The 144,179-nt window shown below is 32.0% G+C and overlaps 5 protein-coding genes across 13 annotated transcripts; 2 read left to right on the forward strand and 3 right to left on the reverse strand.

Annotated features, from left to right (window-relative positions):
- Window positions 1-28,475: 28,475 nt before the first annotated feature.
- LOC143075218 (EF-hand calcium-binding domain-containing protein 5-like) lies at window positions 28,476-50,980 on the reverse strand. 2 transcript variants are annotated; one of them, XM_076250568.1, is made up of 21 exons: window positions 50,827-50,980; window positions 46,223-46,838; window positions 45,166-45,322; window positions 44,590-44,730; window positions 43,453-43,608; window positions 42,262-42,361; window positions 41,682-41,819; window positions 40,359-41,060; window positions 39,834-39,944; window positions 38,540-38,739; window positions 37,937-38,093; window positions 35,483-35,634; window positions 34,701-34,829; window positions 34,110-34,282; window positions 33,514-33,607; window positions 32,965-33,099; window positions 32,331-32,587; window positions 31,347-31,597; window positions 30,700-30,926; window positions 30,314-30,416; window positions 28,476-29,561 (listed from the first exon to the last, which is right to left on the reverse strand). In XM_076250568.1, the coding sequence occupies exons 2-21, from the start codon at window positions 46,825-46,827 to the stop codon at window positions 29,425-29,427; spliced, it is 4,125 nt and encodes a 1,374-aa protein (XP_076106683.1). In that variant the 5' UTR covers window positions 46,828-46,838; window positions 50,827-50,980; the 3' UTR covers window positions 28,476-29,424. The 2 variants fall into 2 exon arrangements, with proteins under 2 accessions (XP_076106683.1, XP_076106684.1); XM_076250569.1 differs by lacking the exon at window positions 40,359-41,060.
- Window positions 50,962-102,834, forward strand: LOC143075217 (uncharacterized). Of its 4 annotated transcripts, XM_076250563.1 has the most exons (19): window positions 50,962-51,145; window positions 56,508-56,563; window positions 69,755-69,829; window positions 80,938-81,038; window positions 82,696-82,760; window positions 83,615-83,799; window positions 86,780-86,845; window positions 87,296-87,430; window positions 87,977-88,036; window positions 88,744-88,831; window positions 89,254-89,429; window positions 90,056-90,202; window positions 90,699-90,759; window positions 91,259-91,398; window positions 91,786-91,946; window positions 92,624-93,479; window positions 94,036-94,475; window positions 94,783-94,809; window positions 98,212-102,834. In XM_076250563.1, the coding sequence occupies exons 1-19, from the start codon at window positions 51,095-51,097 to the stop codon at window positions 99,561-99,563; spliced, it is 4,242 nt and encodes a 1,413-aa protein (XP_076106678.1). In that variant the 5' UTR covers window positions 50,962-51,094; the 3' UTR covers window positions 99,564-102,834. The 4 variants fall into 4 exon arrangements, with proteins under 4 accessions (XP_076106678.1, XP_076106681.1, XP_076106680.1 ...); XM_076250566.1 differs by lacking the exon at window positions 69,755-69,829; XM_076250565.1 differs by lacking the exon at window positions 94,783-94,809 and having other exon boundaries at window positions 50,963-51,145.
- Window positions 102,835-105,915: 3,081 nt separating this feature from the next.
- On the reverse strand, window positions 105,916-113,792 carry LOC143075219 (carbohydrate deacetylase-like). Its single transcript, XM_076250570.1, has 5 exons — window positions 113,583-113,792; window positions 112,817-112,947; window positions 109,940-110,039; window positions 108,162-108,327; window positions 105,916-107,427 (listed from the first exon to the last, which is right to left on the reverse strand). The coding sequence occupies exons 1-5, from the start codon at window positions 113,749-113,751 to the stop codon at window positions 107,112-107,114; spliced, it is 882 nt and encodes a 293-aa protein (XP_076106685.1). The 5' UTR covers window positions 113,752-113,792; the 3' UTR covers window positions 105,916-107,111.
- Window positions 113,793-117,537: 3,745 nt separating this feature from the next.
- On the reverse strand, window positions 117,538-125,990 carry LOC143075220 (tubulin delta chain-like). Of its 5 annotated transcripts, XM_076250573.1 has the most exons (7): window positions 125,885-125,974; window positions 123,023-123,098; window positions 122,468-122,735; window positions 121,950-122,072; window positions 120,946-121,501; window positions 119,372-119,536; window positions 117,538-118,012 (listed from the first exon to the last, which is right to left on the reverse strand). In XM_076250573.1, the coding sequence occupies exons 3-7, from the start codon at window positions 122,570-122,572 to the stop codon at window positions 117,609-117,611; spliced, it is 1,353 nt and encodes a 450-aa protein (XP_076106688.1). In that variant the 5' UTR covers window positions 122,573-122,735; window positions 123,023-123,098; window positions 125,885-125,974; the 3' UTR covers window positions 117,538-117,608. The 5 variants fall into 5 exon arrangements, with proteins under 5 accessions (XP_076106688.1, XP_076106686.1, XP_076106689.1 ...); XM_076250571.1 differs by lacking the exon at window positions 123,023-123,098 and having other exon boundaries at window positions 125,885-125,990; XM_076250574.1 differs by lacking the exons at window positions 123,023-123,098; window positions 125,885-125,974 and adding an exon at window positions 125,761-125,787.
- On the forward strand, window positions 125,983-131,160 carry LOC143075222 (uncharacterized). Its single transcript, XM_076250576.1, has 4 exons — window positions 125,983-126,125; window positions 126,671-126,798; window positions 128,824-128,959; window positions 130,808-131,160. Exons 1-4 carry the CDS (start codon window positions 126,054-126,056, stop codon window positions 131,120-131,122), a joined length of 651 nt encoding a protein of 216 aa, XP_076106691.1. The 5' UTR covers window positions 125,983-126,053; the 3' UTR covers window positions 131,123-131,160.
- Window positions 131,161-144,179: the final 13,019 nt, after the last annotated feature.

Raw genomic sequence — 144,179 nt, forward strand, 5'->3', positions numbered from 1 at the left:
GTAATATCTCTAAACAAAAATTATCGCTGTTCAACCTGATCGTGTATGGTCTTACCAGTTACAAAACAGGATATTCATTATACATGTTATACTATAAGCGATAAAAATGGAAATCGGAGTGTATTGTGTACTTAATAAGAATGAATTAGTTACAATCATTTCAAAATATTTTGTGTTACCCATGTTAATCTATTAAAAGGAACAATGCATTTAAATGAACATGAGTTATTTGCGTATTTGTATTGCATGTTCACAAAATTAGTTGTATATGCATTTGGTGTTTGTTTCTATGACAGGAAACATAACTAAAACAACTAGGGCGTTCCGTTTTGCACAACACTTTAAACTTATCAATTTATGTACGATTTCACAAAAAAAAGGTTCCTCAAATTTTAACCTATATAGCAAGGTTTTGTTACTATCCAGATTTTTTCCCTATACTTAAAGAAACATTAAAGTAACAGATTTTACTTCATCTATAATGATTATTTTGACAACTATTGTCTTTTCCCAGATGCTCGATGCCAAAGTATTTTAGAAAAATGAAACCTAATACAAACGGTGAATTGCTGATAAGATAGAGTAAAGAGAAGCCAATGAATCTGAACTATGCAAGAGAAAAATAAATAATTAAGAGAACATTGGATTATTATGCAAAATATTCTATTTGTGTCTTCCTGATAATAATTACATTATTAATACAATTTGGGCATCTAATAAAGATTTCAATAAACTAATAATATTGATATTAATAGTACCAAGTTTACTGCACCAGATGTCCATTCCGACATTTTTTTTTATTTTTTTTTATTTCATTCAAGATATTAACCTATCGCTTACATTCAAATGTTTTGGCTTGTGCTTTGGATGCACAAAACATAATTGTTCAGAAACCTGTAGATATTTATTTTCATTTCATGTCATTTTAGTGATGTTCAAAATATTTGTAAATCCAAAAGATATACAGTAGATTTAATTGTAATTGTGGTCATTAATTTTCGTTGGAAATGTCAAATGTTCGTGGACATTTCATTTCGTGATCTTAAAAATTAAAAATATATTGTATAGTAGCTGTAAACAATGAGTTTTAACAAACTATTAAATTTGTTCTTTTACTTTATCCTCGAAATCCATACACACATTACCTCAAGGTAAAGAATTAACAGTAAGTAATTCCTCCTTAAAATTAAATCAACCAATAAGTCACACACGTACTATTCGTCATTAGTTGTGAACAATAAAAAGTAATTTAACTAAAATACCGAACTCCAAAGAAAATTCCAAATGGAAAATTCCCTTATTAAAAGACAAAATTAAAATCTAAGACACATTAAACGAATAGAAACAACTTTCATATTATGTTTAAGCAACATACACAAAATCTATTCGTATCACAATGCATGTTGCTATCTACCTTAATGTTTAATTTATCAGGTATTGGTCTATTTAAACAAATAGGTTTCCCGAAACTATTTTTGTTTTAGGTTTTTTTTTTATATATTAAGCGAAAATGTCTTATATATATATATATATATATATACAAGCCAAATAAATTGATCACGAGATGTAACATGGATCTTAATTATTAATTTAATACCAAACAGAAAACAATAGACTTGCGGGGAAGATGGTATACCGCAAACATGAGTTGCAAAACTTTGTACACCATATCCGGATTTTGACAAGTATAATGTCTCTTTAGTGATCTCATGGATCGGAACAGTTTAAACTGCAATTTTTATGCATGTGTAAAGCGCAAACAACATTTTCGAAAAGACAAATATTGGATTTAATATATCATAGTCTACATCCTTCTTTAGGGCTGTCGTGTACACGCATTTTATAGAAATAGCAACCATTAACTAGAAATTAGCTTTTGGAAAATATTAATAGAGGCTTATTGCTACAACCTCTCGTGTAAGTTATCACTTAAAAGTTAATGTTTTTCAGTAAGATTTTCCACTTTAGGTCATGTACATGTAGTTTTATGTCCTCCCCCTTTCATTCTCTTTTGATTAGTATCCGAGTTTAAAAAAAACTACTGATGTAAACAACGAGTGGAATAACTTCCTTTAAATAAATATGGAATGTGCGCAATAAATAAGTGAAAAACATTGTACTTATTCTATTGTATACATAAAGCTACTATTCCTTCTGTTAATTCTTAGTGAATGTTGAAGAAATAGAAATGAAAACTCACCATAGAAGCCAGTTTTATAATCTCAGCACACCAAACCCGCGTTTTTTATGCATAAAGGACTCATGAAAACACGGTTGGTAGGCCAAACTAGATACCAAGTTCAAGATATATGCATGTATTGATAAACAATATGAAAATAAACATATTCCAAAAAATGGAGATTAAAATTTGTTTGAATAGAAATGGTCTTTATTATCCAACAGGTATTTTGAAACTCTATAATTAGATTAAATATATTGAAGCGCGTCTGGCGCACCGAATTGAATACCATGTATTTTTTTATGACTTTTTGTAAATTCTCAGAGCAGATAAGAAATTATATGTATGGCATGCAAGATTTACACCATTGTTTTACTTAAGAAAGCTGTTCATGTATTCGTTTGTCTACATGACAAAAAAGGGCAACAGTAGTATACCGCTGTTCGAAAGTAATAAATCGATTGTGAGAAAACAAATCCCGGTTACAAACTAAAAGCGAGTAATGACTTGGAACAGGCATTTTCTTATCTAGAAAATGTTGGACTAAACCAGGGTTTGTAGCTAGCCAAATATTGTATGACTGTCGCATAAAATTCCATTATATTGAGTTGACAAAGATGTGTGAACAAAACAAAAAGACATAATAAGTATAAAAGTTAAAAATATGGGTACAGCAGTCAACATTGTGTTATTAACGTAATCCCTATAAAAACAAACAAATATATTAACAAACATTTACCAAGACACAATAAAATAATGACGGAATGTATAAGTACAGAGCCACGTCATTTAAAAAAAAAATAAAAACACAAACAGGTATATAGCAAAGCATTTTTAGAAAAAATGAAAGAAAAGAATACAAAAATTATTCGATTATTCGATTGGTTGAAATGTCTATTAGTTGCATGTGATCGAACTTAAATTAGTTTCACTTATGTTAGTATTACTTAAACAGTTTCATTGTAGAAGCATTGTGTTAATTCCTAATTCATTTCTCAAATGAACTAAATCTTTACATAAACATATTTTTTTGGGTTAATTTCTGTTTATAAATTATGCCGTTAGTTTTCTCGTTTGAATTGTTTTATATTTGCCTTTTCGGGCCCTTTTATAGCTGACTATTCGGTATGGGCTTTAATTGGTCATTGTTGAAGGCCATACTTTGACCTATAGTTTATAATTTCTGTGTCATTTGGTCTCCTGTGGACAGTTGTTTCATTGTCAATCATACCACATCTTCTTTTTTTATAGTTGGAAACCCGTTTAACGCAATAATGCAAAATTTAAACATCATAAGAATATTTTCTCAAGCTTACCAAAACATTTTATTTTGGCTTTTGCAAGAAAATATAAACCGTGGTTCAAATGTACAATTGGTTTGCAATGTCCTCCTGAAATTTTCTTCATTTTATTTTGGCTTTTGCAAGAAAATATGTACCGTGGTACAAAAGTACTTTTGGTTTGCAATGTCCTTCTGAAATTTTCTTCATTTCATTTTGGCTTTTGCAAGAAAATATATACCGTGGTACAAAAGGACTATTGGTTTGCAACGTCCTTCTGAAATTTTCTTCATTTTATTTTGGCTTTTGCAAGAAAATATGTACCGTGGTACAAAAGTACTTTTGGTTTGCAACGTCCTTCTGAAATTTTCTTCATTTTATTTTGGTTTTTGCAAGAAAATATATACCGTGGTACAAAAGTACTTTTGGTTTGCAACGTCCTTCTGAAATTTTCTACATTTTATTTTGGCTTTTGCAAGAAAATATATACCGTGGTACAAAAGTACTTTTGGTTTGAAACGTCCTTCTGAAATTTTCTTCATTTTATTTTGGCTTTTGCAAGAAAATATACCGTGGTACAAAAGGACTATTGGTTTGCAACGTCCTTCTGAAATTTTCTTCATTTTATTTTGGCTTTTGCAAGAAAATATATACCGTGGTACAAAAGTACTTTTGGTTTGCAACGTCCTTCTGAAATTTTCTACATTTTATTTTGGCTTCTATGTATCATTGAGCATTTTGACCTAAGTAAACGGTAATGATTAATTATGCTCAAATATCCATGTTACTAGGTATTTTTCTTGTATTTAGAAGGTCCGAAAATGAACATTGTTGACGACATTCACAAACGTGTACGACTTAAAAGCCTTTAGTTTTAACATAATAGAAAACAACATACCTAAATATGTATATCTTTCGGTTGTGTGGGCTATAGACATGCAGAGCCGAAATACAAAAACGATGCAGAAACAAGGCAAATCCCTAAATTTCTTTCTTTTAAAGCACAAGTTTCTTGACAAATGTCAAGTTTTAAAAACCTACCGAAAATTCATTTATGAACACTACATGATGTACTTACCTTCCCATTCGACTCCCAGATTAGCGGTAGAAACTGTCAGTAAATATATATAGTGTTGTGCCACACGCATCTTTCGCGCATGTCTCGTAAACGAATTTTAAAAATAGCAATAGAAATTTCTAGTTCTAGTACTATTTTTGTCTCGGGGTTTTAAACATTAACATTAATAGCAATATGTTTTTTACACTTCATTTGAACATTTGTTGAATACTTATACACACATAAAAGCAATTTATTACCTATACTATAGGATTAAACACGTTTTTTCTAGAGGTTATTGATGTGTAAACCGGAGCGATTAACTCACAAACTGAATAAAAGTCCGAAGGACATTTATGTTGAGTTTGTGAGTAAGAGCCCCGGTTTACACATCAATAACCTCTAGAAAAAATTTGTTTAATCCTTATAATTCTTCAGCCAAACATTTTTTTGTTGATGGCTACTATATATATTTACCATCAAAAGCACAATGGCAAGTCGTAACTAAGGAGTACGCCACCATCTTGACTTTCTAAAAACCATAAATGTCCGATAAATACAACGGAAACTAAAATGAAACAGCACCTACCTCAAAAACTTCATTTTAATTAAATTTTATCCGAATTTGAAGCGTACACGTAACGAAATAATCTTTACCTTGAAAATTTCCATTCGTATGACGTCGTGTTTTGCCATGACGTAAATTCGCCAAATCATTCATGAAATTTCGCGGAATTTTATTAAATTTAATTTTTGTACATTTTCGAAGCTTTAGTGCAATTAATTTATTTCTGTTTTTGTTATATCTGCACTAGAATAGTCACAACTGTTATGCAATTGTTTTATAATCTCATTGCTGAAAATACCGGGATCACTGCAAGCTTGTGTATCGCGCATGAATAGATTACAAAAGTAGTTTCGGAAACATGGTTTATCGAAGTGTAACTTAGAGAAAAATTCTAATTGACCAATCCAATCCAAGTATTTATAGATATGCAAATCATATAAGAATTATAAAAGGATCAACGAATATATATATGGAATAGCTTTCAAATGTGAAATTATATTACATGTGAAATAAACATTGTTTTCATAACATGACAGGTAGTCTCAAAGGTCGATGGTTGGTCACATTTTAAATTTAGAATTAAATTGACAGCCATGTTTTTATACGGATCAATCTCAATGTAAATCATATTATACCTTGAAACAAATCTTCTTAATTTAATAAATAAATATACGTTGAATGTGCTATAAAGTATCAAAATCTTTTGTACTTCTGGAAATTTCTTTTTACGTTATAATAGGTTATTTCTATGCACATATCAAATTTAATGATATGAAATTATACTGGTCGCTTGCTTCGTATTTCCTGTTTCAATTGCTTGATATGTATGCAAAAACATGAAACCTCATTTTATTCAGCACAATGCTGACTCTATGATGCGCTTAATTTGTCCTTATCACCTTATACTGATAGCTTATTATATTAATGTGAAATCTTAGTTGTGACATGTTCACAAAATTTGATACTGAAAAATAAATATTTTGACTCTGTATAAATGTTTATATCGTTAAATCGAAAATGACCATAGCAATTTTTAGGAGAGGTTTTCGAGAAGTCGACATAGGATATGAAAAGAAAATTATATTTATAGTTTTGTACTTTGTACAGTAGAATAGTATGCCATTTATAAAAACTAATCAATATAAATTCAAACAAAACAAATCAAATAAAAATTTTACATTGATACGTAAAATCTTTTGCGTCGATACTTTTCGTAATGTAAAATCCCATGACGTATATCGGTGATATGAATCAGATTCTTTTTATAAATTTAACGGCCAATGTCTGAAATGCATGTTAGAATGTTGCCTTTTTAGGAACATGATATTGTTTGCCAGACAACAGTACAACCATCCAAACTAATATTATCATAGTTTAGAGACCATACAGTATCTGACATTAAATTGTGTTAGAAAAACGTAATGTCTTTACTCGATACATGCATGCACATTACGCGCGCAGAGGTTTACCGATGATCAAATCTCACAAATCAATTAAGAAGTGGCATTTCAAGCGATAAAAAACATACTGAAGTAAATAGCATCAACTCCAATTTGAGCAAAACAGATAGTTTAATGGTGCAGAGTGTCCTGCTTTGCAAGGCAAAATCAGACTACGGCAAAATATCACAATTTAATAGAATGGCAGTATTATCATAGATCGGACGACTTTTCTAGTATCTGAAGATTAAAGAACATGTTGCTAGTGAGTTAAAATAGATATTGGTATCCTTCTACAAATATGTGTAAGTGGTCGTTAAACTTACGAAGTGCTGATTTCACACACGAGGACAAGATAAGGATATTAAGAGAACCCTCTTGTTTTGAAAATTTCCTCAATCTCGATCGAATTCACTGCAATTAGGAGATGCAGGTTCTCACTGAAATGTGAATTATGGGATATTGATAAAAGGAAATTATCAATACCTGTATATCTGACATGAAATAACCGAACTTTGCAAAAAACATTATTTTTTGTCTCTGAGAATCTTATGTTTAATACTCTGTCAGAAATAAGAACAAAATACAAGTCGACCAATAGTGTGTATAATATTAACGACTTTCAGTTGATCTATTAATCTAACAAATTCATCAAACATGTTGTCGATCAAAACGTCCGACGCTGTCTTTTGTGTTGTAATTAATTTGAGTTTTCACTAAGTAAAAAGTTTCATGACCAAAAATAAAGCAAATTGTATTTACATTCGAATTTATGTCGTAAACGATTTGTTCAGTGGAAGGATGTTTTCAATATATCATTTGAATAAGTTTTTAAAGTTAAGTTTCGAAGGTTTTGGAAAAGATCTTTAGAAATTTAAAGCATCAAGTTTAGGTACTGAGTGTAAAGACGAGAGACTGTCATTGTCCTTTTAATGTCGATATTAAAAGCAAAGAATGACGAATTTGAGATTTTCTATAATCTCCTCTTTCGTGAATGTTGTAGATGTATTTATAATGATATTGAAGATACTAGTTTTACTGCAACAGATGCACATTCCGACAATAAATGTTTCTTGACAGTAGAAATTGCAAAATGTTTAGTTTTTTTTTATCTATGAATTTGAGTCAATCTGGTATTGTACGCACCTCTTATTTTTAAATGAAAACAGGAGATTCTGTCGCATATTTTCGTTTTGAATTGAATTGTACATTTCAAGAGAAAACATCTGTGTGTAGCAATAGCAGTATTGAAATCAACATACCTATGATGATTGAAGGTCTAGATTTTTTTGTTTAATTAAAAATAGTGTCGATCTACATTTCACTTAATAGAAAAATAAAATTGTATGATAAGACCACTGTTTTTGCCCCTAAATTCGAAAATAAAAATCATTATAAATCTGCCAATTTTTCATAAGAGATTGGACTATCAATCATTAGTATGTATTTGTATTTTAGAATTGTAATTTACATGTCTATATCAAAGCTGTCCGTTACATGTATGTTGGCGCATGTTTTTATTGCAATTCAGTGTTTCTGTTGTTCCGTTGTTTTCCTCTTATAGTTGATGTGTTTACCTCGATTTATGACCAGGATTTGTTCATGCTTTATCGATTTATGACTATTGAACAGCGCTATACTACTGTTGCCTTTACGTGACCAAAACATAAAGGTTATCTTAGTTATATGCATGATGATATTATAGCTTCATCAATTAAGTGTCCATTAGAGTTACATACTTTTGTCCAGAGCTATGGATCTTTGAACTTAAAAAATCACTCAAATAATCAGTTTTCCTAACTGGCGGATTGAGATAGAACTTCGGAGACACAAGGTTATGATTTTCATTGGTTGCAGTCGAAACTCGCTGCATCCAATCGAAAATCGCCTATAAAATGATCACATGTAAATGTAGAAAGTGTATGTAAATATTTGCCACGTGCTTATTGTGCAACAAGTCTTTACATCCCTAAACATACGACTATATTAAGTGACAATTTGAATGTTTTTAATAAAAACATATAGAAGCTCCTGTGCATGTTTCTTGCACAAGTGCACGAATGTCAACTATATTTCGTTTCCTGCTTTTTCAAGTGTGTAAAATCTAGACGCTACCGTGTTTTACCTCAAATTGAAGAGTTCAAGTTCTACCATTGGTCAAGAATAATATATTCGGAATGGGCGATACTTTAATCTACCGATAGATGGCGCGACATTGTTATCACAAATGTTGGCTTAATCTGCCAAGGGTGGAGAGCAGGAAAGTGGATCGTACCCTTGGCTAGCGAAGATGCAGTTGTCCATACTTTTTTTTGTCATCTTTGAAGTATATGATTGGTATATACGTTTTTGTAGTTTTATCATGACAAATAACAAATCAAGTTTGAATTTAAGTCCTATCTAATTATTTTGTGCAGATATATGGTCCTTCGAATGGGAAAATTCACTCAACGCCATGCTTACGATATTGACTGATATTTTTTACATTGTATTAGAATGACTTTTTAACCAATATGGGACTATGTATTCCCAGGCAATACGAACAGACTACTTGTGTCATGTTGAAATGGAATGTATTTATGAAACTTTTTATTCAAATGAACATCAACATTTGAAGGGTAAATCAAAATACTTTTTGTGTTCTTATTTTGTCTCTGATCAGTGTAACCCCTTGGAATTTCCTTTTCTTCGAAAAAAAACTTACAACACCATGGCAATAAAAGGATCAAAGACAAACAACAATATAGCAACACAAATCCTACCAAAAGTCGTGGATGATCTCATGTACTCTGAAGGACAGCCGACCTTTTCCCCCACATGTGGCACCAGATATGTTGCTCATGTAGATACAAACCCGATGGTAAGTCTTATTCGGAAGATCAAATTCGGGAAAAGTAGGGCAAAATTGTAGCTACGACTTTTGGTACATCTCCGTCGTCATTTTATAAAAAGTTCAAGATATAATTCTTGGTTCTCGAAATTGGAATCTTGGAAGTTACCTGGTCTTGAAAAGACGGAAAAAAATCACGAGACGTTCTTTGGCGTACTCCTGGTTCGTCAACTTTTCAGACACTGGTGACATTTAACAAAGTCAGAGTAGCAGCGGTAAGCTCTTCAATACCAAATGAGTTGGGAAATGTATTTCTCTTTTTGTGCTATTTTCACATTTTCTGACCGGTGTGAGAAAAATATTTCTCTCACTAGAAAAAAATATGTTCTCGGCGAAATTTGATTATGACGTCAAAATGTTTTGTTTTCTTCTGATTTTTCCTATTGTGACGTCATGAAAAAATGCGACCTTGCCTGATGACCTCGCATATAAAGAACACAAGTTTCTAAAAATCCTTATAAGGTAGCAATACACAGTTAGGAGTTTAGTTTCGCATTTTGGCCCCTGTGGATTTTTCAAATAGAAAAGTTATTGTGTAATAAAATTCATTTTTAGACAGCTGAGTGCTAATTTAGCCTTCAAAGATGGTTTATAAGAGCATCAAGATTATTTTTTACATGTTTTATGGGCTGTTTTCTGTTTGACAATCCGTATTTTCATAGCTAGACCGGCCATCGGTCCAGAAATTAAAGTAATGTTTACAAACACTTTTTTTCTACACGAAGTTTTTGACGCAATTTTACAAAAAAATGAGACGAAAGACATATGATTTTCATTGGATTTGCTGAATGATATATGTACACAGTTTCAGAAAAGGTATTACTTCATGCGATTGAAATTCTACTTTTAGCCAAATTTTTGGGAAATATGTGACATCTTTTCCCCCCTTTTTGCAATATTTTATAACAAATAAATGCAGATTGTTGCCATGGATACACCAAAAAGAAATGATATTTTACCATTTTATATACTGAATATAAAATCTATGGAAGATTCTGATTACATACATATGCCCATGTATGACACAAACAGTAAGCTTGATATTGCAAGAAACAATGAAAAGGGGATGGTAAAATTTATAAGGGCAAATTTTAATATTTTTTCCTAACTGTTTATTGCTACCTTATGGCATACTTACCAAGCTCAGAATTGTATAATTTAAGACTTTTCATGCCACAAATCTATTAATATTTAGATTCTAAATCAACTTCTGAGGAAATTAAGTGTTTAAGAATGACAATACATGTTAATTTTATTGTTTACAGTCCTTAGCAACCAAAATTATACATTTTGACACAAGGCTTATATTTGTACTCTATCGGCTTAACTCTTGCTTCTGATGAATTGGGCTGCATGTAGTAGCCTAAGTATTGAACGCGTTGGTTTTTTTCTTGCGAATATATCAAATTATTGTTTTAATCAAGATTTCATGTTACACTTTGGCATATTTTAAGTGTATAGTTAAATCAGAAGTAAGAAATTGATACCCTATCACCAAGTTTTTGAATCAAGTCTTTGGTATGCAATAAGCATAAAGATTAACATTTGTATGCTTGAAATTGCTAAATTTTGAACTATTTTGCATCATCAGAGATCTTATTAAGATTTTCAACATTAAAAAACTGACAAAAGAGGTATAGTTTTTAAGATTTTGCTAAAAATTGAGGTAGAGACAAGATTTTACAGTTTTTGTCCCGTTTCAGTGTCAACTGCTAACCTTCATAAAATATTCATTACTCAACCAATTTTCAAAAATAAAAGGCCATTTAGCTCGATTTAACTAGCAGAACACAGAAAATAAGTTAAAAGGGATAATTTGAAAAAAATATTTACTATTAAGGTAGCAATACACAGTTAGGAGTTTAGTTTCGCATTTTGGCCCCTGTGGATTTTTCAAATAGAAAAGTTATTGTGTAATAAAATTCATTTTTAGACAGCTGAGTGCTAATTTAGCCTTCAAAGATGGTTTATAAGAGCATCAAGATTATTTTTTACATGTTTTATGGGCTGTTTTCTGTTTGACAATCCGTATTTTCATAGCTAGACCGGCCATCGGTCCAGAAATTAAAGTAATGTTTACAAACACTTTTTTTCTACACGAAGTTTTTGACGCAATTTTACAAAAAAATGAGACGAAAGACATATGATTTTCATTGGATTTGCTGAATGATATATGTACACAGTTTCAGAAAAGGTATTACTTCATGCGATTGAAATTCTACTTTTAGCCAAATTTTTGGGAAATATGTGACATCTTTTCCCCCCTTTTTGCAATATTTTATAACAAATAAATGCAGATTGTTGCCATGGATACACCAAAAAGAAATGATATTTTACCATTTTATATACTGAATATAAAATCTATGGAAGATTCTGATTACATACATATGCCCATGTATGACACAAACAGTAAGCTTGATATTGCAAGAAACAATGAAAAGGGGATGGTAAAATTTATAAGGGCAAATTTTAATATTTTTTCCTAACTGTTTATTGCTACCTTATGGCATACTTACCAAGCTCAGAATTGTATAATTTAAGACTTTTCATGCCACAAATCTATTAATATTTAGATTCTAAATCAACTTCTGAGGAAATTAAGTGTTTAAGAATGACAATACATGTTAATTTTATTGTTTACAGTCCTTAGCAACCAAAATTATACATTTTGACACAAGGCTTATATTTGTACTCTATCGGCTTAACTCTTGCTTCTGATGAATTGGGCTGCATGTAGTAGCCTAAGTATTGAACGCGTTGGTTTTTTTCTTGCGAATATATCAAATTATTGTTTTAATCAAGATTTCATGTTACACTTTGGCATATTTTAAGTGTATAGTTAAATCAGAAGTAAGAAATTGATACCCTATCACCAAGTTTTTGAATCAAGTCTTTGGTATGCAATAAGCATAAAGATTAACATTTGTATGCTTGAAATTGCTAAATTTTGAACTATTTTGCATCATCAGAGATCTTATTAAGATTTTCAACATTAAAAAACTGACAAAAGAGGTATAGTTTTTAAGATTTTGCTAAAAATTGAGGTAGAGACAAGATTTTACAGTTTTTGTCCCGTTTCAGTGTCAACTGCTAACCTTCATAAAATATTCATTACTCAACCAATTTTCAAAAATAAAAGGCCATTTAGCTCGATTTAACTAGCAGAACACAGAAAATAAGTTAAAAGGGATAATTTGAAAAAAATATTTACTATTAAGGTAGCAATACACAGTTAGGAGTTTAGTTTCGCATTTTGGCCCCTGTGGATTTTTCAAATAGAAAAGTTATTGTGTAATAAAATTCATTTTTAGACAGCTGAGTGCTAATTTAGCCTTCAAAGATGGTTTATAAGAGCATCAAGATTATTTTTTACATGTTTTATGGGCTGTTTTCTGTTTGACAATCCGTATTTTCATAGCTAGACCGGCCATCGGTCCAGAAATTAAAGTAATGTTTACAAACACTTTTTTTCTACACGAAGTTTTTGACGCAATTTTACAAAAAAATGAGACGAAAGACATATGATTTTCATTGGATTTGCTGAATGATATATGTACACAGTTTCAGAAAAGGTATTACTTCATGCGATTGAAATTCTACTTTTAGCCAAATTTTTGGGAAATATGTGACATCTTTTCCCCCCTTTTTGCAATATTTTATAACAAATAAATGCAGATTGTTGCCATGGATACACCAAAAAGAAATGATATTTTACCATTTTATATACTGAATATAAAATCTATGGAAGATTCTGATTACATACATATGCCCATGTATGACACAAACAGTAAGCTTGATATTGCAAGAAACAATGAAAAGGGGATGGTAAAATTTATAAGGGCAAATTTTAATATTTTTTCCTAACTGTTTATCGCTACCTAAAGGAATGATAAAAATCTTCAGAGAAACAGATTCCGACACTACAATTCGTGTATTACGATATTTACCCACTCTCGACAGTTAAATTTGAATTATTTAAAAAAAACTCGATAAGCCTCGCGCTTTAAATAATAAAATTTTACTGTCTCGAGTGGAGAAATATCATAATACATGTGTTGCAGTGTGGGAATCTATATATCTCATAGCGGGTGAAGTTGGTATATAGCTACTTAGTTGGGGAAATTGATAAATTTCAAAATTAAAATTGTCTCGTTTGTCATAGATGACTGCTCATGTCAAACTCGAAAGAACATTATTAACACATTTGAATGTGACCTTAAATCCGACTTCTTTGATCTCCTTGTTTTTGCAAGTGTCTGCAGCCTACATATGAATAGTAGCAGAGGTAGGCAAGTAGAGGCGCGCAGTTCTTTCCCATAGTAATGCCGACAATTTGTTGAAAAAGTCTACCTCCAAATTCAACAAATATGTTGTCAATAAGAAACTCCAGCATATTGATCAATTGTTTCTCTGTGAAGCATGTTTTACTTTTTGTTCACTATTAACAAAATATGCCGTATGGTATACCGAAGTCATAAAATTATTGCATATGTTTCCATTTTTATGTTAAAAATTTGTAAGGGTTCCGCGGAACCCAGTGTCTCGCCTACTTTTGCTGTTAATCGCAGGCTCAACAAAAATGTGGAAAAAATAATATTCCTCTTGATACTATCTTTTGATTGAAAGGTGATTCTTTTGAAGTTCGGTGAAAATCCAGGATAGTTTATGAATCTTATAAATGTTTAAAAACTTTAACTGCAGACTGTATATAATGTTAACTGGAAGAAACACTAAATCCATTTATAAGTTAAATACGGATTTTTTTTTTAAATTACAAAACCTATTTCTGGATACTATCTAATGATCATAAACAAGCTTCTGTCCAAGTTTGTTAGAAATCACATATGATTTAAGAAAGTTATTAAAATTTATAAAAAATTAACCACAGAGTGAATGTTATGTTTCTTGCAGAGTGGATATTTGTGGCCGCCACCGCCGCCGCTGACGTCGACTGAGTTGAAAAACCCAGAGTTTTGATAGAACAAATTTCAGATCAAGATTTAAAAAAATAATCCAATCCAAAAGTTCTTTAGACTTTTGTTGGAAATCACATATTGCAAATATCACTACGAAAGTTAACGGTTTCAGAGTATTTCTGAAAAACCTCTTTAAACCCTGAATTAAACGTTGTATCTTATCGTATACAATAGCACAATCATATAAATGTGTAAAAAATATATTTAAAATTCCGCAAGTCAAACGGCCCAATGAATTTTAATAAATCATTGTTCCTAACAAGACATGTTAACCAAACGAATCGATAAGGTTGTCACATTTAAACGTGAGAAGAAGGAAAACACAGTCAGGTAGAAGTTTATGTTTACATATACTATATCATATCTACCTTATCTATGGTAAACATAACGAGGGAAACGTTTGCAGTTCAAAAAATATCAATTACAATCAATGAACCATTATTTGTATAAATACAGTACCAGTACCGGTTGTAATGATTTAAAAATCCTAGAGATTCGTCGGCTTTGTATTTGATGTCTCAAAAGACTGACCATAAATTTAATAGGCCGGTGATTCTATCGGGTAGTAATCCACAACTAGCAGTGGCATCGACCCAGCGGTTGTAAATAAAGTCATCCTTGATACCAGGATAAAAAAAATACGACACAAGGATTTCGAAAAACCACAACTTAAAACTTAAACAACATGATCAATAAACGAATATCATACATAAAAAAAAGACATGGATTATACATAATAACGTCAGGGATTATACATAATAACGTCAGGGATTATACATAATAACCGCCTCGGTTGTTGTAAATAGACAAAAAATACGAAATAATAAATCAATTCAAATTAGGAACAAACAAAATTGTTACATGATAGACAAACGCAAATTATTTTGCGTTTATACTTACCTCAGTAACTTCCAATGAAATATATTTACGTCTCTGATATATCCTATACAGGTAAAAATATATTTATAGCAATGGTAATCCCAAAGACTATATTTGTCTATAGATTTTTCATTTAATGTCTGAAATAAATGTAAGATTGCAGACTAATATATGGTATTTATGATATTTGCAAGAACAAACATTTCAACCAACATAAGTTGACATTACATATATTTACTTTCATGAGCACGTTACTTCACCCTTTGTTCAAGTGTTTTTTCGTGTAATGTTTCGTCTTTTTTCTTCTTCTTTAGTGTTAAATTATTGTTGTTGACCTTTCTAATTTTTTGCCCACTTTTTACCTTCTTAATTTGAGGAAAAACAAATTTTTGTATTAAATAGTACTTATATTATATTCATTTTTTAGATTTATATATGTTACAGTGAATTTGTATAATCAGTGATATTGTAGATTCCCAGATATTTTCAGTGATTCTGTAAAATCAATGGCCAGTTTAGGGATTATATATAATCACTAGAATTTTCGGATTATGTATAATCACTAGAAAAAACGTCAGGGATTATACATAATAACTGAAATGAAGAAATAGTTTTATTTATAAAGAAAATGAATAAAAGTCAAATAATTTATTCTATAAAGTCATATTAAAACAGCATTACACTGTATAAACATAAATTGTAAAATGATAACCCTATTTTTTTTTAAATGTTAGACACAATATACCAAAATGATATGCTTCACATCTGCTTTTACCACAATGTTCCATAATCTTCTTCACCATTTAATTTACATATACCACAAATAGCATGATCTGTGGATTTACAAATAGAACTAGTCCGAGATTACTCTGACGTCCAGCGGCTGTTTTGTCAGAGAATCCTGTGCCCTGGGATGTCAGAGCTCGTCCCGTACCAAAAAGTGGAATACTAACTGTGAAAACTGTCTAAATATGAGAAAATAAAGGGTGGCAGGAAGATAAAACTTACATAAAAGAAGAGAAAATTGATAAATGAACAAATTGAAACCCGATTTATATAATTCCAAGGCCGTTAGTCGGCACCAGAAGCGACGAAGCAGCGCATCTATTTTGGACGGGCAAATATCCACTTTTTGGTATGGGACGAGCTCTGACGTACGTACGACGGCCACAGCTTGTCTGGCAAAACAACCGTTGGACGTCATCTGGAGTAATCTCGGACTAAAATAGAACATGAATATCCATTTGACGCTGGCTTTAAATTTAATAGACAAACACTACATGTAAAGTTATCGCTGTAAAGAGAATCTTGATATTATAAATTTTTAAGTCTTCAACTTGATCTCGAAACCCTGTGTTGGTTATATCTTTAAGATCATCCTCTGTGTTAAAAAGCAAAATTATTTCAAATTATTTCATCTGGCAGGGAATATGAAAGTAAAAAAAATGATAATTTGTCTTTATTTATTATTTTTTTTTTATCAAATGAAGGATCCTTAAATTATTCATAATCCCTTAAATCTTATTATGGAATTTGTAGAATAATTATTAAAATGTTCAGTGATTATGTAAAATCACTGGTCATTTTCAGGGATTATATATGATTACTAATAATTTTTGTGTTTCTAAATATTCCCTGTAAAATCAAGGATTCTACATAATCCCTGATTATACAAATTCACTGTAACATATATACATAATTTAATTTTAGATGTAACGCGTTTTCGAATTGGCTGATGTTGTTTTGTTTATCAGCTCGTAGACATAATTTTGTCATGTTACCTTGACGTCATCAACGTTATTCATGGTTTACTCCGGTTTAAAATGGAATTTAGTACTAAATTATAAGAAATGACTATAATATTTTTCTGTCGAAATAAAATAAAAAATTTGGTGCACACTTTAAAATAACACGGTACGCGGGTTATTCAGTGTGCACCACATTTTTGATGTTATTTCTTTATAGACAGAAAAAAATATTACATTCATTCCTTAATTGTTATACTTTCTTAACTGCATGAACTAAGAGAGGTTTATTTAAATGAGACAACCATTTAACACATTCAAACCAAAAAGACTTCCTAGTATATTTTTGGGGATAATTGTTTGCTGTACCAAAATGCTATTAACATTAATTTTTTTAGCTATATTTACCTTTAAAATATGTCCATAAACATTAAATGTCATGGTAAAGTTTCAATATATTGAGGAAGTAATTTGTGCATTTTAATCCCTTTTACAAAAAGGAATATTTTTACTCATTGCTAAATCGTATCAAAGCGCTGGCTACTGGCCAGATAGTCTCCAAGTGATAGTGAAATATGTACGAAACAGATTTCCATCAACAAACTTATTTTTATATGTAACCTTCATGAAGTATCTTCAAAATCATTAGAGTTTAAAGCAAAATCTATGAAAAGTTTTAGAACTAAAAAGTTCTTAAAAGAAAAAATCTCGTAAGGTAATTTCTGCCTGAGGGTGTTGCATTTAAAAAGAATACATTATTTTGTATTTATATTGTGGCATAGCTCAAATTTATTCGTTAAGGTAGTATAAGTGTCTTTTGCCATCTTGGATTGAAAAAATGCAGAGAACCTAATGTCCAGATTGTCAATCAAGTTAACAAAACAAAAAAGGAATGCAGATAACGAATGTGAATTTGCTTTTAAAAGAACAAATTCATAAGATTATAACTTATAAATATTATTTTTTACAAGTGTGAATTATTTTTACTTTTTCCGACGTAGTCGGTATAGTTTCGGTTTGTGCCCTTTGAACTTAAGGACACTTAACTATAGCAACACAATACGCATGCTCGAAAATCCTTTCTGTGATTGGACAAAATGCTGTCATGGTGGGTGATTTGGTTGTGTTTGAAAAAAACGTCTCGTTGATTATATAGTGATGGAAAGCAAATGAAAAACTATAAATATTTGAACTAGATCTTACAAAGATTTATATTTGTATTAAAATAATTGTTTCTCCAATAGCTCTTTGCATCCGTGATAGCTGTTTATTCGGGACAATTATATAATTTTTAATGTAAACTTTGTTGTACGAACGTAGATGACTTTCAGAACGCACCTACGCATGTGAAATTTCCGCGGGGTTTTGGTGAATCTAAACAGAAAGATACGAGGACCGAGAATACTGAACACAAACAGAGAAAACGTTATTTAAATGGTATCTTTGTGCTTCTGAAGGTTATCGAAATGATAGTTTTAAACATATACTAAAATTTAAATACGTTGGATATCTTTATTAAAGACAGTTCTTGTTAATGTTTTCGAATTGGCATTTTAAGGGGAAGTAACTCGGAAATAGTGCATTTTCTGAATGAATCTACATGGAAATTTGCTATTTGTTTTTAAGGTAGACAAAAACGTACGGTGACCCTATCTTTCCTTTTGACATTCTCAAAGCATTTTTTAAAAGCTATCTTCTCTTATTTTATTTCACAATTCTATCATTTAGTTTAGGTTATATCCACATAATGATGTTTTTCCTGTATAATCCATACGAAACGTGTCATTTTGTCACAACCTGTTGCTTGAGAAAATGCACAGTGACCTATCATTTTTAATATATTTTTGAACATCTATCAATCAAAACTATGTTTTGGCAAAAGTATAAACAAATTCTATCATTTTTAATTTAGACACCCATACCACCTTGAGTGTAAGTTTACCTGTTTTTGTTAATATTGATTGAGTTAATCCATGTCAATTGATATCTTATAGTGTGTCTTATAGTATGTTGTGATGTTACACTATTATTTCAGGTAAGGGTGAGGATCGACGCCTTTTAAAACATTTGTTTGCACTTGTCCTCAGTCGTTACCTGTTGTTCAATTGTGGTTTGTTTATATGATTAGTTTCTTGTGGACTGAAAGTCAACCACCAGCTGAATTGTCCGCGATTTGTAACTACACATTCCTTCAACATGCCGTTTCTGAATAACATTCTCAGAATAGTTCCACTTGTGACCTATGGATAAATAAAAGCTCATCGAGACAAGATTGTCCCTTTAAATGTGGAAAACATGAGGTCAAATATTAAGGCCGAATAAAGACTGATATTTGGGAAACATTTAGGTATTGTATTATTTTTTCAAAGGGAAAAAACACAATTACCAAAAAGTGAAATCACAAAAATACTGAACTCAGAGGAAAATCCAATCGGAAAGTCCATAATCACATGGCAAAATCAAATGACAAAACACATCAAAAACGAATAGACAAGAACTGTCATATTACTGACTTGGTACAGGCATTTTCAAATGTAGAAAATGGTGGATTAAACCTGGTTTTAAAGCGCTAAACCTCTCACTTTGATGACAGTTACAATATATACAAAGGGGAAAACACAATTACCAAAATTGATTTGCAGGAGAGCATTGACGGAGAGAGTTTGATCTCTGTATTCATAATTCTTTATGCCATTTTCTGTCATTTTTGTCCCATCCTCTATTCTGTGAACCCAATTCACACCTTCATATATAAATAAAGGCAACAGTAGGATACCGCTGTTTAAACTCATAAATCCATGGACAAAAAACAAAATCGGGGTAACAAACTAAAACTGAGGGAAACGCACCAAACATAAGAGGTGAACAACGACACAACACTACAATGTAACACACACAGAAACGGACCAAGCATCAGACAAAATCCCACGAGAATAACAAATATAACATCAAAACCAAATACAAGAATATGGGATAGACAAGTACCGTGACACGTCTTATCGCAATGTGAATTTACACTAAAAGATAAGAGAAAACAAACGACGCAACGTTAAAATGTAACACAAACAGAAACGAACTATAATATAACAATGGCCATATTCCTGACTTGGTACAGGACATTTTTAAAGGAAAAACACTCTTTTTGGAAATAAAAAGTTCAAAGCCATATCAGTTTGAAATAGATTAAAATGTTGGTTTTTTTGTTTTGTTTATCCAAGAAAACATCATGTGGATCAAACATGTAAATGCCTTAAACATACTTGGATATATAATTTTTCTTTTGTAAATGAAATCAACTATCAAAGTTGAATTTCCTTCATTTAACAGGCCATTTGTAGGTACATATAAACTGAAGTTCATATAATGCAACCTGATTTGGTGTAGAACTTACAAATATTCACCATGGATTACATTTGGCATTTCAGCTCATCCACCTCATGCAGAGTGTTATAAGTTTTGTACTTGATATGAGATTTCTACAATTTACATATAACTTTCTATTCGGCTATTCTTTACTCTTTTTTTTTTAATCTATTTGAAGTCATGAGTATATCTAGAACAATCACCAGTGTCTGTTTTCTACAATTTTGGCATCACATTTCCACTAAAAATCCACTGATTTATGTATAGTGGCAAAAATAAAAGAGCGGGATGTTTTACTTTATTTTTTCTTTATTTTTATTTCCTCACAGCACATTGGAACAGCTTTCTTTTCATATTTCATATGAATTATTACACACGACATCATGATATGGGAAAGGTTTACAGTTATAAACATTGTTAATAGTAAGGCGAAGTAAACACGGTTGGGCAGTATTTCGTATGCGTTTGACTTCGTTAAGCTGCATCTGAATATCGAAAAAAGCTAAACTTGTAGCATTTATTTACCAGGAGTCGGTTTCACAAAAAAACTTACGACTAAGATTGATGGTAAGTCATGAACAATTTAGTATACTTCCGATCAATCTTAGTCGTAATTTTTTTGTGAAACGAACTCCAGAGATATAATTAATTAAAGAGGATAAAAGAAACTATTAAATCATTTTATTGCACTGAATGCTGTTTAACAATTTACCTAGTTTACAGCATTAGGCTAAGAATATATAATAGAATATTATATTAGTGTTTGTATTTTATAATTAAACATGATACATTATATAAATAAACATCAATACAAATAGATTCATTCTTTTTTGTGTGTGTCTGTTTACAAATGACCCCCCCCCTCCCCCAAAAAAGAACCAAATATGTTGAATGTACTTTTTAGAGCCACAATTATTTTCTTTTACATTTAAGATTATCCGAAATTACTTCCTTTGAAATTATATGTTATTCCTTTGAACAATTTTGTTATCATTCGTTTTCATGATATATAAAGCCTAGGAGGTCGCATGCCTTCTATTTGTTGCCCTAAAATATTTTGGTTTAGATAGAATTCTTTTCGACGTTACGCTTATGTCGTTCGTGTGACTAAAAAATAAGTGCATGATTAATCGTAGCTATCTTACTTTAGACATTTTTTTTGAAATTCTATCGAGACAAATGAAAAATAAATCTATAAATCCCCATTCAAATTTTTTGAATTGTTAAAACGTCAAGGCAAATAATTGCAATATAATAGGTTTTCGTGAAACTTCCGCAATTTAAAACAAATTTGATATTTGTTAATACTTTACACAATTAAAAATAACATGCCTTAACTAAATGACCCTGGCTTAGAGTATGTTTGCTTGCCAACAAAAAAATCGACGAAATATTAAGTATGTAATCCGAGCAAAAAAGAAAATTCCCCAAAAAACACACGCAAAATATTTTGCGTAGATATATATAGATATAGTAATAAAATCCAATAAAAACATATTTTTAAGTACAGGTAAGATATATTTATAGCAAATTTGGTTCCTAACACTGTTTCTGTCTATACCTTTTTTCATATCAAATAAAGGCAACAGTAGTATACCGCTGTTCAAACTCATAAATCCATGGACAAAAAACAAAATCGGGGTAACAAACTAAAACTGACGGAAACGCATAAATATAAGAGGAGAACAACGATACAACACTACAATGTAACTAACACACACAGAAACTGTCAAAGTTTGAACCATGAACTATATAAGTCATCTAACATTAAATGAATTAGGTATTGACAATTCAAAGCTTTTAATGATATATTTTAAACAGTTAATGTCTAAAATAAATGCAAGTTTTAAGATTTATTGAGAGTATTTGAGTTTTGACAATCATTCCATTGAACATAAGCTGACGATAAAGACATAATTATGTGGGTCTTCAACAAGTGAGAAGCCGAAATGATGTGACAATCTCAAAAACAACACGACTTGCACAACAATTTAAACAAAAATTGCCAAAGCATTTGTAATCTTGATGCCTCACTTCAATTGCTTCTTTTTATACAGAATAAATCGGCGTTCCTTAGGTTAGGTAATTAGAAACGAGGAGTCTTCACTAAAATGTGTTAATAATTATTCCATGTTTCAGGGACAAATATGAATGTAGCAATAGCGGAATCTACACTGCAGGTTTCCAGTGCATCGTTGATTTGAAGTAATATTCGATTGCTTTACTATCTGTAGGACATACTTCTTTAAAACGAATATAAGTACTGTTGTGGTCTATTATCTTCATGGGCTGTGCTCATTGTTGAAGACCGTACAGTGACCTACAGTTGTTTATTTCTGTGTCGTTTGGTCTCATATGCAATCCTACCACATGTGATATTTTTTTAATATTCAGCATTGCAACAAAATGGTGACATTCCAATAAGTACCAATTATGTATCCTTGCTAACTTAATTGATTTTATTTCTCAACATGTACATATTTTTCATAAGTAAAAAATATAATGTATTCGTTTTGAACGTTCAATCACCAAATGATGTATTTAATTGAGAGGTCATGTTTTTTTTTATATCCGTGAACCTGAAACGAAGGATATTAAACGGATGACAGGCTTGGTCTATGCATGGTGACACTTACTAGAAATTATTATAAATTAAGGAATGTATCTCCCTCATGCAAAGCTACGATTCCTTCCGCTGATTTGGCTATACTTTTTGGACCTTTTGGATTATAGCTCTTCATCTTTTATATAAAAGAGGGACGAAAGATACCAAAGGGACAGTCAAACTCATAAATCTAAAACAAACTGACAACGCCATGGCTAAAAATGAAAAAGACAAACAGAAAAACAATAGTACACATGACACAACATAGAAAACTAAAGAATAAACAACACGAACCCCACCAAAAACTAGGGGTGATCTCAGGTGCTCCGGAAGGGTAAGCAGATCCTGCTCCACATGTGGCACCCGTCGTGTTGCTTATGTGATTACAAATCCGGTAAATAGTCTAATTCGGTAGGTCACATTCATGAAAGGGAAGGGGATTGTAGTTACGACGTAAGGAACATGTCCGATATCATTTGTGAAACGGTTATTATATAAGCTTTGGATTTCAAATATTTTGGCCACGAGCATCACTGAAGAGACATGTATTGTCGAAATGCGCATCTGGTGCATGAAAATTGGTATCGTAAATTTTATTACTAGTACCCTGTTTTCTTTTTGTGGAATAGTATTAATAAACTATACTTTTCATGAGTGTGAAAAAAAAGTAAAATCACAAAAATACTGAACTCCGAGTAAAATTCCAAATGGAACGTTCCCAATCAAAAGCAAATCAAACGCTGAAACGCATCAAATGAATGGATAACAAATGTCATGTTCCTGACTTGGTACATGCATTTTATTATGTAGAAAATGGTGGTTCGAACCTGGTTTTATAACTAGGTAAACCTCTCACTTTTATGACAGCTGCTTCAAATTTCATTATATTGACAACGATGCGTGAACAAATCAAACGGATATGATAGATAAATATGTCAAAAATATAGCAGTCATCATTGTTTTATAATCCTAATCACTAAAAAAAAACGATAGATTTAACACCTCATCTGTAAAACGAACTGCCACTTAACAGATTTGTTGGTCTAACTGATTATACCAACCCCTAGAGACATTTGGTAAATTCTTAAACCCTATATGTAAATATCCATATATCCACGTGTTTCACTTGATGATTTAAATGATATTAGCTACAATGGTGCCGATCTCACCGACTTTAAAGTTCATGGAACCAAACCGTTTGCTGGATTTAATTTAATTTAATACTTTATTTAAAAAGAATTGCCAACAGCCAGATGTTACGTGCGGGTCTCTTCAATATAGATATATACAGATTCACAATGAAAAAATATTTTTTTGGGTTTACAAACATGTTTAAACAAGACAATATATACAGGAAAACCCATACATATTCAATCACTCGCTCATTCTTACTCACATACACACATCTTTGCCGGATTTGATGTTATTTTTACTGTTTCCAATTTAATAATTGTCATAAAATAATCTTATGAGATTAGAAGTGAATTTTATATCCCACATTTTATCTTAAGCAAATGCAGTAGTTTGGTATTATATCATGTCCCTCGCCTACTACAAATAACTGTTTTGACAAAAATATGTATATTATATATCAAATTGAACAACAAGCACATGAGAATAGGCTTAGTTATATCTGCCTGGAATCTATCTAAAGATCTCATGGATACATTAATCAGGAATGCAAGAACCATACATTTGGAAAGCCAAAATTATGAATGATTTAGATCATGACTGTTATAAAGTTTGAACCATGAACTATATAAGTCATCTAACATTAAATGAATTAGGTATTGACAATTCACGTAAAGCCTCAACATATACCCTACGACACTTAAGATAAAATCCTAGATAACCTTGGGCCTGTTCTATGTTCATTTGTAATTTCAATCTTGCATCACTGTATTGGCATCTTCGCTACCCAAGCGTTACGATCCATTCTCCTCCTCTCTGGCATCTTCGCTAGCCATGGGTTAACGAAGATGTTGTATTGGCTACCTAAACCAAATAAGTGTCCTTACAAACAACGGTACATTTATGGGTCTTCCAAGTGATCCACGAAACCTCTTTCTAAATTATTAACATCAATGTCATTAGCAACCAAAGCCGGAATTTACAGTTATTGTAAAACTGTCTATTCTATAGTGGTGTGAATCAGATGTAGATACTAAACTTTTCAAAAGATTGTAGAGTACATACAATCCAACAATCATTCACCTTGCAATAGTATTAAAACATTTGACTTTTCAAGACTTTACACAAGTATTCCACATTCCAAACTAAAAGACAAATTGAAAGAGTTGCTATAGTTTATTTTTTCATAAAAAAAGAATGGCCAACGTAGATACAAATATTTTTCTCAGGAGGAGGGATAAATCCTACTTTGTGAAAAATCATTGATTCAAACAAAGTAGTCTCTGAAACTGACATTATTCAGATGCTTGATTTCTTGATTGACAACATATTTTTAGAGGACGTGTTTTTCAACTAACAATCGGCATATTCCCATGGGAACTAACTGCGCCTCTTCTTTCCGAAGTTTTTTCATTTATTCTTATGAGGCTGACTTCATACAGAAACTTCTTAGGTAGAAGAAAACAGGAAGTTAACAGTATGCTTTCACGTTTCTTTCCCCTATATAGAGGATGTTCCCTCACTTAATAATTCAAAATTTGTGACTGTTGAACACGTCTATTAAATCGAACCTGAGACAAAGGATACACCAGATACAGTTAAGTCTGCCTCATATATTGACTCACATCATGAAATTGACAATGAAGGTCAGTTGTTAACAAAACTTAACGACAAAAGATATCATTTTAGCATTCCAATTGTGAATTTTCCATTTCCACGTAGCAATATTCCAGTAGTGTCTGCATACGGAGTATGTATCTGCCAATTGAAACGATATTCCCGAGCTTGTATATATGACGTATCATGATTTCCTTGATTGATGGTTGTTTCTAAAAAGGACGTTATTAAACGAAGTGTTCCAAATGGTGAAGTTGAAATAATCCTTTCGTAAATTTTACGGACGCCATCCAGAACTGGTTGACCGTTATCGAATATTCGTTTCACAAATAATAACCGATATATTCCGTCCCGTTTTTACAAATGTGACCTACCGCATTACACTTGGTTCCGGGTTTGTGCTAAACATGAGCAACACGACGTGTGCCACATGTGGAGCAGGATCAGCTGGGTCGATGCCTCTGCTGGTGGACTGTTAGTCCCCGAGCGTATCACCAGCCCAGTAGCCAGTACTTCGGTACTGGCATGAAAATACGGATTTTTTGTGTTATGAAAATTTTCTGTTACAAAATGTTCGAAATTATTATAAATTAAGGAATGTATCTCCCTCATGCAAAGCTCTGATTCCTTTCACGGATTTGTCTATACTTTTTGGACCTTTTGGATTATAGCTCTTCATCTTTTATATAAGCTTTGGATTTCAAATATTTTGGCCACGAGAATCACTGAAGAGACATGTATTGTCGAAATGGTCATCTGGTGAAGGAAAATTGGTACCGTTAATGTTATTACTACCACTGGGTGGATGTCTCTGTTGGTGGACTGTTAGTCCCCGAGGGTAACACCAGCCCAGTAGCCAGTACTTCGGTACTAGCATTAAAATACGGATTTTTTTTGTGTTATTAAAATTTGCTGTTACAAAATGTTAGAAATTATTATAAATCAAGGAATGTATCTACCTCATGCAAAGCTCTGATTCCTTTCACGGATTTGGCTATATTTTTTGGACCTTTTGGATTATAGCTCTTCATCTTTTATATAAGCTTTGGATTTCAAATATTTTGGCCACGAGCATCACTGAAGAGACACGTATTGTCGAAATGGTCATCTGGTGGAGGAAAATTGGTACCGTTAATGTTATTATTCTGCTGGAGAACATTAATTATATAACCCCAAGTTTTTCGTGGGCCGTGTTCGTGTTGCCAAATTTTTAGTTTTCTATGTTGTGTTTCATGTCTGATTAGTTATCAAAGGTAATGATTATGTCTAAGTGTCTTTTACTTTTTTTAGCTATGGCGTTACCAGTTTATTTTCGATTTATTAGTTTGAATGTCCCACTTTCGCCACACTTTTAAAAAAGCTTTTTAGTACAATTGCATAACTGAAAATGTACACTTAAAAATGTTTCCTTTAAATTATATTTAGTTTCAAAGTACAGGCTAAAAAAAAGGGGAAAAAACAATTTAAAAACAAAGAATACAGATATCTATTATACATTTTCTGGAGAAATCTTTACCATTAATGTTTCAAATTAAAAAAAAAAGTTTCAGAAAATAAAAACGATAGAACTACCAAAATGCTCGTAATGTGAATATTGTATGAGGATGTTTTAGAAAAAAATACTTTAATGATCTGGCAATTTTAAGACAAATGAATCATTTCAGTCATGTCAGTAGTGGTGTACATGCTGCTGTGTTGATTGTCATCAATTGAATTGCTAGTTCATCTGCAAGCAGTTGAACTGACCCAGTTGCAGTAAAAACACCAACTTTAACATGTTGTTTCTGGAAAATATTCTCTGAATCATACCTCTAATGTTTGCTTTATTTAAATATGACCTCATCAAGAAAAGATAGCCCTTTTCAGTGTGGGGGAATATATGGCCCAATATCAAGGTGTCTGCAAAGACCTACAACTGGGATATTTTATCATCTTTTGAAAGGGGAAACATGCTTATCTAAACTGCTAAGTGTAGGGGTGGAGGGATGGTCTGTATCTCAGTATTCTTTATTTTTAAACCAATGTTTGTACATTTCTTAAATCATTCTCTTTTCTGTTATCTCAATCCACATTCCCTTCATAACATTCTCTTGAGATAAAAACATCTATCTATTTCTAGATAGATAATTTTTTTAATTAATAATTCAAAGTCATACCAGTTGAACAAAATTTTTTTTTTTTTTATCCAAGAAGACATCTTTTAAATCATTTGAGAGCCTTTAACATACTTGAATAAATAATTTCTCTTCATTAAGGGAAATCAATCAACTACCAATGTTGAAATTCCTTCATTTAATAGGCCACAGTAGGTATATATAAACTGAATGTCATTTGATTCTACCTGGTTTAGCCAAGAAACTTTTCAGCATGTCTTTGGAAAGTTGATATTTGGCATGTTAGCTCAACAACCTTGTGTAGAGTGTAATACGTTTTGTCCTTAATGTCAAATGTCTTAAATCTGCATATTACTTTCTCAGGAAAGGTAATTCTTTACTTTTGAACATATATTATGAAGGCATGAATATATGCAGAAAAATGATCAGTGTCTGTTTTCATGAATTATTGTCATTATCCTTCAATTAAAAATTAACTTTATCACTCCTGATACATGTTGAATTCTTATTTATCAAATCATCATGATGATGGTCTTGTATACCATAGTAATAAACCAATTGTTAACAAGTTATAAGGTACAATTGGCAAGGCAAATAAATTCAACCTGTAGAATATAAAACAGAACAGCATGTTTTTTTTTTTTATATTTAATAAAATCTGATACTTCAACATTCAACAATAAACATATATAATGAATTATATTTGGCATACTATTTAAGGCATTCAATTCTTCTTCCAACATTGTTAAGGAATATGGCAGCTGTATTATTCTCTCATAATGGTTGGAATGCTGGAGTAAATTTTGGCCATATGATGTGCATAACTATAGAAATTAAAACTTTTTTCATGTTATAACAAGTGAAAACTATCCAGACATTTTAAATTGCTAAATAGAACATTAAGTATACCAAATTTTCTTGGATAAAATCTGATAAATGAATAATTTTTGCCAACAGTAAAAAATCAATTACAGGTGAAATGCTGTTTGTGTAACATACAAAAGTAAAAAATAAAAGTAAAAAAAAACAATGTACAACTGAAATCACATATAAAATATCACAGATAATGTCATAGAATAAACACAAGGAGTCATATGACAAATAAATTACTACAGTCTTAGTCTATCACTCTATCAACAAACCCTGTCCATTATAATTATGGCAGTATGTATTCAAATTTGTTTATAACATATATTCCAATGAATATCACTTTAACGTAAAAAAAAAATATATAACAAAATATAAAATAACTCTTAACTTTCATATCGATGTAGAAAATCTACATTGTGTTTCCAGCAGATGAAATAATATGTATTTAATATCATGACCAAAGATCTGATACCTTAATACAAACATAAAATATGAACGATTATTTGTTTAAAAAAAATAAAGAACACCCTTTCTTGTTTTTCTTATGCAATAACATAAAATTTGATAAAGTCATGTGAATGAAGGTACTCTGTGTTTTGCATAACTTTAAACATATTGTATGGATATTCAAATAATCTCCCTTGTATGATTTCTTTCCAGGGAGATAATTCATTCTCAAGTTACTTGTTTATTAAATCCAACTAATGATTTTTATTTAAGAACACTACTGTTATCATTTTCCCTCATTTTGAGTGTATGTTCTATGAGTGAGATACACACAAACACCCAGTTATACATGTGTTGTGCAGGTACTGATCCAAACTTTGACACCTCTCCATGGGGAACATCTGAAATGGAAAAAAAACACATTAGAAAATGATGTTAATGAATTTTTACAAATGCTCAAATTACCAGGCTGTGTGCAGCATACTGCATAATAAGCTTTAATTAATATAATCAAGAATGTGTCCATAGTACATGGATGCCCCACTCACACTATCATTTTCCATGTTCAGTGGACCATGAAATGGGGATAAAAACTTTAATTTGGCATTTAAATTGAAAAGAGAATATCATAGGGCACATGTTTACTAAGTTTCAAGTGGATTGGACTTCAACTTCATCAAAAACTACCTTGACCAAAAACTTTAACTAAAAACTTTAACCTAACTTTGCACTATCATTTTCTATGTTTAGTGGACCATGAAATTGGGGTCAAAACTTTAATTTGGCATAAAAGTAGAAAAATCATATCATGGGGAACACCTGTTCTAAGTTTCAAGTTGATTGGCCTTCAACTTCATCAAAAACTAACTTGACAAAATACCTAAAGCAGGACAGATAGACAATGGACAGAAAGGACGAAAGGACCAGAAAACTTATTGCCCCTCTACTATCTTAGGTGGGGCATAAAAAGGCTCTGCAACATAGACTGAACCATGTAAAGGACATGCTGTTTATTGTTTGTGCATCTGGTCAAGTTTGTGTCACATGTTCATGTGTCTTGCCTTGTCTCACTGTTTAGAATTGTTGCTATCCACAATCGTCAAAACATATTTCTCATCTGTTTATTGTCAACAGAAAAATAAAGATTGATTACCTTTGAGATGAACTTCTATCTTCTCTGGAGGTATAAGTTGATGATCTTCAGCAGCTGTAGGATCATATTGTGCTATCTTTTGTAACAGGTCATTGTTCATGTACTGTAAAGGTAAAACAGTTTAAGATATAAGACTAGAATCAAAAGGCATTCATACAATAAAAGAACATTGACTATTCACTATAATATGATGGTTTTTTTCTAGAATGTTGGTCTAAAATATGTTTTTTACTGTCGGAATAAAGTAAAAACTTGAAATTAATTCATGTACCCCAACTTTCAAAGCAGCTGCTCCCTTTATTATTTGGATTATATCATGTGAGGATTCCACCTAAACATCTAATGCACAGTTTGTTGTGTACATGATAAATTAAAATCTGACTTACTGTTCTGAGATTTGTCCAGTCATCCAGTTCACCATTCTGTACTTTTTCAAGGAAGAATATTGCACTAACAGCCTTCACTATTTTGACTACAATCTTTGGTGGGTCATTATAACTTCTCAGTTCAGCGAAGGCTTTAGCATCAATCTTAGAAACGTTTTCACGAAGTTCCATCAACATAAGTCTGTCAAACATTATATCCATTCGGTTCTCATCATCTCTTTCTGCTTCTGCAATACAGAAGAAATAAACCTTTGTAAAATTTTATCTTTTATGTTTCCTGTGGCCAAGCTATTTGAAAAGACTTTCTCCAATTGCTGAACAGTGAATGATATAAACCCATCATATAGAAAGCTTAAGCTGTAGATTATATGGGATCATAAAATATTTCTTCCTTAAAATGCATCCTAACAACATTTTAGCAATATTTGTAATGAAACATATGTGCTAAAATCATTTTGAATCGGTTCCTTACTATGGTGACTTTACATTGTATATGAAGGGTGTCTGATCAATGGATTCTGCTTTATGTTCAATTATACATATTTTCCATTCAAAATATTTTTTTATGTCATTTCACAAACTCTTGTAACAAAAAAATAAATCAACCGTTTTACAGCACTGAACTGGGCTCTAATAATGTGACCTACCTAGCACTATATTTTTATCATCACCAGCAAACTCTCTTGTAATCTCCTTATGAGCTTGCTGAAGAAGACGTAACATTCTTTGAACTTCTTTGTTTTCGTGTGTTGGTAATATCTTTGTCTCTCCTATACTGATGTCTACTACGGCTATAGCTTTACCATTATCATCACGGAGAGGGAAAGCCAAGTGTCTTTCTCCATAAGCATCAGCTGATATACTCTCTGATGTGTCTACTGTCTTGAACAAGTAATCCCTACAATAAAAAATATGGTATTATAATTAATTTGAAGAGCATGCTTATCATATTGGAGTTAAAATCCAGTCTTTTTGTTTTGAATTAAAAATGTCAAATAAACAGGAAAATCAGTATCTGCTATTTTTTCCATTAAATAAAAATTTCAACCATGTAAAAACTTTGGGTTTTACTGACACCTTCCAGTGTACATATTACCAAAAGTGATTGTTGAATTCATAAATGTCAATTTAACTACTAGAATTTGCTTTATTCAAATTTGGGAAATTATTGGTTGTACATGGAATGAAACTAGTGCATTACCTTTATTAGGTAATACTGTATTACAGTAAAATATTCTGTGGAATACATTTTGGGTAATTTCTGTCAACAGTAATAGATAACATTTTATTTAAAACTAGCAGCAGCTAGACACCGAGGTAATACAATTTTCAAATAATTATTATGTAATTTAAATGGTTGATAAGTGGTGTTTATTTGATACATTGTTTGTTAAATATTTCATCTTAATTATTCATTATATAAAACAAGAAAATATTATGTATATCTACACAAAAACAGAATCCATTGATTTGTCAGTATTCCTAATGCACTTTTATATACAATATTTAGTCACCATAGTAAGAAATAGTCCCAAACTTATTGTGTTTGTTATATCTATAATAATTTGTTTCTTAACAAAACCAAAAGAAGAGCACTTCTTTTAACGACAGAAATTTAAACCAAAACGCACCTAAAGAGATTATCCTTCCTTTCCAGTCTGGGTGGATTAATTAAGTTCTGAACATTGCCTTTAGCATCAGTGTTCATCATCTTTCTGAGAACATAGTCCTGCTTCTCTTTACCATCTGGTTCAACCATGTATGTGGATATCTCATGAACATGTGGATTTCTACGGTGGATCCACGATACAGCACTTTCTGTGATACGTAAGAGTTTCTTTCTCATGTCAATGTGGTGGTATGCTATACTAAAGGCCTTAGCAACACCCTACAACAACAAATTGTAAACTCAATTATAAATTGGTGCTTCATTGCACTTTCAGAATTGTAAGCTTAATCATGAAGGCCAATTTTTTATAATCTACTAGATAATCACATCATTGTATTAGTTTCACAGATTTCTACATTCTAAAATATCATTCATATATGCTTGTCTACCTGTGCAGAGGAAAAAATTTAATATCAGGCAGAATTATTTTTTTACATGTTGTCCGAAAAAACAACATATATATAAATGTCCTTTAGTAATGTCGTCTTTTGCATTATTGAAGTTTGAAATTATAATTTTGTCATAGCATTGAAGCTTTTAATTTAGTCCAATATATATTTGTCATGAAAAACACTGCAATGACTTATTTACATTACCTGGAAGTACTGTATTTCATGAGTGATAAAGATAGTCTTAGAATGTCTGTCGTTTAGTGTGTCTACTCCAATCAATCCAAACACTCTCTTTCTCTTGTCCTTTAGTGGTACTACAATGAAGGATCCCTCACGGTCCTATAAAATATAAAATATAGTTTAGTTGTTTCAATATAAAGACAAATACAAGATTCAGCAAACAACAACAAAAATATTATTAGAAAGGTAAAAAAATATATATAATTACTCAAAATGTACATTTTAATTTTTACTTAATTCCTTTCATGTCTTTAACACTTTCTGTACATTAAAACATGCAGTAGCTGAGCTGCATAATTATTGAATGACTGAATTATTGTTGCTTGCTAAACATAAACTTAATATCAATCATTTTCAGAGTAATAAACAATATTAAAAATACAAATAATGGTTGATTGCTTAACATACATGATGAACCATCTTCTAAGTAATACACAAATATTGAACAAGGAAATCACCATTTCCTAGATACTCTTTTGTTCTCTATAATGTAAAAAAAGAAGATGTATTTACCTCTGGTAGTCTGTATGGATTCCAGAACTGTACATTACCATGATTTGCCACTCTGGGTACATGTATTGGTTGACCTCGTTCAACAGATGCAAAACTGTAAATAAATTATCTCCCTTTTAAAAATTTGTAAGAATGAAAGAAATCTTTTTCATTTATCAAATATATATATAATAAAGTTTTAATACAAATAAACCTGATTGCTTACAATTATCTCCAGAATGATAAACGCAAAAGAAGAATTAAACTTGAACTTCTGTTAGAAACAAAAAATCATAACAATAGGTGATAGTCGAAAATTACAACAAAAGTATTCGTTTTAAAAAAGTATTTGTAAAGTTTGGTTAAATTCAATTAAAGTGGGTTTAGTTGAATTTGAGTTCATAAAACAATATCAAGAAAAAGACTACAGAAAGTTATGTTAGACTGTTTTCAGATACCAAGGTAAACTTGATTTTTTTTTATTGCACAAAAGTAAGCCTAACAGTGAAAAATGTAAAAATATCTTGAAATGATTTAAAAAATATAGAAATAGAAGATCTTTGTGTTACTTATATAATAAGTAAAACAATCTAGCCATGTTAAATATTTTATTTTACCTAATTCCTTTCATGTCTTTGTAGAGTATTTTACCGAGCAGGAAGTCAGCATCGTCAATGGTGGCAGCCACATATCGAAGACAAACTTCACCTCGTTCCTGATCAAAACGATTACGTTCTAACATAGCAATATTAGAACTTATCTTCTTACCATTTCCATGGGCTTCAGAGTCCTGAAAATTAGAAATAGTTTTATAATACAATAAGAAAATTACATATACATTAAGGAGAGATACGGAATTTGAATCAATATTATAAGTTGGTAACAAGAGTGTGTGTCCATCAGACATTATGTCCTGCTAGCACTATCCCATTTCCATATTCTGTATACCATGAGACTTGGGTGAAAGTAACCATGATAAAAATTAATGTAATAATGATGTCATAGAATGATTTTTTTTGTGTTTGTGGAAAATTCATATCTCGTTGATTATTCAAAATATTTGAAATATTTCATAGTTTAACTTTGCAAACATTATCATTTCAAAATTAATATGCTCTTATAGTACAGGGAGTACTTGATTGAACACGTCTTTGTCAACAATGGAAATAGAAAATAATGTTACAGTGATTTCATTATTTCATGCATACCTTATATAAAGCCTGGAAGACACTCTTGTAAACTGGTTCCATACTGGCTCCACTTGTCTCTGCAGCACTGACAACCTGTTGTAACCATTTCTTTCTTGCCTCTCCTCTTATTCTTTCAGCATAGGTTCTCTGTAAGATTAAAAGGTAAAAGATAAAATATAATTAATTTTTATACTTGAAGGTTTAATTTGGTTTTCATGCTCATATTGTATCATTATCTATTTGTCCTCTCAATTTGCCTGAGCACCAAGGGTCACAATATGTTTCTTAACGTCAAAAGTATTATCAACTCCATTTCCCACAATTTTGCTATGAAAATCCAGAAATAATTGTCTTTGTTTAAAATTATTATTGCAATTTTTGAAAAATTGGAAAAATGTGAGATTAATTATTGCAATTTCAGGAAAATGATGAATACCGGTATGTGAGAAAACAAACAAATCATTATATGAAAATGATGCAAAACTGAAAGTTCTTATATTCCTCCTAGTCTCAATTTTTTTTCAAACAAAATAATAGTTTGATAAAGTTTTATAACTCTTATTTCAACTTGTACCTCCACACTATTGGTTAAGAAATCTATATAGTAATCAAATGGATCAGTACCAGAGATTTCATCTCCCATATAAACCCTTTCTAAAATCTTATATAAGGGCACATAACTCTTACCTCCACACTATTGGTTAGGAAATCTATATAATAATCAAATGGATCAGCACCAGAGATTTCACCTCCCATATAAACCCTTTCTAAAATCTTATATAAGGGCACATAACTCTTACCTCCACACTATTGGTTAAGAAATCTATATAGTAATCAAATGAATCAGCACCAGAGATTTCATCTGTAACAGCCTGGACAAATGTTCTAAATTCTCTCTTACTGAGTCTGTTGTCTTGTGCATATTTAGTAGTCTTCTTCAACCTAGTTTTAGCTGTAAAGTCAAAAGAGAGCTTGTTGTGAATAATATTGACAATACATGGACTACAAAATAGCAGCAATAATTATCAAAGGTACCAGGATTATATTTTTAATACGCCAGACGTGCGTTTCGTCTACATATGACTCATTAGCTGTAAAGTCAAAAGAGAGCTTGTTGTGAATAATATTGACAATACATGGACTACAAAATAGCAGCAATAGTTATCAAAGGTACCAGGATTATATTTTTAATACGCCAGACGTGCGTTTCGTCTACATATGACTCATCAGTAACGTGCAGATCAAAATAGTTATAAAGCAAAACATGTACAAAGTTGAAGAGCATTGAGGACCCAAAAATTCCAAAAAGTTGTGCCAAATTCAGCTAAGGTAATCTATTCCTGGAATAAGAAAATCCTTAGGTTTTTGAAAAATTCAAAGTTTTGTAACAGGAAATTTATAAAAATGACCATATAATTGATATTCATGTCAACACCAAAGTGCTGACTACTGGGCTGGTGATACCATCGGGGACGAAACGTCCACCAGCAGTGGCATCGACCCAGTGGTGTAAATAGTTATCAAAGGTACCAGGATTATAATTTTAATACGCCAGACACGCGTTTCGTCTACATAAGACTCATCAGTGATGCTCAGATCAAAATAGTTATAAAGCCAAACAAGTACAAAGCTGAAGAGTATTGAGCAAGTCAGAGAAACAGTTTATTTTCTAAAACAAAGGATAGACTATAAAAAATACTGGAGACTACTTCAATTTTTATAGGTATACAATGTATTTCTACCTTGAAGAATAGATTTCCCATATTGTTTATTCTGTCGTGAATGAGTCTCATTATATTTTTGTCTTCTGTAAGAACAGGTGATTTCTAAATATTATTGGTAATTTGACTTGAAGTTTCAGTTAAACTTCTATAACATAATATTTACATCTAGATATATATATTGAGGGCAAATTGTACCTACTTCTTAATACTCATTTTGATTAAATTTACATTTTAACAATATATAACACAATTTACTACCTTAGTTGACTCAGCCACCACTTTTAAAAAAAAATATTGAAAAAAAATACCTTTTGTACTCTTTTTTGTATAAAAATGTGTTGGATGCTATTAAACATACATCTACCTTATATATATATATATTTTTTAAATTCTTGTACAAACAGGAGGAAAGAAGAAAAAAACATAACATTTAAATACAGAGATAGCATTACAAGTAACATATAAAAGAAAAAAGAAGATATCATGTCATGCTTATGCATAATATAAAATATAGTTCAATACAAAGATTTGTTTTGTAAAGAAATTATTTTCCTTCAGACTGACAAGTTCTATTCAGTAGCTAACACATATATTGTACTTCATGATAATATTTAATGAATTATATTTATGTTTATTTTTATCATAGCAGACAATCACCAAAGCAAATAACCTAAACGCTTTTTTCTCCAAACTAATTCTAACTTGTTCAAGTCCTAAATAATCATTAAGAACTGTGTAAATATAAAAAAGAAGATGTGGTATGATTGCCAATGAGACAACTGTCCACAAGAGACCAAAAATGATACAGACATTAACAACTATAGGTTAAGTAAAACAATTGTCGGTAAACAATCAATTCTGAAACAAATAATCCATGCCAACTACGAAGGAGTTGTTATAGAGGAATGTTTGATGACAAATTTAAGTTCATTGAAAAATTCAAAGTATCAACAATCATGAAATCTGTGTCTTACAGATCCTAAAAAAAGTGCTCACATTTTTATAACCCTCTGTGTCATGCTGCAGTCCACATATGAAGTTATTATGTTTAGTGGTTATTGCAGCTATATAATTACATTCCTTTAGTCCTTGGAGTAAAGAATAAACTAATATCTATTGATCCCAAGCTTTATGTGAATTCTAACTATAAACCCATTCCTTTCTACATGTAGTTTCTAAATAACAACATTTTTACACAACTCTTACATGAATTTGATTGATTAAGTTCTTTAGTTTCTGGCACTACGGCTAAAATAAACAGAACTTATACATATTATTCATTTATTGACAAAAGGAAAGAAATTCATACCTGAGACATGTTTTTGATTATTTGATACATATGTGTGTTGTGTGTGCATGTATTTTTTCTTGTTTTATTCTGAGACATATCCTAAAACATCAATTCATTCTTGGTGTAAGAAACTCAAGAATTGAATGTGCATTTTCTTTTATCTTTATATCACAATTACAAATACTCATGAAAACTTGCCTCATGGGAGCTTAACATCCCATTTTTAATAAAATACTAACCCTTATTAATGGCCTCATTCTCTTGTCCATCTTTATATCTAACCATAATGCCCTCTACATCCTCTAGATCCAAGAAGCCTGACCCATCATTATCCCATTTCTCAAACAGCTGATCCATCATATGTTTTCTTTGTGATGACAATGCCTCTTTACGAGCCTAAAAATAAAATGTCCAGACATATTGTCAGCAAATAGGAAGAAATATACTCATATTTTACATAAAGTTACTACTTGCAGTAATGATTCCTTACATGGATAGGTTTCATGTACACAGTCAACATATTCAGGTTACTCCAAGTTTTCTTTGAATGTTTTGAAAGATTGATCAGGCAAAAGACAAAATCAATGCCAAAAACTAATAAATTCAAATAAAAACTTGCCCAGTGCAATCATTTGTTTTATTCAATCAAAATGTAAAAAGAGTTTTCTAAAAAACTAAAAAACTTTGTCTTGCAAATAAAGAATAGGATTGGGAAATTTACTGAGTGGATTTAGATAATAAGAAAACTTTAATCAATAATACAGAATAACAACAAAATCTGACATTATCCTACAAGAAAATTATGTTCTGTTATTTTACAACAGTTTGAATTATTATGGCACCTTAATAAGTCGGTCCATCTTTTCTTCTTCTGTCTCTTCATATCCTTCTTTGATAAACTTAGCCAACATAACGAAGGCCTCTTGTTTTGGTTTTTCATCTTTATTGAGGAATGTTTCTGTCAGCTGTACAAACTGTGATACATTCAAGACATTCTCATCAAAGGCTGAGGTTCCTGATTGTTGACTGCGTGCTGTCATTACTGGAAAATTAAAACACAAAATTAAACATAAATAATGTATCAAGTAACCATATAAAAACACCTGTGTTAACTGAGGTGAATATTTATATTTTAGTTTCAAATACTATCTTAACTTCTATTCCAAGATGGTTAAGTATGTCCATCAAAACCATAAGTCATTTAGTAGTCTAAACAAGTGTTATTTATAAATACACTGAAGAAATTCCGCCCTTAATAATTCCTGAAAACCCCCAAAAAATATTGTTGCATTGATAACTGGACTTTTTCCTATTTCTGGTCTTTTTCATTCTTCCCTCTATAGGCAGTTTTACGCTTAAAAAGAGAAAGTGGGATAAGGTCTTCTATAAGCTGGTAAGTTCTGATCATGTTTCAAAGCTGTGACACCAGAGCAGTGAGATATAGCCAATAGGAAGGACAATAGTGTATTATACCTATCGGTTGTCTCTGTTTGCTATAGGGAATAATGTAGACTAATAGTGTCCGTCCCTGGATAAAACTTGTCAATTATGCACGCTTTTATTATGTCATTTACCAGATCGAGGGGATCGATTGTATCCCTGCACTATTAACATGCATCAAGTGTCTTAGTGATCTTCATTGTGCAGGATAAACTAGAAAAAATGTTTGTTCTGTATGTACTTAATGACAATTCCCTAATGACAGCAGTGCTGATTGTCAATTAGGAGAATTCAATTTGCCAAATAATTTGGGCAATGTAGCATCACAGTTTTTCAACCACTCGTTCAACATTGGAACGGAAGTGACTAAAACTAAGCCCCTCAACACACAAATGATATTCACTAAAACCAAAGTTTTCACGGAATGCATTGAACTCGAAAGTTGTCTATTGGACTTTAATTCAATACTGTAGAGTATAATAGCTATCAGTTCTACCCCTATTAAATGTGGTTCTACTGTATAGAGTATAGTAGCTACCAGTTCTACCCCTATTAAATGTGGTTCTACTGTATAGAGTATAATAGCTACCAGTTCTACCCCTATCAAAGGTGGTTCTACTGTAGAGTATATCATCTACCAGTTATCTCCCATGGCTATAGTTTATTTATGACTATAATATATAAAATAATACCTACCAGTTCTCTCCCTATCAAAAGTGGTTCCTTCAGCAAACTTAACACTTCCTAATTGATTTGTTGTCTCTGAGTGGATGGATTCCTTAGACTGTTCTCTACTCACACTGATATCTATACAAATAATAATCAACACATCAAGTTAATAATATGTATTGAACTTTATATATAGGTGGAACTTTAAAATTGAAAAGTTATGCAGCAATATTGCAACTTGATAAAATAGCACTCCACTTATATATACAATATATTATACATTGATAACTTATAATTAGGATATTTTCAACTTAAAATACGACAAAACTTCATGCAAAAATTAATCAAATCAAAACAAAAACAAACAGTAAAATGAACTCATGCAAAGTGTTTTCAGGAGAATTAATCCTGCAGTTCAAGTCTTTTACTTTGACAATTGTTTCTTCAATTTGAACAGGTTTATTACTTTGATCAAAATGTGCATTTTCTGTAAGCATAAATCCAAACAATCATTTGAAAAGAGTAATTTCTATGGGGCTTTCTACTCATTACCTTCAGATGAAGGTTTAACCTCCTCAGTTTGTTCTACATTAGACACCTCTTTAACATCAGTACCGTTGTCTGCTTCCTCCTTCTTTTCCTCTGGAACTTTTTCACTTGTTTCCTCCACTTTTTTGTCCTCAGACTTAACCTCTTCTGTTGTCTGCTCTGTTTTTGCATTTTGTCCTTCAGTTTCAGACTTTTCAGGCTCTTTCTCTTTGGTCTCTTCAGTTTTAGGTTCTTCTTTAACAACTTCCTGTTCCTGTGTTGGTTTGACTTCAGATTTCTCAGTCTCAGTCTTAGGATCAGCAGGTGCTTGTTCTTCTGTTTTAACCTCTTCCGTAGGTTTTGATGCTTCAACTTTAACTTCTTCAGTAGGTTTAGATGCTTCAACTTTAACCTCTTCTGTAGGTTTTGATTCTTCAACTTTAACCTCTAGAGTAGGCTTTGATGGTTCAGTATCAGTAGGTTGAGCCTCCTCTGTGGGTTTTGTTTCCTCTGTAGAGGCATCAGATGGTTTAGTTTCTTCTTGTTTTACTTCTTCTTTCGTTGGCTTAGTTTCATCCCTCTGACTTTCTTCAGGTTTAAGTGTTTCTTCAGTCTTCTCTTTTTCTTGAGGTGGAGGTGTTGATGGTTTTTCTTCCTCCTGTTTGGGAGGAGTTTGTTCTTCTTGCTGTTGAGGAGGTGGAGTTTGTGGTTTTTGTTCAGTTTTAACTGATGAAGATAATAAATAACAAAAACAAAATAAACAACATGCAAAAATAAGTGAGGAATAAAAATAAAGAAAATATAAACTTCATGCCAACAAAATTACAAAAAGAAATAAACTGATAATTAAATCAAAATCTTTAAATGAGTTTTTAGCGTATAGAATGTGTGGAATCTTCATATCACAGTGCTTATAAACATACATTTAAATGTGTGTGAATTCTGAGGTACAGGGAAATAATCAAAATCATCATAATGTCTAGGCATATGTTTTCCTTGGAGCTGGTCAAAGTAAAATTCTAAACTGTAAAAGGCACTTTATTTTTAGATTCCTTTCTTGGTAAATTGCACAACAGTTGTTGGATTTTAATTTATTTATGGTAGTTTCTATTATGCCTCAGTCATTGTTTTGGAGTTCTTAAGACTTGTTTTGTACTTTTTGGCAGCTTAAATAAAGGTTCACTGAGAAACAAAGTGTTCACTGAATCTTTACTTTTAAAAAGACAATTACTGTAGAAGATTGTGTAGTGAAAATATCATGAAGAAAATTTCTGTTATAATGATTTTTACCAAGAGAATTATTAATGTTAAATATAAGTTATATACTCCCAATTCAATATGACATACCTTCTGGTGACTCTGATACTGTTGTTGTCTCTTTTGAGGGTGCAGGCATCTCAGATTTCTGTTCAGTCTCCTCTACAGGTTTAATGTCCTCATCATCATTGTAAGTGTCCTCAACTTCATCTACTTCAACCACAGGCCCTGTAAAATAATGAAATAAACTTTTATATGTTTGCAATTAGCTGAGTACTGTAGGCCTCTAACGTGTTTTTCCCTATTAAATGCACATTTCAACTTTTAAATTTTATTTTATTGCCCAACATAACATTTACAGAAAATTTGCAAAAAAGATAATAATGTTGTTATCCTTAAATGTTTTGAAATAGAATGGAACAACCGGATTTGCCATTGTTTCTAATTGTGCTCTTTTTCAAAAACTAAGTTTTATTTAAATCATATACAGAAATAGATAAATGATGACTGTAATAATCAAGACACTAAATTATTTTCAAGAATTGCAATTAAAATTGAGAAAGGAAATGGGGAATGTGTCAAAGCGACAACAACCCGACCATAGAGCAGACAACAGCGAAAATTGTTGATTTATATAATGTTGGTTTTAAATAAGTAAACATGTTCTTACATCTCCTAGGATTTCTCATGTGCATCTTTATATTATCTTTGACTGTATCCCAGAAATTCTCAAACAAACTCAAAATCCTGTGTCTGTCCAACAATCCAATCTGTAAAATATTATATTAATATATGTGAAACTTAAAAAAGAAAGTGAAAGTAAGTTGATGTACATCCAATGTATGAGAAATATTATCTCTTGACAAAACAGTCTTCTATAGCTGACTTATATGTGGTATGGGCTTTGCTCATTGTTGAAGGACGTACAGTGATCTATAGTTGTTAATTTCTGTGTCATTTGGTCTCTTGTGGGTAGTTGTCTCATTGGCAATCATACCACATCATATTTTTTAACAAGTCCTATAACAAACATATATGGTAAAAATTAAATGTTAACACCTCTATTAGCTCCTGCCTAAGTTATAAAGGACAGAAACTCTTAAAAATACTAGAAGAACTGAAAGCAAAGCTGACAAATTGATACTCACAACCTCTAAATAAAACAAATTCAAATTCTATGATTTACAAATAGGGAAACCTCCAAATTAAAACAGAAAAAAAAAAAAAAAAGAAGGTGCACAATGGCATTGTATCATTAATACTGTATAGCGGGTTATTTTTGCAGAGGTAAAATTTCGTGATTTTCATTTAATAAGGTATACAAAATATTTTGGCAGTTAATTTTTTGGGGAATTTAAAACATTTATCAATACCTTTGCACGTGCACTTTTAAATTGGCGGAATTTTAATTTGGCAATTTTGTTCTATCTGCGAAAATAGGCGAAAATTTACACCCGGAGATAATACCCGCTTTACAGTAATATGAGAAATTAAAAACAGTCTATATCTTCTTCTGTAAGAGGGGTTTAGTTTTCTTAACTGAATTGTTTCATTTAATAAAAACCATTTTATGCCCAATTTATGGGCATTATCTTTTCTCGTCTGTTCATTTGTCTGTCTGTCGTGCTTTAGGTTAAAGTTTTTGGTCAAAGTAGTTTTTGATGAAAGTGAAATCCAATCAACTTGAAACATACTATACATGTTCCCTTTGATATGATCTTTCTAATTTTAATGTCAAATTAGAGTTTATTACCCCATTTTCATCGTCCCCTGAACATAGAAAATGATAGTGCGGATGGGGTGTCCGTGTATTAGGGACTCATTCTTGTTATGATAGAGGTTGTTACAAAATTAGACTTACACCACTGTGATCACATGAAATGAATAGATTTGACAGAGCTATTCTCCTGTTTTCTTCTTGGGTAGCTGCTCTATAGGATATAGCACACTTTGCTAAATGTTTCATAAATTCATCAAATAAGTCCCTGGTTAAATCTTCAACATAACCACTAAGATACTGAAAATAGAAAATTCAAAATAATTAAATTCATTTAAGATGCAAATGTGTGTGTGAAAATGTACCTGAACACAAAAAACAACATCATGTCACCGTACAGCAAAGTTTCTCATATTTCTAATTTTTAGATTATATTGAAAAAACATTATCAATACATTAAACTGAAATAATACTTGTTTATACTATTTCTGGCTAAATTACCATACAAAAGTACACATCTAAATGCTTTGACTGCTATACTGATTATGATTGAATTTTATATTGAAAGTAGTTAATGTCAAGGTTTTACTACAAGTATCACATAAACTATCACTTTCAAAGATCCATGATGAACCCATGCTTCCAGATTGACATGCACACCTAACAATCATTGAATCATTGAATACACCAATTTAGTGTAGTATTTGAGAAATAGATATAATCATGAAAAATAAATCTAGTTCACAGATTCTAAAAATATAGTCAAGGCCAAGCGAACCTTGTCTGACATACATGTATATATACTTGCAATACTTCTACATTCAAAATAAGTGTCTTATTACTAACAATGACTGAAAAAGTTGTAAGATAAAAAACTACAATTTTTTTCATGCAATCACTTTACCATATGAAAATGAGGTCAAGGACAATGAACACATGCAAAAAAACATGAGGCATAGATATGTATACAAGATATTAGGTTTACATGTTTTCTTTCTTTTGAAATATATATTATAACTGTATGCAATAGTTTAAAAAGTCCCCCAGGGTTGGATTAGCATTCCTATGTATAGCATTTTGAGACTGAGAACTAACACAACAAATGATTATCTTTGATTCAAGATTAAATAAAACATTTTCAGGAGATCAGAACTCAAAAATTCCATTTTGATCTGCTTGTAAACTATGCATGCTACATGTACTGATTTTAAAGAATATATAGTTAAATATATTTCTTTGGCACAAATGCACTTTTTATCAATAACAAAATAAGTTCAATACTTTGGCAAAATCTTTAACAGTAAGACATTTCCCACTTTCGTCAGTTGCCTCCAGACTACGACTTAGTTTAGCAGCATCTCTCAACTCTTCAGGGAAGGTTGCTTCTGCTATTTCAGAAAACGATCTTAAAGCATTCTGTACCTGTTAAAAATAAATAAAAGTGCTATGTTATCTGTTATCTAAAGCATTGTGTATCAGTTTTAAAAAGAAAAACAGCGTATTTTCTACAGCATATGTATTACAAAAAGGATGCGTTATAACAGAAGAATAAAAGTAGATATGTCAATTGTGTTACCATATATGACAAGTAATGTACTACATGTAATAAAATAGGTTAAAACATTTAAAACATATCACATAAAAATGTGTGTATGCTGTGTGAGCCTCTTAAAAAAAAAAAAACTTGGTGTGTTTGTACATGTATTTCTAAGGCAGGTATATTTATATATTATCAACTTTTTATTACATTGTATACTGAAAAGGCATTTAATATTTTCCACTGGACATTTATAGATGTAATTAATAATTCAACCTTCTATTGCTTTCTGTTTTAATAAATTTTATAATGTAAAATACCAATGAAAGCTCGACTTTTCCTTCAGGATGAGAATTCCATTCTCTAAACTGATCCATGAAGCAATTTTCTCTTCTTTCTCTCTCCTTCTGTTTGATTTGTTCTAATTTCTCCCTCTCTTCTCTTCTTCTCTTTGCCTCTGTTTTAATTCTGGCTAATCTATAGGTTGTACAAGATAAAGAAAGAAATTAAACAAAACTCTATGCACTAATGTGAATGATAATCTATGTCCTTTATATGAAATAGAAGTATTAACCTAGAGGTTCTTTGCTAAACATAAAAAAAGACAGGGAGAAAAATTTATACAGGCTAACCCTGCCACATTATTTATGTATGTGCCTGTCCCAAGTCAGGAGCCTGTAATTCAGTGGTTGTCGTTTGTTTATGTGTTACATATTTGTTTTTCTTTCATTTTTTTTCATAAATAAGGCCGTTAGTTTTTCTTCTTGTTTGAATTGTTTTACATTGTCTTATTGGGGCCTATATTAGCTGACTATGCGGTATGGGCTTTGCTCATTGTTGATGGCCGTACGGTGACCTGTAGTTGTTAATGTATGTGTCATTTTGGTCTATTGTGGATAGTTGTCTCATTGGCAATCATACCACATCTTCTTTTTTATATTACATCTACAGTGATCACTAAATTAACCTGACATCTATAAATCTAAGTCGTTTCAATTCTTGTTCATTTCATATCTCCCTATCAATATTGTATATGATGTTATTTACATTTATTTTATTTTGTTCTTGTATTTATCATTTGAAATGGAGAATATGTTTTAAGTTGACAAAACTTGTGTCTGTCGTTATTTTTTTACAATAAAATATGTTTAAAATAAACTAGTGAACATCAGCCAGCTGTCAATACTGTGTGTTCCAAATCCTATATGACAGTGCTATTAATTGACTAGAATTGCTGAGTTATCCTGATTCCAACCAGATACTGACAGACTTCCTCCAGACCTCAACCAATAAAAACTGGCATCCATGATATAAAGCCAAAAATGCTAAAAGTGACTTTAAATACCAACAATCAATCAATATTTATGTACAATATACCTATTGTCTTCAATGTTGAACAGTTGTTTTCTAAGTCCATCAGCCACTTCTCTTAGTCCTCTAACATAGGGAGATGCCTCTGAAAAGTTACTGTACTTTGGATTGTTTCTTAGTAAATACTGTGCCAGAAAATTAATTGGATTAAAATCAGGATCTTCTTCATTTTCTTCTGTTAATCCTTTCTTGTCTGCTTCAGTCAAAAGTTTTTCTACACCTAAAATCAATGTTGGGAGAACTTTGTCAACAAGGTATGATCTGACCTCTAATGTAGCTTCATTGTCATTTAACCACTGTTTAGCTAAGATTTCTGTTGGAATTTTCCTTGCCATTTTTCTAGCATCATCTCTTGAACTTCTGGTGTTGTTTTTCTTTTCATTTCTCATTCCTACTAATTTCTCCATCATGTTTTGCTCATGAAGCCTCTTCCATCTCCTGACAGCACTCCTTACAACTGGTTTCATATAATCAGAGCCAGTTTGTGTCTGTTTTCCACTTCCTGGAGTTATAGACAGTCTACCTGGACTCTGTGGTGTTGTCATGGTTACTCTTTTGGTTGGACTTCCTTCACGACCAGAGCCTGGCTTGGAAGTAAGAACATCAGCCATGATTGCTCAGCCTAAAAGAAACAGTGATATATATACATGTATAAATTAAAAAAAACCCAATAAATTTACACTTTGTTTAAAAATTGCATTTAAAGTTCCCTTTCTAATACTTGTGGTTCATCCTTATGGTAAGATTTAACAATTTTCTTCAGTTTGTTGATTAAAGGCTGTTAAATGGAGCACGCCTGCCAACTAACTCGATTTGGACCATTGCACAATCCTGATCACGAAAAAGAACCCTAAGCTAGGATTTTAAGCCGACTTGGATTTGTTGTCTCTCTGTAGACTGTATAAAAGAATCATAAAAAAGTTGATCATGTTGGATAAGTTACAACACCGCCAAAAAAGAAAATAAACGGTTGAATTCAGAGGCTGGTTGACAAAACTCAATACAGATATCACATGACTTTTGCAATATCTGCAATAAAGAACACAAAGATACTATGCTTGCTTTAATGTTTGTATAGTTTTCTGTCTATCATTTTGTTATTTATAGGTGGGTCTCACTAATTAGCGACAAGAAGTGTCAAGAAGCAACCAGAAGAATAATTTAGTGACAAGAAGCGTCAATAAGACTATGAAGGGACAAGAAATTAAAAAAAAATCTTATTAAACATGTTTAAACTATTTACATGTATAGGTTATTTTTTTTTATTTAGTAACAATTGTTGGATTTATTCTAATATAATTCTTATTCTTACAACAGTCAATTTTCCTTTGTGGTGCCAGATATCATCCCTTATGACATCAAATTTTTACAAGTTAGAACTGTGATGATCAAAAATGGTAGACAAATAGCGACAAAAGTGTAAGTGTCGATCTGACTATCCTGAAATGGTGGTAAGTCGTTCATCTAAGGACATTTTTTTCTGTAGAAATAGCTTTGTTTTTATTAATAACCATGTATTATCAAGCAAGTTTACTCATTATACTTGTTTCTCAGTCACTCAATCACAGTACAGTGTTGTTCCATACTAAAGCTGCTGACCCCATTTGTTTACATTCAAATTCCAATGGCGTCAAAACCATGTGATGCATTAAATCTTTCTACCCAATCAAATTGCTCTAGTGTCAATTAGGTGATTTTTTTAGACTAAGGCAATTATATTATTTGTTTATGTGATATTGCTTTGAAATAGTTTGCAATGAATTGGGAGTTTATTCAATAGGAAGCCACATATTAAGCCATGAAATTCAACATCATTGGAATTTTAAATGTATATTTACCTAGAGTCATGATGGTCAGAATATTGATATTTTTATATTGAATCAATTTTTTTATGAAAAATATATGTATATATATATGTGTATTGTTTTTGTCGAGCCTTTGACTAGTCAAAAAAGCGAGACATAGTCATCCTACAATCCATCAGCGTCGTTGGTGGTGGAGTCCACAAATATTCACTCTGTGGTTAAAGTTTTTGAAATTTTTTAGACACTGGGTTCTGCAGAACCCTTACAATTTTTTTATTATCATACTTTATATTTCTGAACAAAAATTAAGGCATGAACATTGTTTTTTTCCAAAGTTTCCCTTTCATTTTGGATGGGTCTTTTTTCACAGGAAAATGTCCTCAGATGTAAGGTGCTTGTCATTTTGAAATTCTTAAAATACGATTTGCTTGACCTATTTTGTCTACCACAAGATTGATAACAAACGATGAATGGAATGTACACAAAGCCGGAAGAGTGATTTTCTGAAGTTCTGAAATGTTTTTAGGCATTTGGAAGTCAGGTTTGAAAGGGCCATTAGTAAATTGGCATTTTTGAGCAATAATTGAGAATAACAATGAAAACATATCTTTAGAAATGTTTTTTTATATAGAAGAGTAGAACAAACTAATTCTGCACTAATTTTGTACGCTGGTGGTAGCGTAGTGATGTCAATGCTTAGTTTTTCTGTGTGATTAGTACAATAACAAATTCCAACTAAACAACAAGATGACTGTCACCGATTATATGGGGACGAAGTCCCCAATTACAGTAGAAAAATCAATAATAATAAAAAAAAATCGGGGAAAATTTCCAGAATTTTTCATTCTACTAATGAACTCAAAATCGTTAACTTTTTTTTTCAGATCTAGTTCCTGTTCCGGTTTTCCCCGCATTTGCGCAAACATCTGTCTTGTTTGCATGAGACTTTGAAAAGAAAATTATATGTATCAGTCTAGTAAAATATAAGATTGGAACTCAATACAATTTCATTTTTAATAATTGTTTGATTTGAAAAAAAACGTTACCTGATGGAAGCGTTTCTTTTGTTTACATTGAATATGACGTCATAACTTAAACAACGTCACAGTTAAATCCCTAACCACAGAACCGAAATCAGGAACGTTACGGTATTTCCGTTTTCTTTATTAACATGTTTGAGGTAAAAAAAAAATACATACAGACTTCGTCCCCATTCACAGGTTATGCCTGCCTCATATTAGACTACGGAAGGATATATATATGCCATTTGACCAGGTGCCAAATTGACTTTTTTCTATAGGTGGCTTATCCATCTTTTTAAATTAAGGGTGAGCGCAAGGTTAAAGTCTAGAACGGGCATATATGCCCAGAATTCAGTATCTTCATGATAGCAGGTGCTGTAAACTACAACAAAAACATTGTAACCAAATATATTTTCCTCTAGGTTCCATATTGGTACACTGCGTGCAATACAAACTCTTGCCACAAGAACAGCAAAACCTGCGGTATACTTACTTCTCGGAGTTCTCCCGGTAGAAGCAGAAATTCACAAGAGAAAATTGACATTCTTACATTCTCTTACAACCTGCTCCAACAATAAAATAAAAGAAATCATCAACAGACAAATAGCAGTGAACTTTGACAACAACAACAGCTTCTTCTTCCAAACTGCATTATTATTAGCAAAAAATAATCTACCAGATATCTTTGACAAAAACATCTCAATTCCATCAAAACTATCCTGGAAGAAACTAGTAAAAACAGAAATCACATCCCTCTGGACCCTCAAACTCAAAGAGGAAGCTCAACAAATGTCCTCTTTAAAATTTCTAAACCTCAACTTTGGCAATGCAGACTCAACTCATCCAGTATGGGACTCAGTAGAGCAGAATCTGTTAGAAATTCGAAAAGCCTCAACTAAAGTAAGGATGCTCACAGGGACTTACATGGTGCAAGCCGACAAGCACAAGTTCAGCCAATATACAATTGACCCCATCTGCCTGCTATGCCACAGGGAAATAGAGGATATACTGCATATTCTTACACAGTGTCCAGTTCTATGCAATGAGAGAAAAGAATACTTCACTCCCATTAAACAACTTGTGACTGAAAACTCTCCCCCTGGAACTTGGGAGCTGCTATTTAACAATAAACTAGCAGTTACACAACTGGTATTGGATTGTACAAAATATACGAAACAACTTGGATTCAAAGAAGAGTTAATTCTTAAACTGGAATCGCTTTCAAGACACTTCTGTTTCAAGCTTCATTACAAGAGGATATCTCTACTGAAAAAGCTAGACGAATGACAGTTATCATTAAGATACAGATACTGAAATATAGACAATGGAAAATTCAAATAAAAGACTAAATATTATAAACTAATGTTATAGTATATATAGTTATTTCACTATATTTTATAACAAATATTCAGTGTTGTTATAAAACTATAAGAACCTATTTACTGGTAAAATGATTGACTAATTGTTTGATTTAAATGACTTCTGTAGATCGGTTTATCATTTTTATGTAAATAATTTTATATTTTATATGATATGATTTTGTTTTTTATGCAATTCACTGTCTATGTATAGTGCACCACCTCTGGATTTTACCTTATTGTAATATATTTTATCCTTGTTTCTTCCCCCTTTTTAAATATTTTGATATTTTAATATTACCCGTTAAGGGGTGTTCCTTATAATAGGAAGCTTATACGAAGAAAAGAAAGAAGGAGAATGTGCAGAAATGTGTTTATGCATTCTTAAAAAAGGTTTTGTATATAACATAAGAGAAATATCATACCAAGACTAAATCTTCTTTGAAAAATCAAAATAAGAACATTAAAAAAAATGTTTCCAAACCACCATCAACGTTGCTAAGAGGAAGTGTGTGTCTGAATCATACAGACGTTTTATTTTCCATATTTGAAACTTCCGGCAAAATACGCATGTGACGGAAATCGAACCCAAAGAAGGAAGAGAATGAGAATGTTTTTGTTGTTTTGTTATTGTCTTTCATTTGAAATGTAGCTATTTCTTATTTTGTATTTGAATATTCAGTCGGATAAGATATGGCCTTGGTAACCGTCCAAAGATCTCCAAGTCCAAGCAATACAGAATCAGTAAGTTTTAGTTGTTGTCAGCCGATTTTAGCGTAACTGTCATAATTTCATGCATACTTCAAAATTAGCACTTTAATGTCAACAGATTGAGACAATTTATTTGTTTACCTGTGCCACTTTTCTGATTAATGCTACACATCTGATTTGCCAAGACAATAATTTTTCTTTGTTAGGATAATGACCAGTTCTCAGAATTTACCTTTTCCAATACACCTTATCGCTATTTGTCCCCCATTACTGGATATCTGATCATATCTCACAGGTTCCTGTAAAAACTTGATGTTATAAAACAAAATATCTGATGCCATAATGGAAAAGTGATTGTTGTATGCGTCAAAAGTTCAAGCGGACGGGTCAGCCGGGATTAGCGATAAGGTGTATACACCTTATCGCTATTTGTCTGCCATAACTGGACATCACACAGGTTCCCGTAAAATTTCGAAGTCATAATACAAAATGTTAGACGCCACAATTGAAAAGTGATTGTTGTATGACGTCAATAGTTCAAGCGACACTGATCCTCGGGTCAGCTGGTAAATTATACACCTTATCGCTATAAATATAATTTGTTTTTCTTGACATGATAATCTGGGCCGGTTGAACTTTTGACGTCATACAACAATCATTTTTATGCAGTTAAGCTGCATTATGCGAGCACCCTAGATTTATGGTCTACCCAATAAATGCTGAAATACTTGCCATTGTTATTATCTAGCTGGCTACTATGTTATATGTAACTAATTGAACACTTTTTTAATACTTTTAATTCTGGATTACAAAAAATATGACCAGAAAAACCTTAAATGATCGTCGAATCACCCAAAAGTTTTCAAGTTGCACATAGGAAGTAGTGCTCATTAGGAATCCTTATGTAGTTTATTATCGCCTGTGCTTTTGGCTAAGATGTCAAAGAACAATTGTATGAAATATTTAATCGCCGAAAATCTTTAAAGACAAGTAGTTTAGATTTCCGAAATGGCAAAAGTCGTAGGAATATTGTTTGTCGGCAATACGTAGTACTACGTTAGTAGTCTATTAACCCTTTCAACGCTATACACGGCATATGCCGCGATGACGTACGCCGTTCGCCACTGCTATTCGCGGCATATGCCGCGATGAAAAAGGATTTTTCATAAGGACTCTTAAACCATTCGGTTTTCATTCGGGTTCTCTCTAATTTTTCCTCGTTTGAATCTAGGATATGCAAGGTCTCATTTGCGCTTGAAATCCCGACAATTTTTATAGTAAAATCATGCAGTAGAAGGAAAAGAGAAGGAAAATAAAAACAAATATTTTGACAAATGCAAATGGCGGAAATCGGAAACGAAGCTGTAAATATGGAAAAATTTCAGCATTTCCTTGGCGAAACTTACAACAAGGATTAGTTAAAAGGTTTCTTGTTATCTCAATGTGTTTATTACATAAAATTCGTGTGGGAAATATGATTTGATCGATCATTACGAGACGTAGAAAAAGGGGGGAAAACGGAGGTTGACTGAAATTTTTTAGGACGGAGCTATTTATTTGTGCCACGATTACATAAAACGTTATGTATGGTACAATACGCTACGGAATCGGGCAACTGGTGTCTTCTTTACAATATGGCAGATAAAACAACAAAATAAATGAAGACTAAAAGTAGTTTTTATTCAAAATTCAACACAAATGTAATAAATTACACCTTTTACCTGTTAATTACCTGAAAAGGCAGGTAACCTGATAAAAATTTCAGTAAAATAATTGCCTAACATTACAGTTCATGCTCTCCTGAGCATTTTTCATGCAATAACTTTCTCTGTATCTCATATAATAAAAAAGATACAGCAGTCTGAAAAGGAAAATACTGTTCTAATGAATGTACTAAAAAAAATGCAGCAGCAGCAGCCATTTTTCTATTTTTTTGTGTAGCGTTGAAAGGGTTAAATAATAAGTTCAACTGTTCATGCTGTTGGGCGGCAATTTCAAATTTGAAGACGAAATTTTCGTATCTTTCAATTTGGAGGCAGGGGTTCAAATTAGCGGTGGTCCGATGTCCGCGACCTTCCACTTTCGATTTGGTTACAAGCCTCGCCGACGGTCCTTCCACTCTGAGACAACTATAACACAGTTATAGTAGTCTCAGTTCCACTAAGAAAATAAAAAAAAACTTTGCAAACCTTTTCGCCAAAGTCTCCAAATAAATGATCTCAAAACTTATTTTAATCATTATTATTCATGACAGCGATGTCCATTTTGATCAACCACTAGCTTAATTCAGAAAATCGCAGACAAAAAAATCTGTTAATTCGAGTAAAATCGTAACTGACTGACAAAAACAACATTGTAAACACAATGACAATGGCTGCCGTGAAGAAGACAATTACAATATCGGATCCGATTCCGGCAGCGGATAAGGGTAATTCCGGGTTTTAACTACAAAAAAAAAATCCAATACATCTATGCATGGTAAATGAATATAAACACTAGAATTGAAAACCAAAAGATATATGTGAAAGAAAGAAAAAGCAGAAAATATTTTAAACAGAAACTCAAAATTACTTTTTGACAAATTTTAATGTCAAAATCCTATACAATTTGACAGCTGGGAACAGTATATTTAACAATATATATGTTCCTGGTCACAGTATAAATTTTCTTTATCAGTGATAAATGTTGATAATGCATGTAAGATGCTTTTAAAGTGTAAACATATTACTGCAAATTTGAAGGGGTATTTTTTTCTCAATTTTGAAGGGTCAGTTATATCAGAAATATAAGGGGAGTCCCTGGAGTTGCCCCATCCCCTCCCGTTTGAGAACTTGGAAATGTTCGAGTTCCTTGCCCCCAAAACCATACATACTCATGTATGGGACAATATAACTAATCAAATGAAATATAGGGGGAATCCATGGGGTCACCAACCCCCTCCTATTTGGTGGAGATCCGGCCACCCCTAAACACAATATATATTCAAGTATGAGACAATATAATAAATAAGATGAAATATAGTGGGAGTTCCTGGAGTCACCCCACACCCTCTTGTTTGAGAAATTGGAAACGGTCGAGAACCCAACCCCTAAACCAGATATATTCAAGTATGGGACAATATAATAAATCAAATAAAATATAGGGGGAGTCCCGGCTGTGGTCACTGTACACCCTCCTGTTTGAGAACTTGGAAACTGTACAGACCCCCTCCCCTTAACCATATATATTCATGTTTGTGACAATATAAAAAATAAAATGAATATAGGGTGTGTCCCTTGGGTTACCCCACCCCTCCTGTTTGAGAATTTGAAAACCGTTGAGATCACCACCCCTTAACCATATATATATTCATGTCATGATGGACAATATAAGAATTCAAATGAAATATAGGGGAGACCCTTGGGTCACTGTACACCCTCCTGTTTGAGAACTTGGAAACGGTCGAGATCCCCACCCCTAAACAATATATATTCATGTATGGGTCAATATAACTAATTAAATGAAATATAGGGGGAGTCCCTGGGGTCACTCTACCCCCTCCTGTTTGAGAACTTGGAAACCGATGAGATCCCCACCCCTAAACCATTATATATATTCATGTATGGGACAATATAACAAATCAAAATGAAATATAGGGGAAGTCCCTGGGGTCACCCTACCCCTTCCTGTTTTAGAACTTGAAAAACCTCGAGATCCCCACCCCTAAACCATATATATTCATGTATGGGACAATATAACAAATCATTTACATTTACTATGGGCAGGTCAGTCAGACCTCACCTTTGATTCTTGTAGTAGTGAACATTTGTCTGATTTGTATCTCATAACTTTTGTACTGTAGAACACAAACTCAGTTTTCTTTACAGGGAAACCAGTCCATTCATACTATTACATATTCGTACTAAATCAACACGTACTACTAACAGTCAACTAAAACCAACGTTAACTACCAACTAGAACAACTGCAATAATTGCGAACTTGTACCACTGCAGACTCACAATAAAAAAAAACATTGATATATGCATTGCTTTTGAAACCTTGATAACATATAAATTATTTGCCTTAATAATTGATTCACATAAATGTACAATATATGAATGTTTAATGTTGAAGCAACATTGCCACAGTTTTCATAATTACGTTTGCCTTAGTTTTTGGTTAACTGCCTTCAGCGCTTACAGCGCTTTGATTCCATTGTGGTGTCATATATTTTCTATTGTGATGTCAAATTTTACGGGAACCTTTGCGATGTCCAGTAATGGCGACAAATAGCGATAGGTGTATGGCAAAATGCCACTGGTTTTCAGTTTAAGTAGCCAATGCACATGATGCAAGATGTTTTGGCCACTCTGCCAGTTCAGGCATAGACATTTTAGCCACAGATGATTCAGCCATACTGCCATTTTGGCCATGGTTTTTCAGTTTGGTAATAAAAATGATCCTTTTAAAAAAACCAAAAAAACATTTTAGGCACTGACTAGGGTTACAATGAAATGTAACAATAATAAAAAAAAAAATTAAAATTTATAATGGCGACTAATTGCCAAAATGCAGAGTTGGGTAAGGAACCAATTATTTAAGAATGTAACAATAATTTTTGTGTCTTCTTTGTAAACATGTAAAAAGTGGAAGCAAGTTCCTTAGTACTGTACATGTAGTAACAGATTGTCAAAACACTTACATCTTTGTTTGAAAATTATTATGAGTCTTTACTCTTATACAATGTACAAATGATGTATGTACAACAAAAGAAGACTTCTTAAAAAAAATATGGCACTCAAAAGAGCTCTAGAATATGATAATGTTTATGAGAGATATGCTTGCCACTAGATGAATTTCAAAGCCTTGTTTCCTTGTCATTTGATTGGTTTCTTATGTAACCATTGCCATTTTGTTGCATACTTCTGTGACATTATTTTAATGGGAGATAACTCATATAATATTAAAGAAGCTCACACTTTTATCACATATTATATATAATAAGGCAAAATAAACAACATAACTTATTTTCATGAAGATGATTTGGGCCTGCACCTTTAGTCATAGTTTATTGTCTGAATGTTTTGCATATTTTACTATCAAAATTACATGTACATAAAGGCAAGACATATATCTGTGCCAACTTATTAATTTCACAACAGCAGACCACACACAAAACTATGTTTGTGTAAAAAATTTAAGTATCTCAACTTTTCGAGTATTCAGGCATGTACTCTAAGGATGTCTCTAGTTTACATTGTTTTATCTTCATTAGTGATGAGCATCCCCGGCCCTTAAAAAAAATTAAATTAAAGAATATTTACATCAGGTAATAAAAAAATAAAAGAATAATTACATCAGGTTTGAGATTGGTCAGATTTGTAAAAGATACTACAACATGATGTATTCTTTTAGGAAGATGTAGATACTGAAGAAGGATCTAATCTGAAATCTCCTAACAGATCCAGAAGGTATGTACAGTTTGTTTTAATCGTACAAAACTATAGAAATTATGTATACATAAAGTCTGTTTAAATTAACCTGTCATGTACAAAATGTATGAAGAATTGAAGAATTAATTCGTTTATGATGCTATGTACATTGTTTGTTGCCCAAATGCCACAAATCAGTCATTTGATTTTGAAGATCTCTCAGAATTACATGTCTAAAGGCATACGTGAATATATAAAATATTCAGTATAAAGGACCTAAAAGGTTTCTGACATACTGTAAGTTTGAAAAAACCTTGACAATTATCACAAAAACTATAGCTTCAATTTAGGCCTAAATTAAAATATTGTTTGTTTGCCCTTTTCCGACCCTATGTTTTGAAACAGGGTAGGTAGGTAGGTAAAATATTTTATTTTTTTCCCAAAAAAAATAATTTGGCTCGGTATATTTTTTGTCATGGGTAGGCAGGTAGGTATAATATTTTATTTTATATTGCAAAAAAACATGAAACCCTGACGGGTTAAAATGCAAACATAGTACATTGTATACACAAGTGACAAGAAACATAATATACAAAATCTGCATAATGTCATTTTTGTCTGTTTTGCTTTTGCTAATAAGTTGATGGGACTAGTAGTATAATAGTCCCAGGAAGTTTTGAAAAAAAGATATCATGTAGAATGTGAAGTTAATTCATATGCAAGACTACTTTGTTTTCAAATATCAAAATATAGAGCTGTGCCGCATATTTTCAACGTGTATATGCCTGGAGCTTTGAAGAGTTTTAACTTGCACTAATATTCTGTACTACGTACCTTGTACGCTGACCTCTACCTAAAGGTTTTCTGTATATTATAAGCGATTACTTTGTCCTGGTAAAATATGTCCGGGCAGAGATACATTACTAGTAGAAAAGTCCCTAGAGTGTTTAAATTTTGTGTGTGTCTGGGTTTCCAATAAAAATGCTACAAGACTTGAACTCAATTCTAAATCTGAATAAGTACGTTGCAGGGCCAGTATATATGGCATCAGTGGCAACGGGAGAGAGGCGCTGGAAAATTAAGCCAACGTTGTGAGAGCAACCGAAGTTTAAAGCTCTCAATTGTCTTTGCACACACGAGATTGTCTGGTAGTCTATTCCATTCGGGTACGTATTCTACATCGCAATTTATAAATGATCTGTTTGGAAAACTTGGGAGCTTTTACTGCCAAATATTCTCCACTTTACAGGCTTTTGCCACCTTTGGTTCATGTCAGATATAAATAATACAGCAATGCTGGTCGAAGGCATCTTTAACATAATCATCCTGATCTACGGATCACAAAAGGCCATCCCTACTGTACATAGAATACAACGTCCGTTTACAAAAAAGTTTGTACACACGTTGATAATTTTGTATAATTTAAACGAACTTTTTTGTAAGTGAACCCTGCTCTCCAAGTATAAAGATACAGAGTAACGTACGTCATATCTAGCTGCGAAAACGTAGCTCTATTGTCCTTTGATTTTTTTTTTGCCATAGATCTATGGTCCGCAAATATCAAAAATCATCAAAAGGACCTTAAGAGCTACGTTTTCGCAGCTAACGTCATATCATCATGTTTTCTCAAAGCGTTCAACATCGATTTCAAACAAATGCTTTGAAACTCTATATGCAAGTGTTCATGTCAAACGCTCACAAGATACCAAACGGACTAGACCTTATACGGTAAAGATAAAACCCGAGGATCCCGGTAAAAAAGTTTTGAGCGGGAAATACAAATATAAGATTTTTGGTAGGAACGAAAAGATAAAATAAAATAAAATCTTGCTGGTAAATACAAATAAAAGATTTTCAGGCGAAACGAATTGACAGGGTCGGTCGGTAAAGGGCAAACAAACAATATTTTAATTTAAGCCTTACCAATCAACCATTGTTCTCAAATTTTTGAATGTCAATTTATAAATTTTTTGGAAGCAAATGTCATCAACATATAGCTGGTCACATTATTTTAAAATTGGGAAGTCCATTCCAGGGTCATTTAGACCAGTTTAATTGTTCCATGATGTAGAATGCTTGGAACAGTCTGCACGGTTAGCCACTAGTCCGATGCCCCAGACTAGCAAAATTTCATTTGGACTAGTAAGTATTTCAAAACATTTGTTTGGCCAAATAAGAAAAATGTCAGAATATTGGTCTTCGGACTAGTAGTTGAAAAAGTTTTTGGTGCAGACTGTTGGAAATATTAGGACAAAACTACCTTTGTCAGTAATAATTTCACCTTACAATCATTAGTTGGTATTGAGGTTCATCAGTCATGTCAGTGTTACCTTTGTTATGCTGCTAAACATTGACATTTGGTATTAGGTTTCATCATTACTGGTTACCTGTCGTCAGTAACAGTTGTTGTTTTTATTCTACATGTCATTTGAATTTTAGAATTTAAATACCAGTACATTAAGAGTACATTTGTATTATCATACAAGTAAAAAAAAAAAGAAATTGCAATTGAATAAATTAAAAATAATTGAAAGGTTCTGTTATCATGGTTATTGGGTCTATATATATTAATAAAAAGTTCTGATATTAACTTGACATGTACACTTTCATATAATATATTATAGAGTGTATGAATCAAATTAAATTTCATATGAAAATTCATATGGGACTGAAAAATTATGGGGGAAACTTTTGATTTAACAAGATCAATGCCCAAGAAAAATCAACCAAATGAGAACCTCATCCCCCCTAACAAAAAGGGACAGCAATAAAAAATTCTATTTGAGTTCAGATTTGATTTTAACTCAACAATATTTAAGCTATATTTACATGCACAATTTCTAAAATAAAATTTGTCTACTGTTTATCTATGACAATTTGTACTTTACACATGGTAGATTTGTCATGTAAAATTCTCAGTTAATAAGCTGAATTAGATTTAACTGCACATGTTTGACTCATTAAATTGTAAATCATAGATTTTATCTATTATACATGTATGTTAAAATTTGTATACATGTATGAACTATATTTATATATTGGCTTATAAATTTTGAAATGAAAGATACTTGAAGGGATTATGTATTGATTATTTATACTACTGTCACTTTTGATAAAGTTGTGTTAAAGTACTGTAAAATCAGAAATTATTGCGTGCATTTATTATTGCAATTTTGTCATTTTAGACTAAAATGCGATTTAAATTTTTGCGATATTGAGAAAAATGGTGTTTAATTTATATAAAATTTTAAATGCGAGTTTAAATTATTGTAATTATAACCATGTCACATTTTTCGCAATAATAAAAATATCGCAATAATTTCTGAATTTACAGTAATAGGAGACAACTTGCTTGGTTTAGAAATGTGTCTTTGTTGGTTTAAAGTACTTTGTATTGAGACATAGTATATGTATATATATTTACCATTCAGCATTGTAACTTAAGTATACTAGGATCATGAGGATATCTTTATAAATTTGAAAGTAATGTTACACAACATGGTTCCATTGTGTGAATGTCATGTTAGGCAGTGAAGCCAGTTCCAAACTTTATGATATATTGATGCCATTGCTTAAGGTGCAGAATCCAAAACATTAATCAGAAGCAGAAGGCAACAAAGGGAATCTAAAAATAAATTCAATCATGACCATAGCAAAAAACATACAACATTCCACATTCAAAATTTTAATTAATCATATGTATGTACCTATGAAGTAATGAAGCTTTAGGAATATGCAGACTACATATACATTTCGTAATAAGGTTGAATATTTGCATTTAATTATATAAATTTCATTGTAATTTGGGTCAATGAAATACCTTGACATATATATGACTGAAACAGAGTTGATGAAATTTCCTTATACCCAAGGACAGTTTGAAATAGAATTTCCTTAGGACATGTCCATTTTGTTTGTGTAAATGATTATTATAATTTAGTCATTTTAAAACTTATTTTATTGTTCATAGTGCAGATGTTCATTTGAAGTTTAATTTCAAGGAAGACTGATTCAAATAAAAGTGGTGACTAATTAGACTATTATGTAATTACTTGGTTTGAAGTGTAAATAGTCAACAAATGATCATATGATATAAGTTTTAAAAGAAATGTGAAATCAAAGGAAAGCTTATTATAGTTTCCTGTATTACCATTATTCTTTAACAAAATTTAAAAAATAAAACTTATTTGTCAATCTGACATTTTTATCTTCAATCTATAGATTTCATTATTTTCCTTTTTTCCCCAAGTACATGCAGGGAATTTGTTACATGAATTGATATATCTTATCTTTTTGTTAAAGGAAATCCACATTTTAAAGTACTATAAACTGCAGATATTACAGGCATGTTTCAAGTGAAATAAATACACTTTGATTTTGATATGCACATGTAGAATGTTTGTCTACGTGTATTATCACATGTATCAATAGATGATTTTGTAAACATTCTATAGTTTATAAGAACTTTATTTTTTAAGTCCATCAATTGCTATATTTGGTAGGAAGTTCCCCTTTGCTCATTGGTCATATTATATTATAAATCTTTACCATGGGCAACCTAGATTTTCTAATCAGTAAAGTTTAAGGGATTAATAAATTGTGTAAAAGGGAATTGGTGTTTATAAAAAATATGATACACAGAGTTGTATTACCGGTATTAAGTTGTTGACAGAAAAAGTCAACTTGTTTTGTCATTTCATTGTGAAAAGAAAAAACCTTCAAAAGTGTGACACAGTTCAGAAATAAGTTCAGAAATGTTTTGATCTCTACTTCAAATAAATATTGGGTGTTTTTCTTATATACCTCACTGCATCACAATAAATGAAATAAAATGTGTAGTGTCGTAGTTTTTAAATCCCCAGCTTACAAACCAAGTGTTTACATCACAATACAGTAATTGAATGCATAATATTACAATCTTTGTATTGATTACGTTGTTTCCTTCCGTCACAAAATTTGATTATTTTTTTTTATCAGATTTTGTGACTTGTTGCTGAGGGATTAAGGGAAATGATATATAATGTTCCATTTCCATAGGTCGCTGTACAACCTTCAACAATGATTCGAAGTCATTTGGTATATCAAGCTATAAGCTTGCCCGGACAAGATGATATGTAAAACAATTCAAACAAGAAAATCAACAGCTTGAATTATGTACAAAACTATGAACAAAAACAAATATAATTTAAAATAACAAATGAAAACCACTGACTCAGAACAGGCACATACAGAATGTAGGAGGTTAAACCTGTTTAATATGGAGACCCAACCCACCCCTGACTGTGGTGTTACAGCACAACATATGATAATTTTTCATATCATGCTACTTGCTTGAGATGGATATTTATCGCTAGAAACTAAGAAGGCACATGGTGTTGCTAATGAAATAGTCATGAAATTGACGTCGTCATAGGTAAAATAGGGATAAACTGATTATCATTGGTCATCTCAACTCGATTGCTTTTCTCGCTTTTGCTGTACCAGCTCAAGCAAGAAAACCAATCTCGTTGAGATGGTCAACACTAATCTATAATTATCGTTGATCATCTCAACAAGATTGTTGCCAGTATGGCGAAAGCGAGAATAGCAATCGAGTTGAGATGATAATCTGTTTATCGCTATTTTACCTATGACGACGTTGTCAATATCATGTTAGTTTCAATAGCAACGCCACATGCCTCCTTAGTTTCTAGCGATAATTTTCCATCTCAAGCGAGTAGCATGATATGAAAAATTATCACAATAAAAGATCGAAGGAGATTTGCACAAAAAAGCGATAATTTCCTTTCTCAGCCGAGTCAAGTGATATGAAAAGTTATCGCTAGAAACTAAGGGTGCATGTGCTGATTGTCAAAAATTAACAATGGCGTCATAGGTAAAATAGCAATAAACAGATTATCATTGCTTTTCTCACTTTCGCCGTTCTGGCTCAAGCGAGAAAATCAATCTTGTTGAGATAACCAACCATCTATAAATATCAGCTTCATCTTGTCCTGATTATGCACGAAATATTTGCCACAGGACATTAAGCAAACACAAATCAATCAACAATGAATTGCACAAATATGTAGAAAATTTGAAGTTTAAAAAGAAACCAATAAAAGCTATAGAGATTAAATCCTGCAGATCCTATTTTAATGTTTATATGCATAAAAGGCATGCATTATTTAATCTTATCTTTAAATGTTTTTTAAAGCTTTTAAAATATTTGAACTATTATAAAGTGCAAGATAAAAAAAAAATTGAACAAATCTATAAAATTCAATTCAACATGAATGATGTTTTTATTACATGTTATTAAAACGATTCTCTCTGAATGATACGGTTGACAGCACCGTTATATTTTAAGATATTTTTTTTACCATTATCACGTATTTCCATAATGTATGTTGGATTAAATACCTACTAATTGTGGGATTTGTTAGTGTGCCAGCTATCAGTATTCATTCGTAGTGATGAAAAAAGTAGTATATAGTATATATATATTCAGATTCAGTGGATGATGCGGGAATGTAAAAGTTTACGTTTTAATTTATTCATAAAATGTCAGAATTTTTTTTACCTGTATTTGAAATTGTGAACATTTATTATTGTAAAATTATGTTGTTACAAGTATACGCTGGCACGATTTTAAATTGAAAGTATAAATTGTTAGTTTAACATGGATATTTGGAGTATATATTAGAAAATGGTCTGTCGCTCTAACTAGTTATTATTATTTGAAAATAAAGAGATATATATGATTGACTCATTAAATCCTTCAAAGAAGACACATTCGAAGAGTATTTATTCGTGTGCATTTAAATTTTCAACGTTTCCAAGTGGATTACAGCCGTATGCAGGAATACAATATTTTGTCTTGTGGTTTTCCCTATAAAGTGCAAAAATCAATGATGTACCAATATTTTGGAATATAAATATCAGGAATATTTTGAAGTATAAAAACCTGAATTATGTTGATCATGAGCGATGGATATAACAACATAGTGAAGTCTGTTTACTTTATTCATTTAGAAAACACTGATAGGTAAGGAAAGTTTAAAAGTACATGTATGTCTGGGACAAAAGGGGGTTTCCTGTAAAACTTTCTTATTGGTTTTACAGCTTGATATTGATAATATCCTATTGAAAAGCAAAAAAAAAAACCTTTTTGGAAAAGGTATGTAGTTAACATGCTGTTGATAGAAACTTATGCACATTATTTATTAAATTCCAAGTTGCTAAATATATATACATGTAAGATTAGTTAATAATAATTAAGAAATAAGAAAATGTCGAATTGAATTTGAGGGACAGAAAAAAAGTGCAGACATAAAGATTAAACTTTATATAGTATCAAGGGGAGGATAGGGCTTCAGGCAGTTCTCCAATCTCCAACATAAGCATTTGTCCTCCATCTCCTTCACTACTGATAATCTAATGTTGAATTTATATAACTTAATAAACTCAGAGAAAATTTGGTAGTTGGTACATATCTACTCATTATGTTAGTGAGGAAAATTTGGAATTTCTTTTTACCTTTTGAACCATTTTTTTACCTTTCATTGCTTCTTTAAAAAAAGAAATACAAGTTTGTTTTTTAAGTGAGCAATCTGGATTTAATGGAACTTTATTTACTAGTTAATCAGAATTGTATTAATGATAATCAGACTAATTCACCTTATGTATTCCAAAATTGTCAGATTTTGTGGTTCAGTATATTTTTTAGGAAGTTAAAAGAGATGTAACATATATTTCAGTTCTAATGTACAGTCTTTACAAAGGAGTAGATATAATTAACATGAGATATCAATCAGAGAATATACTTTACCTATGTAACATACCTGTAATTACCTGTAACTTACCTTTAACTACCTGTAACATGATGACCTAATCATTGATCTTATATTGTTTTATACCATAACATAACACTAGATATGATTTATATATCTTTTATACAACCAGCTAAATACATGTATGTCTGTTGTCCCAATTTTAACACTGGTATTCCTTAAAGTGCAGGTGCATGTTTAATAGATAATAGAAATTTGTCATTATTTATTTTAATTATCGATTCATAGTTTTATTTTGGTTTTAATTTAATGAACAAGATAAAAACAAATGGCCAAACCCCCCCCTTTTTTTTTCCTCTCGTGTATTTGAGACTGGGAATAGTATATCTAATATATATGTTCCTGATTTGAGACCAAGGCAGATTAGAATGAAAAAAGAAAATAGTGAAATTTAACTAAAAAAAATAAACCCCCTATCAGTGTTTTGCCTGTCTGATGTAATACCAGTCTCCCCATTAGTACCAAGAAGGGCAGTCAAACAAATGCTAACATTTTTTTTTTTATATTTTACTGTTGGAAAAACATATTATGTCTTTCTCTCTTTACATTTACCTATAGAAAATGTTTTGACAAATAAAAACTTCAAAATGCGTTCTCATGATAAAGATACAATAATACAATAAATCATTCTCTCTTAAAAAGAAGATTTTTATACAATCAACTTGAAATATAACATCGTAATAACACATAAAGTGAACATCTATTGAATATTAATATGTAATTTTATGTATTGTTATTCCCATACTAGTTGATTTAAAGGCTGACTTAAGAATGTCAATATTTTGGTTGAAAGAGTCACATGATGACACTGTCCTTTTCAAAATAAGTAAATTATATAAAAATAAATAAACATTGGAAATGTACAATTCAAAACATTGTCTGTTACCTTGTGCTTAACTAGTTTACAGACATCTATTATTCAATAGTAAAAGTATAATTGAAATCACTGTCTCAAAGTGGTCTTACAACTGTTAATCTTTTATATATATATTTAAAGTACAACACAAGAGACCAAATGCAAAAACATGTACAAAGTATGAACAGAATTCCAACAGAATAGAAAACAAATTTCAGACTGACTAGAAAACAGAATCAGACTGACTAGAAAACAGAATTAGACTGACTAGAAAACAGAATTAGACTTGACTAGAGAACAGAATCAGACTGACTAGAGAACAGAATTAGATCGACTGAGTAGAAAATAGAATCAGACTGACTAGAGAACAGAATTCAGACTGACTAGAAAACAGAATTCAGACTGACTAGAGAACAGAATTAGATCGACTGAGTAGAAAACAGAATCAGACTGACTAGAGAACAGAATTAGATCGACTGAGTAGAAAACAGAATCAGACTGACTAGAGAACAGAATCAGACTGACTAGAAAACAGAATCAGACTGACTAGAAAACAGAATCAGACTGACTAGAGAACAGAATCAGACTGACTAGAGAACAGAATTCAGACTGACTGAGTAGAAAACAGAATTCAGACTGACTAGAGAACAGAATCAGACTGACTAGAGAACAGAATTCAGACTAACTAGAGAACAGAATCAGACTGACTAGAGAACAGAATCAGACTGACTAGAGAACAGAATTAGATCGACTGAGTAGAAAACAGAATCAGACTGACTAGAGAACAGAATCAGACTGACTAAGAGAACAGAATCAGACTGACTAGAGAACAGAATCAGACTGACTAGAAAACAGAATCAGACTAACTAGAGAACAGAATCAGACTGACTAGAGAACAGAATTCAGACTGACTAGAAAACAGAATCAGACTGACTAGAGAACAGAATCAGACTGACTAGAAAACAGAATCAGACTGACTAGAAAACAGAATCAGACTGACTAGAGAACAGAATCAGACTAACTAGAGAACAGAATCAGACTGACTAGAGAACAGAATCAGACTGACTAGAGAACAGAATTCAGACTGACTAGAGAACAGAATTCAGACTGACTAGAGAACAGAATCAGACTGACTAAGAGAACAGAATCAGACTGAGTAGAGAACAGAATCAGACTGACTAGAGAACAGAATCAGACTGACTAGAGAACAGAATTCAGACAGGATAGAGAACAAATATCAGACTGAATAAGGAACAAAATTCAGACAAATTTCAGGGAACAGAATTCAAACTAGTGTTGTACAAAATACACATATAGTGTAGTAACTATTTTTCACATTTATAAATTATTTTACATTTTGTCATTTTTGGGCCGTTATAATCTTGCTATGGGGTATATATCGATATTGGTTTGCTGATTGTTGAAGGCCGTACATTGACATTAACTTTTACATCATTTGGTGTTTGATGGAAATTTGTATCATTGGCAATTATACCACATCCTCTTATTCTTCTCATCATCTATATTTATTTTTTTATGAATTGCTTTAAATTATTGCAAATTTGCAATTCAGATTTGATATGAACTGTAATATATTCAAGTTACGTCAGCAAAGCTACTGTAATAACTAAAGTTTAATTCGCCATTTGATAAAAGTATATTTTTTCTAGTATAATGACTATGGTATAACCTTTAAATTGATTGTTAGACATCTGTAACTCTCCAATGGGACTCATGGTTTAAATGAGACTTCCTACCAGGACATGCTAGTCAGGTTAACATCAAGTCAGAATGTGATCAATCATAAATTACTTTTAACATCCATTAAAGGTACTTAAAGTCTAAAACATTTAAATTACTTGTGTAAATTTTATTAAGGCAGGTACTAAATATTGATATTTTTTATATAAAGAAATGAGTACTCTAACTGAAGAGTTTTTGTATACAACTTATTTTCTTAAGTCCTGCACAACTTAAACTTTATGTCAACTATTTCAAATTAGAAAAAAAGGTAGAACCATGTAAGTTATAATGAAAAAAATGAAAACCCAGTGTAAATTGTCTAGAAATCCTTAAAAATATTTTTGAAAATTATCAAAGATTTTTTTTGGCATTGGTCGTTTTGGTGATACCTTGTGCAATCATCTCAATCTCTCAAATCTGTCGACATAATATTTGAATACTTTATAAAAGGAAATCAAAATTTTCAGGAATAACGAATCAGGCTTATTTGGATTTTACTACAGCTGACTTAGTGCCAATGATGGTGCCTGGTTTCTTAGGGTAACAGACAGAAGACATAGATTTGTAAGGAGTTACTTAAGTAAAGTTTGATAAGAAAGCAATAGATTTGTAAACGTAGGTATAGCAACCCAACAATAAACTGTATCCAACAATAAATTCAAAACATCATGCTTTATGGCTTTCATGTCTATTTACATTTAAAAATCATAAACACTTAGTATTGTGCACCTAATTTATTTATTTTATTTGCTAAAGCTGTGAAAATGTAGCTTATTTTAAAAGGGAAATATATTTATTATTATAGAACATTGCTTACATTTTAAGGCACTCATAAGATAAATGTTGTATTGATATATGTTCCATGCAGTTCTTAAAAAACTATTATTACCTTAGTCATGTCATTGGTGTTACCTGTAATTTTCCAAAAATGATTAGGGGTTACCTTTTTTTTAAGTTGATAGATTTTCGTTAAAATCATGTTTTGAGGAATTTAACCTGAAAGTCAGAAGACAAATTATACATTCTGATGTAAAACAAGGAAGGAAAGTCATCAAATGAATAAGTTGTAGTGAATTAAACTTTGAGTTGACTAAATCCTCTCTTAATAGAAACTTCTAGTTTATGTTGCTTAATTAAAATTCTCATGAAACTACACATAACACATACTGTAAACCAACTAAATTTCGTGAGCAGTTTATTTTCTTGAGTAGCGAATATGTAAAACTTGGATCTTTCCTTATTATTATTAAAATACTTCAAAACAAATTTAAAATTAGGAAAATAAATTGCTGCAAAATGGACTAGCAAGGACTAAACAAGAGATTACAGTATCCGCCAAAAAACTCTGGTTTACAGTTACTGTGGACACTTATTATGAGTCTATTCCATATGAATATTCCATGATTATAATGCATTTTTATTTTTTAGACCCATGTTGAAACTGAGTTAACTTCTCAAATCTTCATATAAGACCTCGTTACACAACTAAAAGTTATGTATGTTAATTTCTTGTAACCCAATTTTGAAACTGTTATGATGGTTATTTGATCTTTTGTCCATTTTGAGTGATATATAACACTATTGATGTGTAAAGCCACCTCCCTCATATTTATTGACTAATTATTTCTTTTGTTTACTCTACCATTACTTTGTGTAGATAGCAACATCAAAATAAAATTTAAACATCAAAAAGTCATAAAATTTCACTTTTAGATTAAGATTAAATATTGTTTGTCCTTGAGAGATGATCTGAACGTTAGTTTATGTAAAGTTGTTGTCACAACTATTCACATTTTTACTTGTGAAAAGCATAGGCCTTTTTGCTATGTAAATATGTAAAAATTGTCAGATCACAAAAATAAACCAGGACTTTTTAAAGAATTTAGAGATTCTAAAGGACTTCTGCCCTTACAAAACACACTGTGTCAGAAAATATCAACAAAAAAATAATAACTGCAATGAAATTCTCAGATTACCAAGCTTACGTGTTTGGTTATAACTCATAAGTTCCAGTAAAGGTTTTTTTGTTGATATTTTCTGACACAGCATGATAAAATTGAATAGCATCATTGAAGGAAAGCAAAGAATGTGGAGGTTTCAATTTTTCCAAGTATACTTGACATTTGTTCATAATAGATATTCCCACTTAGTTGTTTCACATACTTGACATTTCCAGAAATTTGCTCTAATAATCTGGGTGTAAACAAAAATTTCTGGACCTTCATTAATGTTCAAATCAATTCGAAAATATATTATTTTAGCCTTTTTTTATTGGATTGCTTAAGTCTAATAATAAACATCAGGGAAAAGTTTTTTTTCTTTTATACTTGACGGGGTATGTATACAATAAAAACCTAAAAACATTGAATTCCTAGATGTCAATGTAGGATACATGTATATGATTATTTAGAAAAGTTTATGCTTATGGTAGCTAGTAGAGATCATTTATATTAGAAAGTATTATTATTTCAGGAAAACAATTTGATGGACTGCTCCTAGTTCATAGTTAACATACAGACTACTGTATATCAGGACAGTTTGGTGTGTGTTTGATATTACTATTTTGGTGTTTTATATTTTACCACATAATTTACCCTTTCCAAACATTTCACTGTTCTTTTTAATTCCTTGTAAAAGACTATGAAACAGGAATAATAAACACATGGAAGATTTAACTGCCCATCTCAGGCCCAAACCACTAACAAAACTTGAAAATGACCTGATATACAGTATTTGGTATCAAATGGACTAGTCTGAACTGAATAAAGTGAATAAATTTAATTGTGCCATTCATTTCAGGAGATCCAAGTCAGCACTAAAAAGATTGAAAAAGCTGTTCCATACAGTTAGATTTATTTCTAAATTACGACCTTGGTGAGAATTGGCATGGCCTTCTGTGCTGTCTGCTGCTTGCTATCTTTTATTATTATATATATATGTGTAGATGCCATTAGCGCTAACATTTCTAACTCTTTTACAGATCTTTAACTTTACCTCTATATAAGAAAAATGTAACTGCAGATGTAATTTACAGCAAAATGCATCGAGTGTGTAGGTAAAGGGAATATCTTTGATTAGCTTGCTTGTTAGCTGAACCGTGAATTCATTATTAAGTTAGATATACTTCCCTCCTTTAAGAGAAGACTAGTCTGACAGATAACCAATCTATCTGTCTGTAGGACAAGACTACTCAGAAAGGAGAGTACTATACCTAACTTAATGACTTCACAGTTCAGCTTGCAAGCAAGTTAGCCTAATATGATCCATTACCTGCACACTCAATGCATTTTGCTGAAACAATTTAAATTACTTGACCATATTTGAAAATATACAGTGATTCTGTTTCTAGTACATATTTATTAACAGATATCATATAGATGACTGCTAATATTTGATTTCTGGTACATATTTTTCGACAGGTATCGATGTATCTCCACTGATATTTTAGCCATTATCACGTACACAAAGTTTTTATGATTAAGCATTTTTAGAGCATTGCATTTGCCTGCATGCTTCATTATTTTTACAGACATTTTGTGACACTGTTGCATTTGTCAACTTTATTGCGTTGTTATTTGGTACGTTCAGTCTTTGTTAGTTGAAGATTAATACATTTTTTATAATAATTTTAACTATGACTGTAAATTATTTTATATTTTAATACTTTATGATGTAAAAAGAGTAGTTATTGTTGCCAACTTAATTAGAAATTTGAATTGAGATTATTTTTGGAATAAGGGATTGGGGGGTGTGAAAAAAAAAGGGGGTGGGTGGGTGGATAGTAAAATTTCTCATTTCAGATTTCAGAAATTAAAAAGAATTTTTCTTCAAATATTTTTTTTTGAGGGGATTTATATTTAACAGCATAGTGTATTGCTCAAAAGCAATAGAAACAATTTTGCTGTGTTAACTATTTAATCACAATCCAAATTCAGAGCTGTATCAAGCTTGAATGTTGTGTCCATACTTTCCCCAACTGTTCAGGGTTCAACCTCTGCGGTCGTATAAAGCTGCGCCCTTTGGAGCATCTGGTTAAATTTTCAACTAAAAGGATATTGAACATGTATTTATCCATTCAGCTTGTGCAGGAATTAACGCATACATGGAAACTAATATTCGCTTTGTGTAATATCTTGGAATATTGTATTAATATTGAGGAAGTTTATCTATCTGTTTACAATTTACAATAAATGATGGATAGGTCCATTAGCCTATTACAGGAAATTAAATAATATGATGAATGTCCCATTCTCTATCTGAATTAGATGTGACCCTTTAACCCATACCAATCTTATATAGCATACAAACTTATTATTAAATATAAATGTGACTTTTCTGTGTCCGTTTCCCATTCTGCATCTTTTTTTAGTAAAAATTCTTCCAAATATTGACCATGTATTACTTGTACATGTATGTAATAAGCATGTATAGAGCATGAGAGAAATTCATGCTTAAAGTGTGTCTGTGTTTAAAATAATTTCGAGATGATTTAAATTTAAGTCAAATGAATTCTATCGCCAATAAAATTGCTATTATAGATACATTGGATGATGTTCGTTAATTGAAGCATAGGAAAAAATTTTCAGGTCTAATAGACCTAAGCATTTTCATGTAATAATCACACCTTAACTGATGAATAGTTTTACGACCTTGACCTTGCACAGTCAGTCGGCTTTACTGCATGTAATTTGAAAAATAAAATGCATCATACTTAGTCAGTTACACATTCAGCAGTCACACAAGAAGTTAAAATAAAACAACATTGGGCCTCAAGTTTCTGTTTTCCAAAATTCTATAAAGAATATTGATAAGTCATTTATCTTATCTTCAGACAAAATTATTGATTGAATTACATAATGACTCACCATTCTTATTATAGTATTGTGTACATAGAATTAAAGACTTGTGAAATTTATGATCTGTTTTCTTATTGATATTTATACATGTCAGTTCTAGTAAGACTTATTCCTGGGAAATTGAATACTTGTCTTGGAATTTAGAATGTTATAAAGACAAATTTTGGCATTTTATTAATTTCAGGCACTAAAGCCCAAACCTTAGTACATGTATTTTTAACTTTTCTATGCATCGATATCATCACACATGAACAAATTTATGTCTATTTCGTTATTGATATTCATGCATGTCATTTCTAGTAAGACTTATTCCTTGGAAATTAAATACTTGTCTTGGAATTTAGAATGTTGTAAAGAAAATTTTGGCATTTAATTAATTTTAGGCACTAAATCCCAATCCTTGGTACATGTAATTCTAACGTTTCTTAGCATCAAACATACAGACTACATTAAACGAAATACATAAGACTATTTCACTATAATTGCTAAGAAACCATTGATTAGATTAATCATACTGACAAGATTGAACTACAGTCATCTGACAGTAAGTGGAAACAATTAAACTAAAGCAGCAAATCATGTGCTATTTTATGACATTGAAACCTTTTAGAGATATCAAAGATCATAAACATGATACCATTTGACTTTACATTAGAAGACTCATTTTGAATCCCTTTCATGTATCATGTATTTCTATGGTTATTCAGTCAAAATGAAGGGTTCAAAGAAAGTCTTTCAGATAAAATTTAAAGCCATCTTAAGTAAAATCTTCCATATACATGTTAGAAGAATACTGTCCAAGCATGAACCTATAAAGATACACAGCTATAGAAAGTAGTTTGAACTTTTTACAAATGTATGTAGTTAGGACTATAATCGTAGAAAAGGCATGAAATGTAAGATAAGCGACTGCTTTTCAGATGTTTTTAATGTACATAGTATGCATGTTATTTGTTTTGTCCCAAATTTTGATAAAGTAATCATATGTACCAACCATTATAAAGTGAAAGAATACATCAAACCCTTATTTAAAGGAATGATCCTTTTTCCTTAAACAGTTGTGTCATACAGTGCTCTCCAGAATACTAGATTTATAGAAGAGTCAATTTTATTTCTTCTTGAAACTTTCTGATCAATGATTTAACGCCGACAATGTAATTTTAACATATATCCTTGAAAATGATTATAATTACCAGTGCCCATGTTATTATCAATTTCCTGCTACATGTAGTTAATGTCCTTAATGATTCACTCCATGAACTATCTCAATAGGTTACTTGTATTAATAAGATCAATATTTGTTTTTGCCAATAGATGGTTTCCTTTTTAATAAAGACAGAAATTAGAATGTTTATTAATTTTCAAAGTTGGACGTAAAGGAAAATATATATATGAAAGAAAAATGCTTTGGGGAATGAAGCAGCTGTGGCAGATGCAGAAATTTTTAAAAAGGGGGTGGGGGGGGGGGGGGCACTAACTGCCATAAGAAGGTGCCTGTTACAATCATGCTTCTGTGATTTCCTATATAATCAACAAAAATTTGTCCCACTAAAGAGCCCCCCTTCCCCTCTCCTCTCTTTGTATCTGCATATGAGCAGATTTTTAGCTCACCTGGCCCAAAGGGCCAAGTGAGCTTTTCTCAGCACTTGGCGTCCGGCGTCCGTCGTCCGTCGTCTGTCGTCCGTCGTCTGTCGTCCGTCGTCCGTCGTCGTCCGGCGTCGTTAACTTTTACAAAAATCTTCTCCTCTGAAACTACTGGGCCAAATTTAACCAAACTTGGCCACAATCATCATTGGGGTATCTAGTTTAAAAAATGTGTCTGGTGACCCGGTCAACCAACCAAGATGGCCGCCATGGCTAAAAATAGAACATAGGGGTAAAATGCAGTTTTTGGCTTATAACTCAAAAACCAAAGCATTTAGAGCAAATCTGACAGGGGTAAAATTGTTCATCAGGTCAAGATCTATCTGCCCTGAAATTTTCAGATGAATCGGACAACCCGTTGTTGGGTTGCTGCCCCTGAATTGGTAATTTTAAGGAAATTTTACTGTTTTTAGTTATTATCTTGAATATTATTATAGATAGAGATAAACTGTAAACAGCAATAATGTTCAGCAAAGTAAGATTTACAAATAAGTCAACCTGACCCAAATGGTCAGTTGACCCCTTTAGGAGTTATTGCCCTTTATAGTCAATTTTTAACCATTTTTCGTAAATCTTAGTTATCTTTTAGAAAAATCTTCTCCTCTGAAACTACTGGGCCAAATTAAACCAAACTTGGCCACAATCATCATTGGGGTATCTAGTTTAAAAAATGTGTCCGGTGACCCGGCCAACCAACCAAGATGGCCGCCATGGCTAAAAATAGAACATAGGGGTAAAATGCAGTTTTTGGCTTATAACTCAAAAACCAAAGCATTTAGAGCAAATCTGCTAGGGGTAAAATTGTTCATCAGGTCAAGATCTATCTGCCCTGAAATTTTCAGATGAATCGGACAACCCGTTGTTGGGTTGCTGCCCCTGAAATGGTAATTTTAAGAAAATTTTGCTGTTTTTGGTTATTATCTTGAATATTATTATAGATAGAGATAAACTGTAAACAGCAATAATGTTCAGCAAAGTAAGATCTACAAATAAGTCAACATGACCAAAATGGTCAGTTGACCACTTTAGGAGTTATTGCCCTTTATAGTCAATTTTTAACCATTTTTCATAAATCTTAGTAATCTTTTAGAAAAATCTTCTCCTCTGAAACTACAGGGCCAAATTTAACCAAACTTAGCCATAATCATCATTGGGGTATCTAGTTAACAAAATGTGTCCAGTGACTTGGCCAACAAACCAAGATGGCCACCATGGCTAAAAATAGAACATGGGGGTAAAATGCAGTTTTTGGCTTATAACTCAAAAACCAAAGCATTAAGAGCAAATCTGACAGGAAGTAAAATTGTTGATCAGGTCACGATCTATCTGCCCATGAATTTTCAGATGAATTTGATAATCGGTTGTTAGGTTGCTGCCCCTGAATTGGTTATTTTGAGGAAATTTTGCTGTTTTTTTGTTATTATCTTGAATATTATTATAGATAGAGATAAACTGTAAACAGCAATAATGTACAGCAAAGTAAGAACTAAAAATAAGTCAGTATGACCAAAATAGTCAATTGACCCCCTAAGGAGTTATTGCCCTTCATAGTCAATTTTTAACAATTTAAGATTTTCAATAACATTTTCCACAGAAAGTACTGTTATAGATAGAGATAATTGTAAGCAGCAAGAATGTTTAGTGAAGTAAGATCTACAAACACATCACCATCACCAAAACACAATTTTGTCATGAATCCATCTTTGTCCATTGTTTAATATTCACATAAACCAAGGTGAGCGACACAGGCTCTTTAGAGCCTCTAGTTTTATGATTGATCAATTTTGTGGATGTGTCTTGATTGCAAGCAACATTATTTTATCTGTTGAAATTATTTTGCCTTATATATAACATATGATAAATTTAAATGGCCTTGGAAAATAAAAAAAGGCTTTTTGATAAATTTGTATGTTACTTATTCTAAATTCCATGTTAATTTTAGATAAATTGCAAGGTTGTTAGAATTAACCTTAACCTCAGAATGAATACTTAGTGAATTAAAAAATAACACACACGATGCACAAGTCCAAGGCCAAACTAGGCAAGTATGCATATCGAATGAGTCTAATGCTTGTGATACAGACCTAGCTGTACTTGTAAGCAACTTTAGGAACCAGATTACATCCATAACTGATAAAAGTATAAAAGTTTAGAACGCTGCAGTAAATAGGTCATATATTAATTGTATGAACAAGAAGGCATCTTTTGAATGTCTGTGCTTTTATTCTCTTAGTTTTTGTCTTGTCTGTGACTTAATTAAGTCTTTAAGCAAGTGTTTGACATGCTGTTTATGGCACTAGGGGGCAACACAAGTTAACAGTTTAAGAATACAGTCACAAAAATCAAGCCATATATCTGAGACAAATGCTAAATTTAAAAAATATTTGTATAGCAAAGGAAATGGTATGAACACTTGGTAAAGAGAGAAAAGATATTCATATATAGGTTAATTCTTGGTACATTTCCATTTCACTGTGAAGTGCACTTGGGGATAGCTAAGATTTTTCTCAAGAAAATTGTCATATCACAGAAATGGAGAAGTTATTTTTTCCCTGTTGAGATATGAAGAGTTTTAGGTCTATGACCTGTACATAGAGATTTCTTTAATAGTTACTAGTAAAATATATAAAGGGATTTGTGAACAAGTCTAGGTCTACACTCTGTACATTATAGATTTCTTAAATGGTTACTAGAAAAATATATATTAAGGATTTTGTAAAGAAGAAACATGCCAATCAGTGTTTATAGAAATGTTAAAACAAATAGAATAACTTGTCAAGATATGATTAATAATGTTTTAAATATAGTAAATTATTTATGTCTGACCTCAAGGCTTGATTGAAACCTTATGCAAATTGGTCTCTTTCATGTCATATGTACCAACAGGCTTTAATAGAAACAAAGGCATGTAGGCAATGTTATAAGAATTTTGTATGTCAATTGGGTATCTTCTATTGGAAACTTGAAATACCATTGTTGCAGTTGTCATTGTATTATAGTTCAAACTATTATTTGAAAAAAAGAAATGTGACAGTAAAAGCACATCAAAATGAAAGAAGATTAAATGTTGTTTGATCAAACTTTAATGAAAAATCTTAATGTTAATAGGCATTAACATCTTTTTTATATAAAAAAAAAAACAGGCAACAAGAATTTTTTGTATCTGGAGACTTTAATGTATCTACAATTGAAATTGAAATTCTGACAGTAAAAAATCTTTTTGATTTCAGTAAAAATTTTGTATTGGATCAAAATAAAAGGAGATTGCTTGTTGTTTGTTAGAATTTTAAGACAAAGATTTTACTTAAAATATTTGAAGGCCATTAAATTGATACCACTTAAGTTTTATTTCCGTTTTAAAATTTGAATAAATTAGATATTTATATGTAGGAGTAAGATAGTTTACAGATATAGTTAAAATTGTGTTATCATATTTATAATGTTTATTTTTCAATAAAATTCAGATAATTATGTTTTCTAATGGTGTTAAGAAGTCAAGTAAGAATACTACAGATCTTTGACCTCTAATTATCTAAATAATGATTATCAATTCATAAAGATAAAATATTACATGGAAATTTTAGGTAAAATTACTGGAATTAAAAGACTGTGATGGAAACAACAACAACAGCAACAACACTACTTATTTTAAGAGGGTTACACAGTTAGCTATATAACTTAATCTTCCATGAGGCCCTCATCTAATCTGTTTGATGATGCATGGAGCTTGATTTAAGTTTTGAAATTTGAATTTGCTTTTGTATCCTTGACACATAGTAATTGATAGGTAGCTGTCTCGTTTGTAGTTACACCACATCATTAAAGTTACTTTTAAAGTCTTAAAAATTATGTAGATTCAGGTGTTAACACAATGCATGTTATTATATATATGTTTTACAAATCTAACATGCCTGAAATGTGTGTTTAACACATGCTTAGTTCAACAGGACATTTTCATATGCATCAAAACATTAATTAAGTGACACAGAACTTCAAAGGTGTACTTTTAATGATACAAAAAGACATGTCTACCTAGCATTTTACAATTGTGAAGTTCTTTTGAAATAGGGATATTCTTTTATTTGAAAATTATAGACAACATATACATAGTCTTGTTTTCTTTAAAATTCTGTGAATAAATTTTAAGAGTAATGAGCAAGCTTTTAAGCATTATCAACGCAACAAAATTGCATAAAGATGTACAAAAGGTGTATAATATTAAATCACATATATATATATATATGCCAGCTTCATGTTTTATTAAAAACATAGAATTCAAACAAGATTGGTTATTATCAATAGAATATGTTATTTAAATTGTAAATTACAACTATTAACTAATAATAGAGGAGTAATTTATTTATACATGTATATATAAATAAATAAATTAAATTCTATTCTTTTTTTCTATGGCAAACATGTATCTTACTGAAGGTGAAGGTTCTTTCATAATATCAAATACTTATTATACATATACATGGGAATACTTGTAATTACATATAATGACATTGTCTTATCATATCTTTGCATGGAAATAAATGTAATAATATGATTACATATATGTACAGTCTGTAATTCTTTGTCAGCATTATATGCCTTTCCTTTTGCCCTTACTTTGTAAAGTCTGTTTAGCTATCCCTGTTTTACTGTCCCTTTGGTATCTTTCGTCCCTCTTTTAGCATTACTAGAAGTAATTATGTTGCTTGCACCAGTATATTAAAAAGTTTTAAAATAAATTAAATCTGTTCTGAAGGGATTCAAAGAAAAACCTGAATAAAGTATCCCTAATAAGATTGGTAGAACTCTCATACCAAAAATGCCATGTGTGGTTTATTAAATATTGGTACAAATCAATTAAAATTCACAGATAATTAAAGGTATCCCAGAACTTAAAAGTCTTAAGTTATGTATTTGATATAAAATACACAATCAGATAGTGTTATTCTAATGTTGTATTATCTCGCTTTGTTTAATTTTCTTGCCTAATTTAATATAACCCAATATTATGAAATTAATTTTTTTATTGCCAAATTTTATTTAAGTCCCAAAGTTATGTTGTGAAAATAATTTTTGTCGAGCCTGCAACTTTTGTTGCAGAAAGCTCGAAATAGGGATAGTGATCCGGCGGCAGCTACGGCGGAGGCGGTGGCGGCGGCGGCGGCGTTAGCTCACTTCTTAAAAGCTTTATATTTTAGAAGGTGGAAGACCTGGATGCTTCATTCTTTGTATATAGATGCTTCATGTTACGTAGTTTCCGTCAGTCACAGGTCCAATGTCCTTGACCTCATTTTCATGGTTCAGTGACCACTTAAAAAAAAGTTCAAATTTTTATGCCCCACCTACGATAGTAGAGGGGCATTATGTTTTCTGGTCTGTGCCTCCGTTCGTCCGTTCGCTTCAGGTTAAAGTTTTTGGTCAAGGTAGTTTTTGAAGAAGTTGAAGTCCAATCAACTTGAAACTTAGTACACTTGTTCCCATGATATGATCTTTCTAATTCTAATTTCAAATTATAGTTTTGACCCCAATTTCATGGTCCACTGAACATAGAAAATGATAGTGCGAAGTTCAGGTTAAAGTTTTTGGTCAAGGTAGTTTTTGATGAAGTTAAAGTTACATCAACTTGAAACTTAGTACACATGTTCCCTATGATATGATCTTTCTAATTTTAATTCCAAATTAAAGTTTTGACCCAAATTTCACGGTCCACTGAACATAGAAAATGATAGTGCGAGTGTGGCATTCGTGCACTATGGACACATTCTTGTTTGTAATGTTGAATTCTCTCTTATTATAAGTAATAGGATAACTATATTTGATATGTGCGTACCTTGCAAGGTCCGCATGTATGTCAGACAGTTTTCACTTGACCTCGACCTCATTTCATGGATCAGTGAACAAGGTTAAGTTTTGGTGGTCAAGTCCATATCTCAGATACTATAAGCAATAGGGCTAGTATATTTGGTGTATGGAAGGACTGTAAGGTGTACATGTCCAACTTGCAGGTGTCATCTGACCTTGACCTTGTTTTCATGGTTCAGTGATTATAGTTAAATTTTATGTTTTGGTCTGTTTTTCTCGTACTATATGCAATAGGTCTACTATATTTGTTGTATGGAATGATTGTAAGCTGTACATGTCTAGCGGGCAGATGTCATGTGACCTTGACCTTATTTTCATGGTTCAGTGGTCAAAGTAAAGTTTTTGAGTTTTGGTCTTTTTATCTAATACTATATGCCATAGGTCAACTATATTTGGTGTATGGAAATATTTTATGATCTTTATGTCAGTCGCGCAGGTTTTATTTGACCATGACCTCATTTTCACGGTTCATTGCACAGTTTTAAGTTTTAAAACAATATGTTGTATAGAAGAATTGTTAGCTGTACATGTCTGCCTGGCATGGTTCATCTGACCTTGACCTCATTTTCAAGGTTCATTGGTCTTTGTTTAGTTATCTTGGTTAATGTTAAGTTTATGTGACAGTTGTAATAAAGCTTAGCTTTATACTTAGGACTATCAACATAATATCAATGATTAGTATAGAAGGTGAGACATTTCAGCGTGTGCACTCTTGTTGTATTATGCTCTGAAGTTGGAAGCTGGTGTCATGGATCAGGATCTTCTCTTTGGTCGGGTTGTTGTCTCTTTGACATATTCACCATTACCATTCTCAATTTTATTTGAAAACTTTTTCTGCCTTTTGATGATTGCATTGGGAAGTTTTATATCAAATATGTCTATATGATGCAATTCTCGTGTGAAATTAGATTGTTATGTATGTTATCTTTAAGTGTTTGTTAATTGTTATCATGTTACATTGGCTAACAGTACAAAGTTCTTATGTAAATAAGGAAGTCCTGTATAATTAATGGGATCACTATCACCATTATCTACAGGGTAAATAAGGTCAAGTGCATTGTGGAATATTTTTAAATGAAATCAAATTTATTTATTTTTTTTTGGGGGGGGGGAGTCCAACCCTAGGACCCTCCCACTGGATCAGCCTCAGCCACTGCATTTTTAATAATTTACAAGAGTTATTTCCCTTTGGCAATATGATTTTTTTTTGAAATATTTTTGATTATTTCTTTTGTTTAATAATGCACTGCATTTAATTTTTCTAACTTTGATAAAAAAATATATCCTATTTTCTTAAGATGACAACAGTCATCAAATTAATGGTTAAACCTGTATTTGTGTAGATAAAGGACACAATAGGGTGTCTCTTGTACCTTTCATGAGCAGATGCATTTTATGCAGGTTCATATTTCAAGCTTTGTAGCTGAAAGAGAAATTTTTATATACACCATCATTGGTGTTTTATATTTACACTAGTTTTTCATTTGCCTATATTTACAGTTTGAATTTGTTTATAATTATATGTGATATTTATTTATAGTCTGAATTATTTACCATTTAAACAAGAATATATTTATTTATATCTATAGCTAATCATCCTAACAAGAATATATTTATTTCTAGTTTCAGTGAGAGTTACTTCACAGTTAAAGGAGCTGCTTTGATATTGCCTCAGAATGATGTGGAATCAACTTTTACCAAGAAAATCTGTAAAAGTAGCCATGGTAAGAATTTTTATGTACATTGCTGTATGGAAATTCAAATATATTTAATTTTTCAGTAACTAGTAAAAGCAATGCATTTGAAATTTTGAATAATAGTTTAAAAAAAAACAAAAAACCCTAAATATGACATGTAACATGACAGATATATGAAAGGCAAAAAAACAACAAACAAAAATAATCTACATTTGTCTTGTTTATAAAGTTTGAAAGTATATTAAATGTCCGGTGAGCAATCGGTTCACCGTTATATAAGGTAAATATTAATTTGACATGAAAAGGAATCTTGCTTTATACCAGACTGACATAATATCCTGAATTCATTGTAAAGATTCCTTTGTGAAAGCATTTAATGGTTGATTGGTGTTTTTGTCATAACACCACTTTTAAGCACCATTTGTGGGTCATTTCGTTGCTGCCAGTTTTATTGGTAGAGGAAGTTGGAGTGCCCAGAGAAAACCACTTACCTTGGATAGAAACTGGCAACCTTAGTCAATTAAGATTGGAGTCGAGTACGACCATACAACAGGGTTCTTACTCACAACCTCAGTGTTGACTGGCTAGTGATTACAGTAGTAACAAATTAGACAACTTGGCTAAAAAGGCTCAACAAAAAAACATTTAATGAGCAGGATGAGCACATTTGTAATAAACACAGATCTCATTAAATTATTTTAACTTAAGTTAAGAATTAGACAAACACAACATTCTGTAGAGATCTCATGATTTTAATGATAGCTTTGAAAAAGTTGTGCACTACAGTTTTTAACCTGTAATGATGTGTAGTGTCAACGGTATATAATTTGTAAGATGTTATATATGCAGTCTTCTGATGTGTTGTGTCAATGGTATATGATTTGTAAGACGTTATATATGCAGTCTTCTGATGTGTAGTGTCAACAGTATATAATTTGTAAGACGTTATATATGCAGTCTTCTGATGTGTAGTTTCAACGTTATTTAATTTGTAAGACATTATATATGCAGTCTTCTGATGTGTAGTGTCAACGGTATATAATTTGTAAGACATTATATATGCAGTCTTCTGATGTGTAGTGTCAACGGTATATAATTTGTAAGACATTATATATGCAGTCTTCTGATGTGTAGTGTCAACGGTATATAATTTGTAAGACGTTATATATGCAGCCTTCTGATGTGCAGTTTCAGCGGTATATAATTTGTAAGACGTTATATATGCAGCCTTCTGATGTGTAGTGTCAACGGTATATAATTTGTAAGACGTTATATATGCAGTCTTCTGATGTGTAGTTTCAACGGTATATAATTTGTAAGACGTTATATATGCAGTCTTCTGATGTGTAGTGTCAACAGTATATAATTTGTAAGACGTTATATATGCAGTCTTCTGATGTGTAGTGTCAACGGTATATAATTTGTAAGATGTTATATATGCAGTCTTCTGATGTGTAGTGTCAACAGTGTATAATTTGTAAGACTTTATATATGCAGCCTTCTGATGTGTAGTGTCAACGGTATATAATTTGTAAGACGTTATATATGCAGTCTTCTGATGTGTAGTTTCAACGGTATATAATTTGTAAGATGTTATATATGCAGTCTTCTGATGTGTAGTTTCAACGGTATATAATTTGTAAGACGTTATATAGGCAGTCTTCTGATCTATTTATAATTACAGGAGATATCCAGAATCACTTGGAGTCCATGATTGGATTGTTACGAAGACAAGACACAATAGCACTTGTAAGTTTTCAAATGATGTTGAATATTTCTCAAACTGCCAAATTTAAACAAATGGTAGGTGTTCAATTTTTTTTCTTTTATGCATTGTGATTTTATAAAAAAGTAAGATTTATTGGATATGTTTGATGTTATCTCCCATTTAATTTGTTTTTATGCCATAGCAGAGGGTCCATTAAGGTTAACCCTTGTCCGTCTGTACATCCCAAAAAGATTTTCTGTTTTCTATCTTTAGTTTGTCTCAATAAAATGTTATTATTTTATACACAATGCTTATTACCACAAAACACACAAGTTTGATTTTTGATGGCCTCACTTTTATCGTTCTAGGGTTATGCCATATTACAAACAGAAAAATTGCTGAATATTTTGGTTTCCGTTTTCTAACTTTAGTTAACATCAAATGTTATAAAACATATACACAATTTGGGTATTGTCACTTCTAAGGTTCTAGAGTTATGTGCCTTTTTACCATTATATATGCAAAGAGTGGCATATATTTTTCAATTCTTAATGATGATATTTTATCTGTATATCTTTGATTTTAAAACTGATTTTAGTAGGGCGGAAAAGCATAAAAATACCTAATACATTTTAACAAAATATTTAAAAAAAAAAATATATTAGGTAATCAGATATTTTTAGCTGACATTTTGGGTATCCGATTGGCCGTAGTCTACTGTAACAAAATATAACACCAAATTAGAATTTTTAAGTTATTAGGTTAACTACCATTAATTCATCAATTGCTTGAGCTTACTTTGAAATAGACCGCCTTTTTGAAAGAATAAGTTATTTGACAACATTCACAGTCATGTCTCAGCTAAGTTATAAAATGAACAATTGGACATTTTCAGGCAGTAAAATTAGAAGTAACAGTTCCAGAGAGACATAAGTACATGGCTGTGGTATCTTGTATGGGTAAACAAGATACAGAAGAGACAGTCATACTGGGTATAGACTTCTGTGGAAATAATCAGGCCACTATTGGTTTAGTTTTACCTATCTGGGCAGACACAGAGATAGCATTAGATGGAGATGGGTAAGGCATTATTAGATGTAGAAACTAGTATGGCCATCAGATTTTGGGCTGTACAACTTCTTGGGCTACTGTTATACATTTTTATGCAGTTAAGCTGCATTATGCGAGCACCCTAGATTTGTGTTCTACCCAATAAATGCTGAAATACTTGCCATTGTTATTATCTAGCTCGCTACTATGTTATATATAACTAATTGAACACTTTTTTAATACTTTTTATTCTGGATTACAAAAAATATGATTAGAAAAAACCTAAATGATCGTCGATTTATCCAAAAGTTTTAAAGTTACACATAACAAGTAGTGCTTATTAAGAATCCTTGTGTAGTTCAGTATGACTTGTGCTTTTGGCTAAGATGTCAAAGAACAATTGTATGAAATATTTAATCGCCGACAATCTATTACGACAAGTAGTTTAGATTTCCCAAATGGCAAAAGTCGTAGGAATATTGTTTGTCATCAATATGTAGTACAACTACGTCAGTAGTCTATTATATAATAAGTTCAACTGTTCATGCTGTTGGCGGCAATTTCAAATTAGAAAAAGAAATTTTCGTATCTTTTCGAGGCAGGTGTGCAAATTAGCGGTGGTCCGAGGTCAGCGACCTTCCACTTTTGCAAGCGCAATTTCGACTAGGATAGTTGGTTTCTAGCTACTCCCGACGTAGTCACCTTTCACTTGATAGAAAATAAGTATTAACTGTGCAAACCTTTTCACCATGTTCACCGAAGTCTCCGGCCAATTAAACGAACTAAAAACTTATTTTTATCATTATTATTCATGACAGCGATGTTCATTTTGTTCAACCGCTAGCTTTATACAGAAAATCGCCGACAAATATTGTATAAATTCGAGTAAAATCGTACTTATTGACAAAAACAACATTGTAAACACATAACAATGGCGGCCGTTAAGACAAAATTTTACAATATTGGATCTGATTCCGGAAGCGGATAAGGGTAATTCCGGGTTTGGCGATCAATTACAAAATAAATTCAAGCAGGTGAAAAAAATACATCTATGCATGGTAAATGAATATAAACACAAGACTTGTAAACCAAAAGATATATGTAAAAGAAAGAAAAAGCAGAAAAATATTTTATACAGAAACTTAAAATTCTTTTTGACAAATTTTAATTTAAAAATCCAATACAACGTGACAGCTGGAAACAGTATATCTAGCAATATACATGTTCATGGTCACAGTCTAAATTTTCTTTATCAGTGATAAATGATGATAATGCATGTGAGATGCTTTTAAAGTGTAAACATATTACTGCAATTTCGAAGGGTTATTTTTTTTATCTCAATTTTAAAGGGTCAATTGAAGTAGCTAAAAGTTTCTTTCTTTATTTTCGAAAATAATGCAACTATATTATATATACCTGAATGTAAGTAAATCATATGATATATAGGTGGCATCCTTCGGGCCACTCTACCCCCTCCTGTTTAATAACTTGGAAACAGTCGAGCTCCCCACCCCTAAACCATATGAGGGGCAGATCCAGAATTTTAGGTTAGGAGGGGCGCAAACTTAATTTTCTCTGAGCAGAGCGAGGCTAAAAAAAAATTTGAGGGGGGGGGGGGGGGGGGGGGGGGCGTGCACCCCCCTTAAATTTTCAAAGCATGGGTTGTTCTCAGCTTAGTAAAGAATATTACGATAATTTTACCTCAAATTTTTTTTTAGCCTCGCTCTGCTCAGAGAAAATTAAGTTTGCGCCCCTCCCATCTTCGCTAGCCAAGGGTTACGATCCACTCCCGCTCTCTTCACCCTTGGCGGATTGAGACAACATTTCGGAGACACAAGGTAAGGATTATTATTGGTTGCAGTCAAAACTCGCTGCATCCAATCAAAATGCGCATATAACATGATCACGTGTAAATGTAGAAAGTGTTTGTAAACAATTGCCACGTGTTTTTTGTGCAACAAGTCTTTACATTCCTAAACATACGACTATATTTAGTGCAAACTTGAATGTTTTTAATCAACAACTAGAAGTTCCTGTGTATGTTTCATGCACAAATGCATGAATGTTGACGTATGTTTTCATTTCCGGCTTTACCAAGTGTGTAGAATCTAGACGCTACCGTGTTTTTACCTCCAAATTGAAGAGTTCAAGTGCTACCATTGGTCAAGAATAATGTATTCGAAATTGGCGAGATTTTTATCTTCCGATTGATGGCGCACCATTGTTATCACAAATGTTGGCTCAATCCGCCAAGGGTGAAGAGAGCGGGAGTGGATCGTAACCCTTGGCTAGCGAAGATGCGCCCCTCCTAACCTGTTTGAGAACTTGGAAACCAGTGGCGGATCCAGAAATTTTCATAAGTGGGGGCCCACTCATAACTTTTGTACTATAGAACACAAATTCAGTTTTCTTTCCAGGGAAACCAGTCCATTCATACTACTACATGTTCATACTAAGTCAACTTGAACTTCTAGCAATCATTGGGAACTTGTACCACTGCAGGCTCACCATAAAAAAATATACATTGCTATATGCATTGCTTTTGAAACCTTGATAACATATAAATTATTTGCCTTAATAAATACATCATTAGATAAACATAAATGTACTATATATGAATGTTTAATGTTGAGGCAACTTTGCCACAGTTTTCATATAAATTACGGTTGCCTTGGTTTTTGGTTAACTGCCTTCAGCGCTTACAGCGCTTTGATTAGACCAAGTCAAGCATTCATGAACTGACGTACATGTAAGCCTGCACCACATCTGTCGAAACCTTTTACAAAGATGACAAAGACACTAGTCTCTCTTATTTAGTTATTTCACTATAAATAGGCAGTTATGACTTCTGGTACATTTGTACATACCACATTTTATGAATTCTTTTTAAAGATTATATACACCTTGTATTCACAATACTTTCATTTATTTTTAACAGAAAATTTATTATATTAGAAAAAAAATCACAATAATATTTTGTTTATTGATGGTAGCTTATATATATTTACAGTGGTTTTAGTGTTACATCTGGAGGCAACAGACATATGTTTAAACCAGTTACAGTTCATGTCATGTGGTAAGTAAAGGGGAGATAATTTAAAATTTATTAATTATTCCAGGAATTGTCATTTCTGTATGAAACCTAAAATTTATTCCATAAAATTACAAATTATACCTTTATTTGAAAAAATTCTTGGAAATAGAACTGTTTCAAACCTTAAAATTTTAACTGTAATGTATTCAATGATTAATTGCTTTTTACAGAACTTTGAGACCTATCATTTTACCAAATGAGTACTTGGAAGCTTAAATTTGATAAAACTTCTGGTAATCTTACATCTTCATCCATTGTGTGTCTCCTTTATATATTTAGTTTTTGTTTTTAACATGATTTTTTCGACTTACCCAATTAGCTAATCATGGACTTTGCAAGGGCTCAGAAATATCATTTTGTGAACTTTGTCTGCTGTACCTATAGTTCCAAAATGACTTTTTATCCTATTTTCAATTTGTAAATATATTTCAGGTTTACTCTACAAAGTTTGAATAAATTAGTGAAGATAGCAAGAGAGAACAAGTACATAGCTCAAGGTCTTTCTCATACATGGGTATCCTACTATGAGTCCAGTCTCACGTCAGACATTCCTCTCATCAGTGAATGGTAGGTATTGGAGTTGGTTAAAGCTGTTATCCTAATGCTAGCAAGTTAAAGGTCTGGTTTACTTGCTTGATTGTTTGTATAAATGTTTCTCCAGCATTGTAATTAAGATTGACAGCTGCAATCAATAGATAGGCGGGGCTTCAACTTCTATACATTGCTTAAGTTCCAATAACATTTACAAGTATAATGAGGAAACATGTTTACTAACAAAGCAAGAAAGTAAACAAAACCTCAAACTTGCTAGCAGAAGGATTATAGCTTTAACATACCAATGATAAATATATGAATTCAACGTAGAATTAGAATCGCTTGAAATATTGCCAACATAGATATATATAAATTATATACTATAGTGGTTGACACAAGTGCACAGTATATCTGCGTTATGGAAATTTCGACTGCAGATTAACCACATAGAATATAATTCACAAAATGTATTGATTAATAACTGTTTATTTGTGAAGTTCAATGTTACTAACATTTTACTCAATTAGATTAATAAACTGGTATCAAATGTTTATAAAGTGGTTGTTTCAATTTTTTCAGGAATACTACAGAAGATTTATTGTTTTTCAAAGCAGAACCTGTATTACTACCTACAGACGAGTAAGTTACTGGCATGATGAATTATATCTAGGAAGAATTTACTGTCTTCTCTTACTTTACTTAACTATCCTTTACCTCAACTTTTATACCCTTACCCACACCTAACCTATTCCTAACACTAGCCCTAATCCTGACCCTAACATATACCTAACCTTAACCTAACCCATACCAAATCCTTAACTAAAATATCCCTGTATCTAACTATAAATTAACCCCTAACATAAGGGAAGCCTAATGTAATACAAGGCGGACAATATTTTTATTATACCTCTGATTAAGTGCACCTGGTGGATGTATATTGTGATAGTTGTGTTTGTTTGTCTGTTTGTTTGTTCGTCTTTGCCTTTTGTAACATCATGTTCTCCAAAACTTCAGCTGAACTTCAAAGAAACTTTCACAGAATCTTTTAAATTATTTTGAATAGCAATGTGAACTTTCAATCTAAATTTTGATTAAAATTAGTTTTGGAAATTCCCATTTAATGAATAGAAATATTTGATATTGACACTAACTTTAATTATTTTTGCTGGTGTTCTACTTTAAAACCTACTTCAGTATTCCTTTGATAATTATACACATTTTGGACTATGCAATTTTAGCTGAATTACTTATTTTAAAAACTTTTTACTCTTTGAAAGAGATATATTCTTGGTGTATTATATTTTTGATATATTAGATTTAGATTAATTTTATGTAGTGTTTTTCAGTGAGGAAGAAGCATTTCTCAAGAGAATCCGAGTAGAACTGAAGAATGTAATGATGAAAGAAGATTTAGACGAAGCTACCTCAAAATATGTATGTATATTGTAAATATAGGGTTATTGCAGGACACATTTGAACAGGTCCATTTCATCTATGAGATAAAAAATCTTACAGAATTATGACAAAAAACAAAAACAAACTTGTATGTGGCTTTTAATATAGGGTTTGTTCCACAAAGTTATTTGCATATATATACAACATTTCTCAGTCAGGCTTTCGGAACACAAAGACTATGGATTATGTTGGATGTTTTTCTTTTAGAACACAATGTGTAGGGATGGCATGCTAGTTTACATCCATCATTCCCATGAAATTTTTATCACATTTTTCTACAGAAGTACAAATCATAGCTTTTAGAAATTATGAGCATGCTATAATGTTGGATGCATTTTCACATCCATCGCTTATCAACTTATCAGTTTACAGAAAATCAATTGATTTTTATTTACTTTCAGTTGAGAACCAAAGTAGAAGAAAGAATGAATATGAAGTTAGATCAATGGAAAGCTTACATTGAACAGGAGATGTTGATGATCATGGGCCAGCTTGATTCACCAACATTGATTAAAGAGTATTTATACTTAGGATCAGAATGGAATGCATCCAATATAGAGGAACTCAGTAGAAATGGGTTGGTTTTATATTATATATAGTATCAAAATAGAAGACTCAAAATTTGAGTTACTTCTTGTCATTACACACTTACTCGACTATTGTGATTTTAAAAAAATGTTGAAGCACAATTGAAATTGTTGTTTTGCGAGGTTGTGCGATAAAAGTTGGTTATATGTATTCTAGTCATGGTCTTTTTATAATAAAACAATTGCTTTGTTAAAATGTTTAAATTTTGTGTTTAGGTGTGTTTAAAGAGAACCACTATGATATGTCAGTGATATTTGGTAGACAGTTGTATATAAAGCATTAGCACACCTCTTTTCTGTAGAGATTAATTGGCCCTTCTCTCTGCCATGGTCTATTGGCTTTGAAACTGCATCTTAGGATTAGGTTAGTTTAATTGGATCGATTTATGATAAGTCATTTATATTATATGTTATTTTCACAGAAATCTTTTAACCCCATACCTTTAGTCATGGTTCATGTACTGATTATTTTGTTCTTATGCATGCCAAACTATCATAAATATTGCTATTTGAATTTCAACATTTTTTATTTTTTTATAAAAATTACATACAGGCTAGACATATCTTTATGTGTTTTACAAAGGCAAGCCTTAAGTTGATATTTTATTTATTTCAGTGTACATTACATATTGAATATCAGCAGAGAAATAGACAACTTCTATCCTGGAATCCTACACTACTACAATATTAAAGAGTGGGATTGTGAAGAAACTAATCTGCTCAAATACTGGGAAAATACTCATAAATTTATATCCAAAGTTAGGTAGGTACTTATATTGTAAAGGAAACTATAATAAGACTCAGATGGTGCCCTATAGTTAATACTCTGTCAGTTCATCAATCATTACTTTTATTGAGATTTTCTCAAAAGATTAGCTTGATTTTTGGTGCATATTGTAAATATTAAAGGAATATATTTCTTTTCTTTTTTTGTTGATGTGAAATAGCAATGAAAACAAAGTTTTTGTTAAATATTTAACAATGTTTGGAAAAACATCTTTTTGTGTTAGAATTTCAATGAATATTGATTTTAAAGTAAAATATGCATTCCAAAATGATTCCTGGTGTCAAAATAAAGGAAAAAAGTTAGTTAATGAATATATGGAATAAAAGGTCTCAAATTTTTGTTGTGATACATGTAGTAAGACCCTAATCTCAAGCAGGTTTAACAGTTCAGCGTGTGCATTTTGGTTATAATATAATATTTGAAGGTTGTACCATAACCTAAATAGTAAACACACTGTTTTTATTATCAACAGAGAGAAGAAGGGCATAGTCCTAGTACATTGTAAGATGGGAATTAGTCGTTCAGCCTCAACAGTAAGTTTAACATGATTATGTACTTATAGAACATCATTTATTGACTCACCTGTTTAGTGGCAAATAGTTCATGCATGTTTAAGTCATACAACTAATTAAAAATATATATAGAATTGAAAGATTTGTAAGTTCTACAGAACAAGTTGACTAGTTGAAAGGTTGGGATATGGTCTGAAACTTCATAATCTTGAAATGTAATGTCTATTAACGGTAAATGAAGTTTCAGATCTGTCTGCCTATCACTTTTTTCTGCTAGAAAGTATTTTAAAACATTGAAAATGTTTTTTTCGAAAATAAGTTGTTTAACAATTCTTTGCACAATATCATGTGCAACTTCTGATTTTTGTTGGTGTGGTATAAAGATCCACTACATATATATAACATGGCATTATTTTACATTGTCCACATTTGCTTTATCCTAATTAGAATTAAATAATATATATATGGATTTTGTGGTAATATCTTGTATAGCCATTTACTGTTATTTGCATTCTAACAGGTAATTGCATACTTGATGAAGGAGTATCAAATGTCACGACAGGAAGCATATGACATGGTAAAGGGAATGAGAAGTTGTATCATGCCAAACAATGCTTTCTGGAATCAATTGGAAACTTATGAAGGGATCTTGAATGCAAGGTTAGTTAAGTAAAAATTGTCTGAACTTACAAGCTATTTTAGCATTCATTCTGTCTCTGGAAAAGGTCCACGAAGGATGGAAACCAAAGCAGGCTATGAATCATCACCAGGTACTGTTAGTTATGTGCTTTCATCAATACTTTTACTTTTTATTTGTTATAAATTCTTTTCCCCTGATTAACAGAGAATGGCAAAATTACGAAATCAAATCTCCACGAAAAAGCAAGTTTGCCTGAATCCACAAAAATTGATGCCCTCGAAAATTAATGAATCTACAGTAATAAATCTACAGTATTCACAGTATTTTTTAACGTGAAAAACACACTTTTGTATTTTAATAATTCATTAATTTAAAATTTCTTTTATTCATAATTTTATGATTTTCAGCAATCAAAGACAGATCTTTAAATTGCGTTCTGAAACCAAGATGGATGAAAAAGTCAAAGAAATAGAAAAAGAAGATGTGATGAGCACTGAGGATTTTTTAGGTGTATATCAGGAACCCATTGATGAGAGTTACTCCGATGTGTTCCTTAAAGATATCTCAGGTAACTAGGGATGACATGTGTGAACTATCAGAGATTTATTCAGCAAGGTCAACACTTTATTCACGGTCAAAGATGAGAGGCGTATCTGATTCTTGAAGTGAGAAAAAAAATGATTTTCAATGTTTGACCATATGTTTATAAAGTAATTGCTTGTTTTAATGCAGTTTACCTAATGAAGTTTTAATAACCGTTAGAGTAGAAAATGAATCGGTAAATGAAAATCAAAATTAGTTTCTATATTGATTTAGACAACCAGATATGTGTTAAGTGCTGAGTTTGAACAGTTTAAATCAATTATGCAAAAAAAAAGAATACATCTGAAAGTGACATTATCGGGGCAAGATTGGCAATACCAGAACAAGTGTAACATGTGTAATAGATGTGTGGTTCTAGACAACAAAATCATTTTAAAACATACAAAATATCTATCAAACAGAATATTACTACCTTAACAAATATAATAGATTTGTAGAACATATAGAACATATCAAATAGAACTTACAACCTTAACAATCTTAATTTCTTCCAAACAGAATCATTATTAAAGAATAAGATTTAAAAAGACTGTCAATTAAAAGCTTTTTGATATGTGTTTGTCATTTATAGTACATAAACAAATTTAATGTGTAGAATAGAAATGTACAAAGTAGTGAATGATTTCTTTATTATTCTTACAGATAATTGTTCCTATGACTTTGACATTGAGATAGGGAGTAGTTCTAGAAGTGCTGATTCTAATGAAGAATTTTATCCCGATCTACCTTCTCCACAACCAGATGGCGCTCAAGGCAAAGACATTCCTGACGAGGATAGTGATGAGGATTCTGAATCTTCAGATGAAGATGAGGAGGAAGAAGATGTTCCTATCAGTTTTCCGCAGAAAAGTATATCTCCAACATCGAAATCTTCTTCAAGTAGTAATTTTGTGTCAGAAAAGCTTATTTCTACATTGCCAGCCAGTAAACAAACTTTAAACACTGAAAAAGTCCCAACTGAAACAAGAAAAGGTGAATCTCATAGTGATATGGATATAGCTGAGATTGAAGGTGACTGTGACCTTGAAAGTGACAAATCAAGGGACACAACTCCATTGTCAGACTTAGGTATCCATCAGCATTATATTAAGGAGAATATACCATGGAGTGCTGGAACTGTTAAGAAAACCAAAGAAAATTTAGAGGGCAAGAGTAAGGATGTGTCAGGTCAAGGTTCAAGGTCAGATGACATTAAAAGAAAATTTAAGGATGTTGAAACTAGTCCCGAGTCGAGTCACTTTTCAATTGACGATCATGTGACAACTACTACTGAAGGTATAACAATTATAGTGACAGATGAATCTGACAGGCTGTTCCATCCTATTGATGGTGTTACTCAATCAGAAACAAATGTGGATAAAGTTCAAGAAGAAAATTTAGTGGAAAAGAATGAAGATCAAGATTTAAAACGACCTGCATCTGTATATGATTTAGAGGAGATATCTCTACCTGCAGGCATTGTACGCAGAACTACACAGGAAATAGAGGATAGAAATAGGTAGGTTATAATTGTGGTTAGATAAAGGATAGAAAAAGGTAGGTTATAGTTGAGGTGAGATAGAGGATAGAAATAAAGAGTTTTTAATTAAAGTTAAATAGAACATAGAAATAGGATGGTTATAATTGAGGTTAAAGCAAGAAAGAGAAATAAAGAAAAAATATTGTATGGCCAGTTTAAGACAAAGTTACTTTGGATTATAAGATGCAAAAGTCTTTGAAAACTCTTGTTTAGAGAATATGCCATCAGGTGACATATCAATTGCATTGCTTTCAATAGTAAAAAAGAACTGCATATTTAAATGTTCAACGACTTACAAATTTTCTATAGGCTGTGAATGCAGAGATTGGCAAAACCATGAAATCAAATATCCACCGTTAATCAAAGAAAATTAACACATGTAACACCCATGAAAATGAATGAATCCACAATAATAGACCCTGAAATTAGTATACATAAGATAGCATTCCTGAAAGAGATTTGAATGTATATATATCAAGACTAAGTATTAATAAGAAATATAGCAATTACATTTTAATCTATTTCTTTATTTCAGAATCGATGACCAATCTCCTGACTCTTTACATAAAGCTTTACAAAGATCGTCAAGTTTAAAGACAGAACGTGACACTCCACGTAAAAAACGCAATTTAGAAAGACGGAAAACAATTACTCCAATCTTATCATCATGCTCGTCTTCATCATGTGATGCTAGTCCAACCAAAGATATCAGTGCATTAAACCTCTCAACTTATGACTCTGTGTTTACAAGTCCAGCAGTAGTGTCAAGGCAACTGGATGATGAAAAGAAAGAGTCTGAAAAAACATCAGAGAAAGACGATAAGACAGATTTTATAAACATTGGTGCAAATAAACATGATGATAACACAGAGGAAGTTAAATCTATAGAACAGGAGGAAGCAGGTTTAGCAGTTTATAAATTTCTAGGAGAAGAAGTTTCTGTGAAAAAGGGAATTGTTAAAAAACAAACTATGGGTAGGTTTACAGTTACTACCAGTGTTTTAACACATCTTGACTTTGGAACAAGTTTAATTCTATACCTCAATTTCTTAAAGTTTGAAACTTTAATTAATCTACTAGGGTCATATTACAGATTTCTCTAATAGTCTAGAAAAGTCAAAATTCTTGTTTCCTTTTTAAAAGGTACTAAATATAAAATAAGTATTACATGACAGTAGTTCATTGCATTTAAGAAGGGACGTTATTTGTAGAAACATGCTTTGAAAAATATAATACAATCAAAACAGAAGTAAGACCATTAAGAATGTGCACTATTCTCTAGGTATACAATTGTATAATGATGACACAAGTGAGTAATGATGGCATGAGATATGTTACATTTTTACAGAAATGCATGAACAACAAATATATATATATATATATCAATTAATCACAATTTCAAAAGTTTCAACGAGTTGCGCTCAACATGCTCAATACAACTCAAGTTTTGTAGGAATAAGATACTATTGTCATTATGATTATTGAAAGTACGTGAAATGTTTTAAAAAATCACACATGTTAAACCATTGAATACATGTTTATTCAATATTAAACACCCTCATATTTTTCACTATCCCCCTGACAGTGATAGCATGTGGAAAACAATATTCAGCATGTCGGTGTGTCCATCCATATATTGCCTATCTAATAGATATAAATCTTCATTTCACAAGCTACCAATCTGACCCTGCGAAAAATATATCTGGATTCATTGTTATAATGAAATTGTGCTTCCTGTATTTGATATCTGCATGTACTTACTGTGAGAAACACAACATGTAACACTTATGCAGGAACCACTTACACGTCTAAAACATCTGAATTCGTCCGCTTGTTATGGTGGGGTTTTTGGTGCTCATTAAGTTACATGAGTTAGTTTCTGTCTTGCCTACGGTAATGGTTCAACAACTTTGAATTGATTAGCAATGTTTCTGTCCATCTTTTTAGCTCACCAGTGAGCTTTTCCCATCACTTGGCGTCCAGCGTCCGTCGTCGTCGTCGTCGTCCGTCGTCCGTCGTCATTAACTTTTACAAAAATCTTCTCCTCTGAAACTACTGGGCCAAATTAAACCAAACTTGGCCACAATCATCATTGGGGTATCTAGTTTAAAAAATGTGTGGCGTGACCCGGCCAACCAACCAAGATGGCCGCCATGGCTAAAAATAGAACATAGGGGTAAAATGCAGTTTTTGGCTTATAACTCAAAAACCAAAGCATTTAGAGCAAATCTGACATGGGGTAAAATTGTTTATCAGGTCAAGATCTATCTGCCCTCAAATTTTCAGATGAATCCGACAACCCGTTATTGGGTTGCTGCCCCTGAACTGGTAATTTTAGGGAATTTTTGCTGTTTTTGGCTATTATCTTGAATATTATTATAGATAGAGATAAACTGTAAACAGCAATAATGTTCAGCAAAGTAAGATTTACAAATAAGTCAACATGACCAAAATGGTCAGTTGACCCCTTTAGGAGTTATTGACCTTTATAGTCAATTTTTAACCATTTTTCGTAAATCTTAGTAATCTTTTACAAAAATCTTCTCCTCTGAAATTACTGGGCCAAATTAATCCAAACTTGGCCACAATCATCTTTGGGATATCTTGTTTAAAAAATGTGTGGCGTGACCCGGCCAACCAACCAAGATGGCCGCCATGGCTAAAAATAGAACATAGGGGTAAAATGCAGTTTTTGGCTTATAACTCAAAAACCAAAGCATTTAGAGCAAATCTGACATGCGGTAAAAGTGTTTATCAGGTCAAGATCTACCTGTCCTGAAATTTTCAGATGAATCGGACAACCTGTTGTTGGGTTGCTGCCCCTGAATTGGTAATTTTAAGGAAATTTTGCTGTTTTTGGTTATTATCTTGAATATTATTATAGATAGAGATAAACGGTAAACAGCAATAATGTTCAGCAAAGTAAGATTTACAAATAAGTCAGCATGACCAAAATGGTCAGTTGACCCCTGAAGGAGTTATTGCCCTTTATAGTCAATTTTTAACCATTTTTTCGTAAATCTTAGTAATCTTTTACAAAAATCTTCTTCTCTGAAACTACTGGGCCAAATAAACTAAGCTTTGCCACAATCATCATTGCGGTAATTTGTTTAAAAAATGTGTGGCGTGACCTGGCCAATCAACCAAAATGGCTGCCACGGCTAATAATAGAACATAGGGGTAAAATGCAGTTTTTGGCTTATAACTCAAAAACCGAAGCATTAAGAGAAAATCTGACAGGGTTTAATTGTTTATCAGGTCAAGATCTATCTGCCCTGATGTTTTCACATGGATCAGACAACCCGTTGTTAGGTTACTGTCCTGAATTGGTAATTTTAAGGAAATTTTGCCGTTTTTTGTTATATCTTGAATATTATTATAGATAGAGATAAACTGTATACAGCAATAACGTTCAGCAAAATAAGATCTACAAATAAGTTTACATGACCAAAATAGTCAATTGACCCCTTAAGGAGTTATTGCCCTTTATAGTTAATTTTTAACATTTTTCATAAATTTTTTGTAAATTTGTAGAAAATATTTTCCACTGTAATTACTGGGCCAAGTTCATAATAGACAGAGATATTTGTAGCAACAAGAATGTTCAGTAAAGTAAGATCTACAAACACATCACTATCACCAAAACACAATTATGTCATGAATTTATCCGTGTCCATTATTTAATATGCACAAGACCAAGGTGAGCGACACAGGCTCTTTAGAGCCTCTAGTTTTGATATTCTCCAGAGGCAAGACATATCTCTGTGTCAATAGTTTATTTGTATATAGTGCTCTGTGGAATGTTGTTGAATGGATGTCTTTTATTTTTGACTATATAGTGTTGTGTTTTATGTTCCCCGTAGCAAAGGGGGCATTAAGTTTTACCTTTGTCCAACTGTACGTACTTCCGTCTATCCCAAAGTTGGTTTCTGTTCTCTAACTTTAGTTTGCCTCAATCAAAGATGAAATTTAAACACAATGCTTATTACATAGTACCACAAAACACAGATCAAGTTTGAATTTTTGTGGTGTCTCTTAAGCCATTCTAGAGTTATGCCCCTTTACAAATGGAAAAATTGTTGAATTTTCACTTCCGTTTTCTAACTTCACTTTGCCTTTATCAAATGTTATGAAACTTATACACAATGCTTAATACCACAAAACTCAGATCTAGTTCAAATTTAGGTAGTGTAACTTTTACCATTCTTCAGTTATGTCTGTTTATAACTATATATGATATGCAAGCAAGGGCATATTCTTGGACACATTTCTCCTTGATACATTGCATCTAAAGAATGTGTTAGATGATGTAATTTTTTAATAACTTGTTTAGACTTCTATATGATCAAGAACTGGCATCTAAAAGAAAACAGTTTACCCATATTTTATGTTAAATGAACCCTTTTTTGGCAGGCAACATTACACTTTTCAAATACTGACATCAGCAATCATAGGCAAGACACAGGGTTCTGCAGGACTTTTAACAATCATTTCCTTAATTTTTGCCTAATTGAAAATTATAATGAAAAGGCAGAAAATTTGGTTCAGCTAACATGATTAGACATGGCCCAAATCAAACCAAACACTCATTTTGCATTGTAAAACTTGTATTTGAAGCTTTAAATTGAAAGCTAGTATAAATTTTGTGTGAAGTAGAAAGGCCTTGAACAGGGGACAAGTTACATTATTAAAATTGTATAATATTTTCCAGGCATTGAATTAATGAGTCGTGAAAGATCATCTTCTGAAACTGAGAAACCTGATGTTGGAAGTCGAAGTAGAAGAACATCTGACAATGAGGGTAGTGGATCACATCCTACCACACCAACAGAAGTTAAAAAGTCATACAAAGAAATTGTTGAAGTTACCCCTTCATGTACTGTTAGTATGGACATGCAAAACGAAGAAGAAAATGTATTAAGTCTGGAATCGGAGGAAACTAAAAAACCTTCAGAATCAGATGATAGAGTTGAAGAGAAAACTCCATTATTCAGTGTAGCGAAAGAAAGTTTTGAAAGGGCAAGTGCTAAAACAAAAGACCATGAGGATTCACTATTTCATACACCAAAAAACAAAAAGAGACCCGGTTTTGATGCAGCTACCTTAGAACTGATTCGAGAAATAGGATCTGCAATTTTAAATAGTCCCGCCAAATCTGAAGTTGAGGATTATGAAGAAGAGGAGGCCCAATTAGGATCAGGTTTAGTAAGGCACTATGTTAGAGGTATTGAAAAGAAAACAAGTGTAGCTAAAAAGAAAAAAACTAGAGAGATTATAATAATAGATAAAGAAACACAGGAAAAGAAGCACTCTTGGCGATGGAGTAGTCCCCCAGATCAAAATAAAGAATCTCCTAATGAACTTTCTAAAAAGCCATTGATTCAGTCAAATAGTAGTCCTGTTTTATCTACTAAACAGTTCATACAGTCAGGAAAGCCAGGAAATGATTCTGATTTATCTCCCTTGAAAGGAAGTCCTCCAAAAAGAGGTGGAGAAATTGGCAAGGCTTCACCAAAAAAATCAGTTGGAATTGATTCAGAATTTAGTTCCTCATTAGGGTCTGACAGTAGCATAGGAGCCAAAGATGAGGAAAATAGCAAAGTTTTTAATTTTAAAAGTTTGGTTGGAAAATATGAAGGATCTTGTCAAGATTGTCCGAATAGTCATGTGAATAGCTCATCATTGTCAGAAATAAAAGAAGTCAATTCTTGTGAATCTCTGAAAAATGTCGGAACAAACCAAACGCAAAACACAGAAACTGAAATTGACAGTTCTATAGATAAACAATCAGATAGTGAAGAATCTACGAATGAGGATTGTGTTAAATTACGTCATATTAGAAATCATTTGAGAAAAACAAGTCATCATACACATCGTCCTAAATCTGTCGAGCTAGTCAGACGGCATTCTTTGGCTCCTAATATGTTTGGAGGAATGGACACTAGCACTGAAGACAATCAGTCTGCATTTACATGGGAAGGTAAAAAAGTAAGGAAACTTCAAGGAAAGAGTCATCCATTGACTAAACTTGAATGGCGCAAAAAGTTTTATAACACTATGTAATTTCTATTTCTATAGAATTCAGATTTCAGATATTCATATAAATGACTGTTCACATTGGCATTGAAAGAAGAGAATTCTGTGACAAAAATCTACTTGCAGTGAGACAAAGTTCAAAGTCCTAAGAAATTTTCGTGTTTGTTACTTAATTTTCCAAAAAATTTGAAAATGCCGTTTTCATTAAAACTTAAAATGTGTTTTCATTAACACTTAAAATGATCTTAAGAACAGTGATCATTTCAATGCTTCATGAGCACAAATACTGTCATGACCACAACCTAAAGTATAAAAGACCTTAAAAAGGTGTGAATAACTGAAGAACTTTATGGTCAAGCAATTTAAAAGTATCACCAGAGTAAGAAAGTCTCTTTTCTCATCAGACAGCTCACGCATTGATGGTTAGCTATGAAGCAAAGTTGGCATTGTTCAAATTCAACAAACAACTATGTTTGAAAATAGAAACAGAATGTTACAGTTATTAAAACCAGTAGACTGGCTTTAAAATTTGAATTCTGTAGTAAGATAGAACTTCTGAAATCTGTTGACTGTTAATGTGATACAATCATTCCATTTTAGAAGCTGTACATTTTGTTTGTTTGCCAGTTTGAGATTTTATATTGTTATATAAGATGTATAATGTCATGTATAGTTTCTGGTAGCTAAAGTTTAATTGTTATGATTAAACTGTACACCAAATAACTAAATCATCAGTCTTTGACAAGGTTAGCCAGGTTTCCATGTGCTTGACAGAGATTGCTTTAAAAGGTCAAAATTGGCAAGTAATAAGAATACACTGTACCTCAGATATGCTTATTTATTGCCTAGCATATCATGGATCATTGGCATAATCTCCACACCTTTATTACAAGTTTCCAAATTAGGGTTTGTATTTTGAAGTTTTTAAAGGAATTTGTGCATTGCAACCAGAAAGTTTACTGACATTAAATCATTTCCAAAAATAGAATATACATCATCCAGCTGTGATATAGAGATTGTTTTATTTTAATGTTTATGATCGAGTTATATTGGTGTTGAGTAAACAATATAACATTTGATTGTTTTTTTGCAAGTAATTTTTTTTAAGAGTACATGTTCTAGAGTTTTATGAATTTTCCTAATAGATTTGTTTCTATTGTAAGATAGTTTTCTCCATATCAATTTTCAAAACTTGTATGTATAAAGTCCTATATATGTTGAAAATATATAACAATAAAAGTCACATGACAGTTTTATGTAGCTGGTTCTATCATAAACATTCTTTGCAATTGTAATATTTTTAGTTAGGGACATACAAAGTTATGTTGTAATTGAGGCTATTATAAATACTTTAATTTGTAAATACAAAATGTATCCTAAGCTGTTGTACATACATACCTATCAACTCCTCAATACCTCCATGGCAATTTTAAGTTTTAGAGGACCCAGGGGTGGATCCAGCCATTTAAAAAGGGTGGGGGGGGGTGTCCCAACCCAGGACAAAGGAAAGTTCCAACTATATGTCCCCATTCAAATGCATTGATCAACCTAAAAAAAGGGGGGGTTCCAACCCTGGGAACCCCCCTTGGATCTGCCAATGGGACCTAATTATATCTCACCTGTCATAAGTGTTTAAATTTATTATATTATGGTTTTATTATGAGCATATAGATATTAAAATGGCATTTTAAATCCTTCAAAGTCCTTTTTTGAGCTATTCAGTAAAAAACAAAGAGAATTTCAAGAGTATTTTAAAGTCAATACTTATGAATCAGGAAAGTATGTAGTTTTGAGTTCACACCCCTTACAAAATTGCACAGAAAGTTTCTGGTCTAACTTTGGTCAGTTTTGCCATGAATTAAAAAACTTGCATCTTTCTGAAATATTAACTTGTTTGTGTGATACATTTTTTAAACTTTAGAGTTTTGGAATCAAGCATTCGTCATTGAATCAAATAAAATCCTATATTGATACTTTAAAATAACTTGTACTTTTTATACTCCTAATAGGGTATAATCCAATTTACATGTAGTGTAGATCACAGAGGTTCACATTTGTAAAAGTCGTTATAAAAGTAACAAAGCACCTTTAGGCAAATGATCAAGAATATTTTTTTTATTTTATTTTTTTTTTACCAAACTCCTATGAAGGAACCTTGTAAGCCTATTATATAAAGTTTAATTTATTTTCCTTAATATCTTTTTGTTTGGTTTGACATTTTCCTGCCTTTTTTTAGTAAATTATTCGTTGGCTTGGGTTGTAAATTTAGTTATCAATAATTTTTTTTACAAAAGTCTTAATTGGTGAACAATTACAATTGTAATTAAAATATTACATTTCAACTAGACTATTACATTTGTAACTTGACAATTACATTGTACACTTTACAATTACATTTGTAATAAGACAATTACATTATTTGTACACAACAATTACATTTGTAGCTAGACAATTACATTATTTGTACACAACAATTACATTTGTAACTAGACAATTACATTATTTGTACACAACAATTACATTTGTACACTTGATCATAAGTATATGCCAGTCAACAAAACAGTATATGATTATTTCAAGACAAAGAAGATCTGATAACAATTAAATCTTTGTAATTCTTTTGAATGGTAGTTCTTTTTAATATCTTTCAATCAATTGTAAAAATTAACCCAATATTGTAAACAAAGATATTTTTACCCCATCACATATCAGTGTGATTTTTGCGATTTGCAATTAAGCTACCAACGGCACTGTTAAATTTTTCATGTTTCATGTATGTAACATCTAAAATACTTAATATTTTTCTTAAATTTTGCAGAAATGCAATCACAACCAAAGAAGAAAAATAAATTGTATTACAGCCGATTTTATTGAGTGTGTAAGCAAAGGTATTTTCTTTGGTTTGCTTGCTTGTTAGCTGAACCGTGAAGTGATTATAAGGTTAGGTAAACTACCCTCTTTTAAGAGTAGACTAGTCTGACAGATAACCAATCTCTCTATCTGTAGGACTAGGCTACTTTGAATGGAGAGCAGTATACCTTACCTTATAATGACTTCAAGGTTCAGCTTGAAAGCAAGCTAACCAACCTTTACCTACTCGCTCAATGCAATAGGCTGTAAATATATTCCCTTGTTTACCATTAATTCCTATTGTACTGTATCTTCTTCAGGTGCTGTAAGAGTGTGTGTTAGCATGACCATCTATTGTGGTGCTTTACCAATTGTGCAATTAGATATTTATCATCTGATGTAAACATTTGTTATAGTCAATAAACATTGCTATTTTTATTACAAGAAAGGTTTAGTTTTTATTAAAACTGATACCTGAAACTAGTTTCATTTAAAACTTTGACTTGCTCTGTTTGAAAAATACACACATTTCATCCTATTGAGCTGTCACATGGTTGCAGGAATTTGATTTCCTCTAATGTTTCTGTTTGTATCGAACATAGGAAACTGGTATGAGTGCCAATGAGACAACTGTCTCATTCAAGTCACAATTTGTAAAAGTAAACCATTATAGGTCAAAGTACCGTCTTCAACATGGAGCCTTGGCTCACACCGAACAGCAAGATATAAAGGGCCCCAAAAATTTCGTAAATATTTTGGTTTGAAGATTGTATAATGCAAGAATTTTCAAAATCTAATATATGACACCAATCCTTCATTAGACATTAGCATTGATAGTACTTCTTTTTTTTTGTATTCATTAGGTACAGTTGTTATCAATTTTTGAAAAGTCTGGTTTAATTTAAAACTGAGGGTTTCAACAACTAGGCGAACAAAAATGGGAACAAGAGAAGAAATTTTGTTTAATTTCTTTCTTTACATTCACATTTTAGTAGTTTGGTAAATCTGAATGCAAGAAGAGCTCCAGCTTACAGTTACCATAACATTTAAAAACAGTAAGAACAAAATCAACTACCCAAAACCACAAATCAAACACAACAAAAAAATAACTGATTGAAAAGTTCCATCAAAACCATCAATATTTGACAATCATGAAAACAAGTACTTTCAAAATAATTACAATGGAGCATTTAAATGAGGTCAAGGTCAGTTGGGTCCTACTAGATGAGCATGTACACTATACAATCATTCCATTCACCAAATAAAGTTGGCACATTACTTATGTTAGCTGAGAATAGACTTAACCATTAAAAATTGGCATTGACCAATGAACCATGAAAATTGTATCAAGGTCATATAATTCCTATCAGACCAACATGTGATCACTACAATCTTTTCATACATCAAGTTTAACCTATTGCATTTGACTAGCAAAATTACATACAGGCAAGTTCATTTTTTTATATAAATAAGGTCGTTAGTTTTCTCCTTTGAATTGTTTTACATTGTCATATCGGGGCATTTTATAGCTGACTATGCAGTATGGGATTTGCTCATTGTTGAAGGCCGTACGGTGATCTATAGTTGTTAATGTCTGTGTCATTTTGGTCTCTTGTGGACAGTTGTCTTATTGGCAATCATACCAAATCTTCTTTTTTTATAAGACATCTCTTTGTGAACAGTTTTATATTAAGCAGTTGACATGACATGACAATTATCAACCATAGCTATATATGCCAATGTAAAGCCTTCAACAATAACCCATACAGCACAGCAAGCTATAGCAATCCCTGACATGACAATTATCAACCATAGCTATATAGGCCAATGTAAAGCCTTCAACAATAACCCATACAGCACAGCAAGCTATAGCAATCCCTGACATGACAATTATCAACCATAGCTATATAGGCCAATGTAAAGCCTTCAACAATAACCCATACAGCACAGCAAGCTATAGCAATCCCTGACATGACAATTATCAACCATAGCTATATAGGCCAATGTAAAGCCTTCAACAATAACCCATACAGCACAGCAAGCTATAGCAATCACTGACATGACAATTATCAACCATAGCTATATATGCCAATGTAAAGCCTTCAACAATAACCCATACAGCACAGCAAGCTATAGCAATCCCTGACATGACAATTATCAACCATAGCTATATAGGCCAATGTAAAGCCTTCAACAATAACCCATACAGCACAGCAAGCTATAGCAATCCCTGACATGACAATTATCAACCATAGCTATATAGGCCAATGTAAAGCCTTCAACAATAACCCATACAGCACAGCAAGCTATAGCAATCACTGACATGACAATTATCAACCATAGCTATATATGCCAATGTAAAGCCTTCAACAATAACCCATACAGCACAGCAAGCTATAGCAATCCCTGACATGACAATTATCAACCATAGCTATATAGGCCAATGTAAAGCCTTCAACAATAACCCATACAGCACAGCAAGCTATAGCAATCACTGACATGACAATTATCAACCATAGCTATATAGGCCAATGTAAAGCCTTCAACAATAACCCATACAGCACAGCAAGCTATAGCAATCCCTGACATGACAATTATCAACCATAGCTATATAGGCCAATGTAAAGCCTTCAACAATAACCCATACAGCACAGCAAGCTATAGCAATCACTGACATGACAATTATCAACCATAGCTATATAGGCCAATGTAAAGCCTTCAACAATAACCCATACAGCACAGCAAGCTATAGCAATCCCTGACATGACAATTATCAACCATAGCTATATAGGCCAATGTAAAGCCTTCAACAATAACCCATACAGCACAGCAAGCTATAGCAATCCCTGACATGACAATTATCAACCATAGCTATATAGGCCAATGTAAAGCCTTCGACAATAACCCATACAGCACAGCAAGCTATAGCAATCACTGACATGACAATTATCAACCATAGCTATATAGGCCAATGTAAAGCCTTCAACAATAACCCATACAGCACAGCAAGCTATAGCAATCACTGACATGACAATTATCAACCATAGCTATATAGGACAATGTAAAGCCTTCAACAATAAGCTAATCCATACAGCACAGCAAGCAATAGCTATCCCTGACATGACAATTTCAAACATAAAAAAAATCCAACCTAGAAAACTATTTGTTATGCCCAACCTACCAGAGCAGAGGGACATTATGTTTTCTGATCTGTGGGTCTGTTCACTATGGCGTCCATCCGTCTCGCTTCAGGTTAAAATTTATGGTCAAGGTAGTTTTTGATGAAGTTGGAAGTCCAACTTGAAACTAAGTACAAATGTTCCCTATGATTAAATCTTTCTAATTTAAATGCTAAATTATATTTTTGACCCCAATTTCACGTTCTACTGAACATAGAAAATGATAGTGCTAGTTTCAGGTTAAAGTTTTTGGTCAAGGTAATTTTTGATGAAGTTAAAGTCCAATCAACTTGAAAGGTAAGTGGTTGTTTGAATGTTGGGAACATTGCACAAATATATAAAACAATGAATTAGAACAATAGGATTTATTTCAAAGGTAAATACATAAACATCATCTGTAAATTTTCTATTAGATTGTATAGACATAAATAAATACAACAGTATTGATAAACAGACCAGCAAGACTAGAGCAAAGATACAAATTCTATCAAATTTTTACTATCTTCTTTTTAAATATATTTATGATTAGCAAAATAAAAATTGTTAGCAAAAACCTAAATTATCAAAATGTATTGTACAATGGCATAAGAGCACAGAAATGTATCATGCTAATCATATTCAATTTTGTTTACTGAAAATTCAGAAATTATTGCAAGGTTTTTATTGATACAAATAATGTGACTATATAAGTAATTCACATTGTTGTCCATTCTTGAATAATCCCATTAATAAATGTTTGCCATTATTTCTGAAGTTACAGCAACTAAAAAGTTTGCAATTTTTAACATTTGCTTGTATTCTGATTCAGTAATTAAGGGGAGGCAATTCAATCCAGGGGGAGATAACTGTTAAAAGTTTGATGTCCTATTCAGTAGGATTACTGGTGGGTTGGACACCAAAGAAAAGCAACTATTCTTGCAATCCATGTAAAAAAAGTCTATAGTTTCATTTACTTAAATAGGTACACATACTAAGTTATTTTAGATAACAACTATTACTGTTTTAGTTGTATTTTTAACATATTAAATATGCAATTTAACTGTTACAAATTTTGAATGTATCATAGAAGTAATTTGCACAAGTAAATGCTTGCTGTTAAAAAAAAAGTCAGCAAAATTGCAATTATGAAATTTGAAAAATATAGCAAGAATCACTTTTTATAAAAATATTTTTACCTTTTTTTCTTCAAAATGACATACATTTATTGACATGAAAAATTACAACGAATTAAAAAAAAATCAATGTACTAAAAAAGTGTACCATACAAAAATCAAGTCATAAACATACAATCACTGTTGTACAACTTTAAGAAAAAGAAAATTGAAGTATGAAAATGAATGTGATCAACAGTATAATATAGTGTTAACTTATAATATCAATATTTTAAAGTTGTTAATACACAGCCTCTAGAACTTTAAATGCTTTTAAAGGGTGCAGCTTCTTATTAATACATTTATCTTGATTAATCACAGAAATATATTGAATAGAATAAATAACCTGAATGGTGAACTTAAAAATCTAATAATTTAAAGTAAAATCCCTAAAGTCATTTTCGTATACTAAATGCTTCTGTTAAAAACAAAGATTCATAACTTACTAATTTTAATTTTGATTTTTCAATGAACTTCTTCAGTTTTATATCACACAATAAATTTAATTCATTTTCTCTGTAATGGGACTGAGAGAAATCATCAGGACCACAACCACATCCTCCTTCCTGTTCTGTTCTATACCCAGGATGCACCATGAATTCACAGAAAGTGTCTCCATGGTTACCACCATTTAACATGTCTGCCAATTTCTCTATGATTGAATCCACAGATGTTTCGAAAGAGTCCAGACCAATAAATTTTTCTGCATACCTACAAAAATGTATAAATATTTGTCAAGACAATTGATAAAGTACTATGCAGAACTTTAATAACTAACTCAACATATTCTAAATGTGCAAACCATTAATAAATTGATTGGTGAGTTAATTAAATTGAAATAAATAAGAATCTGCTTTATTTTCTAACTCTTAAAAATTATAACTGACAACATTTCAAAATCACAATTGGGGTTTTAAGAACAAGATGACTTAGTGTATCACTTACAGACATCAAAACTGTACTTAATTAATATTCTTTTGTTTAAAATAAATGTTCATCTGCTAAAATGTCAATTTAACTCCTCTTTAAGTGTCTGCCTGAAAATTTTCTGAAAGTTGGCAAGTCTGTTCCAATAAAACATGTATGTTTAAGTCAAAGTTCCTTAACTCAAGAAGAAACAAAAGTTTGGCTATGCAGAATTTGTTCAAAAGTAATGATTTCTTCACAACTGCATTTGAATGCATGGTTGTAATTAGTGGTGGATTTGGAAAAGGGTGACTTTGAGGGTTTTAGTCCACACTTTGATTGGATAATTATTTTTTTTGGCCTAAAATTGTCCATTTTCAGGAATTACACCCCTCCTCTTTTCACGAAACATAAATCAGCCCTTGGGATTCATGTGTAGTTATGGACACAGCAAATATTAACCCCTATGTAAAGTCTATTTATGAATTCACTGTAAGATGTGATATTTAATAACCAGTTTTTTTATCAATATGACTTACTTAATACCAAATCTGTCAAAGACTTGTCTGGCCGAGTGTGAATCATTGATAACTGTCTGTAGAAAGTCCTTGTTTGGTAGATCTGTCTCACTGATATCTTCTATAGGTAACCTTGTTACAAAAATACCATTTCTTGCCAACACTTCACTAAAAACTTTACTGATGCCTAAAAATAAAATTTATAAGCAAGAGATGACTTTAATCAAAGAATTGTTTTTAATAAACTACTCCTACTTTTTCTCAATATAACACATACTGAAATTTAAATAGCAAAATGTTTTTGTGTTTTCTGAAACTGAGGTTGTATCAACACCTTTATAGGAATCCTAAACAATTTATCACCTTTTCCTTATTATATGATGCTAAGTAATAAGTAAATGATCAAATCATAAGCTTTCAAAGTTAAACCATGGAAATTCAAAATTCAATTTATAACCACACAGTTTCTCCATGAAGGTATACTGTAAATTAACTACGTTGTGACATAGTTAAGGACTCAATGATTATCGTCTGTAGGTTACAACTGGTATACACTTGTAATTGATCTTAACGACCTGTACCAAGTTAAGTAATGTAGTCAGTAATCAAGTGGCTGGTGGTGCTATAACAGAGACAAAATGCCTGACTGAAAACGAATACATTGCAACAGAGATTCTGACAAATATAAAAGAAATATAAAATTTATTACAAAGAATAAAATTATATATAGTATTGCCCTTGGGTAATCATCTCAGCTAATTTTGAAAATATTTTTGCTAATTATGAAAATATTTTCCTGTTGAATTCCCTGCATCTTAAGCTGTTGTAAAGCGTAGTTTGCGCGAACTATTGATGCTTGCGAAACAGTGGTTGATAGGAAATTCGACATGACCTGTCCTATCAACTGTAGTATAACTACTGAAATGTGAGTTGTAAGTTGATAGAACTTTGGGGATAATAAATTGTTATTTAAAAGACTGACCAGTGATAAAAAATACAATGAATGGCAGTGCAGAGGTGTTGCTACGTAGCTGAGATCTCCCTGTCACATGCGGAATGAAGGCTGATTGTCAGGAGACAGGTTGGAGGGAATATTTTTGGTAAGACAAGAACTGCTAACGAAACTGATCTAAAACAAGAAGACAGCATTATCTATTAAAATACACAGAAACAAAAACAAACACCCAAAAGTTGTAATGGGTCATTAAGAGAAGAACTTCTCAAACCAGCAATAAAATGCAGCTGTCGAAACAATTATAAACCAAACTATATGCTATATATTCAAATAATTTAACATGAATGAGTGTCAGGGCCAAAACATCTCCATGGAGTTGTGCCAATGCTTATATAGATATAGGAAGATGTGGTGCGAGTGCCAATGAGACAACTCTCCATTCAAATAACAATTTATAAAAGTAAACCATTATAGGTCAATGTACGGCCTTCAACACAGAGCCTTGGCTCACACTGAACAAAAAGCTAAAAAGGGCCCCAAAATTACTAGTGTAAAACCATTCAAACAGGTAAACCAATGGTCCAATTTATATAAAAAACGAGAAACAAGAAACACTTATAAATTACATAAACAAATGACAACTACTGTACATCACATTCCTGACTTAGGACAGGTGCAAACATTTGCAGCGGGATTAAACGTTTTAATGGTACCAAACCTTCACCCTTTTGCTTATACATATATTACTGCATAGACAAGCAATATTATTGATTTATGTTAACCTAGTAAGGAGAAATTCCTTATTAGCCTCCATTGGGGTAGTGTAAATATTATATAATAATACCTGGTAACAAATGGACATGTTGGTGGCCATCTACATGGAAAGGTTTGACACCCATTAACAGTTCAAACTTGTCTATCTGGGCCTGCATCTCTTCATCAACCTGAAAAGTTCAAATTTCTGACAAATTCAAGTGAAGATCAACAATATTTAGTTTGAATATAGCATCCAATTATTTTTTTTTTTCAAGCAGGATATATTTCTATAAAAATTAATTATAAAGTACAATTTAAAAATAAGAAGATGTGGTATAACTGCCAATTAGACAACTTCCCACCAGAGACCATATGAGATAGAAGTTTACAACTATATGTTCCTGTATAACCTTCAACTATGAGCAACATCCATACCTCATAGGCAGCTATAAAAAGCCCTATAATGAAATGTAAAACAATTAAAACTAGAAAAGTTACAGCCTGATTTATGTAAAAACAATGAATCACATACAAATATACATATTGTGGATTCAATTATATTCGGACGGTGGATACTAATTTTAGTGGATTTCATAGATACAGGAGAACCACAAAATTAAATGTTCAATGAATTACAAATTTTCTGAAGCAATTTAAGCAGACTTTGCAAAAACTAATGAAATCAATCCACGAAAATTAGTATCCATGAAAAAAAAAAGAACCCATAGCATATTTTGGAAGTTATATATGTGTGGTGTGCAAGCCTTGGATTTCCTTAAGCATTTCATTTCATGCTTGCCCTTATTTTATTATGAAAATAAAGTATGACCATATTATGATGGATTGGTGTTAAATGTCCAGTGGCACATATTACAAGCTTACCAGGATGATACCATGTTTACTGTATATGAACGCAGCTTTGCAGTATATTGACAAAAAAAGCTGTATTCTTCTTCTAAGCATGGGGTATAATAAGCATTACACTTGATTACTTAACAAAAATGTTAAGAGCATGAAAAACACAATCTGTATAAAATATACCCAACTGAAAAATATGACATATTTAAAGTAAAAAATCTTTCCCAGATCTAGATTTATTTTTTATTCATACAATGTAAACACACAGTTGCAACTGGGGAATAGGATTCAATTTTCTAGCCATCATAAGACTATAAACAGCAAAAAGAAGTTATTTTGCTAATGTGATGGAAAGTTAATAAGTATATCCATTCGTATAAAACCAACTGACTAAAAGAAAAATCATCAAAATCATAAAAAAACCTGTTGTGGTTCTTTTTTCCTAGAACTGTTGAAGCATTTTTCATCAGTTTCACATTTTCTAGAATTTTTAAATATTCATTTCCATGTATGTTTCTTGACAATAACAGTTGTTACAAGTGTAGAGTTCACTATAAAGTTATAAATTTAAATAAATGGTACATGGAAAAAGACTATCAAAATTGGATATTTGATAAATGGAGAAAGCTAAAATAAATGTAAATAATTATATCATTCCAATAGGGTAAATTTTTCAAATCAAGGTATATATATATATATATTGCACGGACAATAGGGGTCATGGTTAAACGAAGACATCAACACATGCAGATAAATCTAATAGTCATAACCGTACATAAATATAGCATGTACTCAAAATAATAAATTCAAAACAAAACAAATTAGCACTTACTAATTCTGTTTAATTTCTCTAGAATCTAAAATAATTGAAGGCAAATACTAAAACTCTAAAATAGCTATAGCCAATACATTAGGTTGAATTGAACATTAAAGATACATTCAGGTTTCTAACTAGCTATAAAAAAAGTATAATTCCAAAGTGATTTCTTTTGTCAAAAAAAAATAGTTCTTCGTAAACATGGCATACAATACAGGAACTATTTCCCTCTATGTTTTACATGCTAAGTCTGAAACTACAAATAGAAACAAGAGGCTATTAAGGAAGTTCGCTACTCAGTTTCAAAATAACAAGCTTTTCTTAACACTAGTATATATTGATAGGGGTTTAAAAAAGGAACAAAAAAAAAATCAAAAAAAAATATATAGGTCAATGTGCTACTTTTCGAAATATATAAGCCTTTGGAATTTTGACAGGAAAAAGTTTTCTCTTGATTTTTCATAGCTTTATCATTGACAAGTAAAAGTTCTCAAAATCTATTACAAAATAACAAGGATTTTATAAGACTTTTACAGATGGCTTAAAATTATACATATAAAAAATTCATAATAACAGTGTAAGTTGAAAAGCCAATCAAAATGCTTGTGAGCACTGAATGGTAAAAAATGCATTCATTTTGCAATGGGAACTAAAAATGTTTCTGGCATCAGAAGCCTTTACTACAAATCATAGTGGATTCAATTATGGACAAAGGAAGATATTTCCAATTTTAGATTTTACTTTTTCAATAATAGCATTGATATTTTTAGAACCAATACTAGATTCACTTGGTTGACAAAATGTATACATGGTTAATTATGATGTTCAAAACATGTATAGAAAGCTATTTATGATTAAGACGGCTACAGTACTTATGAGGTTCACCTTTTGTTTAGAGGGCTAGTTATTAGTTTCACAGCATGTATGAGGTTCACAACATGTATGAGGTTCACAGCATGTATTAGGTTCACAGCATGTATGAGTTTTGACAACATGTATGATTTTCAAAACATGTATAGACAGCTATTTCTGAGGTCCACAACATGCAAAGACAACTAGTTATGTGGTCCCCACATGTATACATAGCTAGTTTTGGGGTTCACAACATGTATAGACAGCTATTTCTCAGGTCCACAACATATATAGACAGCTAGCTATGAGGTCCCCCACATGTATATATAGCTAGTTATGATGTTCATAACATGTATGGCTAGTATGTTACATCAACATTTATGGTTTTATCTACAAGAGTAATCCTATTTCTAATGTTCTGCTACATGAGTTTACTACCTGTTTAAAATCAATGTTTCCTAGTTTGTTTAGTTCTCTGATTCCAAGTTTCCCCAACAAACACCCATCTTCTCCAAGTAGTGAGGTAGCTTCTGTAAGAGGTAATCCTTCTGACAAATTCAGATGTAACCCTATAAATAAATCAAGATACATAATGTGTTTGAAATCTATTTTAATTTAGAATGTATGACAGTTTAATACACATAAATTTGGCCCACCACAAACAAAAACAAAAAATTGATGCAAGATAATGTTTAAACCTTGTTATTGCATTATTCTGAGATATAATTTTTGTCTTTGTTACAATTATTAACTTACATTTTATCAACAAAAATGAAATTCTAGTTCCATGTTCTCTGATCCTTTCAACCTGAGCCTGTAATTTCATCGGTTGTGGTTTGTTTATATGTTACATATTTGTTTTTCGTTCATTTTTTTATATAAATAAGGCCACTTGTTTTCTTGTTTGAATTGTTTTACATTGTCATTTCAGGTTCTTTTATAGCTGACTATGCTGTATGGGCTTTTCTCATTGTTGAAGGCCGTACGGTGACCTATAGTTGTTAATTTCTGTGTCAATTTGGTCACTTGTGGAGAGTTGTCTCCTTGGCAATCATACCACATCTTCTTTTTTATACGGACATTGAATTGGCATATACAAAAAGACTTCATGTTTGAAATAATCTGTTCTGAAATAATTGCAAAGATGCACCTTAATTTTATCAAATGATTCCTGTAACCTTGACCTTACACCGGCAAGTGTTACCTGTAGGGATCTGATACTCATGGACTAGATCAACTGCATGTAGAACTGCTTCACCATTTATCAATATAGATGTACTAGTGACAATTCCTTCAGTGAAACATCTTAAAATTCCTTCATTTCTAGGTACACTGTAACCAAGGTCATCACCATTGACAACCAAATACTTCATCTAATTTAAAAGGTACTAGTATTTTGTTTTGCTCTGGTACGTATGCTTTACTGTGTTATATCTGCAAGTAAAAAGATCTATTTTTTAGGCAAAAGTTTATGGTTTTTCTCACAATAACATAATGACATTCTAGTCCCTGCAGAACTTTCAAAGTTAATGAGCAATGATTGAGGGGGCGGGACTAAAAAATATCAATGTAAAAGGGATTTCCCAATGCTAATACAACTTTAATGGTACTAGTATACCAAATACTATTTAATAATCACAATTATTTCAATATACCATGACCTAAAAATTGTCATGAAAATGAAATGCCAATTCTAATACAACCTCATACCAAATGTCATTGACTTAGCACAAGTTGTTCCCCTTAAAACATACCCAATCTCAAACTTTAACAAATTGTTAACACCAACTTCAGCAGGCCTAATTTTCACTTCTGCAGAAAAAGATCATGTTACAAAAAGTTATACAAAAGATTCATCAAAATTTTGACACATTTGTAAGAAAGGTAACTTCTTTTGTTACAAACCACTGTGGATTCATTATTATTCTGGGTATACCGATTTTTGTGGATTTTGTGCAAAGAGATGAACCACCAATTATCATGTTTAACGAATTAGAAATTTTCTATAGGCTTTGTACTTAGAGATTTCTTCAATCCACAAAAAATGATACCCACGAATATAAATGAATCCACTGTATCAATTTTGAGTTTTTCGATTTGGCTCAAAGCAGAAAAAGGCATCCAGGGGCCCAGGGCATCCCCATGTTTGAGGTGCATTATCCTCTATTGTTATGGTGTGGAGATAATTGCTCATTGTATAATACTGTAATGATTGATGGTTTGCTACTTTGATTTTTTTATAGTACAACTTATACCCTTTTTCTTTTTTTTTATCATGCACTTTCTAGGATCAGCTTTGTTCTGATCTTGGCTTGGTCTCCACTGGGTATAAAACATTGGCCTTTGCAATGGGAGCACTATTTAAAGCAGCAGATAACTAAGTAACTCCTATATTAGAACTTATTTGGATAGGTTTAATAAGTAACACATCCATCTACACATGTAATCATATGAATAATTTGTGATAACACAATGTTTAACAAAATTTCTCAAATCCACTAATAAATCATTTAACTCATTTATTATAACTGCCCATTTTCATCTTACATTTTTTTCTCAAGATTTCTTACAGTCCTCAAGATTGTTTGGTATATTATTATTAAAATGGTGGCAGATTTTTGACTTGCAACAGGTCACCCATCAGAGTTGTTGCAAAGAATCTGATACAAGCAGATCTAAAGCCAATGGCCCTCTCTCTTCACAATGTAACAGATTTTTTCCCATGAGAAACTGAAATATCAAAATCTAGGAAAGGGCAGTTATCAGTGTTTATTGGGCAAGTGTTGCAAGTTTACTTTTTTGTTCTTGATTATCAATGAAAAAAATATCATCAAGATAAAACTATCATTGAGATAACTGTTGTTGAATTTATCAATTTATTGGTTGTAAGAAAGGCATTACTGAGTTTGGTAAAAAAAAATGTGATCATAACAATACAGTACACAGTATTTCAAGTACTGAAGGCAGGGCCGTAACTACATTGAGGCAAATGAGGCAAATGCCTCATGTTAGAAATTTCAAAAAAAAAAAACGAAACAAAAGATTGTCTTAATATCAAATTGTTTTCACGGAAAGTTCTAACAAGAAGCAAGTTCTCTTCACTCTCTGGTGTCGCCCCTGCATGTTTTTCGTAATCCATGTTTCTATTTTACTTTTGGTTTTCAGAGTTGATGGTCTATTGTTTGAACTTCTGTGTCCCGGGTTTGTCTTTTGCTCATTTATTGTCCTACTTTATGACAATAGTCTGAGATTTTCATTTGTAAACGTGTGGTTTTGCAATGTTGCATGCCCACCGATGTACAGATACTGTGCGAGAAAATATTTTAAGAATATACAACACACAGAAAAAAAATGGTCGTTTCTGCATGGAGAATTGAATTTGATATCAAAGAATTCACAACTGGCTTCTTTTGGTTGATAAAACTCGATAGCTGACATGGTTTAAATTAAAGTAAGATCACCAATTTTCCGGTATCAAATAACTTGAAAAAAAGCAATAATGCATTGCCATATGACCATTTCAATTGATGGGTTAAACTTGCATTAAGTCATGTTCAGACCCTTTTACAGAAAATAAAGGAATATGGAGTAAATGTGCACGAAACCTAATCGCACACAAACTCAATGCATAAAAGAATAATAATGATCAATCATTTGGTCAAAGTTGCTGGAGGGTCTTCAACAATAAAATAATCATTAATACCGTAAAACAGGATCAAGATGGTCCCTAGTGTCGACTTAAGCAGTACTAGTATTTAAAGCATAATACTGCACTGTCTCTATATTTCAATCTCGTCATAAAAATTTCACCAAAGTCTAAGCACAATACAAGACTAAAACAGACAGACAGATCCGGTATTAATGATTATGAGAATTACGAAGTTTGCTTTGTCCTACATATTGGTCTTTTAATGTTGTCCATAAAACTTAAAACATAAAGTCTTAAATTACAATGAATCTATGTTTTTGCTTTCAGACCAGAATATTGTCGAAAAAAAGCTAAAAATTAATTGCGTTTCAATGTCAGAAAGAGTCCAGGAAACGCTCAGAATGCACGATTTTTCTCAGAGCTTCTGGGGTCCTTGAGCGGCCCCCCGTCCCCTCGTCAAATTTTTTTCGCCTCTCTCCGCTCGGCGATATATTTTGCCTCACTATTTGAAGAGGCTAGTTACGACCCTGGAAGGGCTGCAAATGGTGCCCATAGGAATGCCTAAAACCTGTTAAATAACTTTATTGATGAAACACAAATATGTTAAGAACAGAATTTATAGCTTATAGCTTTAGTTATCTCATCACATTATCAGTAAGGAATTAATTCAAGGTCACTGGACCTAAACTTAGGGTGAAGAACTTTAAAATAGTAAATGTTGTCAAACTGATAGTAATGCAACTTCAAAAAAATATCATTGATCTATCACAAGCAGTTCTTATCAAACTAGCTTAACATGCTTAAGCAAAAAACTTAACATTAAAAATTTCAATGTTAACAAGACTGTAAACAGGCCTTTTAGTTGAGATGTGGTAATGATATGCTTGTTTACTATTTTACACTTTTTGGTGCGAAAGGACTTAAAGCCTTTTAAAGCGTACCTTTCTGTATTGTTCATTGTTGAAGGCTGTACAGTAACCTATAGTTAATTCCAATCACATTATGTTGTCTCTAACAGATAAGAATCTCATTGTTAATCATAGCACATCCCCTTATTTTTATATAGCACACAGGAAGATAAATCAAGCTACCCAGAAAAAGTCCAAGCCAACCAGAACTGTAAATTCAGAAACTATTGGGAGGATTTTTATAAATGCAAATAATGCAACTTGGTGAGTGACAGATTAATAGGAACTTGCATTCTGATAATTGAAACAGAGACCTTTATACTGATTTTTTTGAAATTCACAATAGTTAAACTTGCATTTTTGTCCTTTCTTGATTAATTGCAATAACAAATGCACCCAATAATTTTTGAATCTACGGTATTTGATTCCAAATGCCAAGTTCTAGCAGAGATGCAGGAATGCCAATTTTAAATTTCTGGTTGACTTTGTTAGAATATACACACAACTTCCCACACTAGAGGTTTTAAAACATGTCGAGATATTTAAAACAAGGTGGTGGTCTAAAATAGAAAAAATGTTAATGCACTGAAAGAATCTAAATATAAATACAGCTTTAAAATAAAGTACTGCACAAAAGCAGTATGAAAATGATTTTATCTAAATAAACAAATGGTTACAAATTTTTATAATTGGCAATAACTTGTTCTAATGTTACAAAACTATCTACAAAATCTTCATCTACGAGTCCATGTTTATTATATTGATGTACATATCCTCTTGAAGAAAACATATTCCAAGCTTTTCCCACTGTGTAATCCATTTGTACAATCGGTGATTTACTATTGGACAATAAACAAGCAGATTTCTCATACTGATTAAACACTCTGGGTTGTGTCCCTTTTAATAAAGCGCCACCTGGTGGAACCCAAGGAGCATATAGCATTGAATCTTCAAAGGCAGTTGTATCTGCTGTGGTTACATCTTTTCCACGGAGCATTAAAAAGTTAGCAAGTGATTGGTTGTGTTTGGCTCCACCTCTAGGTGTTTCATCACCGACCCTGACCTGCCAATCAATTCCTACAAAACACAAACAAACAATAACACATGTAATTCATTTTCGCACATAGTTAAAACTGCCTGACATACTGGTGTCAATGAATTTTTTACTATAAATTCATTTAAATGTTGTTAATGATATCAGTCCTTTATCATTTGATTTATAATTAAGAATTGAATGCTTCTTTTCGTTAATTCATTTGGGTGTAAAAGCGTTGACCAAACTACATTTTGTATGAAGCACATTCTAAAATGTATACGCGCCCAATGCTTTTACATCCCTATGAAATTACTAAAAGAAGCATTCAATACTTATAATTACATTTTTTCGCAATGATCGTTAAAACACCATTACAATTAAGTGTTTCTTTTATTTACCTATGCACTTTATTGTGGAAACGAGTGTCATCATGAATCGTAACATTCATGATGACACTCGTTTCCACAATAAAGTGCATGAATGTTACGATTCATTTTGAAAGGATTGTTAATTTCAAAATGACTTGAGATTATTGTTAGCCAATCAAAATAACATATTAAAATGAAACATACATCTAATGTAATTATTGAGCTTTGAAAAAAACTTTTTTCTGTTAAAAAGATCATTAACATGTTGCTTGTAGTGTTTAAAGTATTGTGTCTTTTGAAATGTTACTTTGTTTCATCTGTTTCCCTGTGTTTTGTCTTATTCTGAACAGAATTTGCAGTATTCACAGAGGCTTCAATTGTAAAGTAATAAATGTATATCTATGGTATACCAGGGTTCTCACTATGGCGAGTCCATGAGTCAAGGACTCATGAAAATATGTCTGGACTCATCATTTTCAAAACTGGTGAGTCCAAAGATGCATCAAAATTGAAATATTTTGTATAAACTGAACACACATATCATCATTTTATAGCAATAGAATAAAAGAAATCTGAATTTAATGTTATTTCATTGCTCTTTTAGGTCATGGAGCCTTAAAATAATAAATCATATTGCAATAAAATATCGTCTTGCTGTTGGGACTCACCATGGACAAAAATGACGAGTCCCTGGACTCGCCTTCAAAAATCCTTACTGAAAACCTTGGTATATCTCTAATACTACAAGTCATTCAATCTTATCCCTTTTTCTGTAGTTTGAGACTCAATCTCATTATTCAAAAATGGTAGAATGTATCAGTTATATGTGGATTGCAAATACTTGCATCAATAATCTGACTGTTATGATATGTACTTGTAATCTATAAAAAAAAATATTTGCAAACAAATAATCATTTAAGGGCAATAACTCCTATAAGTTGTTAATAAAGTGAACAAAAACTTTTGTACTTTTGTATCTACGATGTTTGACAAACACCCACATTTTCTTTAAATCTAGTTTTAAATCTTTACCTTCCTCCATAGCAGCATCAGCTATCAACATCTGTCTGAGATGTTTCAGTAAGCCATGCCATTGGAATGAACTGAACTGTATAGATGATTCTGGCATCTGTGGGATGTTCTTCATTGTTAACAGTTTATAATCTGATACAGGGACCATGTGCTCCATTATCTCACCTGAAATGTAAATAAGAACAGTTTATAATCTGATACAGGAACCATGTGCTCCATTATCTCCCCTGAAATGTGAATAAGAACAGTTTATAATCTGATATAGGAACCATGTGCTCCATTATCTCCCCTGAAATGTAAATAAGAACAGTTTATAATCTGATATAGGAACCATGTGCTCCATTATCTCCCCTGAAATGTAAATAAGAATAGTTTATAATCTGATACAGGAACCATGTGCTCCATTATCTCCCCTGAAATGTAAATAAGAACAGTTTATAATCTGATACAGGAACCATGTGCTCCATTATCTCCCCTGAAATGTAAATAACAACAGTTTATAATCTGATACAGGAACCATGTGCTCCATTATCTCCCCTGAAATGTAAATAAGAATAGTTAATAATCTGATACAGGAACCATGTGCTCCATTATCTCCCCTGAAATGTAAAGAAGAACAGTTTATAATCTGATACAGGAACCATGTGCTCCATTATCTCCCCTGAAATGTAAATAAGAACAGTTTATAATCTGATACAGGGACCATGTGCTCCATTATCTCCCCTGAAATGTAAATAAGAACAGTTTATAATCTGATACAGGGACCATGTGCTCCATTATCTCCCCTGAAATGTAAATAAGAACAGTTTATAATCTGATACAGGAATCATGTGCTCCATTATCTCCCCTGAAATGTAAATAAGAACAGTTTATAATCTGATACAGGAATCATGTGCTCCATTATCTCCCCTGAAATGTAAATAAGAACAGTTTATAATCTGATACAGGAATCATGTGCTCCATTATCTCCCCTGAAATGTAAATAAAAACAGTTTATAATCTGATACAGGAATCATGTGCTCCATTATCTCCCCTGAAATGTAAATAAAAACAGTTTATAATCTAATACAGGAACCATGTGCTCCATTATCTCCCCTGAAATGTAAATAAGAACAGTTTATAATCTGATACAGGAATCATGTGCTCCATTATCTCCCCTGAAATGTAAATAAGAACAGTTTATAATCTGATACAGGAACCATGTGCTCCATTATCTCATCTAAAATGTAAATGAACAATATGGAAAAGAAAAATTCTCATAGATAAATGCCATGTAATTAAATATCCAAGGTGCATCTTGTGCAGCAGACATTGCTTACCCTTCCAAACATCTGAATTGACCCCTAGTTTGTTTTTAGTGGGATTCATGTAATTCAATATTTAATTTTCTGTGTGATTCTATGTTTGTCTGTCATTGATGTTTTTTTGTCATAGCGTCTGTTTTAATGGGAACTATGATTTTTTTTCACCTCTTAGTTATCTTCTCTTTTCCAACTTATCCTTGAATTCTGTATAAACCTTTATAAACCGCTTATTTTGTTAAAATTCAGCTAACTATTACATTAGATTATTACCTATTGAGTTTGAACATGTGAATCCTGGGTATTTATGTAGTGTTCCTGGTGACAAAATACTCAAAAGTTTATGGCAAATGACCTTGTTGATGTCCTTGAAGGAAATCTTCTTTATATTTAACAACTGAGAACAAATCTTATGTAAATGGTCATTCTGCATTACAATAACAGCATCTACAGTTCTGTAGAGATGGGATAAAGTCAATATAGCATTGTAATTCTGCACGATTACCTCCCCTGTATTGTATGGCCACACCACTTGATTAAGAATGAATGCATGAGGAAACTCATCACGAAGACATTCTGTGATATAAGCACCAACACCTGACCCTGTTCCTCCTGCCAGACTCATCAAAGACAAAAATCCACCAAGGTTATCACATTTTTCAGCTTCTTTCTGGACCATTTCAATGACTTGGTCTTTAGCTTTTGGTCCATGTATACAGAAACCATGTGCCCAGTTGTTCCCTGATCCACGCTGTTGACTCAATTGCTGTTTTTCAGGATATTGCCATTTTCCTGATTTTTTGGCATCCATACAAGTCTGGGCAATAACCTGTGAAATAAGAAAATTTGTAACTTAGCAAATAATTGATTAACTTATGTAGTTGACTATGTCGTATGTGTTTTACTAATTGTTGAAGGTTGAACGGTGACCTGTAGTTGTTGATTTGTATAACATTTGGTCTCTAGTAGAGAGCTATATCATTTCCAATCATAACACATAGTCTCATATACATTTTTATATCAATTAAATACAAGCAGTAGTTAGCAGATATTGAAAAACATGCACAGTTACAAGAGTTCGTGGTTTCCTTAGTTAATAATTTTAATACTATACTAAATTTTGTTTTTTAAATTGACTGTTTTCTGTAAAGTCTAAAGCTTTAATTGTCTACTTAAAAAAACCATTTCCTTTCTTTCTGTAAATTAGAATCCAAGAATAATAGTACTTCAAAAGTATTACAAAGCATGTAAAGTAGTTGGGAATAATCATTACCAACCTTAGGTTCCATATCAACCATAACAGCTCTAGCTCTAGGTAGCTGATTTTCCGATCGGCCATCTTGGTAGAAAAATGTTGATAGCACATCATTAATGTATTCCTCATTTCTGTTTGGTGGAACCTAAAATAGAGTAATAAACATTTCATATAAGTAATCTTTGTGACAAAATATTTATTGCTGAATTAATGAATACTAGATGTGTGTATATCACTATTCTGGACTCATTATTATAAATCTGGCAAGACAAACTTACATCAAAATTCAACGGTTCTCATTTCAAAAGATGATTTCCTTTTTTCTCTTTTTATTTTGATGAGTTAGCATTTTCCTTTAGTACATGTACCTTTTGAACTATATCATGTATATAGAGACATCTGGCAAAAAAAACATCAAATCTCTTGATTTGCGTAGAAATAATTCAAAGCAATTTTCAGAGAAACTTGGACATGCCTTATGATAAATAGCCTTTTAAGCAAAATTATCAAATGTGTATATAAATTGTACACTACACTTACCATAGTATTTATAGGTTTCATGTGAACATCGTCCATAAGAGACTGGAACATCTGACCTCCGATCTGGTTCCCACATTGTCCTAACTGTAGTGTTATAATAGACATCTTTCTACTTCTAGTAATACATTAACAATCAGCCATGGTCTTATTTCTCATTTTACAATATTGAAGTGTTTTCTACATTGATCACACCAAGGTAGCTCTTATTGCTTGATGTCACAGTTTGCTGAAAAAATCTTCCTTATACAACATATATTGTTATTTTCATCTGCAAAAAAAATAAAACAACTAATGTTGTCTCATGGAGGACTTTGTAAAACTTAATTTAAATCATAAACATATAGAAAGAATTAAAACTGACAAAAAAAATCTACTAGCATCGAAATATAAAATTCTATTAAATATGTATTAGCAGACATGATAATTTAGGAAAAAGTTATTGTTTTCATTAACAATTATAGCTTACTTTACACATGTTACAGTTAATTTTCCTTCATCTAGAGAAGATATCAAATAAACAAATGTTGATAAAATTCTGCATATTGTAACACTTACTAGACAAACCTGACAAGGTTTGTGTCCTGGTTGTTTTTATGCATCAGTTTTAGTCATACATGAAACAGTACAGTCCCTGTGTATAAAACATTATACAAAATGTATGTCTTTTCACTTCTGCATTAAAAGCATATGCTTTCTGGAGACAAATAATACCAAGAGTTTAATACATTTGTATCTCGAAATGCAAATTAAAATCAGCTCTCAAACTTGACCCACAAGCATAGGCGGATCCAGGGGGCTCTAGCGGTCCGGGGCCATAAATATTGGGAAAAATTTGGTTGATTATATAGGAAATCACTGTAGCATGACAGGTGCGTGCCCCCTTAGGTCAGTCAGTGGCCCCCCTCTTATGAAAAGTTCTGGATCCTCCACTGAAAAGAACAAGTACACTCTCTCTCTGATTTATAGAACTGAATATAAAGATTGAACTGCACATACAAATATGTCTTTATATAGCATGCTAATTAAACACATAATTTAAATGGACATGTCACCACCAAATGTAGGCAAGCCATTGTCATGATTGTAATATAAACAAATATATATGTGTTATTATATGAATAAGTATTAAATAATGATAAGATATAGAAAGATTAGTTGTCAAATTCATGTACACCAATTCAATTCCATTTATCATATTTGATTTTTTAACATAAAATGCATTTATAAAACATATCATATCCAAATTACTTAAAAGTCTAAAATAAACAATTAACAATGCATGGACTCTAAAAATAAATTATGAAAATATGTATCAGCAGATTTACATCATCAAAATCTTTATAAATATTATATATATACATGATATATATATTACAATTGAAATATTATCTACCCGTAAAGTTCACTAATTTACAGATTTCCCAGTGACTATGGTGATCTTAACAATGAGATTTCTCATTTGAACTTGGGACACAGTCAGAGCTCAGACATAAATAAGTCTGAATCTGCTTTTGACTCATAAAGGTTTAGTCCTATAATATAAGACTCTGAAGGTTCATATCATTTACATTCAATGTTTTTTATTGGATATTTTTTTTTTACTATCAATGTTGAACTCTGAGGTTCAACATTGATAGTAAAAACAAACATATCGGATAAAAAACGTTGAATGTAAATGATATGAACCTTCAGAGTCTTATATTATAGGACTAATAAAGGTCTAAATTTGTAAGTTTTAGGATTTGTCTCCCTTTAAGGTAGCACAATACAAAGATTTTTCATCCCCAATCAGACATCTTTAAACTGATGTAATTCCACACATCTTTCTTTAAATTTTATAAATGAGGTACCAAAAGAAAGAAGAAGGACCAATCTTTCAAATTGTGATAATTTCATTATGACATAATTATTACATCATTAATTGTTATGTAATTAGTTGCCATATTGTGATGTCTATATATACTTGAATGAATTTAGCTTCTTTGTTATTCATAGCATCCCAAAATATTTTATAGATTCGTGCACAACACAGTTTGACCTCCAAAACTGTGTCTCAGATTTTTCCTATTGTATTTCATTCTCTCATAAATCTTCAATGAAGTTTGCAACATCAATTCATAAGAGACCAATAAATTCAATTGGGTATAAAATTTGTTCTATTGATGTTTTTGGAAATCTGAGACACAGTTTTGGAGGTCAAGCTGTGTTGTACAGGAATATATAAAATATTTTGGGATGCTATGAAGAACAAAGAAGCTAAATTCATTAAAGTGTGGACATCACAATATAGCAACTAATTACATAATAATTAATTATGTAATAATTATGTCATAATGAAATTATCACAATTTGAAAGATTAATCTTTCTTCTTTCTTTTGGTACCTCATTTATAAATTTAAAATGTAAAGAAAGATGAAAGGAATTACATCAGTTTAAAGTTTTTATAATTGGTACATGTTTTTGCTTTAAGTCAAAAACAACAAGAATTTGTCCCTTAATCATGGATGCCCCATCAGCACTATCATTTTCTTTGTTTAATTGACCGTAGAAATGGGGGAAAATCTATAATTTGGCTTTAAAATTAGAAAAATCATATCATAGGGAACATGTGTACTAAGTTTACCTCGACCAAAAACTTTAACCTAAAGCGGGACAGATGGACGAACAGACGGACAAACAAAAGAACAGAGGGACGCACAGACCAGAAAATGGGGCATAAAATCGACTTGTTTATGTCTGTCAGCTCTGACTGAGAAACCTGTGGGAAAGAATGTTAAGTGCATGCACTGTGAGATAAATAGCAATAAATATAACTGATTGATTGTTACAGAACCCAATACGGCAGAAAAGGAAAGGGGGTGGGGGTTCTTCAAATTAGGCCGTTAGTTCTTTCGTTTGAATTGTTTTACACCCCTGTCATTTCACAATAAATTTTGCTTAAGCCTGTTACTACTGGGGTCCATAATGGGTCTCATTTGGGTCTAAGCAAGACACGGAATTGACGATTTTTAGTACGCGAGACACGTGAAAGTCAAATTATTGTGCCTTGAAAACAGGAAATGAAGTCTAGCAGGACATGGGAAATTACCAAAAAAATGAGAATTGCTTACGTTCATAGTGTAAGTGGATGCGGGAATCTGATAAAACAGTAAGCGGGATCCGTGATCAGAATCCCCAAATGAGAGACCCCCTCCATAAGCAATTCTATAAACACTTTGTAATATTTTCTAATCATTATATATAAGGAATTCTCAAAAATATGTGAATTAGTTATAACTGTTGACATGCCAACCTGAAGTGTACACCTTTGCCTTTGTTGCTGTTGATGGCAAACACATAAACTAGGTATAAATCATAAAGGTACATATTTAAGCTAGAACCATTTCATAAAGCTTGAAAATTTAGTCTTGTTATACCCTCTTTTTCTTCTTCTTTCTTCTATATCTTCCTCCAATAGTTGGAGTACACCAACATTACTTTAAAAGGATGGTTAATCCTCATAAAAATTTATCTGGGTTAATCAAATGTTTGAAAGAAAGGGCTCTTTAAAATAGGAAGCGTCAATACGACGTCGATTTATCCAACATGGCGGCCTCCATGCGATCTAAAATTTGTCCTCTGAAAAACTTGACTTTGCAGTCTTTCAATCAATACAAGGTATGTAGAGTGTGCTTGCAAATGAGAAAAAAATAACAAGCTATAGGGTTGAATATAATTCCTTCAGTGGAACTTTTTCATTAACCTTATTATCACAAGAAAATGACAAATTTATATGGCCATGTTTACATCACAAAATTTACTCTGACACTTTTAAAAATAGAATGAGAACACTGGGGACAATGTCATGTTTGGCATTCAGTGGCTGATCCAGGGGGAAGGTTCCTGGGATTGGAACCCCCTTTTTTTAACGATCAATGCATTTGAATATAGTCGGAACACCCCCTTTTTTTGTCTTGGGTTGGGACCCCCCTTTTTTTTTAGAATGGCTGGATCCGCCCCTGGCATTGAAGGATGAGTTTAACCTGTGAAAGAGACAAAGACAGTAAATAAATAACTTCATGACCGTGCTGGGCTTCACCAATGTCACAAATTGCAACTTTTATTTCTTTTTGTGTACAAAAATTATGCAGCTGCAGTCAATATTTCTGATGTCAAAGTTTTCATTTCTTGATTGTAATGATAACAATACTGATCTTTTGCAGATATTTGTCAGGACAGGATTTTTTGACAGATTTCGAGGTAAAGACTCATTTGAAGAGGAGCTAAAGAGAGAACAGAAGGAGGATAGAATAACATTCAAAGAAAGATTCCAGGGACTGAAGAAAAGATCGTAAGGAAATTCAAAATAAAAGGAGATCATATATACATGTATGAAGTATTTGTCTGTGATACAGCAACCCAACAACACAAATTATCAAGGAAAGTCATCAACAATAGACCGTTATGAATTAAGGGAGATGTGTGGTACACATAAAATAGATAGCAACCCACATAATATCCAGCAACTCAAGAGGGAAATAAATCTTCAAAAATTATCAATAGACTTGTGTCTATCCAAAATATTAACGTTAACCCATTTAACTTTCTGATGATAAAAACTTTTACTGAAACCACTGGGTCATTTCGCCACAGTGGTAAAAATGGTGATACATGTACAATGTATGTCAAGTTTTTAATTGTCCAAAGTCTAAAGGTACAACACATAATTCTCAAAATAAATAAAAGATAGTGAGATGTGATGAGAAAGCTACTCATTGACTTAGGCCTAAAAAAAATAATGTTGTGTTTCCGATCACCCCCTTGAAATTTTGAAGGGACGGTAGGTAGGGATTTTTTTTTTTTTTTTTTTTATATAAAAATACCCCCGATAAAAAAAACTAAGTCCAAACCTAAAAAAAATTTGGGCAGCACTTCCCCATGGAAATAAGCTTTTTTTTAAACCCAATTCCCCTATTTCAGGACCAAAAGTTTGGGATTGTCAGAGAAAGAAATTGAGAAGATGTGGGGCAGATTCATTTATAGGAACATGAACCAAACATCATCCCAAACCTACAGATAGACAAATATAATATTATATACACTGTACCTGGCAGGACACTTTCTTTTGGCAAAGCATCTGTGGCTTTTCATCAGAATGTCTAAAGCGTTGATTGGCTGACCAGTTTCAGATGGATTGATATCAGATTCATTTTGAAGAAGTGTCTGGCATGAAAATTTGATAAACTTAATTCCAAAAGATTGCATTGTTCCAACAGTTGTGTTATTGTCATCAATCTCGGTCCAGTCATTTTTGCCGGTGGCCGAGCACAAAATTTGTGTTGCGTATTTTTTTTCCATCGATGTTAGACATTGGATGAATTTCATTGCTAATGTCAAAAAAGGTGTTACTTTCTGTAAAATTTTGAAATATTTTTTTCTCTGCGAAATGGTCACACTTTCCGCGTTGAACATTGGATAGGACGCGTTGTGTTGCCATGTTCAAACACTGACAAACGAAAATAACTACTGCGCATGCTCCCGCATATATAATTAGCCAAGAAGATTCCACTTTCCAGTACATTCTAAAAATAAGCCTCAAGTTTAAAATTAGCGTTGTTTTCTTTTGGGGCGATAAAAAGATCGAGGGACTTAGATTTTTTTTTCAGAAAAAAAGGTCGGTAGGTATACAAATTATTTTTTTTCCCACATCAGCTTTAAAAACTTTTGAATCGGGGGTCTGAAGGACGGTTGGTCGGGTGACCGGAAACACAACATTATTTTTTTTAGGCCTTACAAAAATGTAGACCTGTATATAACTAATATGAGGCAGGCATTACCTGTGAAAGGGGACTAAGTCTATATGATTTATTTTTTAAATTCAAACATATTTTTATTTCAAGACGGAAATACCGTAATGTCCGATTTTGGTTCTGTTGTTAGAGATTTTACTTGTGGCGTTATTTAAGTTATGACATTATGTTCAATGTAAACTAAGAAACGCAATGCATCAGGTAACGTTAATTCAAACGTAAAAGACAAAGAATTATTAAAAATGAAATATTGGTATTGTGTTCCTTGAGTTCCTATATTTTACTAGACTTTTCAAAGTCTCACGACAACGAGACTGGAAGAAGGAAGTTGTTTTCTGCATTCTGCGCAAATGCGGGAATTACAAAAAGGGACAACAAAAAATTTGAACGATTTTGAATTCATTTTTACAAAGAAAATTTCTGGAAATTTTCCCGATTTAAAAAAAATAAAATTTTCATTGATTTTTCTACTGTCATGACTGTAATAGGAGACTTCGTCCCCATATTAACTTATAAATGATTAATTTGACTATCCTATCTTGTGATACAGTGTATTTTAATTTTAGTGGTATACAGACAGTGAGAGGTTATAAACCTGACAAAGATGTAGAACAGAAAATACAAACTATAACTAATGATCTCTATGGTAACAGTGACAACTGGTTATCTACTCAACTAGAAGATAGAACTCAAAAATTTAAGGTAAGATATTTACATTTCATGATTTGGCTGGGTCATGTGACCTTAAGTGTCATTAGATATATCACTATCATATTTGTTGTCTTTTTAACTCACCTGGCCCGAAGGGGCAAGTGAGCTTTTCCCATCACTTGGCGTCCGTCGTCGTCCTGTGTTAACTTTTACAAAAATCTTCTCCTCTGAAACTAATGGGCCAAATTAAACCAAACTTGGCCACAATCATCATTGGGGTATCTAGTTTAAAAAATGTGTCCGGTGACCCAGCCAACCAACCAAAATGGCCACCATGGCTAAAAATAGAACATAGGGGTAAAATGCAGTTTTTGGCTTATAACTTAAAAACCAAAGCATTTAGAGCAAATCTGACATGGGGGTAAAATTATTTATCAGGTCAAGATCTATCTACCCTAAAATTTTCAGATGAATCTGACAACCTGTTGTTGGGTTGCTGCCCCTGAATTGGTAATTTTAAGGAAATTTTGCTGTTTTTGGTTATTATCTTGTATATTATTATAGATAAAGATAAACTGTAAACAGCAATAATGTTCAGCAAAGTAAGATTTACAAATAAGTCAACATGACTGAAATGGTCAGTTGACCCATATAGGAGTTATTGCCCTTTATAGTCAATTTTTAACCATTTTTCGTAAATCTTAGTAATCTTTTACAAAAATCTTCTCCTCTGAAACTACTGGACCAAATTTATCCAAACTTGGCCACAATTATCTTTGAGGTATCTAGTTTAAAAACCCGTTGTTGGGTTGCTGCCCCTGAATTGGTAATTTTAAGGAAATTTTGCTGTTTTTGGTTATTATCTTGTATATTATTATAGATAAAGATAAACTGTAAACAGCAATAATGTTCAGCAAAGTAAGATTTACAAATAAGTCAACATGACTGAAATGGTCAGTTGACCCATATAGGAGTTATTGCCCTTTATAGTCAATTTTTAACCATTTTTCGTAAATCTTAGTAATCTTTTACAAAAATCTTCTCCTCTGAAACTACTGGACCAAATTTATCCAAACTTGGCCACAATTATCTTTGAGGTATCTAGTTTAAAAACCCGTTGTTGGGTTGCTGCCCCTGAATTGGTAATTTTAAGGAAATTTTGCTGTTTTTGGTTATTGTCTTGAATATTATTATAGATAGAGATAAACTGTAAACAGCAATAATGTTCAGCAAAGTAAGATTTACAAATAAGTCAAACATGACCAAAATGGTCAATTGACCCCCTAAGGAGTTATTGTCCTTTATAGTCAATTTTCAACAATTTTTATAAAATTTGTAAATTTTTACTAACAATTTTCACTGAAACTACTGGGCCAAGTTCATTATAGATAGAGATAATTGTAAGCAGCAAGGATGTTCAGTAAAGTAAGATGTACAAACACATCACCATCACCAAAATACAATTTTGACTTTGTCATGAATCCATCTGCTTCCTTTGTTTAATAGTCCCATAGACCAAGGTGAGTGACACAGGCTCTTTAGAGCCTCTAGTTAATCTTGTTTTCCTCTTAATCGTGAGGCTGAAGTAGCCCTGATGTGACAGGAATAATACGAAATAAGATTTCAACTGTAAAAACTTCATACAATTACATTTTGAGAATGCTCTCCAAGATATTCATTCAATTTCAGTGTTTTGCCTTTTTACCTCCCTAGAATTGCTGAAATGCCAGGCAGTATATATCAACACAAAAAAAAATATGTAAATTTAATAACTAAATATCAGTCATATATATATATATATATATGTCAATCATGTTTTAAAATTACACTGTGATAAGTTCAGAAATTATGAGATTAAAATGGTCTATGTATTTAATGATGTTCTTAATTTTTTTCCAGTTTCTTACTAAATGCCAGACAGAATTTGATCACATGGTAACAAATATGGATTTGAATTCAATGAACACTGTTGAAGATGTAGTGAACTACTTTAAAACTGAGGTCAAGGACTCTTGTGCCTATGAAGATATTTCAAAACTGGATTTACCTAAGAATTTACACATGAACATGGAATATTCAAATGTGTTATTACACTCTGATCTTGAAGATTCAAATGATGGATACCAGCACTACAAAAAGGATGAGAAAAATATTAAATATCGTCGAAAATATAAGGCACAAATTGACAAAGAGTTAGAAGTATTACAACATTGATAATCTGTTCCAATAAATTTAATTGTGAAAAATAGCAACCGATGAGTCTCTTTATTGGTATTTGGTAATTCAGCATTTATATAAGGGCCTGGATTGGGTAAACAAAATACTAAGACAATAATGGGTCAATACTACACATAAATGAAACAAACAAGCATTCTGTGAGTATTGCATGGCAATACATAGTCCCCTACTGCTAAAAAATTCATTGTATTGGAACAAAATTCTAACTTGATCTATAATTTGTCATCTGGTCATGGTGTAAACTATATACATGTAATAAATATCAAGTCAATATCTTCAAGCATGACGAAAAAAGTGTTGAAAAATTGATTATTTAAGTTATTTAAGTGAATTTTCTACATGTTTAAGTCCAATGACTAAAACTGCACAAAATCATCAGACCAGAACAAAATTCAAGCTTGAACTAACTGGTCATGATTAAACTATATACAAATTATCAAATCAATATTTCAAAACATGACAGACAGACAGACCGACAGATGGACAGACAGACAGAAAGACAGACAGAGGTATATTTCATTTAAATAATCCATGAATAGATTTTGGGACACCAGGGGTTAAAAAATCCACTAGCCCGACGCCCGGGACTACAGCATTTAGGCCTCCGGCAACCAAAACTTGTAACCCAATATGCCCGACTGACTAGTAACAAAAAATTCTTGGCGTTTCCAAAATAGAAAGTGGAATATCCCCTCATCACTATTCTATCTTAGCCAATCAGATTCGACTACGTCATCCCGGATTCCCAGAATTTGAACTGATTTTGTACAAGTTTTAAAATAGAACAAATATTATAACTCGGGGTGGATCCCGTACTTTCAATATCGATTTGTCAGTACAGGGGGTTGTACATTGCTTATGCAACCAGAGAAATATAATGTAACCGGATTGTACCTCCTTTTGAATAATTTATTGCAATATAAATGTGAATCCCTTTTGACAGCAGAAACCTGACTTTTGTCAGATATAAATTTGTAACATGTGCACATGTTATGGACGCTATTTTGTTTTTGTTTACAAACTGTGAAGAAGCCCCCAGAACCATGACCTAAACATTAACAGTCTTCAGAAAACTTAAACTTGATGCAATAATATTTCATCAATCATGATTATCTTCACTGATTTAATGAATTCGATTTTTAAAGAAATAAAATTTATAACAAATACAATTTCAGTTTAGAGACTGTGCTCAGTTTGTAATCTATTTATAGCCCACAATTAGCTTACCTATGATAAATGTAAATATGGATATTATTGTACTTCGTTTATAAAACAATTACAAAAGACACAAACTATGAATGGTGATATTTACATGTATCCAGATAAATATTTGAGGTCATCTGATTTATTTTAATAAATAGAATTTTTAAACTGAAAACAAATATGAGCATTACATATAACCAGCTTATAATTCTTTTACACAAACGTGATGATGTATCTGATAAAAATCACTCCAATCTTTTTATATAACCATGTATAGCAGTGGTCAAGACTTGTACCATCTCGGGATTTGTTCAACTCATTATTACAGAATAGTAAATAAATATTCAATTGTCGATTAATTGAATATATCTGATAATGGGATAGTTTTTTGCTGACAAAAGTTTTGGGCATCCAATTTGCAAAAATCTACTGTACAATGGATAAAAATTGTTAAGTTTATAGAATTCATTTAATTGTAGCAAACTCTGAATTTGTAAGGCATACTCGGGTTAGCAGGTCAGTTTTGTTGGGCTACTAGTTCTTCCATCAGGGCTAGTAAAATCCTGATACCAATTAGCCCTGGGCTAGTGAGCTATAACAAAATTTTTTAACCCCTGGACACTTTTTTTCACAGTTGTCATTACTGACATTTCTGATTTATAATCCTACATTTGTTAAAAGATGAACTTATTGTGCAATGTCTTCAAAAAGAGGGGCAAAAAATACCAAAAGGACAATCAAACTCCTAGATTGAAAACAAACTGACAAGGCCATGGCTAAAAAAGAAAAACAGACAAATAAAAGTACACATTGACAAGACAACATAGAATACTAATTATATAAGGACTTAGCAACATGAACCCCAACTAAAACTGGGAGTTCTATATCCACTTCTGTAAGATAACGTGTAACTAGATCTAAAAATTCCAATTTTATGTTTGTTAACCATAGAGATCTATTTTCTGTTGGATGAAATAAGATATTGTCCTACCTTGTTTTATAATGTTTCCATCATCAATGTTATGCAACTTATAATCATAACAGTTAATGTCTGTGTTTTTCGTGGCAGGTGTTTTAAGCCAAATAAAATAATAATTGTGTTTCCTATTACATCTTTGAAAAAATTAGAGTAGGTAGATAGGGAATTTATTTTATTTTACATTTAACATTGAGTCTATGGGGGAGAAATTTTGACTTTAACAGTGCTTATTAAAATGACAAAAAGAAAACTTTAAGGTAGACTTTTTCAAAGCCTAAAATATAGGGGAGGTAGGGAAATAGAAAACATGTATTTTTATTTGGCCTTGTACATATTTTAGTGTATTTCAAACTGGCCAGGAACATATAATCTATATTTATGAATTTAATACATGTAATAAGTCTTGTCAGACTTTTATCCAAAACATCAAAATATAAATCAATATGACTTACTGTTGTTATATATTTGTATGGTTTTGACTTCAAAATATATATCCAGGGGTGGATCCAGCCATTTTAAAAAGGGGGGTGTTCCAACTATATGTCCCCATTCAAATGCATTGATCGTCCAAAAAAAGGGGGAGTTCCAACCCCCGGAACCCTCCCCCTGGATCCGCCAAATACATATCAACATTAGGTACAATGTATCATGTGTTAAGTCGATCTGGTCAGTTTTAAAGATTCTATTTTTGGTAGCAATATAGACAATAATATTATCTCTTCCTAGTGTTGACTATATTTAAATATCCACAACTCATTTATAAAAATAAGAAGATGTGGTATGATTGCCAATGAGAAAGCTCTTCATCGTAGAAGTTTTTTAACAACTTTAGGTCACCACATGGCCTTCAACAATTTGTTAAACCCATACCATTGTGTAAGCTATAAAAGTCTCTGCAATAAAAATACAAAACTAAGGGAGCTACCATTTGATTTTTATGGGGGGGGGGGGGGGGGGGGGGGGGGGGGGGGCTAGGATGAAATTTGAAAAAAATAGGCAGGACAGGAGTTTGGAGTAAAAAAAAAAAGCAGGATGAGACACTTTGCAAAAAAAAAAAGCAAGATGACAATTTAGGTAAAAAAAAGTCAGGATAAACTAATAAAAAAAAGGCAGGACCGAATAGAGTGAAAAATAAAAAGGCAGGACAGAGATTACAACTAAAAAACAAGAGGCTGTCACAACGACAGCAAACCGGATTTATTAACATTTATTTGTGTCCTGGCAATATCACAAGAACCATTATTGATGAATGGTGAAAGTGAAAATCGTCAATATCAAATTTGACCTCCATTTTGTCATCAGTATCAACATATTAAAATTTGAAAAGCTTAGATTGAATGGTTCATGAGTAAATTGCAACAACCTGAATGGAAACGCCATTTTACGATCTTTCAAGAACCATAACTCCTGAACGGTAAAAGTCAAAATCGTCATTATTGAACTTGACCTCTATTTTGTCATCAGTAACAACATATTAAAATTTCAAAAGCTTTGGTTGAATGGTTCATGAGCAAATGCACGGACACGACGGGAAAAACCATTTTTCAATCTTTCAAGAACCATAACTCCTGAACGGTAAAAGTCAAAATCGTCATTATTGAACTTGACCTCCATTTTGTCATCAGTAACAGCATATTAAAATTTCGGAAGCTTTGGTAGAACAGTTCATGCATAAATGCACGGACACGACTGGAAACTCCATTTTTAATCTTTCAAGAACCATAACTCCTGAACGGTAAAAGTCAAATTCGTCATTATTGAACTTGACCTCCATTCTTTCATTAGTAACAACATATTAAAATTTGGGAAGCTTTGGTAGAACAGTTCATGCGTAAATGCACGGACAACTCCATTTTTCAATCTTTCAAGAACCATAACTCCTGAACGGTAAAAGTCAAAATCGCCATTATTGAACTTGACCTTCGTGTAGTTGTCAGGAATAACATATTAAAATTTTAAAAGCTTTGGTTGAACGGTTCATGAGTTAATGCACGGACAACATTTGATTGCCGCCCGCCCGGCCACCCGCCGTACATCCCCAAATCAATATTAAACCGACATTTTTGTCACAAAAATCCGGTTAAAAATGCAGGACAAAATTTTTCATCCTAGTCCCCCCCCCCATAAAAATCAAATGGTAGCTCCCTAAAGGGTTTGACATTAACAACCCAGACCTACTGTGCACACCACCACACACATCGCCCGTCATCAACACGGAATCGAAAGAGGCATTATAAACAGCCATGCTAGCAGAACGACCTGATACTCCTTACCAGCCACAACAAAGCAGTCGAGAGTAAAATGAAGGCCAAAAAACAAACGACACTGGTCTGTTAATAAGTTTTTCCAGTCCGCAATATCTAGACAGGATAGCCGGACGTAAAACATCCACATATCAATGCAAAACTAACAGCCTGATTTATGTACAAAATATATTTGGTATACAGCAACAAATGAAACCAATAAACATGGTAAATTTCAGGCTCATGACCGTCAACAAATATACAAAGAACAAGTAAAACAATATCATTGATGCAGTTTTGAAATCAAAACCACATAGAATCAAACGCTTATATCATCAATGATTGGATTGAAGACCACAAAGCAACCATGTTTAAATGTCAACAAGTTGAGCCCTCAACCAGCCAACCACTTTAAAGGTTAATACATTTTACAGTTTATGTGCGTATTGTTATGCGTTTACTTTTCTACATTGGCTAGAGGTATAGGGGGAGGGTTAAGATCTCACAAACATGTTTAACCCCCCACACATTTTTGCGCCTGTCCCAAGTCAGGAGCCTCTGGCCTTTGTTAGTCTTGTATTATTTTAATTTTAGTTTCTTGTGTACAATTTGGAAATTAGTATGGCGTTCATTATCACTGAACTAGTATATATTTGGGGCCAGTTGAAGGACGCCTCCGGGTGCGGAAATTTCTCGCTACATTGAAGACCTGTTGGTGACCTTCTGCTGTTGTTTTTTTCTATGGTCGGGTTGTTGTCTCTTTGGCACATTCCCCATTTCCATTCTCAATTTTATCAAAGATTGTCATCAACACCAAATTCCCCAAAATGACAAAAATAAACTAAGATCAATTAAGATTAATTTGTGAAAAAAAAATTGTTTCTGTTCAGGTGCTGGTGTGCCACTGATGAAATTTGTATAGATATGTCCGTGGTGTCTGGCATATTAGAATATAAGCATGTTTTTTTTTTGTTCTGACAAGAAAACATGTCAAAATTTTTTTCATGCGTTTTTTAATTCTTTCATATAACATGTATAAACCAGTCATACATTGTGCAATTTAAGGTTGCCATGTGGTTTAAGTGTTTGTTGCTCTTCAATTTTGTACTTGTTTGGCTTTATAACTATTTTGATTTGAGCGTCACTGATGAGTCTTATGTAGACAAAACGTGCGTCTGGCGAATTAAATTATAATGACTATAATCCTAGTACCTTTGATAACTATTATCAATAAAAAAATATTAGTGTATGTTTTTTTAGCCGATTTGACTAAAGGCCACCCCACTAAGAGGGTGATAATGGGGGTACCTTCATGACGAATAACGGAAAAAATTCTTGCTGCCAAATAACGTTAACGACTATTTTTGGTGCATGACGATAAAATATGCATTTTCTTTTAGACGATAAAAAAATAGAATGCTTTTGCCGAATCACGTTAATTCTTTTCCAAAAATAGCGGTGACGATAATTATGTGATACCTCTGACGAATCACGAAAATGATATTTTTGACGGTACCACGATTTCCCGAGAAATACGAAAAAAACATTATATCCCCAAAATAAACTGATAAATATATCCTGAGAAAAAGATTTGTTATGGTGTCAGAGACATAAAATTGTATTATATGTCTCTGATGGTGTTATTCTACTTTTTATAGTGTATACTACTTTTAACAATATAAAAGAATATTAATTAGATATATTACTCGTTTTTATTCAATAAAAGTGTAATTATAATTTCATTTAAAAAAATCGATTTGTATGTCTTGTATATGCAAAATCCTTGTTGGAGACAATATGGCGGACATTCTAAAGGTAGACAACTTATGAGAAAATAAAAAGTACTGAAAGAATAGATTCTATTATAAAAAAAGAAATTATAAAATATTTAGTTCATAAATATAGTAAAATGTTAAGATTAAATATCAGAAAATTCAGTATACGTGACTGACATGACCAAAGTGGGCAATGACTGACCGATGCATGATAAGTCATAATCTCGTTGATATTTTACTTATCCGACTGTGCAAGGGCTGTATAGCCAGTCAAGGTCGTTAAAAACTTCCATATATATTACTTACAAAAGTTGATCTAGATGATTAGTAAGCAGTAAGATAGTAAAAAAATATGAAAAATATATTTATAAGGGTAAAAATCTCGACGAATCACGGTAAAATCAGTTTAATCAATTTGACGCTAACGGTAGCCGAAAATGGCCGTTTGACGTCTGGCGGTAAAAGTTATTACTACCCTCCACTAAAGGCATGAACTGTTGTGTTCAGTCACTTATCGCTACATTGGTGCGAAGTTATAGATGAAACGGCGGACCAGTTTACAAAAGGCCAGCGTAGGCTATTGCATTCAATTTTATTCTTGCACCAGTAAACTTTTTCTCTGAAACTAAAGAGACAATTAAAGAAAAAAACTTCCTATGATTAGTTATTATGGTATATAGATTGAAGTTTGTAAGTTTTGTTAGATGCTCTATCAAAAATAATATAAAAGGGTAAAATGCAGTGAACATTCGTCTCAACTCGGCCGGCTCCGTACCCTGATCTGGCTAGCTGGCATAGGATTTAAGGTCCACCTTCTAAGGATATAATTAGAGTAGCGGATTCTACCGAGGATTGCCGACTGAGACTATGCATACATTCGTCACAACTTGACCTATTCCGTGGTATATTCCGTACCATCATCTAAGGATAGAGGAAGAGTAGCGGAGTCACCCGAGGATTGCCGATTGACGATGCATACATTTTTGTCACGTGATGATGGAAGTCATATGACAGATTCGTCTAAAAACCATATCCCGGAACTAAAATAGAAGGATAAACATTTTTGCTCTGGATCGTGACTATCTTTTGAATTTACATTGTTATAGGTGGCACTGTAGTATTTATGTTATCGACATATTAATGGGTAATTCAAAATTCTTTTTGCAAAATATTTTGTCATTCAAATGTAAAAAAAACCACAAAAACATGCAGATACCACAAATCATACCAACTCTCAAATTTGTCCAGATAATCAATCATGCGCCTCTGTGGGTATTTATGGATTTTGACATTTTATGTGTTTTTTTTATATCCCACATTGACAGAGTGACGTCTTGAAAGGCCCTGAGGAAAGGCCTCACCAGCCATAGTCCAATTTTTCAGATATGAATCATCGAAAATGCTTTATAATCAAAAGAAAGGCTTCCTCTGGTTATGTGTATTGTTGTGTTAACGTTTCATTCGAATCAAACTTGGGTACTCGTGCAACGCAGGAAAGTGTGACATACAGACGGAGTTATTACCATGATTACTATAGGGTCTAACCATTATGGTTGGGGGCCTAATACATGGGTGTATTCATGCGACTCGTAGCTTATAAGCTTTTATAAAAAGGAATTGAAAAGATTACTGATTTATATTGCAAATCATTAAACATGTTAAAATGAATGTATAAATCACAAAGTACCCTAGAACCCATAGCTGATATAGAAAAAGCCTTTTGTCCATCTTTACATTTCTGAAGTCTTAGACTAGCAACATGAGCAAATTTGGCATCAATTTGAGAACTAAGTCCTCATGTGTCTTCCTCTTCTACCATGCCGCATTGTTCAATTATTTTTCGAATTGCAAATTCAAACAGTACTTTATTTTTCACAACTCCATTGCGGTGCTCTAGGTCAATGTAACTTTCTTTAACATCTTAAATGTTTTGATCTTGGGACTGACACGGGTTTGAGCTAGGTGTGAAGTGGCCCCCTCCTGTTAACTGTTGGATAAATTATAAATAGGAGGCAGAAATGAACTACATGGGTTACAAGTATAGGGGGAGGGTTGAGATCTCACAAAACATTTTTTTTCTTGATCTCACAAAACATTTTTTATTTCTTGATCTCACAAAACATCGTTAACATCGTCACATTTGTTGTACCTGTCCCAAGTCTGGAACCTCAGCCATATACGTCTTGATTTTTTTTCTTTCAATTTTGATTCATGTTTCGGACTTTATTGTAACGTCCATTTTATATGAACTAGTACACATTTTTGTCCTGGAAACGACCATATAACTTGTGTTGAAGACTCATGGGCTGTGTTCTACTCTTTTTGTCGGGTTGTTGCTTCTTAGACATTCCCCATTTCCATTCTCAATTTTATCAAGGATTACTATTTTCAAAGATCTCCAAAGACAGTAACATATTAGTCCAAATAGTTATGACTTCTTGAAAGGCTATTATATTGTTTTCTTTGACGCCTTGCTGTAAGGCGTCAAAGATTCTTGTAAATAACAGTTAAGATCAGTTCACAGAGACAAATTATGTCAAAAACAGTGAACACTTTAAGAGTGAATTAACAGATAACAGGAGTCCCACTGTCAAAAAAACAACATTGCAAAATTTAACGGAACAGATAACAGACAGTGGGTTGAAAACAGTTAACAGTTCAATTTTATCTCATATAACAGTTAACAACACCTTATAAAAGGCTAAAACAGGTTAACATAAAAGCTATTGCCCCCCTCCCCCATAGATAGATATATATAAAAGTTAAATGCGTTTTGTGTTTCATGTGGAATTTGATAGGCATGTTTTCCTTTCACAGACATGGCAGAAGGTTGTTGAGGTGGAATTTGGAAATACGGTGACATCTCGAGCTTATTCGTCCGTCGGAAGGGGACGATAAATGGCTGACTCGTGTTAAGAGAGAGCCATATCTCTTGCACGTTAGACACCCTTGTAGATTTCGAAAAAGAGCAGGCTAATGCCGCTGCAAGGCAGCACTTGCATCCGCAAAGTGGAAAGGGGTTAATATAAATTGCAAAACTCGTTTCCCAATCCACTATAAATAACAAATATGTTTAAATTAAATCTTATTAGTCTTACAACCATTATTTTATCACCCCATTACTCTGACAGCCCCACTATTCTGTACCCCATTACTCTGACAATGCATCTGTCTTAAGACGTGTATTGTAAATTTTCTCTAAACAGACCAACTCCGTTCTCTATACTATTTGTGGTTGTCTATTTTGATTCAGGTTATTCTTCTCATGCAGATATTTGTCTCGGTATATTAGAGTTGATACACATGGTTATTGCAACTGCTTAGACCTTAACCTTGTCCCTCCTTCGTTTTGACAATGGCGGATATCTTTTGACGATGGCGCATGATGTTTTAACGATGGCGGGCCTGTGCGTCCGTCTTGAAAATGTATGACAAAAATATCAAAATAATTGAACCACACACTTTATCATGTTTATTGGCAACAAAATCAATTCAATGCATTTGGAGGCTTTTCTTTCGTAGTTATCATTTGTATACATATTTTTTGGTATAACAAGTAGTCCCGTTTGAATTGTTTTACATTGTCATTTCGGGGTCTTTTACAGCTGACTATGCTGTATGGGTTTGCTCATTGTTGCAGGTTGTAGTGTCATTTGGTCTCTTGTGGAGAGTTGTCTCATTGGCAATCCCTCTACATCTTCTTTTTAGCTCACTTGGCCCTCTGCACCTGGCCCAAAAGGCCAAGTGAGTTTTTCTCATCACTTGGCGTCCGTCGTCCGTCGCTAACTTTTACAAAATATTTCTCCTCTGAAACTACTGGGTCAAATAAAACCAAACTTGGCCACAATCATCATTGGGATATCTAGTTTGAAAAATTTGTACGTTGACCTGGCCAACCAACCAAGATGGCCGTCATGGCTAAAAATAGAACATAGGGGTAAAATGTAGATTTTGGTTTATATCTCTGAAACCAAAGCATTCAGAGCAAATCTGACATGGACATAAAGTTGTTTGTCAGGTCAAGATCTATCTGCCCTGAAATTTTTAGATGGATCAGACAACCTGTTGTTGGGTTGCTGCCCCTGAAAAATGGTAATTTTAAGGAAATTTTGCCGTTTTTGGTTATTATCTTGAATATTATTATAGATAGAGATAAACTGTAAACAGCAATAATGTTCAGAAAAGTAAGATCTACAAATAATTTTCATGACCAAAATGGTCAGTTAACCCCTTAAGGAGTAATTGTCCTTTATAGTCAATCTTTGAAAAATTTTCGTAATTTTTTGGTAGAAAAATCAATAAAAAAAAATAAATAAAAAATCGGGAAAATTTTCCCGATTTTTTTATTCTACTAATGAACTCAAAATCGTTAACTTCTTTTTTTCAGATCTACTTCCTGTTCCGGTCTTGTTGCTTCCTGTTCCGGTCTTGTTGGCATGAGACTTTGAATAAAATGTATATTTATCAACATATCAACAAATATAGGAAGGAATTCAATTAAGAAATAATTCTTTCATGCCATGCTCTATGCTCATTTTAACATGGGTAGGCATTATATTTGTTAATATCTTAATACCGAGCGTTAGCGAGGTATTAAATGTTTACAAATATAATGCCTACCCATGTTAAAATGAGCATAGAGCATGGCATGATAGAATTATTTCGATTCTGCTAGGAATATTTTGAACTTTTGTACTTCGAAGCGGACCTATAGTTATTAGTAGACGCTCGAAATGTCCCCATTTTGATTTGATGAACAAAAACGTTATACAAAAATCAACAGTTTGTCAATAAAAAAAGAACAGAAACATTTAAACTTACTTATAGAATGTTTTTATTTAATTTCCTAGCGAACAACACCAACAAAAATGTCCATTTTGATCTCTGGTGTTGTTCAAAATTCATCTGACGTTGCAATTTCAATTGTGACGTCAATCACGTGCAGCCCATGTTCTATTCGAATTAGAACATGGCTTTGTACCCAAAGCTAAAGAAGAACGTCATATTAGAACACCCAATCATTTTTAATAATTGTTTGATATGAAAAAAACGTTACCTGATAACAGCGTTTCTTTGTTAACATTGAATATGACGTCATAATATAAATAACGTCACAATTAAATCCCAAACAACAGAACCAATATTGGAAACGTTACGGTATTTCCGTTTATCAACATGTTTGAATGAAAAAAAATTAATACAGACTTCGTCACCATTCACAGGTAATGCCTGCCTCATATTATTTTACAAAAATCTTCTCCTCTAAAACTATTAAGGTAAATTTAAACAAACTTGTCCACAATCATCATTAGGGTATGTAGTTTAAAAATGTGTCCAATGGCCCCGCCCGAGAAACCAAGATGGCCGATATGGCTAAAATAGCACAGGGTAAATTGCAGTTTTTGGTTCATATCTCTGATATTGATCAAAGCATTTAAAGCTAATTTGACGGGATAAAATTGTTCATTAGAGTAAGAATTATCTGCCCTGAAATTTTCAGATCAATCAGGTAACCCGTTTTTGGGTTGCTGCCCCTGAATTGGTAATTTTAAGAGATGAACTGTAAACAGCAATAATGTACAGCAAAGTATTAAGACCTAAAAATAAGTTAACATGATCAGAATGGTCAACTGACCCATTAAGATGTTATTGACCTTTAGGGCCTATAGTCAATTTTTAACAATTTTCATACATTTTGTTGGTTTTTTTTTAAATTTTTACAAAATATTTTCCACTGTTACTGCTGGGTCAAGTTCATTATAGATAGAGATGATTGTAAGCAGAAAGAATGTTCAGTAAAGTAAGATCTGCAAACACATCACCAACACTAAAGCACAATTTTGACATGAATCCATCTGTGTTCTTTGTTCAATATGCACATAGATCAAGGTGAGCGACACAGGTCCTTTAGAGCCTCTGGTTTATATTAGCTATTCATAAAAGTTTAATTTCTATGAAGTGAAAAAAAATCTTAAATTATTTGTAATCATGTGCTTACAATGCTAAAATGCAGCTACTCACTCTACTGCTGTCAGTGCTGATTGAACCTGTAAATCTGATTTGTCTGTTATCTTCAAAATACTACTAATTTTCAAGCCACCAGATTAATCTTTTTGATTGCCTTAAACAATTACTTAAAATTTGTGCACAATGATTTCTTTGTTTAGTTTTGGAGATCTCAAGATTTATCCCTTATCAGCGGCAAAAGATAATTAGATAAACTGTTATCACAGAGATATGTCTTGCCTTTTTTTAATTTTGATAATGCAAATGTTGAAATTAGAATAGCAATACTTTAACATCTAACATAAGTTATGCTAATATTCAAAGTCAATGAACCATGACTGAGGTACATGGCTTTACAATCTCTATGTAAATGAGATGTGCCAATGGTAATACAACTGCATTTCAAATTTCTTTTAAACAAACCAAAACACAAACATTTAGTTTCAAAGTCCATTGAACATGACTGAGGGGGGCAGGACCAATTATTCTCCATGGAAATGAAATGCACTAATGCTTATTCAACTGAATACCAATTAACATTGGCCTATCACTAATGGTTCCCCTTGAACTTACCTAATCACAAACGTATATTTGAGCAAACATTTTCAAAGTCAATAGACCATGACTTAGGGGGCAAAGCCAAATAATCTTCATTGAAATGAGATATGCCAATGATTAGACAACTGCATATCAAATATCATTGACCTAACACTAGTGGATCTCCATAAACTGATCTAATCACAAGCTAATGCATGTAAATTAAGCAAACATTTCAAAGACAACTGATCAAGACTGTTGGAGCAGGGCCAAATAACCTCCATGGAAAT

The sequence above is a fragment of the Mytilus galloprovincialis genome, chromosome 5 (assembly GCF_965363235.1).
Source record: "Mytilus galloprovincialis chromosome 5, xbMytGall1.hap1.1, whole genome shotgun sequence".
Taxonomy (NCBI): domain Eukaryota; kingdom Metazoa; phylum Mollusca; class Bivalvia; order Mytilida; family Mytilidae; genus Mytilus; species Mytilus galloprovincialis.

Excerpts from the sequence above, each read along its gene's own strand:
- LOC143075217 (XM_076250563.1), top strand. The coding sequence starts at position 51,095 with ATGGCCTTGGTAACCGTCCAAAGATCTCCAAGTCCAAGCAATACAGAA. Across the intron at positions 88,832-89,253 it reads ACGAAGCTACCTCAAAATAT|TTGAGAACCAAAGTAGAAGA; the intron begins GTATGTATATTG and ends ATTTACTTTCAG. Across the intron at positions 91,399-91,785 it reads GAAGGGATCTTGAATGCAAG|CAATCAAAGACAGATCTTTA; the intron begins GTTAGTTAAGTA and ends TATGATTTTCAG.
- LOC143075219 (XM_076250570.1), bottom strand. The coding sequence starts at position 113,751 with ATGAAGTATTTGGTTGTCAATGGTGATGACCTTGGTTACAGTGTACCT. Across the intron at positions 112,948-113,582 it reads TGAGTATCAGATCCCTACAG|GGTTACATCTGAATTTGTCA; the intron begins GTAACACTTGCC and ends ATTTATTTATAG. Across the intron at positions 110,040-112,816 it reads GAAACATTGATTTTAAACAG|GTTGATGAAGAGATGCAGGC; the intron begins GTAGTAAACTCA and ends TGAACTTTTCAG.
- LOC143075220 (XM_076250571.1), bottom strand. The coding sequence starts at position 122,572 with ATGTCTATTATAACACTACAGTTAGGACAATGTGGGAACCAGATCGGA. Across the intron at positions 122,073-122,467 it reads TGAAACCTATAAATACTATG|GTTCCACCAAACAGAAATGA; the intron begins GTAAGTGTAGTG and ends ACTCTATTTTAG. Across the intron at positions 118,013-119,371 it reads TGATGCTGCTATGGAGGAAG|GAATTGATTGGCAGGTCAGG; the intron begins GTAAAGATTTAA and ends TGTGTTTTGTAG.
- LOC143075218 (XM_076250568.1), bottom strand. The coding sequence starts at position 46,827 with ATGGCTGATGTTCTTACTTCCAAGCCAGGCTCTGGTCGTGAAGGAAGT. Across the intron at positions 41,820-42,261 it reads CATGAGAAATCCTAGGAGAT|GGCCTGTGGTTGAAGTAGAT; the intron begins GTAAGAACATGT and ends ATTATTTTACAG. Across the intron at positions 34,283-34,700 it reads TCTTCCAGGCTTTATATAAG|GACTCTGAAGCCCATGGAAA; the intron begins GTATGCATGAAA and ends TCTAATTTTCAG.
- LOC143075222 (XM_076250576.1), top strand. The coding sequence starts at position 126,054 with ATGGCGGCCTCCATGCGATCTAAAATTTGTCCTCTGAAAAACTTGACT. Across the intron at positions 126,126-126,670 it reads AGTCTTTCAATCAATACAAG|ATATTTGTCAGGACAGGATT; the intron begins GTATGTAGAGTG and ends GATCTTTTGCAG. Across the intron at positions 128,960-130,807 it reads ATAGAACTCAAAAATTTAAG|TTTCTTACTAAATGCCAGAC; the intron begins GTAAGATATTTA and ends ATTTTTTTCCAG.